The sequence below is a fragment of the Pinus tabuliformis genome, chromosome 2_2 (assembly GCF_031772625.1).
Source record: "Pinus tabuliformis cultivar Carrire ecotype Pingquan chromosome 2_2, CPIR1, whole genome shotgun sequence".
NCBI lineage: Eukaryota > Viridiplantae > Streptophyta > Pinopsida > Pinales > Pinaceae > Pinus > Pinus tabuliformis.
In genome coordinates, this window is record NC_142300.1 from 104,857,426 (window position 1) to 105,001,604 (window position 144,179).

Consider the following 144,179-nt stretch of genomic DNA (forward strand, 5'->3'; position numbering starts at 1 on the left):
GAGTCCCTTTTAGCAAGCGACTAACTTTAGATCGTCGGGGACAATCTTTAGTGTAATGATCCTCCTCATAGATGAGGCAAGGATATTTTGGCTTTCTACGAGAAGCATCGTCAGCAGAAGATTTAAGAGGGTCCTGTTTTGGGGCATTGGCTTTGGCCTTACCTTTTCCTTTCTTTTTACCTTTAGAGGATTTATCTGCTGCGGTATATTGGACAACATGAACCTCAAAGGTTTTACCAGGACTAAATGAATTCTTAGAGGGATTATTGGAACCAGTGTTTGAGACCGATTTTTGCTTCGAAGAAGCTTTCCCAGGAGTCTGAGACACAGAACCAATCACACCATCAACAAGTGGTTTAACGGGAGACTTCGATGCTGTCAGATCCGATGATGGTATTGGAGCATTAGGTAGCATCTCATACAATGTGCCAGATTGAGAATATACTACATCTAAATACTGAGCACGGGTGATAGCTTTCTCTTCGGTAACACATCCACCCATGGCTATGTCCTTAGAAATTTTTCCGACGAATGATTTTGTGAACCATTCTATCAACAACTCATTAGTGATCTCAAACTTGATAAGGTGAAGTCGATGTCTCCATTCATGGATATGGCTAGAGATGTGGGTCGCGGTGTCTTCCTTTAGCGACATAAGCAAATGGGTGCTAGTTTCATAGCGAACTGGCAGCTGAAAATGAGTGAGAAAAGCAATAGCGAGAGAGTTGAAGTCACCATAGGTACCTCAAGGAAATTCGATGTACCACTTGGCGATAACACTTGTGAGAGTTCTTTGAAATAGTTGAAGACGGATAGAATCATCGATGTATGAATTAGAGGAACACCAGAGGTGATATGTCATCACATGGGCTTGTGGATCCTCCTTTGCTTTTCCCTTGAATTTGGGGCAATCACTCAGAATCTTCGTTGGAACTGGGGGCTAGTATGGCAAATGAAGAATGGGATCATTTGTGAGCCTAGAAATATCGTGTAGCTCCAACATAGTCAAGAAAGGAAATTTCATGTTAAATGGCATATAAGTCCTTTGAGGAGATCCAAACTGCGGAGTCCATCCTTGTTGGTAAGGATTTTTCCCCCATAGTGGCGGGTTTTGTCCATATGGAATTTGGTGTTGTCCCTATTGAGGGTTACCTTGCCCATAAGGAGGATTCGGTCTTTGGTAGGTTTGATACTACCATGGCATAGGCCACTAATGAGCATTGTACATGACATATAGGTTATAAGGTTGTTGAACCTACTGACCTTGGATGTAAGGATTTTGAACCTGTTATTGCAGGGGTTGACCTTGACCTTGTAAAGGCTGATCTTATTGATACACATATAAGGCTTGTTACTGCTAAGGTTGACCTTATTGTTGCAAATGCTGGCTTTGCTGCTGTAAAGGTTGGCCCTCTGGCTGAAAAGGTTGGCTGTGTGAGGACAAGGTTGGGAGGACTGCTGAACAAACTACGTCTGTGGTTGCAAAGGTTGTTGCGACTTTTGCAAAGGTTTCCCTTGCGGTTGTAGCAGTTGTCCTTGCTGCTACAATGCTTGCCCTTGCTGTTACATAGATTGCCCTTGCGGCTGCAAAGGCTTCCCTTGTTTCTGCAAGGGTATTTGGACAGTTCTTGGGGTGATACCCTGAGGGTATTAATAGTTCCCAAATTGGATCTCGCCATATCCACCAGGCATAGTTGATTGGCCAGGCTGAGCATAAGGCCCAACTTGAGCAATGTAAGATGGATTTACCATAGCTTGCGAACCATATGGGACATAAATTGGTTGGAATGGAACCTGATCCATATATGGCTGCTAGTATTGGATGTTACCTGACCTACATGGACCAGAAGGGTTAGGAATAGTGCCGTAAAAGGGTTGATTTATTCCAACCATGTGAGTTTGTAATCTACTCACACTAGTTTTGCTAGACATAATGGGGATATTCGAATCTTGCCCCCTAGGTGGTGGCACATTTTTTCCACTCGATGGAGGGATAGAATAACTTATTGAGACCTGATCTAAGACTGTCGGTTGAACTGGAAGAGTTAGTTGTAATGAAAAAAAGGGTTGAGACGGAATGGTAGGTTGAACCAGAATTGAAGTGACTACAGTTTTCACAATCGGTCGAGAGGTCGTGTTCTGAACGAATAGACCTGACATAGGCATAGTGCTGAAAGACCAGATGGGGTTCTGATACAATGATGAGGTATTAGGAGTGCCCGAAACCAACTGAGCTAGAGAGGTATAACCATGTGGCAATATGGGCTCACTAAACTCAAGATAAGATAGAGATGAGACTCTTCCCATAAAAGGGAAGCCTTCTGGAGGGAACTCATATCCCTTCTCATCATCTACGTGAGGAGTGTGGGTAACAGAAACTTCCGAATGACCTAGAGAGGAGATTGGGATTTTGCCTTCTGACTCCATAGATGGAAACAATTGGTGATGAGGAAACAAATATGTATGAGGCGATAACTCCAAAGGAACACCAGGTTGATCGTACGGACTGTACGAACGCTTTGGAGATATCACAACAGGATCGAACAATTGGTTTGGTGGATAAAAAACTAGTCTTTGCAGACTTTTAGGAGTTTGTGAACTCACAGGTGTCTGGATAGGATTATCAGAGGAATCCTGATCATATTCTTGTGGTGACCAAGAATATGATGGAGGTGGGTGAGAAGACAAAAGTTGGATACTCAAAACAATTCCAAGTTCAACACCTTGATCCTCAAGTGATTGAGGAAGTTCTAGATGAACTCCTTGGGAGGACCCTTCAGTATCATACAATGAATGGGAACTATGTGATGGACTTAATGGTTCAGCCACGATGGATTCCCCTCAACAACAAAAAAGGAAAGGAAACAATTGGTTAAGGCTTTAACAATATTAAAATTAACAGGGAATTACTCAATTTGGTCTAAGAAGCAATTGCTTGGGATGACATGTTTATTGGGGACAGTTATATTTTAGAAACAAAAAAATTGCCTTTTCATCTTTTAAGATTTTAGAAAAGGGTGAAAAGGTGACTCTAGTTGCTTTCAATAGTTTTGCGAGTGTGAAAGGACAAGTTGCTCGATGATCTCTTCAAATTTAAAGAGTCAGAAAAGATCAAATGACTGCTCAGGTGAATCTAGGTAAAAGGAGTACCAAGTAACCGTGAACTACAATATACACCTTCATCAATAAATTGACCAAGGACTTGATGTATGTGCAGGAGATCTCCACAAATGCTGTGTTCGGTGTATCACGTTTATAGGGTGGAAGACTTGACTTCCTATGGATAAAGGATTGCAACCTAGAGGGGTCTTCATTTATATACATGACAATATGGGGAGCACAAGTCCGTGCTAGCGCTGCCTAATGCTGAAGCTAACATCAAATATTAAGTTTTAAAGATGTTGAAACACGTCTCTAACCTAGACCACTAGATATGATCGTTAATGTTTCAAATGCTCCTTAGGTTAATTGATAGATTTTAAAGTTAATCTTGTAATTATGTCTCAATTTCAAGGCCTTAATAATGTTTCTTATTCCTAAAATTCAAACGAAATGATGAAATTAAATATTTCAATTCGATGAAGGCTAGCTATGTAGGGAAGAAAATAACTCAAGTCATGCATCAAACCAAATGCAATATGCATTTATGAGCATATTCAAATGCTAAATGCAAAATATGAAATCTAATCTTTCACATGATAAGCAAATGCAACGCCAAAACAAATCTTAAAGCAAAATTTCCTTAAGATGTAATGATGATTTTTCTCTTTTTCAAAACAAAACAAGCGTAATCTAGTGCAAAGGGAAAGAGAATGAAAGCAAACCAAGAAGTATGAAAATCACTTTCACATCAATGATTTGAATGCAATGCAAAATGTTCCGAAAACTAGGAAAAGAATAACACTTTCACTTTCAGTTCTAAACATAAAAACTTCAAAGAAAACACTTTCTTTTGATCCCAATGAGCCGATCAAATTGTAATCTATCGTTCTTCAAATGAAGCTTAAGCAACTTTCACTATATCCTCTAATGAAAACAACTTAAGTCACAAGAACTAAAAGTAATACGTAAGCACGTCTGAACACACAAAGACTTTTAACCGCAGGCAATCAGTCTCTGGTTTGAAGACCAACGAGTGTATTAAGGTTGACCTAGGAGACCTAGAACCCTAAAAGGCTAATCAAAATTCAAGAACACTCAAGCCAAGTGAAAAGGCAATTGAAAGCAGAGACTGAGAGAGTTAATGAGAAACACATTGGTAAATCATAAGGAGAAGACAACTAAAACCGAAAATCAAAGAGGAAATCCTAAATTTCTAATTTTTCTGCAATCATCACACTTGTCAGTAGTAAAGTAGTGATCATTGCTACTGTGACTAAAAAACCCATGATATCGTCAGGATTGTCAGGCTCATATCCGTGATGGTTGAGGAAATAGACAAATAAATCTAAAATTAAAAAAAAACAACTCAAGTTAACAATCTTCAGACATCTACTAGGCAATGACATTGACTGCAAGCAAGCAATGAAGTCTAAAAATCAATGGTTGACCAAACTCGTCAAAAGACAAGGTGAAGGAAAGGAAGAAAAGGGTCATAGGCTCCCCAGTAGAGTCACCATTTTGTTGACAAGGTTAATCCTATCTGTGAACAAAGACGATCCCTCTAGCCCAATGAGTGGGTCTAGCAACTTGAAAGGACAATCAACTAGAAATCTTCCTGGATTATAACTAAAAAGTAGAACAAGAGAGATGGCCTACCTTGCTCTGATGCTAATCCGATTTCCTTTGTTGATATCCTTGAATTGCTTGTGTCATAGACTCGTTCCTGCTTCTTTTAGTGCTTATGTACCTGCACAAGTATCCAAGAGACAACAAAGCAGACCAAGACTAATAGCGATTCAATAATAATCTATTTAGCTAATCAAGGAATGCAAAACAAATACATACATGAACATATATATTGGGAAGATGAACCAGCAGTTGTATTATTATTTAAATAATAAAGGGGAAGATTACAACCATAGCCTTAATGTTGAAAGGCTCTCCTTGAGTGGTAATCCAAGTCTAAGCCAAGAAACTCTCCAACACTCCTTCTCCAAGTCTAATGAATAACCTCTAAGCACAAGATCAACATAGGGAACCAAAAGAACATAGATCAACCCTTTGGGAATGGTAGAGGAGAAATTTAGAGGTTGGGAGAGGGAGTTAGACCTCCTCCAAAGATAGGATTAGGCCCACATCTTAAGGAGGTAGCTCATAGGGATGAGACCAAGAGGTCAAATTAGAAGGATTCGACCTCATCTATGCGAAACCACCTCCAGCTCGTCGCTCTGGAAGCTTCTAGATCACAAAGCTTCTCATCTTCTTTGGGAAAACTTCCTTTTTGAGACCATCATGGGTGTGAGAGAGGATAGAATGATGCCATCACTAGATTAACAAAGTGAAATAGGCGATCATCGGTGTTTGAGCTTCATAAGAGCGATGATTATAATTTTAGGGTTTCATGAGATATTTCTTTAGGGAAAGCTCTAGATATTTTCCAGGCAAAGTTAAAGGAGGGATCTGAGCTGTACACATTGATGAGTATAATGTATAATGATCATGTTTAGGGCACTTCAGGGTATGTCACAGGGAAGTGTAGGAGGTGTGACAAAATACTGTATAACATTGCCACACAAAAGGATGTTCATATTTTTTGGGTTATGCTGGATACTATCATAGATTTATAGAAAACTTCACCAAGGTAGCATCCCCTCTTTTCCATCTTTTGACTAAGATTGCAAAATTTTCCTCGAATGAACAATGCGAGCAAGCCTTTGATGAACTTATACAAAATTTGTCCATTGTTCCTATCCTTCAAGGTCATAACTGGTCCTTACCCTTTCAAATTCATATTTATGCTTCAGACACAACCATTGGGACTGTACTAGGACAAAAATAAGAACAAAATCCATATGTCATTTACTATATCAACAAAAACATCACTCGAACTGAAATGAATTATACCGTCACTGAAAAAGAATTTCTTATTGTGGTTCATGCCATCAACAAATTTCATCATTACATCACTGAATACCATGTGTTTGTTCACATTAATCATTCATTCATTCTTTATCTTATGAAAAAACCTATTAGTCATGGTCAAGTAATCAGATGGTTACTTCTTCTACAAGAATTTGACATTACAATTATTGATAAACCTAGAAAAGAAAGCGCTGTTGTTGAATTTTTATCAAGACTTAATAATGATGATAAGTTTGATTCTATAGAATACGTTTTTCCTTATGAGAACGTGTTCACCTTGTCTACTAAAGCACCATGGTTTGCAAATATTGCTAATTATTTGGCTGCAGGAAGGCTTCCACAACATTTGTCGCCAGAAGAGCAACAAAAAGTAGTAAGGGGTAATGCTAAATACTCCTGGATTCAAGGATATTTATTTAGAACTAGGTCTGATCATGTGATCAAGCGATGTGTTAAGAAGGATGAAATTTATGACATATTGAACACTTGTCATGATGAGCCTTGTGGAGGACACTTCGAAGATAAAATAACTATGAACAAAATTATAAGACAAGGATACTATTGGCCGACCATATTTAGAGATGCAAAGAAATATGTTAGGAGCTACGACAAGTGCAAAGAATGGGGCAAGCAGGGCAATGACATGCCACATTAGCCTTAGATCATGTTGGAACCCTTTGAAAAGTGGGGAATTGACTTTGTGGGGTCAATTAATCCACCCTCAAAATAGAATACATACATTTTCGTATGTACAGATTATGTAACTAAGTGGGTGGAAGCAAAATACTTTCCAAAAGTAATCGAACAAACAATGACAGATTTTCTATATGAAGAAATATTTGTACAATTTGGGGTATTGCGAGAAATTTTCGCAAATCAAGGGTCTTAGTTTACCTCTAAGCTTGTTCAAAATCTTACCAAAAAGATTAGAATTAAGAACCGGATGTCTACCTCTTATCATCTGTAGGCCAATGGATAGGTTGAGGCTAGCAACAAGGTATTGAATTTTTTTTTTACCAAGACTATACAACATCACAAGGATTGGGCTGAGAAGCTTTCAGAAGCCTTGTGGTCTTAGAATCACCTAGAGAAATACAATGGGTTTCACTCCATATGAGTTTGTCTATGGAAAGAAAGTTGTCCTTCTGATCAAATTCGAGATTAAGACACTAAGGACTGCCTTGTGGGTGGGAATGGAGCTTTCCAAAGCACAACAACATTTGTTAAATCAACTTAATTAGATCGGTGAAATCCTGCAACATGTCATTCATCATATGAAAGTTGTGCAACAACAACACAAGAAATGGCATGATAAATTCATAAATAAAAATAAATTTAAAGTAGGAGAATGGGATCTCTTGTTCAACTCAAGGTATAACAATTTTAAGGGAAAATTTTATACATATTGGCTGGGACCCTACGAGATTGAGACTGTATTTCATAATGGGTATCTGCGAATTTGTACTATTGACAAAGCACGAATCCCATTAATGGTGAACATGCATCAACTCAAGTTATATAAAAATATCCAATTAGAAGAAGATTTTTTTCAGGGGTTGGTAACATAGTCTGACATGAAGTTCATAGAGTGAGTGGATATTCTACTCTCCTCTCCGAACCCTTGATTATTTTCTCTAGTTCATCGATTTGATACATAAAAAAAAGAGAGAGAAAATATATAGTAGTGAAAACTTGGTTTCCAGGCGCTATCATCACTAATGATGTTAGAAAGCTAGGTTTTGGCTAGCATCACTAGAAATAAATATTTCTAGTTGTGAAAAACTTAAGGGTGCAATTGGATGGTCTTGCACTAGAAAACCAGATTTCCAGCTAGAAGAGTTTGAAAAAAGAAAAGAAAAAAAGAAGAAAATAACATATACAATAATGGCATGATTTCCTTTGAAGTCGCTTGATATCAATATGCTTCATTTTTTTAGGAAAATAATTCGCAGACTACACTACGGAAATGAATTTTGCAGCCAAGATAAAGAGTGATAATTCATACCATGCCCATATCTACAAGTCAGGTACTCTTAACTATTTTTTTATTTTCTTTTGGCGTTTATAATGACTAATGATATGTGCACATGGTATACCTTATTATTAACTATATAACTGCATTATATCAAGAGCATGATTATTACACTTTTCTAAAATTTTCTTAGCCTACCCTTCCTATCTAAATAACCCCCATTATACCTTCTCTATAATTATTAACCCATTTAACTCACTTATTACCCATTACATCCTAATCACCTATACCTATAACTTTTAATGTGTCAATGGGCATAACAATTCCCCTCACATGATCCCTCGACTCATTTCCCAATTATAGCCACCTTGATGTTTAATTATTACCTTACGTGGCACATTACACTACCACCGCCACTTTGCATCAACCATATCAACTTTGAAGCCACACCATTTCATAGCTCGTTTCACATCATATGGTCACAAATAGTGTCTCATCATAATAATGAGGGTAGAATAGTGGAAATTTGGAATCATAGTGAGTAGCGAGCATTAATGATAGTCTCGGGTTGAATTGGAAATTGAATTGAACTATAAGGCATGATATTTGGGGAAAAGGTAGATCATTGAATAGAGGAGAAAAGTGCAGAGAGTAAAGCCCTGATTATGTGTAAAACAGGTAAATTTGTAGAGGTGTAGGATGGGGGGAACCATATTGAGGAAGGAACACGATAATGTTGAGAGCCTTAAGGAGAATCAAGTCTCTTGGGATATCTTTGTCCGGGCATAATGGGCCTTGTTTTTAGAAAAAATCAAGGTTTTGACACCCTAATTGAACTTGAATTCGCCAAAAACTTTTATGGGGAGAAAGCTCTCGTTCATAGCATCATTATTCCTATGAGGGAGGAGGTTCTAGCCACAAAAACTACTCCCTATTATCGGGGAAAAATGGTATTAAAATTTAAAAATTTCAACTGAAGACTGTCATCCCGTCGTAGACAAGCCTACGACATTTCTTGATTTGAGGCAAGGTGTTAAAAATGAACTATTACGACAAGTATGGAAATATAGTGTCTAGTATGTTCAGAAGTTTGTTGCCTATGAAGGTCACTATAGAAAAGTATACCATCATCATATTCGTATTTTAATGCTCTTGGTTGGAATCAAGCAAATGAACATGCCCTATTTTCACCTTAAGAGCCTGACCAAAATGGTCACGGCCATCTGCAGATAGAGGAGCCTTGAGCTAGCTCTTTTCCACCAAGGACTCATAAGGATTATTGTCAAAGAAGAATTAACCAGAATTGGATTTTCTGTGGATCATTTTCACAGGCTGGAAAGCTAAAACATAGGGAATCTATTCACCCTCTCACCAAGAAACTAGTAGCTAGGGGAAAAATAGAGACTTCTCGTCAACCAAACCATAGGAAACATTATCTAACTCGAGCATCTCAAATGGGTAAGGGTAAATAATCGAAGGAAATACCTGTTGACCTTACTAGTAGTAATGAGCTTGAATTGGAACCAATAGACATAGATATGGAAGACATGTGCATTGAAACTTTTCTAGCATTTAGTGAATTGATTGTCCATCACAGGAGGATGCGCAATTTCAGGATGGGGTGCCTGATATTAAAACAAATAAATAGAAGGGGATAGTAGGTATGATGAAGCCCTTTTGATTTTGCAACCAAGCTTATTAGACATTGTTAAGCAAAATAAGACGTTGTTGTTGCAAAATAAAAAATTGAAAGCTAAATTACAAAAACACAAACCTAAGATGCAGAACATTGACATTTTGTTACAAGTTATTGATGAAGTAGAAGGTGCCAAAGCCAAATCTCATCAGTTCTCACAAGAATGTACAATTGAGGTAGAGCATGTTATTAAATGTATTCTTGATGATGTTATTACTAATACCTATGCATTTTTATAGTTAAAACCTGACCTCCTAGGTTGGAAGAGAGACGATATTATTGATTTTGGAGTGATTGATAAGGAAACTCATTAGAAAGTAATAAAAAATATGAAGAAGAGATAGCTTACCATGTACATGGCCTAGGAGGCCAAGTGGGAAAATGAAATCAAAAAGTGGAAGGAGCAAGCCTTAAAAGAAGATTATCTCAAAATGATTGTAATTGAGTTAGCCATGCGAGGACTCACTAGTCAAATTCCCTCATGCGTTTACTCCATTTATCTACGTGAACGATGGGTTTTATTTCAATTGGATCAGATTGTAGTAGGGCAACCCTATCATATTTTGTAGCCTTAAGATTGTCTAGATATCTATATGTATGTTGACAATTCTGACCAAAATCTGTTGTGTGAATTATATGTCTTCAATTTTATTTTACCTGATAATTCAAGGTGGAATCCAAATCCTTTCGTAGGATATATTCATCTCTGAGAACTTATTTCTTATATTAACAACTTATTGAAATGGAAGAAATCTCAAAGTTTTTATGCAACAGTGAAAGAAGGCTTGAATCTTATGGTTAGGTAGGGATACGATCTAAAAGGGGTTATCAATAATGGTGTTAATCAATTAAGAACAGATCCAAGGGATGCCACAAATATCATGAATAACTAGCGATTCGTTGTCTTGGAAATTCAGGAAGTGCCTCAGGATGAGACTTGCAAGATCCTCTTGATAGCTCAATAATTATGGAATGGACTTGCACAATACCTTCAATGGAAGTATCCAATGGGATAACCATATTTTTATTTGGCACTGAGTAGAGCCTAATTTTATTTCCACTCTTTGATGAAGTATGGGGCTCGATGGATCGGATTACGATTTCACTTTCCAGTACTCTGGTTCCTAAACAACCATTACAACACCCTTGTTACTTGGGATGAACTGGACGAGTAGAAGCATTGTAAATAGTTTGAAAGGTATCTCGGTTATTACTAACTGGGAAAATTTGGCCGTTCAACCTACTCTTAGAGTAGATTAAACACTTTAATTCATGAAGGAGAGGAAGAATATGCATGAGAACATGCATCAACCTCAACATCAAGGTATGTTGGAGCTATAAAATGAATCAATTTTTCTATGAAGTTGGCCCTTTTTGCTGCAAAATCCCTTCCTTCCTTCCCTATTAATCCTTTATCAATCTCAATCTTGTGATTATAATGACTTTACCAAAGGTATCCTACATGTCATGTTGGTTTCTTATTTTAGGCCTTAGAAGAACTAGAAATAAGTTAAGTGTGTTCAATAATATAATATTCTGAATATATATCTTTGAATAAAATGTGGTACTAACTATTGTTGTTTAAGACTGATAGAAACTTCATTTTTCAAGAATACTATGAAACATGTGGGTAGAAAAGCTATGAGAAGATTAGAGCTCATTATTGGGCATCTTCTTGGGCATTCATTTCTCTTGTTACATATCAATGTGGAATATTTTTGTGGAGCATTTTTCGTAGACAATTACAAAAGTTTATTAACTCCTCAAGATGCCATTTGAACCTAAGAAATGTGTGTATTAAAAGGACCAATAGAATGATGCCTTGGCACGCATAATATGATGCTTTGTCACAATTGTACATAATACTTTTGTGTAACTAGTGTCTGGTCCACTTTTAGGAAGTTTAGTGAATCTTAGGGACCATTTATGGTCAGTTATTGGGGTCGATATTCTCCCCCACACTTATAAATATGTATAAGCTTTTGAAAAAAGGGATGAATGTTATCAGAACTCTGCTTATAATTTTGGTATTATAAGTTATTCATGGTTGTGCTTATTTTATTGCTAAGCTCTTACTTGTTTAATTAATCTTTTGGGTACGGCCCAAACCCTGAGTTTGGGCCTACTTGAGGTAAGGAACTATGCATGTTTTCCTTCCAAGTTTACTTATTTACATGTCATTTTCTTATAGTATTTATTTTTGGTTAATTTTTCAGTGGATTTGTGATTGACCAAAATAGATTAGATGGTGTGTTTAAGTTTGATTGGTGTGATTTGTATTACAATTTTTTTATGGGCCTTATTTTTTCCTTGAGGTGTGTTTTAAGACATGGTTACATAGTGCTACGAAATCAATAAACCTTGCTACAAAATTGGTAGGTTGCTGCAAAATCATAGAACTGCTACAAATCATATTTGGATAGGAAAAATTTATGAACTAATACTCTTGCCTATAATACTTGTACTTTAGTGATTTGGGTAAGCTTATGACTACACCAATCATCATAGTTGACCTAGCCCAATATTTATTAAACCACTTATAGGATTTCTGCATATTCATTTCTTTGGTTGGAATTCTTTTATTATGAATATAACATGGAGTCCCCATCAGTTAACAAAACTAGGTTGACAATTAAATAGATGAAGTGAATTATCCTTATATATATATACACACACACTCTGACAGTAATCAAAATTTTGGACAATCCTAAGATGTGCAGAAAACCAAGGAGCATTCTATTCCTTCCACCCATGAGCTTCAACTTGAATTTCCCTCATCTTATGATTATGGTGGTTGAGTCATCTCCTAAGAAAACATTGCAATCACCATATCTTTCATACTTGCAAAACCACCCCTTTAGGACGTTTATATGAAAGGATGATCCTTAGTAAACCATCCATGCCTTATGATCTACATGTGTACTTGAAAAATCCAAGTACACATCCCCTCCATCTGAGGATGTTTTTCCTTCTATAGAAGGAGAATCATCAGATCCCTTCCCTTTCTCAATAGATTTGGATCTAAAATGTTTCTTGTAATTACTTTCTTTTCCACATTTCCAACATACCTTTACAAACTTTCCTATATATTTAGATCACTACTACATATAGGACTAAATTTCAATGACACAGTCCAATGGTATGGTTCGTACTGTCGCAAATTACAAGAAAATTTTCATTTTTTTCAAAAATCATATGTAAAGTCCCTATGTTCATCGCAATTTTGATGCCCGATTTCTAAGGATTCAGAACTACGATGGAAGATTTCTAGGTCGTTGCAATTGTGAATCCATATGATGTTGGCCACAGTTGCGATGAAAAATGGTTTTTTTTTTCCCCATTGCGGGTTGTTCATATATTGTTAGATATTATCCAATAGCAAGGATGATAATGTGTAATGTAGTAGAAGTAGATGATAATTTTGAAGAGGATGATGATGTAGAGGAGCAGTTAGTTGATGATGTGTTAGATCATGAAGATGTTGAACAAGTTCAAGGAGATCTTCAATACAATATTCTCGATGAAGATGAAGTCAATGATGTGATTCCAGATGAATAAATTGAAGAAGTTGAACCAAATGTAGGAGATGATGTTCATCATGATGATGATATGATGACATTGATTATGACGCTAAATAGGCTGAGTGCTTCAATGTCATTTTTGAACTGGTTGATATAGATGTTGAGTTGGATGAAGAAGAATAATAATCATATATTAAAATGTTGAAATGTAGGAGGTATGTATTTATATGTTTTCAGTTGGTATTTTCTCTTTTATTTAACTTAAATTTTTGTATTTTGGTAGTTTTTATATACGCTTAATTCTTACTATGTTGATTTCAAATATCTTATAGTAGATAAATTGGGTATTGGGAATATTGAGAGTGATGTGAGGTGGGGGAGGGGCTATATCAACTTCCACCTTCACGTGGTTGGCCTTTTTCGATAGAGAATATCAAATTATTCTTGAAACCAAGAGAAACTCATTATTTGTACCAATTTCAAGATTCTTGTGATGGTAAATACATGACATAATTTATTAGTTGATTGTATAATTTATTGTTTTTCATTCTCTCTATTATCTGCAAGTTTTAGTGAATCAATTTTGAGAGGGTCGCAAAAGTCTCTTGAGCTCTTCATGGTGTGACCTATGAATGGGTCCAACATTGAAATTGTGTCAATTTGTGCTCATACGCGCTGAAATTTGACATGGAAATGGTAGATTCATGCATTGATGGTATGGTAGGATTTCAAGATAAATACGTCTCATAGAAAAAATTTACCATTGTGACCTGTAAATGGGGTGAATGTTAGAATTTTTTAAATTTATTCTCATACAAATTGAAATTTGACATGACTATAGTAGATGCATGCATTGATGGTGTGGGAGGGTTTCGAAACTCAAATATGACTCACAGAAAGAATTCAACAATGAAGTGAGATCACCCAGATTTCACCATTGTGCTTCACCATGAACAAGGAGAAAGATTTTTACAGAGTATGATAGTTTCCTCTACACAATATGGAACACACAATGCATTATCATAATTGCAACCATAATTAGTACACTATCACAATATTCATCTTCTTTCTTGTGAAGATTTAAATCACATAATGTCTAAGAACATGATACGTTGTGAATCTTATGTGTAAAACCATTCTTCAAATAAAAGTTTCATGGTTACTTTTGAACTTATTACAATGCATATGTTCCTCATAAGATTGTGAAAAATAATACTTCATTAGAGTTCATTGTAGAAGGCTAAGAGGATCATAAGGAGGTTGTTTTATATACATGATAAAACTTTCAAAATAAATATCAATTAACTTTAGGTTCAAGTGATCATACTTAACCTCTTGGTAAATGGACTATTGGACAAACATTTAGATTTCACTATTTATATAATATCCTACAACCTCATGTGATAAGTGCACCTTTCATAGATTTCACATCAATGGCATCCCATCCATTTTTTTATTATGTATATATATATATATAGAGAGAGATAAATATAAGTATATGTATATATATGTATATGTATATATACATATACATATACCTATATATATATATATATATCTATGTATATATATGTATATGTATATGTATATATATATATATATACATATACATATACATATATATACATATACATATACATATATATACATATACATACATACATATATATATATATATATATATATATATATATATATATATATATATATATATATATATACATTAAAACTTCTATTCGATTTTGCATAATTCATTTGTTTCCAACTAAGCTCCGGTTCCCTGACTCAACGAACAATTCCCCTAGTTCTGAGGACTCAAACCGTGACTGCTCCTTTCTCCAAAAAAATTCCCTAAGTTCTGCATTCAATCCTTTCTCCTTCCTCCACGTTCATGAGACGAAGAGGATGCATTGCACCCGCCCCTTCAAGTGTTGCATAAGAGGAGATAATGAAAGGTTGAGAGAGAAATGGTAATGTCATTGATACCCTAGTTCCATGAGTATTTTGATAAAAAATTTGTTTAATTAAAATTTGAAACCTAATCACAGTCTGAACTTGACCATTCTTTTGTGCCCCACCTCCCTCCTTCTCCTTTCCCTACTTCTTGAACCTTCCCACTAATACGTTTTTTTCTTCGCTCGAATTAGACAACCCTTTCCACCCATAGATTCAATGTGTAAATTCAACTTGGTCCCTTGAATTTGTACCTTGGTCATTTAGTCTAATAGAGAATGTAGGTTTTCACTAGTGGTTGTCCACAGCTTAGCTCATTATTCAGTGCCCATGGTCGCCAACAACTTAGCTCCTAAGTTACCCTCCAACAACTCAGCCTATAGCTTGACCCGCAACTCAACCTACAAATACCCTCTCACGTCACAATCACACTCATTCTTTTCCCATGGTCACTCACATATTAGCCCATGAGATATCTCATGAAATCATCTTGTCTACATCCTTTTCTCTTTCCTTCGGGGCATAAATCATGGCATAAACCTTCCTAGACATTGAACAACCAACTAATGAATCAAACATAAGACTGGATTTGGTGTGTAAATTCGAGTTGGTCCCTTCATGGGATATTTTGCAAAAATCTTCTTGACATACCTTGGACATATGCTACAGATCTCAGACCACTATCTCAATCTCACATACTCAGATCTATGCAATAGACTTTCACCATAGAACTTAGATATGTACTTCAGAATTTTTGTCAAGTCAACACAAAGTTTAGATATGAGATACAGACCTTGATAAAACCACCACATATATTTTGATATTTGTTGTAGACTTCAGCCAATGCAACAAAACTTTGAATTGATGTTACATGACTTCAGATCAAGCTCTTGGATCAATGCTATTGATGTCAAATCCTATGCTCAGTGTAACATTGCCAAGATTGTAGATCATAAACTTAGTTTTTGTACACGTATATTAATTCTAATAGGCCTTGGGAGTCTTGTTGTAGCTCCTAGATACAACCCCTGGGTTGAGGAGAGATAAGTACCTAGGACATATTAGCATCTCTTGAATATAATTCATTGTTGTTCAAGAGATAAATGTAAAAATGATTTTAAATCTAGTTCAATTACCTTTAATAGAGGTATATTCAAACACACACATAAACAATACAGATCATCCTAAGAATAAATGCCCAATTTTGGTGACCTACACACAGAAGATACATCTTAATTTGTCATTGCAGTAAAATGGGAAGGAGGAAATTAAGGAAGGAATTCAACACAGAGGGTTGGACAGACCCAAAATCCTAAGCAGTAAATCACAGTAGAATTATGAAAGGATAAGGAAATTCAATGTAAGAATTATAGAGTGAATTTTAAGGTTTCTAGCTCAATCTTTCATAGGTACTTTCTGCTACAGTATAACATAGTAAATCTGCAATCTCACGGGTACTGTCTGCTACAATATAATGTAAGTAAATCCATGATTTATGAGTGATTCCTGCAACTACTACTTACACAATTTTTGAGTAAGATAAACACATATGAAGTGACATACAAAGGAAGAACACATACTACACATTACTATGCTTGGAATCACCAGATATTCTTCATTAATATTCAAAAATGGAGTCCATATCATAGGGTTAAACTGTTGAAATTTTTATAACAAATACCACCTGAGGAACAAGCCATTCAACCAAAACTTGGAACCTCTCTCTTTGCAAACACAATTAGGAATATCTGAAAAGATAGAATTCAGACCCTTGAGAATAGAATTTCGAAACCTTTCTAATGAGTTTCTTCCCTCTTTTTTATAGGGAGAACAAAGGAAAAACAACTTACACAATGTATTCAAATGTTACAGCTGTATGAAAAACACAGTTGTTTGAGCATGCGAATGACGTAGCTGTCCTAATGATTACAAAACAAATTTGATTCTTTTCTTGAAAATAAAAAATTTACAAAAAATGAAAAATGTGAGGTGCCCTGATCGACACGACAAAATATCTCCAATGCCAATTCCTCTAATTGCCTATGACAAGGCCACGATATCCCTCCACAGTTACCAATTAGTTCTCATGTCTCTTTCTCCCTTTAACAACTTGAAACTTCCCCTTTTTAGAGTTGGACGTGGGCAAGTGTGGTGGCGTTAGAGTGGCTATGTAGCTTAGCTGTTGACCCATCCACTCCTTTATTACTTATGTGGTACAATATTGGGGCCCAATACATCCTGTACTATAGCACAATGAAACCTTAGACACACAGCTCATCGTAACTTTATTTAAAATGACATTAAGAAACTCCAAAGTTCTTATGCCTTCAACTCTTCTGTAATTAGCTCCCTTGTTTTATCTCCATGGGACTGCTTCTCAGGAACACTGATATAATACTTGAGAGCTACAAAATTAGAGCCTTCGTCCATCGTAACTCTATTAAAATAGAATTTATAGAATCATATCATCCTGATGCTCTTAGCCCCTTTTCGATTAGCCTCCTCATCACAAATCTACCACAAAACTAGGTTCCATGACTAACAACTTGGTGCTTGGGTGCTAAGGCCTTCAGGCTCCTGTTGGGGGCCTATTTGCCTTTGTAATTGTTCTTCTGCTCCTAGTTCCTTTACATATCCCAAAACCATGAGTCATTAATGCATCAGATCTCATTTCCCAAAAGTTCCTCAAAATGGAGTTACGAATCCTTTGCCTCTGATTTTCTCCATAGCACTTAGGCGCTAAACCTTCTCTTCGCTCTGGGTTCTTTTTATTTCTCACGACTACAGGCTAGTCTTCATCAAAACCCCTCTCATTGGGACTTTTCAAAATTTATTTATAAATGAGTTTTGATATTTTCAACCTACGATATGTTTCCCTCTAAGGTGACATCATGCTGAAATCATCATTTCCATGTGGTGCCAACCAAATTTGCCCCATTTTGCCCTCAAAAATATTGAAACTAACTGCCACGTTTCCATTGTACAACCACATCATGCTAACGTTATTTGCCTCATCATCTTCTAGGAACCAATTATCTACTACCATGTGTCCTGAGGAGGAGAGAGAAAATATCCTTGGGGCCCTTGGTCTTGCGATGATTTTCCTTTGTATTTCAACTGCTCCATGATCTTCGTGCTTTGAAAGAGTTTCATTTGCTAGGGAGTTACAAAACTCTGATGTTCTATATCACTTTTTTCCGAGGTTCATCCTTCTGATATCAGGTATGAATATGAGCCTTCTCCGATGTATGATCTCCAAACACTCACTTACTCCAATATTCCTCTTCCGATATCAGGTCCCGATTATCGGCTCCCAAATTTCAGCTCTCCCTTTTGATATCGACCTCCAAATTTCGATTTTCCTTTGGATTTCAGACTTCGACCTTTCCTTTTTGGCTTTTCAAGACTGCACCCATCTTCTTCTATAGCAGGGATAAAAATAGGACCATTTGACATAATCAGAAGATGGTATGATAGGTGACAACAAGTTTATTAATGATGATTTCCTCTTAGGATTCCCATAAAAAAACAACATAATGACTTATCTTTTGTTGTTGTAGAACAAAGTTTCTCGAAGATGGCTAATATGGTCACATAAAATAAGGTTATTGGTGTGTGTAGCTTTGATGCCAACATTATGAATTTCAATTTTTAAAGTGTGAATTTTGAAATTCAGAAGTATCAGTTTTGATCCCAAACTTGTGAGTTCCAATAATGAAATTATAAATTTTGATTCCAAACGTGTAAATACTAAATTTTTACAATGCATATTTTGATTTCGATATTTTGTATTTATTTTCTAACTTGTTTAAAATATCTAAATCCAAGATTCATGTATAATTGTCAAATTTTTTTGTTTGTTTGTTTTTTGTTTGTTTGTTTTTGTTTTTTTGTTTTTGTTTTGTTTTGTTTTTTTGTTTTGTTTTTTGTTTTTTGTTTTTTGTTTTTTGTTTTTTGTTTTTTGTTTTTTGTTTTTGTTTGTTTGTTTGTTTGTTTGTTTTTTTTTTGTGTATGAATAACTTCATAATGACATACATCACTAAATATATCAATATTGAAGAGACATGATAAAGTAAAAACAAGTATAACAATCATTGCATTGCATAGTTGTACCTTTTTCACAAATATTTGAGGCAATGTACAATAAGGTTCCATATAAACAAAATGATGACTATGAGTTAGTTATTTTTACCACCTTCTTCACATTAATTAAAAACACTATAACTTGTTTTAATTGTGGAAAATTTATTGTCAAACTTGTATCCCAAAAGAGAAGAGAGAAATCAACATTCAATATTTACATGAAGCAACAAGTATTAATTAAAACTAACTACTAATTTATGAGTTCTTACAGGATATAAGGAATTAAAAAATGACAAGTGTAGAGGGTTTTAGTTCTTCATTCAAATAAATCTTCATTTGTCGACATCATTATCTCTCATTCAATTTTATTCAAATTGTTCTCGTTGTACCTCATTTGCCTCAATTCCCTTCCAATTTACTTTTATTATCTCTCCCTTTCATCCTACCTTTGATGACCATGCCCATATGATGCTATTCATCTATGGAGACCATTATTTTTGTTCCAACAACTCATTATTGTGTTCTTTTTAAACATTTTTTAACAAAAAATTGTTTTTCCTTGTTGTTCTTATGGGCTTCCACAAATGAACCACTATTTTCTATGTCTTAGTGGAAACATCTAAATATCTATAGACATTACCCTTTATCCTACCCAACCATATTTCATAATGTGGGCTTTATGATCACACTATGATCATTTTAACATCTTCCCTTAGAGAAAATTCATGTCTAGGCTTGTTACATTGTTATAGACATTTTTGGGCACTGCAACCCCAATCATATATGTCCATAAACCAAGGGCTCCTAAGTCCCTAAAAGTGTTGTTACAACCCCTAAAAGAACAAGGTCAGCTGATTACATCATCTCCTAGAAGTTCTCCAAGAAAAACTACTCAGAACTGGTCAAAACTGGGCCATCTAACCTGCTCCATGGTCAAAGTGCGCTGCATCCCACCTAAATGCACACGGAGGTGCGATGCATACAGAAAATCCCTTCTATGTGGTGTGATGGGTGAGAGTGGACAAATTGCAGAGTCAATTTGCGCGGTGGAGGATCATGGAATCTTCCAGAAACTTCTCTTGTGACACTTGCCTCTCTGCATTCGCCCAGGGATGAGTAAGAGATCATCAATCTCCAAGTGGAATCAAGAACTATCAGAGAGAGGACACTAATCAAATCTCAGAAGCTGACTTACCTCCATGCAATCATCTATATATGGATCCCTCATCCCAGAGATCTAGAGGCTGGAATTTTGTATCTTGTAAGGAAGTGCTGCTGGTTTCTTGGTGTAACATCATAGTGTTGGGTGATCTAAGCTTTTCATGAGGTGAAGAAGGGATTTCTTGCTGGGAGGATGACGCTGGGTCAGAACAATTGGTTGTAATCCTCTTTGCTTTTCTTGATATTAATAAAGCTATTCAAGTTTTCCTCCACATTCTTGTATGATTGATGATATATGCATTTGTGTGGTCAATATATATCTAGTCCTATATTGTTTATGATAGTAGATCTCTGTTCTTGGATAGTGTTATGCTGCTTTGATTCCACAGGTGCTCTTTGAAGCTGGGTAGACAAGGAAGCAAGTGGCAAAGATCTATCAGAAGGGAGAGGAATCAAGCAAGGAACCAAGCGCAAGACAGAGGTTGGTCTCCTTTGTTCCCCTCTTATCTACTTCTCATAAAGGAAAACGAAAATAGTTTTGGTTTGTTTGTTTCTATGATAGCTACCAGTCTTAATGGGACTAGCAGATCTGCATAGACACTAGATTTCCCGATAACAAAATGGCGACTCCACTGGGGAGCGAATAGATTGTTTGTTTGTCTATATTTGTTTGCTTTATAAACTTACAGACGGAGCCTGAAGTCAAGCCAGCTAGCCTTTGAACTGCATTTGCTATGTAAGTGCAAAGTAGATCAATGCTGCTTCAGTCTATCTCCGGGTTTTGTTTATGAATTGAACAATAAATTTACAAACTCTCTAATTGCCCTTGTGGTGGCTCTAGTAACCTCCTTAGATCTACCCCTGTGATTTGTTTACTGATTATCACTTGCTCAGCCTAAATCCCTAAATTGTGCTGCAAGCTGTGATCAAGAATTGGATCAAAAGTATCGCACTGTACCATCTCACCCTCTCTTCAAGGATATCAGTATGCATCACACTTCCCGTGTGCTGTAGGTGGGATGCATACTGGAATCCCTGTGTAACAGGTGCGCTGATCAGAGAAGGCTAATTTTGCCTCCAGACTTTGGTTTTTCTTCACTATTTTCAGCTCTATTAAGGAGTTTTGCTGTCTGTAGTCAGTATACCTCTGTTGGAAACCCCCTTCCTTGCCATTATTCCGCATCCATTGTGCAAAGAACTATAAATGTTTTATGTATTGTGAGCCATTTTCAGTTCTCTTTTACAAAGAAGTAGTGTAATTGAACTGTCATTTCTTGATTTGGAAGTGTCGCAAGTGTCGTTTTCAGTCATAAAAGAGAATCTGATTGTTCTTGATAGTCGATTACACTGTTACTCTTGTATTTGATTTGAATAAGTAGTTTTTCAAGTGTCAAAAGCAAGTTTTCAATTCCAAATCACAAAGTGTCATCATTGTCTTCATTTTGTCTTGAAAAGAATCTTGTTAGTAATGTCTCTTTGAAAAATAATTTAGAATTTCACTTAGCTTTCTTTTTATCATTCACACATTAAGAAGGATGAAATCAAATACATGCATGTGAATTTGCATTTAGATTGTTTTTTGGTTTGATTTAGGACAGTGCATATAGTGTGTGCTCTCTGCTCTATGTTGAAAGAATATCATCTCTCTTTCTTTAGTAGCTAGGATTTTCATTGCAAAAAGAAGATTAATCGATTGTATATCATCTTAGATTGCATTTTAGGAATTGTATATCTACATCACGCGGTGAACCTGAAAGGCAAATTTATTAAGCAAGATCAATTGTAAAATAAATTTAATGAATCTAAAAACGCTTTGGAACCTAACGCACAACATTTAGAAGTCTAGGTTAGCGACGTATTTCGGCGTCGTAAACCTTGGTAACTGTTGTTTTCATTGCTGGTTTGGTGATTCCTCCACTTTGAGATGACAAGTACCAGTACGGACTTGTGCTCCCACATACCGCCGAGTATATATTGGGAGACCACAATAGGCTATATCCTTTATCCATAGGAAGCCGTGTCTACTGCCCTATCGATCGTAATGCACTGAACACAACATTCAGGAAGATTGACTGCCGTACCGTAAAAAGTATTCTGCAGTTTTGTGATTGGTTTGGTAATCCCTCTGTCTAGATTTCTAGAGTAGTCTCTTTCATTCCTTTTCAGACTCCTTAAAGGAAAAGGTCCATCTGAGCACTTGTCACTTCAAGCTCATTAAAAATCGAAGGCGACTAGAGTCATCTTTTGCTTTTTCTCGACTCTTAAAAATTGAAAAAACAAGTTGTGTCAAAGCGTCTAAAATTTATTTTAATCAGAATAAACATCACCTTTCCTACATTGGTCTTAGGTTGAGAAAAATGGAGTCCACCAACCAAGGATTCCCCTTGGAGGAAATCCTAGTCCTTTCTCCTCTTGGGGAGATGTTGGTGCACCCCATATGGCCACATTGTCGCTTCGAGTGTTGACAATCGGCCTGCCCGTATGGCTCTTCTCGACCTCTGTCGTTCAGAACACTGTGATTCTTGAGCAATCAAGTAAGCAACTAGACAATACCAAAGCTACCCCCCAACCTTCTACTTCATCCGGTTCTCCCTCTCCTCCTTCCTCTTCGCTTGATGAAGCTGGTAAAGCCAAAAATCAAGTAACTAAGAAGGAGAAGAAGGGGAAGGAGAAGAAAAAGAAGAAGAAGAAGGAGCCAAAGGTGAAAGGGGGCAACCAGGCATCATCTAGTGAAAATCCACACACTGCACTGTCAAAGCCTAAATCTCCATGTGTCATTTGCAAAGGAGATCACTATCATCGAGATTGTCCTTGCATCCCTTGGATCTTAAGGGACTGGTCTCCTCGTTTGCACAATCCGGTGTCAACAACCTCTGATGATCATGTTGAAAGTAAACTTTCAACTAGTGAAAGCGAAGCGTCGGGACAGAAAAGGAAAAGTAAATTCCCTTGTAAACTGTGTGAAGGCGATCACGCCATCCACCCTTGTCCCTTCCTAGACGAGGCTAAAAGAGTTTTGGACGATCATCCGATTTCACCATTACGGCTTCCTCCTGGATATAAGAAACTCTTGCCGAGTCCATCACTAGTTGAAAATCTGACTGACACACCATTGTGGTCGGTTGAAGCGTCTATCATTGAAGATAAACCATCTGAATCCACACCAGAAAAAAGTCAAAAGGTCGAGGTGGCAGTTAACCCGGTCTTTCCTTCAGAGGGTCCATCTTCAGATGATAGGTCACTGAAGAGAACAAGAGCGACACCGTTCAGATTCTCTTCGTAAACACAAACTCCGATGAACATGGGGGTAGTCTACCCATTCCTTTACCGCAGGAAGGAAGTTTGTCAGAGTCATATCCGACCGTCTATTCGGTCCCACCTCCAAGCAACCTAGTTGTTTCCTTCGATTGGAATCTACTAGGCAGACCCCGTTTACCGGCTAGTGTACCATTTCGAATCATTGCTCAAATATATAGAATGGTCATAGCCGCTACCATCATAGGTGAAGGGGCTTCTGTGAGTATCCTTTCCTCAACTGCTTGGAAAGCGCTTGGTTCACCATCGCTTTTGCCTGAAATGAGAAATCTAACAGGATTTGACAAAGGAACCAGTCGACTGTTAGGGATCCTTCCCAACGTGCCGATAACATTGAGAAGGAAAACCGTTCACATGAACGTAATGGTAGTCCGAGGACCCCTGGATTATAATCTACTCCTTGGAAGCAACTATATTTATTGCATGGGAGCCATTGTCTCCTCACTCTTTAGAGTAATGTGTTTTCCGCATGAAGGAAGAGTGGTCAAGCTCGTAGACCAGCTTTCATTCCCCGGTTCACACATAGCAAATAGTCAAATACCATCCCTGAATGGTCTTTTCACGCAAGGAATGTCTCATCAATCCCCAGTCTGTCCGCCTGATGAGCGCGAGTGATTCGGGAGGACATGACTGAAACCCAGGGGGCATGCACCCTCGTCTGTTTCGGCAGAAAAACCTTGGGTATAGGGTAGGTTTCCGCAAAGGATATATGACTGGTTTATGAGATTAGACCGGAATAGGATTCCTCCATTAAAGTTATGTGAGTGGAGGCAAGTTGCGCCACTCACCTTTGTCTATTTCGATAGACATCGCCGAGGAAATGTTTTGTCTGCAGTGTAGATAGAACAATCTTTGGTAACTCGGAAATTTTTCGCTATACCTGGGGGCATGCAAACCTTTTGGCGTGCAACTCGTAGGATTGGTCGTTTCCTAACTTGCATAAAGAAAGGATGCGGGGCAAAGCTTTGAAAAAATGCCATCTTAGATGAGACATCCTTATTATACGACTGGATCGAGCAGTTTTTATGTGGAGTTCAAGCTCGTTAAAAATTAAACATAAGTAGTGAGCAAATGTTCCCCCCAGAATTTAAGCTCATTCATTAAAAAATGAACCAATTTCGGTAAATAACCATCGTGAATGCATTATCATCAGCCTTTGAAGCCTTGGTCGTGTTCTCATCATCACCTCCACTCTATATTGGCCGATCATTCACCTCCATTTGATTGTTTACCATTTTTGAGGAACAGCTGCGAAGAGTGATCCTGTTAGCCATCCTCGTGACATTGCCGTGATTGGAAAATTCCAAACCTTACCTGGAATTAGCTGCTACCCGAATTTATCACTCGTTCCTCGAAAAACGAGTCTCCTTTAAGCTCTTTTCATCTGACTCGTAAAATATGAAAATATTGCCGAGTAATTGGCCTCTCCATCTCGTTAAAGTGACCGGAAGTGCTATCCCTCCTTTAGATTTTAATCTTTTTGGACCTCAGGGATTATTACACAAAAAGATCGAGCGCTTGTTTTGTTCGGCTCGTTAAAATTACCGAAAATTCATCCCTTTTGTATTATTTTATACTTTTTCGGACTTAAGGGATTATAAGACGAAAAAGGATTATTGGAGTTTTCTTTACGTCCATTTCAGACTCTCTAAAATTGAAAAGGACCAAGTTATCTTTGTCGTTAAACTCGTTAAAACCGAATAGCGACAAACTTGTCCATACAGACAAGAACGAGTTTCACTATCGCTAGGCTCGTTAAAACATAGCGATGGGTTTGCTCGAAGGGAAAATTATAGAACAAGCATATGTTATCCTCCTCAAGCTTGACAAAAATAAAGAGGTACTAGTTAGCAATGACTGGGGAAAAATTGGGAAGAAAACTTGAAGAAACTTTATTGGTAGCAAGTCGCTCTTGAACATGACACTTTCAGTCCACATCCGAGTCGGGTTGGGTTGTTCTGTTCACTAGTCATATCACCATTGGTCCATCACACCATCCACATTTGGGGTTAACGCTAACAATCCATCATGTCGGTGTCACCGATATGTTCAAGAGAAGTTGCTCAGAGAATTCACCTGTGTCTCATCCACTACAATACATTTACGCTCCATTCTTTCATGACCGCCACCCTGAACCTTATATCATCAGATCATTTTCACCTCCATTAAAATCATTTTCTCCGTTCCGTGTCATAGATGTGGGATTCACTAAGGCCCTCCTATGACAGATCGCTTCTTGTCGACGTCAACTCATTATCCAGGAAGTCGATCTAGGAACAACCCTTTCAGTACTTTGAAGCTTGCATGCCTCAATGGCAAGTTTCTCACTTCCGGCGACAGGTTTACATCAATGGCCTTCGACCGAAAGATTTTGCGTGGTGTTCGACGCCAAGTCCCTTATTCACGCCATGTGAATTGTACTGTAGTACCTTGAGGGTCATCATCATTATCGGTGATTCCTCTCACACCTGTTAATAGCTTACATCATTGGCTGGTAATCAGGCAATGTCTTTCCATGTTCGACTCCAGAACATATCTCACATGGATCGACTTGTACTTTGAGTGAAGATCGAACGATATTGAAGACCCCGGATCTAGTTTCATCCATCCGGGCTGCGATATATATTCAGGAAAATAAAGACATCAAATGTACATCATTGCTGCACAGATAATCATCCAATCTAAGGGATGATGGCTCTACCAGAATCATCAGTCTGCACTCAGACGATTGTCTGTCTTATGTACATGAAAATGAATTTATAAAGCTGAGCATGGGAATGCCCACCTCAACTAGATCATGAATATATTATGAAGATACTGTATTGTATTGTATCTTATTACAGGTCACCTTCCAGCTCGAAAAAGCTTCGGATCCTCATGATAAAGAATTTCACCCGACATCAAAAGATTAATGACCTCATGCTTTAGGGGGCAACTGTTATATACATTTTTGGGCACTGCAACCCCAATCATATATGTCCATAAGCCAAGCGCTCCTAAGTCCCTAAAAGTGTTGTTCCAACCCCTAAAAGAACAAGGTCAGCTGATTACATCATCTCCCAGAAGTTCTCCATGAAAAACTACTCAGAACTAGTCAAAATTGGGCCATCTCACTTGCTCCATGGTCAAAGTGCGCTGCATCCCACCTAAATGCACATGGGAGGTGCGATGCATACTGAAAATCCCTTATATGGGGTGCGATGGGTGAGAGTGGACAAATGGGAGAGTCAATTTGCGAGGTGGAGGATCATGGAATCTTCCAGAAACTTCTCCTGTGACACTTGCCTCTCTGCATTCGCCTATCAATCTCCAAGTGGAATCAAGAACTATCAGAGAGAGGACACTAATCAAATCTCAGAAGCTGACTCACCTCTATGCAATCATCTATATATGGATCCCTCATCCTAGAGATCCAGAGGCTGGAATTTTGTATCTTGTAAGGAAGTGCTGCTGGTTTCTTGGTGTAACATCATAGTGTTGGGTGATCTAAGCTTTTCATGAGGTGAAGAAGGGCTTTCTTGCTGAGAGGATGATGCTGGGTCAGAACGATTGATTGTAATCCTCTTTCATTTTCTTGATATTAATAAAGCTATTCAAGTTTTCCTCCACATTCTTGTATGATTGATGATATATGCATTTGTGTGGTTAATATATATCTGGTCCTATATTGTTTATGATAGTAGATCTTTGTTCTTGGATAGTGTTATGCTGCTTTGATTCCACAGGTGCTCTTTGAAGCTGGGTAGATGAGGAAGTAAGTGGCAAAGATCTATCAGAAGGGAGAGGAATCAAGCAAGGAACCAAGCATAAGACAGAGGTTTGTCTCCTTTGTTCCCCTCTTATCTACTTCTCATAAAGGAAAACGAAAGTAGTTTTGGTTTGTTTGTTTCTAAGATAACTACCATTATTAGTGGGACTAGCAGATCTGCATAGACACTAGATTTCCCGATAACATACATAGAGGTCCAATGTAGCGATTCTCAATAGTATATACATTATCACTTAAGTAAGATTCCATGAATTCATGTTTTGGTTGTATATGACCATTTCTTCTTATTTCTTACATTAGGAATGGATAGTAATTAGTTTTTGAGTGCTCAATGGTCAAAAAAATGTGTCCATGAATTTAAATATATTTTCTTATTAAGTTCTCTTAGGATTCCAATATTTTCTCCCTCTATTATCAATCCTTTTCTTTGATGATAAAATATATGCTTCCAATCCTTCCTTATTTCATTGATATTAGAAGGCTTATTTATCTATAGATTTGACAATTAAGGTTTCCATGTAAGTAAGTTTGGATGGCCTTCAAGAGAATAATGACATAGTTTAACAAGAGGTGACCACTTTAATCCTAAACCAAGGCATCATATTTCATAATAGGCATGTAATTAATGAATTGAAATTTGAAGTATTTACATCTTTTGATACCAATTATCTTGTAGTTACCATCCAACATGTTTGGATCCATAAAGCTTGGAAATTAAAGAGTTCATCAATTAGATATGGAACAAAGGAATTGTGGTCCTCACATGTCTTATATGTGTCCATCATCTATGGCAATGAAAACATGTATTTCCACTTTATTTTCCAACTTATATCATCTCATAAGTTCCATATATGTTTTCATGTGTGTGTCACATTATGAGGGAACCAAATACAAGAATGTAAAACACCATTTTTGTTATTAAAAGGGATGTAAATGCAAACACATAGTGAATTTCATTATTGCTCACATAATTATCCATTTTCTACATTAATATTGGTGGAAACTTTCTATTTGACCTATAACAATTTATATTATCAAATTTTACGTCATGTGTTTTCATATAATGTTAGTTGTCGAATGAATAGTTTTCATAAGAGTAAGTTTTTAATGTAAATTCATGCAACGGGTTGTTTGAGGTTTCCCTCTTATATAAAAAAATCCACATATTGATCCATCATTTATTCTTGAAGATATTTTATCCATTTAACTAATGAAGGGACAATGAAGTTTGAACCCATCTTTAGAACGGAAAGGCTAAAGCAGACAAAGCTCCCAATTTTGTGTCCATGTGTAAGAATGCTAGGTAAATAAGTTGAGAGATTCATAATGGTACTAGTAATGTTTTTATTCCTACATAACCTTGGTATATAAGTCTTTTCCTTGTCCATTTTGTCATACAAAAGTTTCAAGTAGGTATGAACATGCTTCTTTAAATTCAATCTATGGGTATAGTACCCACTATGACTAATTTGTAATGTTTTATTTAATTATGCAAGGAAATATTTCTCCATGATCTCATGCCCAATTGAGGTCACCCGACAACAAAAGAGAATGGCTAAGACAATCTAATAACAATCCCCAATCCAGATGGCCATGCATGCAAATTCGATGCAATTTCTGATGTTATCAAGTATGAGAATGTACCTTTCCTCCACATAGGTTGGTGAAGGGTTCTGGGCCTAATGAAGAATCATTGCGCTCCAATCAAGAGATCTCTTTCATCCACTCTGAATTCAATCCCTGCACATAAACAAAACCAAACAAAGATGACAAGTGATCTTCCGCAAAATATCGTCAACTCAAAACATCTAGAAATCACACATATATATTAATGCAAAACTGGCATAAGGGGAAGGAACATAGATTGTTATTAACCATATAAATGACAATACATCAATATACCTTCAACAAATAATATCCTCTCCTCCAAATCCTAGTATGGTCTCCTCTCCCGCAGAGCTCTTGCGCTATAGTTTGGATACTCTCTCCCCCTCCTCTTTCTTCTTGGTGAGATTATATAGGCTCATTCTATCCTCCAGGAGACACCTAGGGGCTTGAGAAGTTAGGAAACTTCTACAATAATGGACCCCTAGCCAAATCATACACAAGTGGGTCAAGTTGATCTCCTTGGGAATGGAAAACTCTAGAAACCTTTTCACAAGTTTGAGCTTTTCCCAATTATCCCGATTATGGAATAATTGTTATCTCATAATTATAATATTTTGGAAAAATAATTATGAGAAATTCCTCAATTATGTAATTTCACCCATTTATCATGGGATAAATCTAACATAAGTAAAATAAAAGGTGAAAAGGGATGCATTTAAGCCAAACAATTGAGGTGAGTTGATATTGGGTTTCTCTTACTATAATGGAGTGGGCAATAGGGTTATAACAATCTCTCACATGGTGAAATCAACATCAGGTCATCATGCCACATGGCAACCTGGGAGGGGTGCCATGTGTCACTAACTTACGAGCACTTCACCAACCCCAAATTTCCACTTTTCCATGCTATGTAGTAGCTCCTGGTCGCACCACATCATCATACTAACATCAGCGATTGACGTGTCCTACCATGTGTTGCCATATTTTCCACATCACACCCTATAAATTTTTGGCATGTGTCCAAAATTACATGTCATCACTAAATGGGAAGGGGTCCTTGTGTCCTCCATGTCATCATATGATTCCAATCAAATTATGCCAAATTTCAATCCTTAATTGGGACAATTTTCCTCCAATGTGTGCTTGCCACATGTCTTCATTCCATTGGCTCTACTAAATGTGTTAACCATTGTGTAACTTTAATCCCATCAACCGTTCGTGTTTCATGATCATTGTCGGATTAACTGCAATAAATAGTGTGCAAGTTTGCTCACCATCCATTGTTGATGTTATATATGGACCTTAGATGTGCTTAAGAGCCACTCACTCGTTAATAAATTTTGTGTTTTGGTTTTTTCCCTATAGTCCTTGAGCCCTTCATAACTACTGAACTTCAATTGGCCATAACTTCTCATCCGAGAGGAGTTTTAAAGAATTGGATATACCATTGGAAAGGTATCAATTATATCTATGTAACCATGTAGTCTTTAGGATCATTTGGACATTATAATCACATCAAAAACTCAAATAAATTTAAGCACCTATATCTTCACGTGATGATATTTTGTGAAAGATCTAGTTGTCTTATTTATCCATGGAGAGTTTTTCTACTTCCTTAGACATCATAAATGATGTTTCTACTGTCTTAAACTTCCCTTTGACCTCAATGATATTTACTTTCATCAATGGTAACACTATATGCAACAAAATATCCCTTTGTCATTGATGGCAACACCATTAAATATTAATTGTCATTGACATCGATCAATAAAAAAACTTCCCCTATATAAAAAAAATGTATGCAATATCTCCCTGCTCAAATCCAAGTCTAATGTATGCAATCTCTCCCTTCTCAAATTTCTTCCTCTGTTATTGTTAGTGTGCCAATGTCTACAATCTCTCCCCCTTTCACATCAATGGAAAAGGGTCACGAATGTCTATTGAAACAACCATGCTGATAGGTGAACATGATATGGTACATGTATCTATCAAAACTCCATAACATATTGTTGGATGATCTTGTGGACCTATCTGATCCATAATGTCTTCCTACTACTATGCTACCATTCTAGTAGAGTCTCTCCCCGAGACCATGCTTTCTCTACTTCTCATAGCTTTTCCAGTACTTCTAAAGTCTCCCCCTAAGACCATGATTCATTTGCTACTCATTTTTTTCTCATATTTTTAAAGTGTCCCCTTAAGGCCATGCTTTCATTGCTACTCATAGTTGTTCATGTGATTCTGAAGTCTCTGCTTGAGACCATTCACTTTCTCGTGGACCTGATTTAAATTTCCTCATGATTTCTTTCATCTATAAGTACATGTCATATTTTCATTTTCTAACTACCCTTGAAACATGCTTGCTTCACTTATCCTATGTTTACATATGAGATAATAGTAATAATCGTGAAGACTTGTGAACCTCTCTTATCCTTTCTTTACATATGAGAGTCATAGTGCATATATTTCCCTCATACATGGATTTTATTCTTCAAGTTTTGATTCAACAAATGAAGTTCTTGAATAATCCTTCTCCAAGGGATTATATCTAAGAAGTCATATCTAACCAAGGTCCTCCTTGACCTCTTCTTCATCTACTAGTATTGATAGGAAGTCCCTCTGTGTTATACCATATTGAATTGAGCCTACAATTTTTTGTTATATGAACTTCAATGTGACATATATGAAATTCAATATTGGGTTTTAATATCTACGTAAATGGTTGGGGTATTCTCATTATATTGTACACATGTCTCCATCTAGGTACTTGATCACATCCTTTATACCTAACCACATCATAGGTTCTGCAATCCCGCACTTTGTGACAAATTAGTACATATAAAACAATACCTAAAGAAATGATTTTGATACCTGGACATAGAAGGAGATTGACCTTATGAAGTTACTTCTTGGAAGAACTATGTTCCCTTTCTCATAAACACTTTCTTGAAAATTTCTAGTGGATGCTTTTTGATGAGCCATATTCATTTATTGATCTTCAATACTTGCTTCATAGTTGCTTGGTAATGTCTTGTGAAGGTTAATATTCATTGGTTGATTACCTACTCCAATGTTATTTGTGGATTCTTTGTGATGAGCCATATCCATGATTGTCGTGCATCAATTCTACTTATGGATCCATTTTCTTCATTCTAGTTCCTTATACTTTGCCCCTTCCTAAAATTGTCTTGAGTGTCATTAAAATGAATATGCTTGGCCTAGTGCACTACTTGCTTTGGATATTTAAGAGAGCTACTGTTGGACACTATGAATGTATATTAAATATTCTTGGGATGATATCCATCAGATGAGCTTGGGGAACCATTGTTTGTGTGCTTGACATTTTTATTACCAACCAAGACCTCAATTAATAAGTTGGGACCTTGTTGATAGTGTTGGACCATCCAAATAAGGGGATCTCCCTGGTATGATGTCCTAACTAGACCTCACACTTTTTGGTGTAGGAGTCCCATCTGGTATGATGGCCCAATTGCCATTATCTTAGAGATTTTCCTTAGCTCTTGTTGTTTAGCACATGAGAGTGTTATCCTTGTAACTTCAAGAAAGCTAGGTGAGTATACCTGGTGAGTGCGTAATGTAACTTTGTGTTTGCGTTCTCTTACTGTCAAAAGGGGGAAAGTAAAGTGAGCCTCTTGATGAGAGGGAATAGTCCCAACTTAAGAAGAAACACAGGTGAACAACAAAAAGGGTTTATCCAGCATCCAAAAAAATAGTCCACAGCGGATGCAACAGTTGTGAAAACCAAAGTTCAAGGGAAAACACGTACGCCATCCAGTGGAGTAGTCCACATGGGGGTGACGGTCATTAAAAATGAGAAAACACAAAGATGGTATGTCTAATATCTGACGGATTAGTCCACATGGACGAGACAATAGTGATAAACAATACAACACATCTTCAACAATATGAGTACTAAAATAACTGAAGTAGTTCAACTATCTTAATACAGGTTAAGGAAACATGCATTAAAAATGTTTAAAGAGTAGTCTTACAAATGGATACAAAATGTGCATGAAAATGTGCTAACCTAAGACAAGATTCTGAATTAAGAAAAAGATCCAGGACACATCTATACACCACACATCACTAGTCCCAGTAGTGGGACGTTGGAGCCACTGTTCACTCCTCAAAGAACATACTACAAACTCTCAAGGTTATACGGGAGGAGCCAAGGTGAAAATTCCTTTGAGCATACAATAGAATGGTATATATAGCCAAGGGGGTATAACTGACCCTTGTGACTCTTCAACTTCCCTCATGACTGTTTGACTTCCTATGACTTTTCGACTTTACATGAATATTCAAATTCATATGTGGGTCTCTTGGACTTCCACTTTACATTACACTGATTACAACAAGTATGGCCCACAGTAGTGATGTGGTTGAGACAACTCATGACACAACTCGACCTGACACTGCTGACATGTACTAGCTAATTGTGATGTCGTCTCGAGCTATTGTGATGCTGATTGATGATATACTCTTGATGTAACATGTCTTCACCTTCACATGGTAAAGTGCATGGGGTCTGCAATGGACTTGGTCTTTGCTTAATGATGCATGTATATGTTTCTTTTTCGCTCACTGTTTGATGTGCTTCGTGTTGAAGAATCTAGGGCAAAGTAGTGTAGTGTGATTCTTTGTTACTTGATAAAAATTTGCGGAGTCTTTTTAATTTTCTTATTATCTTATTCTTCTTCTTCTTCTTGTTAGTGCATATGTGTATACTTCATAAAACTGCTACAAAAACATAAAAACAAGAACACAAGATGTTGGGTCTCTTCCAGGGCCAAAACCTCTCTACTCTTGAGAGAAAACCCTCTCTTATTGAAGATCCTATTGATCAATGCCAAACCCTAGACCCCTGACAAAGATATCCTCCAAGCACAAGTCAAGTCTCCACTCCTTTCCGCACCATATGCCCCAACCCTTCTTCCGGCACTTCTTTCATCACTTTGTTTCCCAGCACTTCGTCTTCCTACTTTTGGCAATTCGTTCTTCTTTCAACTTGGTAGTAGACATTGTTGCAAGTGCTCTAGAGTAAAAGCCTTTGATGAGAACCTTTCCATATATGATGATTCCTTCACCTTCTTAACCAAATTAGCTTCTTCTTCAAAGTGTAGGTGCTGACTGGATGTGACTGTCCAGCAACCCTAAATTATCACACATGTGACTAGTAGCCTCTTCCCTTCTTCGCTTGATTGGCCTTCCTCTTTGCTTGATTGGGATGCCTTATAGGCCTTGTTTACTAATCCAAAAATAGAGAGTTAAGTCACTTGTATTTTTCTACTGTAGTAACCACAAGCATACCCTTCCTTTCTTGCATGTGTAGCTGTGATAACCTTAGAAGACAACCCCTTAACCCTCGCTGTTCTTCCTCCTTTCTTTGCTGCCTTAACAAACCTTCTTTCCACAAATTCTTTTATTCTTGACTCCTCTTTTTCTTGCATATTTAAGAGCTCGAGTTCTATGTTATAATTGGAGTGGAAAATCTCATAAATAGAGGACTGTCCCTCCATTTAAGCTAACCAGTAGACTAACTTGACTAGCTGCTTGTAGGCCAACTTTGAGGGATGTTTCTAGGCTGACTTGGAGGGAAGATTGGTGGCTGATTTGTTAAGTAGACTTCTCATATTTTCCATGGTGGTGTAGCATTCTTGAAGGAGCTTCTTTGAAGGTGTCATAGGAGTAGACTGGACTTTGCTTGGAGGTTTCCTTTTGACTCTAATATATACATAATGTAACATGCCCTTAAGGCCTTCAATATTTTCTCTTGACTATTTGACTCACCTATATCACTTTGACATGTGCTAGACCTACTTCAATGAGCAAGAAACTCATTGTCATATATTATAAAAATAATAGTTCTTTTCTTGAATAAGTACAAATATCAAAAGTACATTTATGAAGACTGAACCTAGTTACATTTCCTTCAACAATTTGTGCGCTCATTCGACTATGAGCAAAAACTTCTAACATGTGCTACTTCTCCATCCTGATCATTATCACACCATGTTTCATTGATTTATTTGTTCCTGCAATTACTCATGACGAGATGACATCAAATCCAAAAATATCCTAGTCTAACATGATGCATTGTTTTCCATTTCAGTGTAGGTTACTTAGAGGGGGACAAGACACTGGACTTGCGCAGATCACAGATCAAACCGAGATGCGAGGATTTGGAGCATTGTTGGGAAAAATTGTGCACATGTCAATGGGAGGCAAATTTTCACAATTTGGGAAAACAATGACAGTTGCAGGGAAAAACCCTGCTGGGAGATAGAATTGCACAGTTTTTGGGAGGAAGGCCATGCAGGGTGTTAGAGAATTTCTGGGCCAATCTACGTAATTTTCAAGGGGAGCACTGGGCAGGTCATCCACCTGGGATCTGTGTAGTTTCTTAGGGGAGGACGGTGCGGGCAACAGGAGGCACTGGCAGAAAAATCTGTGCAGTTTTTGAGAGGAGGACAAGATCAGGCTGTAGGAGCTACTGGTCAAAATTACACGATCCTAGGAGATAGTATGGGCGTAGAAATAACTGCGCCATTTCTGAGTTGATTGCAGAGAAGGCCATCAAGGAAGCCTGCCTGATAGATCTGTGCAATTTCCTAGGACAATGTAGTGATAGGAAGCAGAGGCCTGTCCCACATGTGTACGCAGTTTTTGCAGGCAGTGCAAGGAAGTCAGGGTGGACAAGTTTTGCACATTTTTGGAGATTCGTACAACCCTAGGTCACAACTCAAGTCATTTTTTCTAGTTGACCAATGGGAGGCTTGATGGGAGATCTTGAGGGAAGTACAAATTAGATTGGGTTATGAGAAAACCTCTACGTAGTTCTAGGAGTTAGTCAGCTGGCTCATTTCTAGAATTGTGCAGTACAGACTGATTGAAAGATATCCTCAAGCTTTGCATAGTTCTAGGCAGCAATGCAAGGTCACTGTGATCGAGGTTTAGTTGAAGAAGGGTTGTCTAATCAAAATATTTTTAGGAAAATGAATAAGTTTGAAAGTAGGTGTACTTGTGCATACATTACAATGTGATAACACACTTAGCATGACTTGACGACAAGACACCTCAAACCAACAAGACAACATGTGCTCAGTGAGACTGACTCAAAGGTTAAGAGCAGCAAGCATGCAATTTGAGATATGTCTTCGATGACCATGATTACACTTGCGCAGCAGTGTTACAACTTTGTGAGTGAGTGCGACTGATGTCGACAGAGAAAAAACATCTCATACACACAAATACAAACCTTCAAAATTTCTAGAACAAACTTGCAAGCATGACATAATGATCAACATGCCAAAATACGACTGGTGATCGATTAAGCCGAAGGGTGTGAAAACTCAAAAAGAGTGCATGGGATGAGCCCGAGTGTTTGCAATCATCAAGGGGAAAAACAAAGGAAGACTCTGAAATTTGGATGTAGGCCAAAATTTTGAAGGGTGTTACAACTGCTACAACACTTGGCAATCAACTGGTTGAATACCAGCTTCTCTGTTTTAGTTCATTTGCAGCACAAGTCCTTGGCCTTTCAGGAAGTATTGATTCATCGTGTAGGTTAATTTGGCTTCCCCACTTACCCCATGGACAAACATGGTTCACCTTGTACCAACTTAGTCAAACACATCAAAATTTTCAGCTAGATCACAGCGTTTAAAAATCGGGAAGGGTAGTTTGGTTCGCAAGCTTAAGATTTGCAGAGTATACGTTTTCATCTCTGGTGTTGCGCCATTGCTAGCAGGCCTAAACAATACATCAGTGGAGTCACGCATGAACACAAGCATTGCTCTACTTCCAGTGAGCCTGGTCAGTACCCCAGTGGAGTTGCCTATTTTGCCTCTCTGCGCAAGGAGCCTTTCTCTTCTTTCACCTTTGTATTTTCTGTTTTGTTTTTTTAAAAGAGGACTATGCATAGGCACTTATTTATTTTTGGGGTGGAAGAGGGATCCCGACTTATTGAGAGAAGAAGAGGTTGTTCCTTCAAATAAGCATGTAATACCTCTAATTTAGGTTTGCTCATTTAGATTTTCCCCTTCTTCATTCCTACTAGTTGGATTAAGCTTGAACATACAAAGCAAAAGACTGAGTAGATGTATGGGGTTTCCTAGTTTGGACACAGGTTCATGGTTTGACCAGAGCTTCCCGTAGAAACAGATCATATTTTCCATCAAGGCTTCATCAGGCAATAGTTATAACCAAGCACAGAGAAGACAGACATAGGACTGGCCAAGTGCTGTAGTGTCACAAGACTCTTTAAATTCAACCACATACTTATTCAAAAGCCAGAAAATAGTATTGGACAACACTTATTCGCGTAGTGAAAACAAAAGGAAAAATCAATACGAAAGGGAAAAAGAAGACAAGGAAATGGGTACACAACAAGTAAACAAAACTAGAAGACAAGAAAGAAAAATGACAAAAGAAAACATAATGAAAATAAGAAAACCATGACGGACTACGAGTGCAAGACAAGTGAAAGGAAGGAAAACTAAGATGCAATTAATCCTACTCCTATTCTAACAGCTAAACTGTCGGGATTACATGACAAGAAATTTCCAGTGAAGCCACCTTAGTCGTTCCTGACTTTCATCCACAAAGATATGAGAAATTAAAATGGATAACAAATAGTGTGCAACAGAAAATAAAAAATCTTGAAAATATCACACATAGAAAGGAAGGTCTTACCCGTGGGTAGAAAAATGTGTCATGACCACCCAATGCACATGCTTATGTTTTCGATGGATACTATTATTCAACAAAACTTGGAAGCGTCTTGTGAATGTGTTCATCTACAACGAGCGCCTTAACGAGTAAGAGGAATAATTGAAGCTTGTTTCTTGCAACATGGCTCGCCAAGTAAGATTTTTCCAGCCATTAAGTGATTGGATTGTGAAATTCATAATGGTTGTTTGGAAGGTACCTTGACCTGTGAAAATATGGATTTTTGATTGGAGAGATGGGATCACAATGGGAATCATAAAAATAAATCTAATCATTCTCATCAGTCGTGCCAAGACAGTGAGGACTTACCATAACCATTAGCGTAGGCTGAAGTGCCTCACTCGTTTGACATAAATCTTTGGAGAAAGATGCTAAACAGTGAAGATTAGAGAGAACGAAGTAACTGTCATTGAATGCACTATTGGGAAAATGATGAGCTACATGATAGTAACCCGAAATGGGGAAATGATCAGATGAGTTTGTTGAGACAACAGATTCCCATTTTGCAATAAACAAAGAAAAATTCATCTGAACAATCTTACAAATGTGCTGAACAATGGAACCAAGTTCATTGTGAGCTAGACATGACAAATCAACCCCTTGCAACTGGTGCAAAATTGCGCAGACATCATGGTCATCACAGGAATGTAAAAGGGATGCCAAAACTGTGAATGCGTGAAACCAGTTGGGGCGTGGTGAAATGAAAGGAACTTGATTCACGCGATAGCTTGTGCACTCATCATCACTCAAGGGAATTGTTGGTGTGATGAGCGAGCATATTTGAAGTACAAGATTCACAAGGAGACTGAGGAGTTGATTATGATACAAAAAATATGCTAAGTATGATTGCGAGCAAAGACATTATTTAAGATGATCAACTTCATAATTCCATGATTTTATGAGGGACAGACATTCCCATCTCGAATTTATGCAAGAGATGTGCATGAAGATGGATGCGTTGAAACAAATTTATGAATGTGGTTATAAGTGAAATTTTGAAAATTTGAGAGTTCACATCCAAAATACCAAACATTTTTTACACATGAACTCATATCAAGTGCAACCATGCAGATAGTTAGATTGTGTGTGAGAAACCAGATTTGATTGAGTTCTGGGGGCTTACTAGAGTTGCAAGGTCTTGACATAACCATTAATGGACATTAAAGTGCCTCGACTCCTTGACACATCACAAAACTTTCTAGAATTGTAGAATCATATTTTGAAGCTTGAACTAGATCGTGCATGGCTTGAGGGTGGTTGTTATTGCTGATTTCAGAATTTCTCTCAGGATGGAAGCCATCTCTATCATAGGTTGCACTAGATTTTTCAGCTTCAGCAAGTTAACTTGAAGAGTTTTCTTCATGCAAGAGAAGAGATGATAGGGAATGGGAAGTATGCTCTATGATTAAATTGTTTTCAACTTCATCATGGAAAACGTCACTGCCTTGTGTCAATTAAGAAGATAACTCATTAGATGAAGAAGTGATAGAACATGGAGTATATTTGACGCATGTGGATGCGTTGTGAATGGTAGGACACACGGGCAAGTGAGGTGAAGAGGAAGTTTTGATATGAATATATTCTTTGACCGGAGGAAATTCTAGATTTGAGTTAGAGTATTCATGATAAAACGGAAGATCACATGATGTGCTTAGGCGTTCGTCATGGCATATGGAAGCATGGGAGTGATGACTACCCAAGACTAGTGGTTGATTGAAAGAATTAATTATACAAGATGTTTCACTGAGATTAGCAGATTGAGAATTGTTAGAGAATGGAATCCCATTGTTTTGATGCAAACAATTTTGAATCAGAGAGGGGGAATTGATAGTGTCATCACCATTCTACTCCTCTACTAGTGTAATGTGACTAGCTTGTGTCTGATAGCAATTTGAGACAACAACTTGAAAATCAAGAGAATGTGCACAACTGGCTGGTGAAACAGATTGATCAAGAAAATCATGGTACAAGAAGTCATGGCTTGTGAATGATGGTTGATGGAAAAGAGGCAAATCAACTTCGAGACTTAAGCTATGAACAATGATGTCCTCTTGCGAAGTGGAGGAGTGAGTCTTGGCTGTAGGGTTTCTGAGCCATTCTGGAACTTCCTCCATGGAAGCGGGAGATAGATGAGAAGATGGACTGGGGACATGCTATGCAGGTTCCCTAGTTTTGCAATCATTGCAAGGGGGCACCCACATCGGGACTGGAAAAGGAGGAGAACAAGGAACAAACGGGGCGTTGGGATCCTCCTCTACAATCTGTGGTGCCTCATGATCCGCAAGAGTTGGGGAAGTAGAAAAATCGAGAGGTTCAGGTTCACTGTATGAAGAGACACGAACCAAGTGCTCGAACTCTTGTTTCAAGAAATCCTAGTTCAAATCTTCTTTGGGAATTTTGTAGCAAAGGTGAAGAAATAGATAAGAAAATTTCTCAACTGATTCATTAGGCTCCATTCTTAATAGGTTGATTCTTCCACAAACATGTCAGTAGTTATATTTACCGAAATCTTAATGGATCTCCTTGAGGAAAGGGATAAGGGAACAGACGGAAGTAGGTGGCAAGGAATGACACCACCGATTACCACGACCTTCAAGGGTGAGGAAGAAAAGCACATAAGAAGACTCTTCATTATCGATTTCATAAGGTTTGAAAATTTGAAGAAAATCAGAAATGTGCTTGGATATGGACATTCCGTCCTCACCATCAAACTTTAACTAGGACAAGTGATTGAGAAGCTCATTGGGGAGAGAAATTTGATCAAGGGAAAAATTATAGAAACCCCCTGGGAGCATGATTGGTGTATGAGCCATTTTAGATAAGAGATTCAAACCAAATGCAATGGGCTCAACTTGTCATATGGCCCTCCTTCTAGCACCATTTTGTTGATGGTGCTGGACCTACCAACAAAGGGGATCTCCTTGGTATGAAGTCCAAACTAGACCTCACAACGTTTGGTGTAGGATTCCCATCCAGTACGATGGCCCGTTTTCCATTATCATAGAGATTTTCCTTAGCTCTTGCTATTAAGAAAATGAGAGTGTTATGCTTGTAACTTCAATAAAGTGAGGTGAGTATGCATGATGAGTGCATAATGTAACTCTGAGTTTGGGTTCTCTTACTATCAAAAGGGGGAAATTAAAGTGAGCCTCTTGATGAGAGGGAATAGTCCCAACTTAGGAAGAAATACACACGACCAACAATAAGGGTTTGTCTAGCATTCATCGGAATAGTCCACAGTGGATGTGGCAGTCGTGAAAACCAAATTTCAAGGGAAAACACATACATTGTCTAGCAGAGTAGTCCACATGGGGGTGACGGTCATTAAAACTAAGAAAACAAAAAGATGGTCTGTCTAATGTCCGATAGAGTAGTCCACATGGACATGAAAACAATGATAAACAATACAATGCATCTTCAACAATATGAGTACTAAAATAACTAAAGTAGTTCAACTATCTTAGTACAGGTTAAGAAAATATGCATACAAACGTTTAAAGAATAGTCTTACAAATGGATACAAAACATGCGTGAAAACATGCTAGCTTGAGACAAGCTTCAAAACTAAGCAAAATATCCAAGACACATCTGTACACCATACATCACTGGTCCCAGTAGTGGGATGTTGGAGCCACTACTTGCTCCTCAAATAACATACTACAAAATCCCAAGGCTATATAGGAGGAGCTGATCATTATTATGTTTGAGATGTTGTAAATAATATTTCATCCTGAAAATTATTTCCAAAGAAACACAAAGTAAAAATATTTGAGGAGATTGTTTGCATGAAAATGTTTGGATCAGATCAGACTGTATGTGTTTTCATCAGAAAGTGCTCAGAAGTAGATTTCCAACAGTATATCCTATGCTCAAATATGATCCTTGGATTGAAAGATAGGACAGAATGAAGCGTGCATCTCAAAAGAAGATAAAGGCTCGGGGATTGTTTCTTCTTTATTCATTCATAACTCTAGCCTTAAATCCATTTTTCCCTATGTTTATTTAAAAGTCCATATACTCTTGCTTTCATTTTTCCTCTGTTCATAATGAATCCCAAATTATAGCTACATCCCATTTCTTTATTTTAATCCATTAACTCTAACCGGATTTCCATTTCGTTACTTTAATTACCAAACTCTAGCCTTGTTCCCCTTTGTATATTTTAATATCACAAACCATGCCCCATTATTTTTATTATATATATTGCAATATATATAACCCACCACCTCTGAAGCATAAACTAGCCCTACAGGCCATGTGTCGTCATGTCACAAGTTTCAATACCATCGCCCCCCCAGAACTCTTCCATTCGTTAATTGCGATTGTGTGATCAAAATATCATGTTTCACATAGAAAGTCAACAAACTCTACTAGTCCCCTTTGCAATGCGCTTGCGATCAGGAAAAGGTCAGGTGGATGCGAAATGTTATGCATTAGATCTAAAAGGGATTTTGGGTTCGGGTCTATCGTTCCACTTTTGTGTGCCCCCGTTGGATGTGATATGTTATAAATTGTAATTAAAAGTATGTCGGGTCCACCCATGTTAAACTCCGCACACCTCCCCATGCCAAATCACGATCAACTTTTCATCCAATGGCTCTAAAGCATTTTCGGACCCCTTGCTATGTTCCTCTTTAAATACCCGGGGGGGGGTCCAAAAAGTGGTTTCCCTGCCACTACATGTCCTTCCCTTGTGATTTTTCACTCCCCGCATACTGTTAACCACTCCTAGCCCCCTCTGAAATCTGCCAACCTTCTCCCACGAACATCTATTTACACCCATCACATCATTTCCCTACCACATCTCTACTCTTGTACCATTCATTGCCTGCCACTTGGATGGTTTTCCCTACTCACCTCCACGTCATTTATCCATATCACCCTTGCAAACCCCACTTCCTTTCCACCAACCATGTGCCTCCACATGATCCCCCACCTCCATGTCACCTCTCGCCTCCACGTCATATGTATGTTTCATGGTTAGTTAAAACTATGTTTTTTCTTATACCACACAATAATTTAAAATATGGTTTACAAACATCTGAGAATGAATTTTAAAAAAATGAAAGAGTTTTTTTTTGATAACATCCTCATGTACAAAAACCTCTCTCTTTTTTCTAACAACTATTATGGTTTGGGAGATTTGGATGAAGCTTTGGAGGCATATTTTCCCAAATTTTCCGATTTTTAGACAATGTTTTCAAATGCGGTTTCCAAGCAGGTGGAAATGAATTTTCAAAAAATGAAAGTGGTTTTTGTTTCCAACATCATCATTTACAGAAAAATCTCTCAGTTTTCTAACAACTATTATGGTTTGGGATATAAAAATGGATCACAAGACCCTATTTTTCAAGATTTCGGGAGGAAAAAGCTCATGGATCGTAAGTGACTTGGATGCCACCTCATCAAATAAGAGTTGCAATCAAATTAGAATTTCTCTTCTTTATCACCAACAACCCTCAAGGACAGTGCTAGAAATCTTTAATTAGTTTTAGTTTCCTTTATTTGTGTTCTATTTTTACAATCAATTTTGGATATTTTGAAATGAATCTTGATATTTTAAATCAAGATATTTTGTAACATTTTTTTATAAATACTTCATCATTTGAAGTAAGAGATGTTGGTTTTTGTGCAGAAGAAAGCTATTATATGTTTTTCAAGCCTTACTAGGATGATCAGTAATAAAAATGATGTTCTTCACATGATTTATGTGTTAGACTATCTGGTGATGTGTTTCTTTCACTGTTAATGTTTTATTACTTTGTTTCCATACTTATGTATTCCGAAATCTGAATGATTTTACAGAAAATTGATGAACATAATTTGTTAAAAAATACACTTTGATTTTGGCTGTAGATAATTTCAACGTTTTCTTTTGATATCATGTTAAGGAATTCTTAATTTCTCTTTAACTTCAATTGAAAAATATATTTTCTCCTACTTCATTTCATTTAAATCTAAAAGATCCAGTTAGTTCAACTACCTTTCCCTGTGAAACTCCTTTGAAAATTTGAGACAAATCCCTGTTAAGTTTGTAGATTCCATTTCCCAACGGCTCTTCCCTTGCTATTCCAACCAAACCAATTCATAAATCAAACCCACAACCCTCAATACTAGTCTAATATCTAATACAACAAAGTTAAATATTACAGAGAGAGCCCTCTTTGAAGCTGGCAGGGCTAGATCCCAACTTCCAAAGTAGGTTTGTGGTTACCTTTGTGATTTTCTTCTGCAACCTCAGAAAATTACAAAGTGCTAACAGCTCATACAATGAGGGGGTATATATAGCCAAAAGGCGTATAACTGACCCTTGTGACTCTTCGACTTCCCTCATGACTGTTTGACTTCCTATGACTTTTTGACTTTACATGACTCTTCAACTTCATATGTGGGTACCTTGGACTTCCACTTTACATTACATTGATTACAACAAGTATGGCCCATAGTAGTGATGTGGCTGAGACAACTCATGACCCAAATCGACCTAACATTGCTGACATGTACTGGCTGAATGTGATGTCGTGTCGAGCTTCTGAGTTATGATATGTTCTTGGTGTAACATGTCTTCACCTTTGCTTGGCAAAGTGTGCAGGGTCTTCAATGGTCTTGGTATTTGCTTAATGGTGCATGTATATGTGTCCCTTTCGCTCGTTGCTCGATGAGCTTTGTGCACTTGTTTGACTATGATCAAGTCTTCTAGCATGCACTCCTTCTCCATCCCGTTCACCGTCACGCCATGTTTCATCAATGTATCTATTCTTGCAATCACATATGACGAGATGACATCAAATTGAAAAATCTCCTAGTCTAACATGATGCATTGTTTTCCATTTTTGTCCAAGTGTTTGGGAGATGGACAAGGCATTGGAAATGCATAGAGCACAACTCAGGCTGGGATGTGAGGCTTCAGAGCTCTATCGGGGAAAACTGCAGAGATTTCATTGGGAGGTAAATTTGTGCAATCCATGACAACAGTGACAGCTACGGGGAAAAACCCAGTTGGGAGACAGAATTGTGCTATTTCTGGGAGGAAGGCCAAGCAGGGTGTTGGGAAATTGCTAGGCCAATTTGCGCAATTTTCAAGGGGAGCATTGGGCAGGTCATCCTACTAGGATCTGTACAGTTTCTCTGGGGAAGACAGTATGGGCAGAAAGAGGCACTGGCAGAAAAATATATACATTTTACTAAAGGAGGACAAGATTGGGCTGCAGGAGCTGTTGGTCAAAATTGTGCAATCTTGGGAGATAGTTCGGGCTCACACATAACTGGGCAATTTCTGGGCTGATTGTGAGCAGGCCAATAGGGGAGCCTTCCTGACAGATGTGCACAATTTCTTGAGACAATGTAGTGAGAGGCAGCTGAGGCCTATCCCACATGTCTATGCAATTTCTATAGGCAGTGCAAGGGAGTTAGGCTGGACAAGTTCTGTGAAGTTTTGGAGATTAATACAGCCTTGGGTTACAACTCAAGTCATTTTTTTCGATTGACCAATGGGAGGCTTGATGGGAGATCTCGCAGGAAGCACATACTAGACCAGGTCCTAGGACAACCTCTATGCAGTTAGGGGAGTCAGTTAGTTGAATCATTTCCAGAATTGCGTAGTGCAGGCTACCTGAAGGACAACCTCAAGCTCTATGTAGTCTTGGGCAGCAATGGAAGGTCACTAAGATCAAATTCTGGTTGAAGGAGGGTTGTCAAGTCAACAGATTTTCAAGAAAATAACTAAGTGTGAAATCAAGTGTACTTGTGCATACATGTCAATGTGATGACACACTTAGCATGACTCGACGACAAGACACCTCAAACCAACAAGACACCATGTGCTTAGTGAGACTAACTCAAAGGTTAAGAGCGACAAGTGAAACAATTAAGATATGTCTATGAACGACTGTGATGACACTTACGTGACAGTGTTACAACTTTGTGTGTGAGTGTGAATGATGTTGAAAGAGCGAAAAAATGTCATACACACAAAGAAGAACCTTCAAAATTGCCAGAACAAAATCGCAAGCATGGCATAGCGATCAACATGCAAAAAAACGACTGATGATCGATCAAGCATAAGGGTGTGAAAACTAGACAAGAGCTCATGGGATGAGCCCGAGTGTTTGTGACCATCAAGGGGAAAAACCAAGGAAGACTCCGAAATTTGGATGCAGGCCAAAATTTTGGAGGGTGTTGTAGCCTCTACAACAGACCTATGCATTTTGAGTAGGTGATCTAGGGATTCATTCCCTTTGTTGAACTTCAAATTGAGTTTCTATATTTATTCTCTCAAGAGGATCACCTCTTATTCCAGTATTTCACATATTTTTTCCTTCTCATTTAGTTTTTCAGATAGAAACTCCTTTACTCTTTTTGTTTCTTCTAGATCGACTTTAAGAGTAAGCATGGTCTCTTCACTCAAACATTTGTCTTGGAGCTACTGCATCAATTGCATTTTTTTTCTTTTTGAGGATCCTTATTTCCTTCAATTCACTTTTCAATTCTCCTTCATAATCAAATTTTTCTTCTACTTCTTCAGCCTCAACTATGAATAATATTTCAGCTCTTTCTTTGTCGGTCACACTTTCATTACTTTCATTTTCACGATGTTCCTTTAAGTAAAAAATATTTTTCTTACTGACTTGCTTCTTATTTTGATACTCGGGTATCAATATTTCCTTATCATCACTATAATTCATCTTGGAAGAAGGACATTTAGATGCATAATGACCAATTCTTCCACATTCAAAACATTTGAAAGGAAGCTTACCTTTTAACTTTCCAATTCCTCTTTTCAACTTTCAGAAAAAAAATTGGTTTCTTCTTCATCGGAGTTGGATTCTTCTTGAATTTTTGCTTTTTCTCTTCTTTTGTTTCTTTGAAATATGATTCCATGACTCTTGATTTGTCTTCCTTGATCCTTAACTCATAAGTAAGGAGATTTCCATGAAGTTTATAACTTGGAAAGGCATGATACATTTATTGCCATTTTATTTATTGAAATAATGGGAAATAGGAGAAAAGGGAGGTGAATGGTCACAGGTTGAATGTGAGGAGGAAAATGAAGGAAAAATAATGGAAAATGAAGGATATAGAGGCCTCATTAATAAAAAGGATTCTAAGGATCTGTTGTAGCTACTGCAACACCCTCTAAAATTTTGGCTTACACTCACTTTCGAAGCCTTCCTTGGTCATGTAAATTGTTGTTGCAAACATTAAAGCTTATGTCATGAGCTTTCTTGTAGTGCTTTGTTCCCTTTTTCATGTTAGGTTAATTGTCATGTTTTGGCATGTTTGGATGTCACACAATGTTTTCAAGCCTATTCTGATGGTTTCAAATGTTTTTATTTGTGTATATGAGTTATTCTAACTATGTAAACATATGTCACACCCATACACAAAGTCCTGAGCACTGTCGCACAAGTGCTGTCATGGTTGTCCCAAAGTCTATCTTAAGTGTGGCACTTGTCGTAAGGTAGTCACATTGAGGGAAATGATTTTTTCATGTGTTCAGATGATCTATGTTTTCACGTTGTTAAATTATTCTCAGTGTGTGATATCATTCACGGTTAATCATAGTTCATCACCTATCTCATCGATCCCACACTTAGCTATTTAAAAAAAAACTTCCTAACCGAACAACCTAGCACTCTAGGCCTCTACTCAGCTATGCAATGCATACTATTAGCCCTCTAGTTGTGACCTTGGTGCTTAACACTATGAAATGCATAATTCCTGTCTCCTAGGACTATTGCACTACACAGTTTCTGTGCCCAAGTCCCGACCTTGACCTCCAGAATTATGTAGTGTTGTTCTCCAACCCAACTTTAACTGCAAAATTCACATCCTCAAGCCTCAATCTCATCCCCTAAGTACTTGAACTACACAATTGCGTAGAATCTCAACCTTTGTTGACTCCCAAAAATATGCAGTTGACTTTCCCAATGTCCATTCCCTGAGTTTGACCCCATTGGCTCTAGAAACTGCATAGTCTTGTCCTTCATGCCTCCTTGAGTTGTGCACTTGTAGTCTTAGAGCCCAAGATTTTCACCTGGTTGCTGGAACTATGCACTGTGTAGTCCCTAAGTCCGTCTTTATAGTCTGTCACATGTTTCGAGCTCAGTTGGTGGATCAAAATGCATCATCTTAGTCTAGGGGGTTTTCGAATTGATGCCATCTTGTCATGAATGAATTGCAGGAATAAGTACCCTATCATGTCATGGAAAGATGATGTAGAAGGATAATATGGAAGGAAGCATGCCTAAAGACTCTCTTGTAGCTGAACTAAAATTTTGATCAATCAAGAGAAAGCTAAGGGACACAATTGTGTGACCACTATCCAAGACTAAAGATCATTGAAGATTCTAAATCTCCAAGCCATGCAGAGGTGAAGAGAAATCATCTTGAAGAAGACATCCAACCCTTAGTAGAAATAGTGACTTAACATTGCCACATCATCAAGTAGTCCACGTCAACAATGTCATGTCATGTCATGTCATGAGTGGTCATATGCCACATCACTATTTTGGATCATGTATATTGTATTCAAATGTATTGTATCGTGGAAGTACAAATGATACACATGTAAGTTGAAAAGTCGTAGGAAGTCAAACAGTGATGAGGGTAGTCAAAGAGTCACACTTGGTTATATATACTCCCTTATTAGATGAGCAATGGAATTTTCATCTTGGCTCCTCCCACAAGGCATTACAAAGATCAACTAGTTCTTTGAGGAGCAACGAGTGGCTCCAATACTCCACTACTGGGGCTAGTGATGTACATTGTAAACTTGTGTCTTGGAACTTTTACTTAATAACATAAGCCTTCAATACTAGCACATTCTTCATGCATGGATTATGAATGTTTGTAAGACTATTCTATGGATGTTTGTATTTCATGTTTGCTTTCACATGTGCTAATATAGTTGAATTATTTTGGTTATTATAGTACTTATACTATTGAGAATGTGTTGTAATGGTCGTTATTGTTGTCCAATCCTTGTGGACTATTGTATGGGGTATTAGAAATTTTTTTATTTATTTGTTTGTTGTAACAACCTCGCATCCATTGTGGACTATTTCGCTGGATGTTAGACCGACCCTTTTGGTTCATGTGTGTCCCTTCTTGGGTGGTACTATACCTCTCACTTAGAGGCTCACTTTTCTCCCCCCTTTGTAGTAGAAGAACCTTGACACAGTTGTAACTGAACACTCACTAGGCACGCCTTCTTGCTTTTCGAAGATACCATTGCATCTCTCTATCTTGCTCACAGTTAGAGCCAAGGAAAATATTTAAGAATTCGACAACTGAGCCTTTATACAAGATGGGGCTCCTACAACAAATAGTTTGAGGTGTAATTGGGACTTCACATTGGGGAGTTCCCTTGAATTTTGGTGGGTCCAACACCGTCAACATTTCTAGTGCTAGAAGGAGGGAAACCAGTGTTTTATGGTTGATAACCCCACCAAACCTAACAACTCATTGTTGCGTGCAACCCAACTTAGCCTAGTTTTTGGCAAAAAATCTATGTTTTGTGGAGTGGAGCGCACAACGAAGTGCAAAGTGGACTGCACAGTGGAGAAATTTAAATATACTACGTGGTATAAGGGCTTCGGGATAGGGTAAAGCCCCTTATTTTTTAATAATGTAAAATATCAATGAGTTTTGGGACCATAATTGCTTTTTTTAGGGAGTCCATGGTATTGTAGCGATGTAACCCTTTATGTAATAGTATATATAGGGTAAAATAATAAGAAAAAAATCATGAGTTGTGATCCAGATTGTGTTATGGCTAAACTTTTGTGATCTATTGTTTGGGAAAAGAAAGAGAGGCTCTGTAGCTAAGTGCACACATTCCTGAGTCTGTAGCTGAGTGCGCACATTCCTGAGTCTGCAGCTGAGCGTGCAAATGACTTGCAGCTTAGTGCGTAGGTCAAGAAATGTTTGTTTTACAAAGAATCATTATATTAGCAACAATTCTTATGGATGTAGCCTCACATTTGGGTGAACCATGGTAATTTGGTGTCTTCATGTGTATATTTGCTTATTATCTGTTGTAGCATAGCAGTTTATTACAATTGCACTTTATTTCAACACAATGATGATTTATGGCTTTATATGATATGTTTAAGTGGTTAAATGAATGTGGAGAAGTAATTTATGAATGTTAGGAATAAGAAAACATAATAATACCACATCTCCACATCCTTCAAGGCTACAGAAACCTAGTTCTGCATCCTCCCATAGTCACTTCGGGTGAGACTGCGATCTGCTTGTAGGTCGTTGCCAAAAGGGCTAGTGATTGAGGGTTTTGTTGGTGCACAATATATATCGAACTTGGGTCAACTAAAATCATAACCAACAAATGATTCTGTTACTGGGACTAGGATCTGTTTGAGGGATATGTGGATGTGGCACCCATCGAAGAAGGAAATTCAATATTGGCTAGAATTTAAAGAGAAAGAACTTGCAAATAAAGATGACATAAACCCTCATCTGATCATTTCCAATCATTTGTACGAGTGGATACCAAGGTTGACCAAAATAAAGAAATGTTTTAAAGGTGGAGAAATTATGGTGTGAATTATTGAACTAATACAACAACTCAAGAGCACTGACAATAGGATTTCAAGGGTTGTCGATTTATGGATTGATAGCATCTTGGAAGGATTTATTACTGAGTTCGCAATAGACTTGACTATGTCCTATAGCGAAGCGAATAATTATCGTACTGTTACACAAAAATATCGTCACCATGATTATTTGCAGTCAGTATGGGTCTATCATCACTTGTACTGTCCTCCTAAGCAAGTCTAAGACCTCAGCTCTTCAAATCAAGCTTTGGAAATGGGAGAAAGACATTAAAAATCAATGTAACTTTGGTTCCGCACTTTCTCTCATGGTCACCTGTGGTCCCACACCTTCTGTGTAAAAAAGCTGCGTACCTACCCGCTCTGTCCCTAACGGTGTAGGTGCGGACCCCTGTGAAAGTCAAAAGGCACAAGTTTTATCTTAAAAAACTCACTTTGGGTTAATTCTAGAGTTTTCTAGAAGGAATTTTGACGTGGATTGTTCGCTCTGAGGTGGTTCATGCATCTAAAAAGAGAAGGAGCTAATCCCTTGACTAAAGGAGCTATCCCTTTGAAGGAGGGCTTTATCCCTTTGAAGGAGGACCTAGTAACTTCCCTCCATTGCACTATAAATATAGGCATTGGGGTGAGGACTAGGGAGGTTAGAAGCTGAACATTTTGAGGGTAAATGCTGGTGAAATTGAGACTCTTTGGTTGAGCTTGAGAGGAGAGATCACATACCTCTTGGTTCCATTGGAGAGTGAGTGAAACTTGTCAAAGTAGAGGAGACATCTTGTTGGACCCTGGGAGGAGCTTGTACAACGTTAAGGCAAAGGTAGTAAAGTTCTTCTTCTTTTGAATTAATACAATCAAAATCATTTTTCTCAACAAGTATCTTATGTTATTTGTTTCATGGACTCCTTGACTTTCATGTTAAATATGTTTTATGCAATTGGTTTTTCAGGTGCTATTTAATTTGTTTGCCTTGTTTGTGTTTGCAGATTCGCGAAAAGGAGCTCATTTGGATCAAAGGAGCGAGGGCATCCACAAGCTTGCGTTAGACCAAAGGTAGGCCCTGTTAGTGCTTGAAATTTCACCTCAGGCTGAGAAAGGTAAACCTCAAGGCAACATCAAACCACTTAGCCTCGTAGCTAGCCCTACGGGGCTGGAGAGGGCTCTCTCCGGTCTATCTCGGTGAAATCTTCAATGGATGAGATGACCAATAGGGTAACACTGATTTTAGGCTAGTAAACTGATCAAAAAGGTTGATTTGGGGTTTTTAGGGTTTTTGGTGGCAAATTGAGGGGATGGCAATTTTGGGTGCGGGAATTGGACACAGTTTCTGCAGGGGGTTCTTTGGGGCGAGGTAGGAGACAGTATTGATGCCTTTGACTGAGGTGGATGATCAAGAATGACAGATGAGGAGTTAAGGAGAGCAAACAATAACTTTGAATTCTCCTTAAACAGTAGAAAACATTGAAATTAAACAAACTTAAAAGCAGAGCATGACAGTCATGAGTTCTACTTTAACACTTCATTTGCTTAATGTGCAGAAGGAAAAGAAAGGAAATGATTCACATAACACACTTACAAGTACATAGAGAAACACACCATCAATACATGTAACCACAAGAATCCCAAAAAGGACTGCAAAACCCTGGTCTTCCTTAGCCAAAAATTGCAGAGATACAGTGAATAATACAATGATAGCTTCTCCCTCAAGAGTCCAACAATGAAAATGAGCAAGAAAGTACATAATATAGATGATCTAACCTCTTTCCCTGCCTTCATGGGTCGAGCTCACTATCCTAGGAGCTGTTTCAACCACTTCTAAACTAAGCACTACAAACTAGGCAGTCAAAACAACTTGCCTTTATAAACTTGGAAACCAATTCATACATTTAATTTTTACCCTTTTCATAAATGAATCTTCTAGAAGAGTTACAAAAGGGTAAAAGTGTCTAAAAAGTGTCACAATTACATCAAATAGGACCATCATTAACCTCAAAAAGTCAAACTGAGTCAAATCTGCGTTTTCTGGGCTGTACAGTGCATTTCTGGACAAATCTGCCTGACGGGTCGCGCCCCTTTGGAGCTCTGTTTGGGGTACTTGCACGTGGCCAAATTGAGCAAAAGTGGGCTTTTTGGAAAGGTCTATGAGTCTACTTTCCGACCCAACTAGAATTTTTGAATTTGGAGTTCATTTGCCCTATCAAAAACCAATTCTCCCAAGACAACTTTCTGAAGTTCAAAAAAGTGGCAGAAAGTCAAATTTTGCATGTATTTTGACCTTCTGGAGGCCCAAAACTCCATAAAAACTCAAGTCCATCCATGGGCATATGTAAATTTGCATGAAAAATCAGGAAATACTGATTTTTTGTGAAAAGGAGTTGCCCTGATGAAGGGTCGCGCGGGGGGTGAGACCCGTTAAAGAGCCAAAACCTGTAAATTACCAAAAAATGCCAAAATTACCCAAAATTCTCAAAATTTTTTGGGATTTGAGCTGTGGATAGGCTATTGAGTGCCATGATCTTTGAGTGAAGCCTCAGCCAAGATACGGAGGGGATTTGACCTCTTTCTCCATTTTAGAGCCTCGGTCAACCGCCTTTGAAACATCTTCATTTTGGCCTTGCACACATGAATTCTTGCCCAGTAATGATTTTTCATGTTCCTCAGCAACATTTTCTCTTGGTTGGCCTTAGCCAACAGCCTCTCTAAGTGTGCATTCACCTGGATGAGCATAGACTCTCGGTCAGCAGGCAATGGGTCACCGGGTCTTCTACGGTTCAAGGTTCGGTCACTACGAATCCTCCATAGCTCATCAAGTGCTTTCTCCTCCTCCAACTGTTTGTTGCGCTGCTCCAGGTAGGTGATGGTCCATTGGGCACCCTCAAATCTCCTCTGCAAAGCACCATTTTCAGCTCTGAGATGCTGAATGATCTCCTTTGCCTCTCGGCTAGGAGAACTGGCCTCAAGATCAATCACCTCAGTGTCTAGAACTCCTGATGGACCCTCATGAATCATGGGCTGTTTGCCCTTCTGTGCTGCCTGTGCTGGTGAAGGAAGCGAGGCCCCTTCCACCTGATGTGGAGATAACACTCGCTGAGCTGAAGATGAAGGCGAGACCCCTTCCACCTGCTGTGGAGATAGTACTCGCCTGGCTGCTGCAAATAAGGCCCTTGGGCCTTTCTGATAGGTGACCAAAGGTGAGGAGCTGACATGTCTAGTGACAGGGATGTGATGCTGGTGTGATGGTCCTCTCTCCTCGTGAACAACCTCAGGATGTGGCTGTGATGGCGCTGTGAAAAACTCACGAGAGATGAACTCCTCCCATGAGATGCCCTGCTGAGTCAACTGATGCAATACTACTAGCTGAATCAAACCATAATGGTGAAGGCTCCTGTACTGCTGTGTCGGGGTCTTCCTCTGCAACATGGGCACCATCCTCTGAATGTTCTGAAAGAAGAAAACCGGGATGTTCATCATCCTCACTCGGGTGAAGTGCATCAAAAGGCGAATGTGATATGAGTACACCTGTGAAAATCTGCCCTCACAGGTAAAATAGTGCATAATAAGCCTCATGATGGGAGCATACTCACTCCGGAGAAACCTAAATGGAAAAACACCTGCCAAATGTCTCATGAATGGTGGCCAGACATAAGGCTCAAAGTGAACAGTATCTAGCATCTTGCGCTTATTCCACACCTCACCAACATTAGGTATCCCTGTAGCATGTGAGATCACCTCGGGTGTCAATGTAAAGTTCACCCCTACAAGATTAACATGTCCATCATGGAGGTGTAAAACAAAAAGGCGGGCCAACTCTCTGTGGTGCTGAATCCGAGAAATCCTCTCACAGAACTCATAACAAGACATGTACTGAAAACAAGTGACTGCCATAGGATAGGCCTGTAACTCTGCTAAAGAAGTGGGCTCCTCTCGCTTATGATGTCCACCCTTACCACCCTTACGAGGCCTCCTCTGTACCTCAACCTCTACAGAGGATGAATGGTCATCACTTTGCTCGTAAGTTTCGGTTTCTGACATAGTTTAGGAGCAAAGTGGACAAACTGTACTGCTGTCTCTGCCTATAAAAAGTGCTGAATTCTATGTTGTTTCAAGGGGAAAAAGACATGAGGGAAATGTTAGGGGAGGGACCTTTTTACAAGGAATTGGGAATATATAAATATAACAGGGAATTTTTAAGGAAAATGTTGCAAACCATTATGCATATAGGAGTACATATTTAAAATCGGGGATATTGGGAAATCATTTGCAAAAATCACTGCATATGGGAAAACCATGTATGAAAGTGAACATATGGGGATATGAAAACATGCAACATTAATAGGGGAAGATAGGGAAACATATGCACAAAACTGCTGACATATTCACCAACATTTTCTATTGTTTACACATGCATATGGTAGAGGGAGATTAGGGTTTTGAATGCTTTGGGAGAGGGGTAGGGTTTACACTTTTAGTTATTAGGGATAAGGGAGGGTTTGCATTTGATTTATAAAATAGCATGGGAGAAAAATAGGCATACATACAAGTGTGAGTGGAAAGGGGAAGGAGGGAAACAATTACAAAGGGAAAACACCTTGAAACAACACAAACCCTAGCACATTTTACCCATTAACATTGCAGTCATATGAAGAGGTTTCACTTGCACAATTTCGATCATTAAAACATGTTTCATGATATCCACCAATCATAACTAGCAACCATTTCAAGTTTAGAACACCTACCTCAAACGAATTTATGGCTTGGAGAGCGTTTGAGCAAGTTTAAAATCGATTTGCAGGGAGACAGCTCGACGGGTCGCGCACCTCTGACGGGTCGCGCCCGTTGTATTTTTACACTGTGGAAGACCCTCTGATGGGTCGCGCGCACCTGACGGGTCGCGCACCTGGCCTGACGGGTCGCGCACCAGTCCAATGCCCGAACTCGCTCTGTATTCGCTCCTTTCTCTCAATCACTCTCTCAAACCTCTCTTGCGAGCGTCTAGGATGCACAATGAGAGTGATAGGAGGGAATTTGGGGTTTTTATAAGTTTCATTTGAAAAAATTTCATTCACAAACCCACTTTCTAATGTTTTATCTTTGACACTTTATAACACTGACTTTTTGGTTTCTTTTGTCCTGAATTTGACTCATTGAGTGCTTTGACTTGATTCTTTTTGCAGGTAGATCATCTGAGGGATCTTGACAAGGGTACCAGGGTTGCATTTTGTTCGCTGAAGACTTTTGAAATTTCATCACTTATTTACAAAAACTTGGAAAATGACCTTGGCTTTAAAAACAAAGTTTTTAAATCCAAGGTGAAGATTAGCTGTACCAGATAAGAAATCTTGAAGAAACACTTTTACAATCATCCCTCTGGCTTGCTGAATACTCATTGACTTTTCAGACACATGACCCTGTAAACATATTTGACCAAAACCCTAGACCTAGGAAATTGACCTCAAGACAAGATAAGACAAGCTTGAAAGAGCTTAATGACTGAAATGACCTGAACCAGCAATGCCAAGAGGGGTACAACACACCAGCTCCTCCATCAGGGTTATGGCATGCCTAACGGGATGCAAAAATTGACACTGATGAGACACCTACATATGAAAATGCAAAGAGTTTTGATCGCTGATGGAGGGCTTAAGACCGACTCTAACAGGCCCTAAAAACACTTGTTTGCTAATTGTTTATTGAAACACATTTAGAGAAAGATAGTGTCTGGTTGGTTTGCTTGTCGTTAGGTCTTCTTTAGATTCTAGGAAGGTCTATCTTGTCCGCAAGATCGACACATTCCATGTGACAAAATGGTGACTCCACTGGGGACTTGATTGTTTTCTTTGTCTATACTTTGACCTGAGAAACTGTATTTTCTGTTTCTGTTTTTGACTTGATGATTGTGGGATTGGGTGAATTTAGTTAATTTTTAGTTAGTTTTCATTTTTCATAGTTTTGGGAGAGGTACGCACCCTCTGAGTTAAGCACAGTGCGTACTTGTACGCACTTTTGCTTTGTGCATAGAGCGTGGACGCACCTGTGTAAACAGGTCGCCTGCGTACCCTGTCAAAAATTTGAAAAATTTTAAAATTTTCTCTTTTTTATCAGTTTAGAATTTGTTTATAGGTTTTAGCCATTGCCCAGACCTGCTTGTTCCCTGTCAAAAACTTTCCTTGGTTTGATTTCATTAGCATTAGGGTTTTAGGTGGAATTCCTAGGAATTTTGCTTGTTGGGTTTGTTTTTCGTTTTTGGTTGTGTAGTGGCTCTGAGCTTAGAAGCCGTAGGGACCTCAGATTACCTTGGTGTCTACCAGTCTTCTTATGAGTCTGACCATTTATGAAATCTACCCTTGTTGAGGAATCTGCTTTGAGTTTTCTCATTTCAAAATTTCGAAAAGCTTGTAGTTGAAAGTTTGGAATTTTCATTTAAAAAAAAAAGAAAACGAAAGATTGGTTGTTTTTTGACTAATTGTGATTCTGCATAAATTAGTCCTTAGCTCACATTTAGCTAAGTAAAACATCCTCAAAAAGACTTTTAGTAGGCTTTGACTTCAAGTAGTTTTTTATAGTTTGTAGCTCTCAAAGTTAGTCATTTTCATTAGTTTTGAGTGTTTTATTTACAAAATATAAAAAAAAATCTCTTTTGGAAAAGTTTGTTTTTGTAGTGATTGAGTGCTTTGAAAAGAAAAGGGAAATTTGTGTGAAATAGCTAGTTGTCTCGTTTTTGAGTGCTTTCGAAAGGAAAAGCTCTTCTTTTAATTTGTTTAATTGAGAAAGATTTGTGTTTACAAAGTATTTGCATTCTCAAACTCTTTCTTAGTTTAGAAGTTCATCGAAGAGAAAAGATTGTTTAAATCATCTTAGGTGCATCTTTTTAGTGATTTCGAGTCGAGTCTTTACACCACGAGTTTCATCTCCGCCACCTCTTGACTTAAACAACAACCACTAAAATTAACGCTTAAAGTAAAATTCACCTAGTAACATTTTATTTCTAGGGCTCTGATACACCAACTTAGCTTAGGCTAGTGTCTTGGAGTAGGAGAGTAATTAACTCTCCAAGACAGTAAAAACAAACAAGTAGCTGTATCTTGTGGTAGGAAGAAATCCAATTGTTGCATTTATGCTCTGGGAAAGCTCCTCTTAAAGGAGAAGCATGAGATCGTGTCCGAACCAGTGTGGGAATATATCCTTACTCATTGGGAACGACGCCAGATATTCACGTATTAAAAACGGTAAACCTCGGATCAACCATTGTCGAGGAGCCTGGGGTCACTTGTTGGTAAACCTTGGATTATGTCAAGGAGCCTTCAAGGGGATTGAGCTTGCTACTCTGCCCTTGCGTGTGTATCGGATCGTAGACTGTTCCCCCAGGTGTATTTGTCTCAGTTGGTAGCCTTAGTGACCATATTCTTTAGGATTCTTCCTAAGGTCACAGTGGTGGGAAGATCCCACTGTACCTGGAGCAGACGTCGGTTAGACTCACTTGGATTTTCTGGGGGGTTCACTTCACTCGAGACGGTTAAGTGGAGGAACTTGGTCTAGTCTATTCATTAAGAAGGTTGTCGGGGTAACTGTTCCAACCGCCATTTCTGTACTGAATTCTGCGACGTTGGATTTCATCACCAACTAGTGTTTTCGGTCCGGAAAGTTACTGTTTGTGTGTGTTTGATCTCTAGATTCTTTAGGCATGTGATTCAAATTTGTTTGGTTCTTTAGAGGCTTTAGGTGGTTTTCATTGAGATTTTACTTTGTTTGCGTGTGAAGTAGTTAAAAGTTTTTAACTGTGGCTGAATTACCAAGACAGTCCCGTAGACTTCGGGGCCAGTCTCCTGAGTTTGTAACCGTGGTTGATTTACTGAGGAAGTCCCATAGACTTCGGGGCCAACCTCCTGAAGAAGTCCCAAGCCAGCTTGAAGGCTTGAAAGTCCTCGTAACTCCTAGTGGTAGTAAAGTTGGGTCACCTGAAGAAGGAGAGTCTTCGTTGGTTGTACATCCTGATTACCAAACTCTAGTAACAAGCTATAATCCTGAATCTATTTCGGTTTCCGAACTGGGTGGTAGCTTTTCATCTACTAGTGATATATGTGAAGAACCTGAGATATCTGAACCTGTTACTCCAACATCGGGGTTTGTCTCTCCAACTTCTAGTGGTCCTAATTCACCTAGGGTAGAAAGAGTAATCACTGAAAATCTTCCTTCTGGTTTGATAGCTATTGAAGAACTTGCTCCGGAAGAAGAAGTAGGCATCCCTATCCCTGAAAATCAACCTGTTATTGATCTAAGGGAGCGTGAATCAATTTTTTACAGTCCACCTAGAAGTACTACTTGGTATCTTTCTTTGACTAATTATTTGGAAAACCCAGCGTTACGTTTTTCACCACCTCGTGCTCCTTATCATCCTAGAGGTTTTTATACTCCTGTAAATATGTCAGGTCAGTCGTCCATGTTTACTCAATCGCCTGAATATTTTTTGTACGGCGGTCCTTCTGTTCCCTCTGGGTATCAGTCACTTTCTGGTACTTTTTCGGGAGCATCTCCTCAACTCATTGAACAAGGGTTATTCACTGGAAACAATGGTGCAAAGCCGTTGAGCGTAGAAGACATTCTTATGATGTCAGGTTCTATTCCCAATTCTCAACCTCAAGGTGGCCAGTTACTGCCTGGGGGGCAACCTCAAGGTACACAATTTGCATCTGGGGGGCAACCTCAAGGACAGTACGTACCTACGGTACAATACATTCCTCAAGGTCAACCCCAGACTCAATATGTACCCCAAGGTCAACCCCAGTATCAATTTATACCTCAAGGTCAACCCCAGTATCAGTACGTGCCTCAGGGGTATCTACCCCAAGGTCAGTACTCGAACCAAGGTTTCCAACCACCCCAAGGTCAATCTTATGTTCAAGGAACGGGAAATGTACCTTTCAATTATCAATCCTACCCTCAACCCGGTTATGGTCCTCAATATTCTCAACCTGTTATGGGTCAGTACCCCGGAATGAACATAGTGTGGGATCCATCGCAAACTCAACAGGTGTTGCAGCCAAGTGTACAGTTGTCATCTCAAACTGGACAACCCTTAGTTTTTGGTTCACCCCAACAACCAGTCCAGTCTAACATTCAAACTTCTGTACCTTCAGTAGTTTCTCAGTCTGGGCCTACTGCGCCTCGTACTCCATCTCAAACGACTGCTGCAACTGCCGCAACATCTGTTCAATCTACCCCACCTACTTCTGGGGTATTGACAGCTCTGGTTTCTACTGTTCCTGTATCTACTCCTCAGACATCTTTACCACCATCTGGATCCACGATTCAAACTACGGTTCAGATGCCTGTAGGACAACCTGGTTTAAGTACGATTGTTACAAGTCAACCAAAATTCACCTATCAACCATACCAGGGACAGTACCAATTCGGTCCTGCTGTCCAGCAGCCAGTTTATCAGTATCAACCGTATCCTGGGTACACTTATCAACAACCTCAACAACCCCAGTATGGTCCGGTTAATCCTGGTTTTCCGGGAGGATACAATATCCCGAACGCGATTCCTATTCCTAGTTATCCCAGATATCCTCCTCCTGGGGCTGGTCTCATGACCCAGAGTTTTAGGGATCCTAATCGACAGTTACCATTTATCGCAACTTTGGACTTACCTGATTTGTCGCGCCTAATGAACGATCCGATTAATTATCTTCCGTTTTGGCCGCCAATGCCGAATAAGTTGCCCAGTGACATTCCCAAGTTCGAAGGTAAATCTGGAGAGGACCCGTCGAACCATGTGATGACTTACCACCTCTGGTGTGCGTCTAACTCTATCACAAATGATTCGATCCGTCTTAGACTTTTCCAGCGCACTCTAATTGGTCTCGCGGCCAAGAGGTACATTGAGTTACCATGAGGCACTTTTTATAATTTTAGTCAGTCAGCTACCTCGTTTTTAACTCATTTCCAGTTGCCAGTCCGATATGACAATGGCACGGAATTGTTAACTTTGCTAAAACAATCGACATCCACGTATATTTCAGATCATATTCATGAGTGGAGACGTCGACGACGTTTAGTGAAGGTATTTATTCCGGATCAAATCTTGGCTGAGTGGTTTGTAAAATATTTGTTGCCAAGGATCACTGAAGATGTTGCTAAAGCCGGAGTTGTTACTGAGGAGCAAGTGATTGCTCAAGCACAGTACCTTGACTTGGTCTATACTCAGTCAGGTACGTTACACGAAAAGATCCCCGATCTTCCCAAGTCGAATAAAATCACTGCAGCTCCTTCGGGATCTCATGCCGCTGACGGTATGATTGGTATGGTTAACACTAAAAGTAAGAAGAAGTCTTCCAAGAATTCTTCTCCTATCATAACCTTGCCCGATTCCCCGACAGGAGATTCTTCTGCAGAGGTTTCCGCCGATATTCACATTGTATAGTCATCTACGGCTAAATCAAAATCCGGTGGGAAGAAGAAAGGAAAGAAGAAGAATAAAGCGGACAAAAGTTCAAAGGAGAAACCTGAAAAAGCGGAATCCAATGATGAAAAGCGCAAACCTCGTTATCCTTGTCTCATTTGTGATGAAGAACATTTTACAAGAGACTGCCCTCATCGAGCAGAGGTTGCGAAGATCGTCAAAGGTTCCCAAACTCCTGCTGTTTTGAAGGATCCATTTCCAAGTCAAGACAGTAAGATGATAGGTTCTTCCTCGAGTGCCAATGAAGAACCCATATTGATGATGTCCCATGTAAGGATTGCGACTCGGTCGCAAGATTATGGTAGTAAAAGTCCTGTTGATGGTAAAGAAGCAGAATCTTCTCATTCTAACCCATCAACCTCAGCTCCCGGTTCCGATCCACTACAGATTGAGAAACCTAACCCGACTTAGTAATCAAACGGCCCGCCAAGGGTATACTTCGAAAGTCTGCTTTCAATCCACATGCGAGAGCGGCCCAAAATTATAACATTGTTGAGGATTTAGCTGTTTCACCCTCGGCAATGTCGGCTTTGGAAGTGCTGCAATCATGCCCAGCACAGCGTAAATTACTTTTGTCGACTATAGGAGCTGTTGATGTTCAGGACCCGAACCTAAAAATTTTCGATCTAGAAAATAGTACACCACGGTTGCCTCATCAAATGGCTTTCTAGATCCCAGTGATAGTAAAAAACAGGTCTATTCATCGAACTGTAATTGATGAGGGAGCCTCAACGTGTATTATGTGGATACAGTGCTGGAGATCGCTTGGTTCTCCTTCACTAAATCAATCCCCAACAATTCTTAAGGCCTTTGATGGCCGTGGGTTTCATCCTTTTGGCATTCTACAGGATTTGCCTATAGGGGTTGAAGGAAAAATCGTTAATATAGATGTGGAGGTGGTTGATGCCCCTCTAGATTACAACCTTCTATTGGGTCGAAGTTGGTCTTACGCTATGACAACAATCGTTTCATCGGTCTTCCGAGTAATAAAGTTTCCACATAATGGAAAGATCGTAACAATAGATCAGCTGGCTTACTTTTCATCCGACCCAGCCTCTTCGGAGAGTATTCAGCATGTCGGTAAAACGACTATCCCATATAAGGATGTTGGAGTAGGATTAGTTAAAGATGCCGGTTTACTGGGAACTTTTCCTTTTCCTCCAATCAACACATCATCTTCATTTGCAACCATTCATATGATTACATCAGACACCATTTTTTATGACGATCCTTGGATCGTTCCTTCTGAATCTGCAATAGACTCATTTGGTAATTCCATGCCTTTGAGTCCATATGAAATTGCCTATGAAGCCGTGCAGTCTTTTGCCGACCCGTGTTCAACCGAAAATGACTTAATGAATGTGGTCCGTGGGGAATCACTTTTCACATCAACCTCAGATTTAACTACGTTCTCTGAACTTGTTCACTCTGATGAGCAAATTCGTGAAATCCTATGTGTAGATGATTTACCATGGGAAGATCTCCATCACAGATCTTCGTTCTTACCTAAGGATGATTGTTTTCAAAATGATTTCTCATCAATCTTTACGATTGAATATGTCAAGGAACCTCAGAATCCAATGAAACATCCCGATTCAGAGTTAAATTTGGGAAACATCTCTTGAACTATTCCCATTGACATTTCGGTTAAGCCCGAAATTGTTGAGAACATTCATATAGGTGCCTCGTGTACAGATGACGAAATTCAATTATATAAGGCCCTATTTCAAGAATTCCGCGATGTGTTTGCCTGGTCCTATGAGGAAATGCCAGGAATTGATCCCGCAATTGTTGTTCATGAGATCAAGACTTATCCGGACGCTAAACCCGTCCGACAACGTTTGCATCAGATTCACCCACGAAAAGCTGTTGCAATTAAAGCAGAAGTTGAGAAACTGTTGAAAGCAGGTTTCATTTATCCGATCCCGTTAACGGATTGGGTATCGAATATTGTTCTGGTTAACAAAAAACAGGGAACAATAAGAATATGCATCGACTATAGGGACATTAATCGAGCCTGTCCAAAGGACAACTACCCAACTCCCTATATCGATCAAATCATTGATGATTGTGCCGGCAGCGAAATATTTTCCTTTATGGACGGTTTTTCCGGATACAATCAAATCAACATTCTACCTGCCGATCAACCAAAAACGGCTTTCATTTGTCCATGGGGGACATTTGCTTATTGTAAATTACCTTTTGGGCTTAAGAATGCCAGAGCAACTTTTCAGAGGGCGATGTCTTATGCGTTTCATGACATCAAGCACATTGTGCAACCCTATCTCGATGACTTGTCTGCTCATTCATTATGTCGAGTTGATCACCTCGTCCATTTACGAGCAATCTTTATGAGGTGTAGGAATTATCGTATTCGGTTGAACCCACACAAATGTGTCTTCTGTATAGAAACGGGTCGATTGCTGGGATTTGTAGTTTCAAAAGTCGGCATTCGCGTTGATCCCTCGAAGGTGGAAGCTATCATCAATTTGCCTCCTCCTTCGAGTCTTCGCCAACTCCAAAGTTTGCAGGGGAAAGCAAACTTTTTACGACGATTCATTCCTAACTACGCCGAGGTTACAAAGGGTTTTACATTGAAACAGAACACTCAATTCTCTTGGGATGAGATAGCTCAGAAATCTTTTGATGCACTCAAACACGCATTGACCCATGCACCGTTGTTGCATCCTCCCAACTACAACCAGGATTACTTTTTGTATCTCGCCGCCTCCCATTCCACCATTGGAATGGTCTAAGTTCAGGAAGATGAATTCAGAACAGAACATGTGATATATTACCTTAGTCCAACGTTAAATCCAACTGAGCTAAAATACTCACATGTGGAGAAATTGGCATTGTTAGCCGTTCAAGCTGTCCAACGTTTTCGTCACTACATTTTACTACGTAAAACTACGGTAATTTCGGATTGCAACCCTATGATCTACATTTTGACCAAACAATTGCTAGGGGGCAAGTACTCTAAATGGATCGTTATCCTGCAGGAGTTCGACTTGGAGTTTGAGAAATCTAAGTCTAAGAAATCTTTAGTTTTTGCAGAGTTAATGTGTGACTTCCCGCGTGCTGACACAGAAACTTTGGTAGAGGAGCCCATTGCGGACGAATATTTGTTTCTAATCAGCACTTTAGATCTGTGGTATGGGGATATCATCGTCTATCTCCAGACCCAATCCTTTCGGCCAGAAATTTCAAAGTCGGAACGTCGGAAAATTCGCTTCCAGTCCCAACAATTCAAAATTATTGGAGATACTCTTTATCGCCGTGGGGCGGACTCTATTTTTCGACGTTGCTTAACTCACGAAGAGGCTGAAAGGGTTCTAAATGACTGTCACTCTGGAGCATGTGGCGGTCATATGTCTGGGTATGCCACAGCCCAAAAGATATTGCGCGCTGGCTACTTCTGGCCGTCTTTATTTAAAGATTGTATTATGGCGGTCCGAAAATGCCACAATTTCCAGATTTTTGATCGTAAGATGCGCGCTCCACCCGCTCCTCTCCACCCTATAATTGCTGTTTGTCCTTTTGCCAAATGGGGTATCGATTTTATTACATGTAACCCTCACTCGGCCGGGGGGCATGCGTATATCATCCTTGCGGTAGATTATTTTACTAAGTGGGCCGAGGCGATGCTTACATTCGATGCAGACGGCAAGACAACTGCAATTTTTGTGTTCAATCATATAATTGCTAGGTTTGGTGTCCCACAAGCGATAATCACTGATCATGGGCGTCATTTTCGAAACGTTATGATGAGCGAACTTACAGGCCAGCTTGGTTTACGTCACGATAGTTCAACTCCTTATTATGCACAGGCGAATGGTTTGGTTGAATCCATCAACAAAGTTTTAGTTATCATGATCCGACGAATCATTGGGATTCATCGGTCGAATTGGCACAACTTGCTATTTTCAGCGCTTTGGGCATACCGAACTTCATTCAAAACATCAACAGAGTTCACTCCTTTCCAACTAGTCTATGGTTTGGAAGCTGTGTTACCCATTGAGTGCGAAATCCCGTCACTGCAAATGGCCATCGAGTTACTTCCAGCCACTTCCGAAGAGGAAAAGCGTTTGTTATACTTAGCTCAATTAGATGAGAATCGACGTGATGCTGCATTGGTGATCGAGACTCACGCAAAACGTATGAAAGCTCAGTATGATCGGAATGTGACTCCTCAAAATTTTTCGGAAGGAGACCTAGTGTTATTGTATGATCAAGCTAATGATAAATTAGGCGCTGGGAAATTCGTTCCTATGTGGCATGGTCCCTATATTGTTAAGTGAAAGCTAGCAAAAGGGGCCTATGAATTGGTAGACTTTGATGGGGACTCTTTGGGTAAACCCAGAAATGGCCTTTACTTGAAGAGGTACTATGCTTAAAAGAATGGGTATGGAGATTTTTAGTTAGGATATTTTTTTCTTTCTAGCTGGTGTGTTTTAGTTTACAAAGTGTGCTTAGCTTAGAGAGTTTTTTTTTTCGTCATTATTCCTGCTTATCTTGGTTTTACTCTTGATATTGCAGATGTCGATGCCTCTCCAAACATACATTGGATTTGCTGATGGTGCTTGTCGTAATACACGGAACATCTCTTCCGCAGCTTGGGTTATCTATTCACTCTCTAACGAGTTAGTTTCTATGCATGGGGTAAGCCTCGGTCAAACAACAAACAACATTGTAGAGTACAGTGCAGTGATTCAGTTATTATCTGAATCTATTTCATTTGGGATTCGGAGTTTGATAGTGAGGTTAGATTCTGAACTCGTTGTATTACAGCTTAATAGAGTGTATGCCATTAGAAATCTAGTGTTATTAAGATTATTTTTGAGAGTGCGTCTCTTGGAACGTGAGTTTGATTACATTGAATATCAGCATATTCCAAGGTCTTTAAATACATTAGCAGATGCAATTGCTTCTCGAATGTTAAATAGACATTTGCAATAATCATACATGTAAATTTAAAACCATTTCATAACATGATTTACAAGATAAGCCGGGAATAGTGATATATATATAGGAGTGTGTCAAAAAATACACCGTCTTCGATCATAGGTTGAAAAACACCTTATGATCGGCAAAAATGATAAGTACAAAAAAAAAAATGTCACATGTGCCCACAAAAGGCGATCATCTTATCACTGGTGATGATCTCTATAAGAAACCACTGCCCGGGCCACCTTGCAAAGGAACCTCCTAAAAGGTCCCGGGACTCCAATCACATAGCGCTGAAGTCGACGAGGAATGTCGTCTATAGTGGTCGCAGGAATATCCCCTGTCAAGCGCTCAAGATGACCCTCCAACTCAGCCAAAACCTCTGCTGATTCGTCCTGTGGGGCTGGCGCGGGTGCAACTAGTTGCCTCCTCTCGAAAGGCTGGAGAGCGGCTGGTCGCTGTGGACCCACATCTGTATTTGAAATTTTTACTATCAGTTTTGAGACGATGGAAAAATAAAAAAAAATTTAAATAGGAAAAGTTGAAAAGGATTTTACCTGACTCGTCCCACTGCTCTCCTGGTGGAAGAGCCATGTCTGGGTCACCACAAAAATCTATCCCAGTGTAAGGGAAGTCCTGAATGGAAAAAACCTGGTTTTCCAACCATTGGAAATACTCAGGTTTGAACCAAGCAGCCTCTGTCCTCTCGTCCGAGTGACGGGCCATGACTGCGACCCATCGCATCAGTTTGGGCTCTCGAGGAAGCCCAACTCCAATAGTAAGATGCTGTGGGATCAGCATAGGAACCCTCTCCAGGCCAAAACCCACGACCAAAGCCCCATAACCAAAGGTCTTTAGTCGTTCGCTCTTGGCCCTGGTCAGTTGACCTTTCACATTGGCTAGAACAGCATTGCACCAGTTAAAGATGGTGCCTTGAAAGAAATCAACTGCCATACGCATCTGGGATCCGGTGGCGACATGTAATGCGGCAGCTCCGCAAACTCTGGTGACAGTAAACGCAATCACCATGAACTCAGGATGGGATATGGTTTTTATGTCTATCCCTTTGTCTTTAGCCTGGCTGTTGTAGTACTCTAGCCGGAGGCTATCAACAGACTGGCCACCTGGCCTAGTCCCGTATAGAGTCAAGTCTTCGCCTCTCTTAGGCAAACCAGTCAAGAAATAAATGTCCTCTGGCTCGATTTCAAGCCAGTTCCCGCCAATGAAAAAACACTGGTCCTGTATGCTCCATCTGTCAACCAGCCACTGTAAGAAATCCACCTGAGCCCTCATGCCAGGAATGGTCCAGAATTTGTATAGTCCACACGCCCTCAAAGCATCAAGTGAAGGCTGATGATTCCATGCGGTAGTATCCACATCCTCATGCATCAAGTATAAAGATTAATTAGATTGCTAGAAAACATTTTGATTGGTCCATTTTTGAGGAATTTTGGGTTCAAAACCCTTGCTGCGGGGTACGCACCCTCCACGTTAGACACAGTGCGTGGGTCTGCACTTTTTCTACACGGAAGGTGCGGACCCCGAGCTTTTTCCCAATGGAGAAAAAGTCAGGGTCCGCGGGTCCACAATGGTAAACCTGCGGACCCCCGCGCACGGGTTTTGCGCCAAAAAACCCTCCCAAAAAATGAAATGAAGGACTAAATCAAAAAACTAAACGGTTGAAAATGAAGAGTAGGATGATGTGGATTACCTGGAGAAGACGGTGCTCGATTCTGACGGTTGGATTTTCCACAATCTTCACGGGAAGTTTTCTAAGAAAAAGCACTATTTTCTCACCCAAACTCGAACGGTAAAAATGAATTGACAAAGGCCCTTTTTATAAGTTTTTTGAGTAAATAAATCGCAAATTTGTTTATGTTTCACTTTGAAAAGGTATTTTGCAACGCTTTTATCCATTTCAAATAGGTATGAGTAATGTTTGTGTTTTTGTGCAAAATAAAGGATTATTCAGGCGAAATCTATAATTTTCAACGAAAAAACAAGTAGAGTCATCTTTAAGCCCTTTTCTGACTCCTAAAATATGAAAAGATTGCCGAGCTTTTCTTTTACACTCGTTAAAACGGAATTAAAAGACGGTCCACTTACAACTCTTTTCCAACCGTAAAAACATGAAAAGATTGCCAGATTTTTGTCGTTTTGAATTCGATATTGGTTATAAAACGACGTGTCGTTGATCGCTTTTTTACTTTTTCGGATCAGTGACACTAATAACGAAAAGTACTCCTTGGTCGTAAAATATCAAGTGGTTCTCTCAAGTATTATTTTATACTTTTTCGGGCTTGGGAGACACAAATTTACGAAAAAGGTCAACCCTGGAGTCTTCTTAAGTTTTTTCAGACTCTCTAAAATTGAAAAACGCCAAGTTTCTCCTATACTGGACTCGTTAAAATTTCACAGTAAAGGACCTGTTCAATTACAAACAGGAACGAACCACTCCTTCTTAGGGTTTGAATCTAAACTAAGTTGGACTCATCCGAAGGATGAGCTTATAATCAAGCAAATGTTATCCTCCTTAAGCCTGTCAAAAATAAAGAGGTACTTGCCAGAAATGGTGGGGGAAAGGGAGAAAATGAGTCTGTTTGTCATACTTTGTAACCACTCTTGAACACGACACTTTCATTCACCTGGGTTGGGAAATCCTTTGCCTAACAGTTGGTCAAACCACGTTGAAAGTCTTCAGCCGGTTTCTGGGTATTAACTTTGGGTCAATTGTTACCAAGCCATCTGTCGTGTCGTTATGTGTTCAAGAGGTCATTACCAATAAGCCATTCATCTGCAAAATATCTGTCATCCATCTTGACCATCCCTGAGTCAGTCCTTGCAACTAAATTTCTTCAACTTGATCTATGATTTCGTGTTGTGGGCTTGCCTACAACAGATCGCTTTCTATTGACATCAACACATTATCTAGAAAGATGATCTAGGAATCATCAGTACCTTGAGATCTGCATGCCTCAATGGCAGGTTTCTCGCCTTTGACGACAATTTACATCATTGACTTTCGATCGAAGGATTCCGTGACATGTTCGACATCAACACATTTATTCACATCTCATGGATTGTATTGGGTACTTAGAGAGCCATTGACATCACTGGTGGTTTCTCTTACACTTGTTAACATTTTACATCATTGATTGGTAATCAAGTGGTTTTTACCATGTTCGACTTCAACACATTTATTCGCATGGATAGAATCGTACTATTTCGGGATATAGAAATGAAGACCCTGGATCTAGTTTCCACCATCCAGGCTGCGAGGAATTTTGTATTCATTATGTTTTGGACTATTCATAAACAGATGGCTGCGTCCATACTGTGTTCACATGGGTCTATAGTTATGATGTTTTACAAGATCATGCCTATATCAGAGCAATAGATAGTTTTCTAGTTAGTTTTGATCTGAGTATGGGAATGCCTACCTCAGCGATGATATGATCTCATATATATATCTTGCATTGAATGTTTTTACAGGTTCCAACCGGGCTCTCCACAAGATAATCCTCGAAATGATAAAGTACTTCACTCTTCCTATATGATAAATGAAATCCTCATCTACTACAGACTTCACACTTTAGGGGGCAATCTGTTACACAAAAATATCATCACCATGATTATTTGCAGTCAGTATGGGTCTATCATCACTTGTACTGTCCTCCTAAGCAAGTCTAAGACCTCAGCTCTTCAAATCAAGCTTTGGAAATGGGAGAAAGACATTAAAAATCAATGTAACTCTGGTTCCGCACTTTCTCTCATGGTCACCTGCGGTCCCGCACCTTCTGTGTACAAAAGCTGCGTACCTGCCCGCTCTGTCCCTAACGGTGTAGGTGCGGACCCTTGTGAAAGTCAAAAGGCACAAGTTTTATATTAAAAAACTCACTTTGGGTTAATTCTAGAGTTTTCTAGAAGGAATTTTGACGTGGATTGTTCGCTCTGAGGTGGTTCATGCATCCCAAAAGAGATTGAGCTAATCCCTTGACTAAAGGAGCTATCCCTTTGAGGAGGCTTTATCCCTTTGAAGGAGGACCTAGTAACTTCCCTCCATTGCACTATAAATACAGGCATTGGGGTGAGGACTAGGGAGGTTAGAAGCTGAACATTTTGAGGGTAAATGCTGGTGAAATTGAGACTCTTTGGTTGAGCTTGAGAGGAGAGATCACATACCTCTTGGTTCCATTGGAGAGTGAGTGAAACTTGTCAAAGTAGAGGAGACATCTTGTTGGACCCTGGGAGGAGCTTGTACAGCGTCAAGGCAAAGGTTGTAAAGTTCTTCTTCTTTTGAATTAATACAATCAAACTCATTTTTCTCAACAAGTATCTTATGTTATTTGTTTCATGGACTCCTTGACTTTCATGTTAAATATGTTTTATGCAATTGGTTTTTCAGGTGCTATTTAATTTGTTTGCCTTGTTTGTGTTTGTAGATTCGCGAAAAGGAGCTCATTTGGATCAAAGGAGCGAGGGCATCCACAAGCTTGCGTTGGACCAAAGGTAGGCCCTAAAAACACTTGTTTGCTAATTGTTTATTGAAACATATTTAGAGAAAGATAGTGTCTAGTTGGTTTGCTTGTCGTTAGGTCTTCTTTAGATTCTAGGAAGGTCTATCTTGTTCGCAAGATCGACACATTCCGTGCGACACCTACATAGAAGCGGAACAACTATTCTTCAGAGGATTGCGAGGTAAGTATTTAAAGTCTTTGAAACTTTGGATTAAGATGCTTCTGTGTGAAAAGGGAGTTTTACAGATGCAGTCAGATTGCTAGTTTACTTATGTTTGGAAGAAAAGAGAATAAATTTGAGCCAAAGATCACAATAATGTGAAGTGGAAAGAGATATAGAATAGATACCAGAAAGAGAGCTCATGGAAAAGACCTGAAGACCTTTGTAGAGACTGAGTATAGTCCTCTTTTGAGTGAATCTGAAAGTGAAAGAGAAGATAGCCACCCTAATAAACCCCAGGTAACTTTGCAATATTTACCTTCCCAGCCTAAGAGTTCATAGAATCCAGAATCAAATAATAGCCAGAGTGTTTTTGGCTCTCTCCCTCCCCCCCCCCCCTTCTCCCCCTACTCCCCCTACCCCCTCCCCTTACTCATACTCCTCCCCCTCCAAGAAGAAATATGGTTGATGATATTAAGCTGTCTGTTTTCAAAGGAAATGGATTGGAGGATCCATAATAGTTTTTATTTTTATGTGAAGTTGTATGGACCGCGAAGAAGATCAACGATGAAAATATAAAGAAAACACAACGCATTACAACATTATGAGATAGAGCATTGACATGGTATATGAAGTGTTCAAATAATTAGATCAGAGAATTTGTAAATATTAAAGTGGCATTGATTAGAGAATTCAAGAAGCTAAATTCTGAGTCACAATGCATCACTGAGTTGAAAGAAATTAAAAAAAAACCTACTTAGTCTGTTTGGGAATTTGATTAGAGATTTAAGGTATTGTTGGATCAAGTGAGCTTCGGCATAGATCTGCAGCAACATCAAGAATGGTTTATAGCTATGATGTTATCGCATATTAGATTAGCATTGACGCAACAAAAGATAACAAGTCAAGCTCTACAAATTGCGATGAAGTTGGAAGCTTCACCTATAGGAGATACTAATGTAGGCATGCAAAAAATTCAGATCCAACTAGCCAACCTAACCATGCAAATACAAGATATCAAGAAGAGTGAAGAAATTAGAGTAGTATGGTGTACGAAGTGCAGATCAGAGGGCCAATCTAAACAAAAATGTCCTATGTTTAGGGATTACATGGATAGTGGGGCACCGAATCTTTTAAATGCATGATCCTGCTTGTGGTGCGATATATGTAAGACCAAAGGCCAACATCACTGAGAAGAATGTTACCTATTATAGAAATATGTGCAGACTCCAAGGAACCTATATTGAAAATTCTGTAAATCAGTAAGACATGATGAGAATTATTGTCAAGCTTATGAACTAATGATGGAGTGCAGTGCTGAAACTGATAGAATGCAAGAAGAAGAACATGGACATGAAGGTAGTGGACAACACGATGGTCTAGGAGGCTACCGAGGAAGAGGTCAAGGTGTTAGAGCTAGTCAAGGATGTGGACAAATCATTTGCTACAACTAGGCTAGGCAGGTAATTTTGCGAGAAATTGTCAGAACCCTACAACGACATGTAAGTACTGTAAATCCTTTGACCATGTAATTGAAGAATACCTTGTAGTTATGGAAAAAATGTAAGAAAAAATGAATCAATAGAATACACAAAATATTAAATTGATGACTACTGAAAGGAGGACTGACGAACCTCAAATTAGTATTGTCACTAGAAGTGGAGATGCGACCGGAAGTGATAAAGAAGATGAGAAGAAAGAATATGAAAGTACATGGGTTAAAAAAAATGTTGAGAAAGTTATGGTTTTTGAGATTCATAAGGAAAAATAAGTATTTATGGAAGCAAAGTGAAGCTTTATGGATTCTGGAGCTTCAACCTCTAGTCCTTAGCCAAAGCAAAGAACTAGCTGTGATGTGTCATCAACTTCGACACAAAATCAAGCTTCAACACAAAACCGATCTTCAACACTGGATCAAGCTCTGACACAAGACCAGGATTCAAAAAATCAAGCAAGTATTTTAAATTCTTTTCTGTAGAATTTTATGAAATTATTAAGAGATCAAAAGGTGGTAAAAGGGCTTTAAGAGTTGATAGATTCTTGTGCAGTAAATGAGATGTGTGCAGTAAATAATTTACATCGAAAAAAAAGAATTGGAAGAGAGATGAGGCTTAGTGCGTAGATAGGAGTATATGCGATGGATTGTTGGCTTGAGGGGTTTGGACCTAGGTTCAGAGTTAGCTGTGCCAACTAACAAAACCCTTCACTACTGGCCCTTTCGGCAACAACCTGCGTAACGCAGGTTGCAGTCTCACCTGAGGTAGTATTGGGGGATGAAAGAACTAGGTTTTTAAACCCAAAGGTCTGTATGATGTGTTCCTGTTACTTCTAGGGCTTTATTTCGACCTTTGCAAACCCAAACGCTTAGAACGTGGATATTACAATAATTTATAGAAAATAGAACTAAACTCTTCAGTAAGTGTTCTAAACATTCATAACATCATGTAATTAATTAGATCTACCACTTTCACGCATCTATTAAGCATGTATCATAATAAATTGCAGTAAATAGAGTGAATGCACTGTAAATTCTGAAGTAAACATAAACGCACAGATGCACAAATATTGCTCCAAAATAGTCTTTATTATGTTCAGATCTTCTATTATATACTCCTTCTTCCCTGCGCACACAGCTATAGGGGCCCATGAACTCAGTTGCAAACATACCAAGGTCTCCACACACACAACTGTAGGAGCCTTCTACTTCGCCTAAGTACATAAAACAAACTCTTCTAACTTAGATCGCTTGCTCATACAACCTTAGACTTATATTAGATATTTTCTATGACTCTCTATGACTCCTTTTTATAGCATATTTCATTACAATACCATGGTTCGTGAACCATGGGCAGGTAATAAAACAACTTAACTTCTAACAAACTAAGGGACTTTGACCTTCCTAAAGCCCCTTTGACTCCTAACAGCCTTCACACTCCTCTCCTCAAAAGGCAAAAACTTTACAAAAATAAAAAAACTATTTGCAAAATTGACCCTAGGGGACCTTGTCCCACCAGGATCCTAACACAAAGTCATGACTCATCCTCGAGTCACTTTGTTGGTGGCACCTCAATCTTCACCTATAGATCACTGAATTTGATCTTCAACACTTGTAGGTTTGTTGTTCCTTGTGCAACAACTTGACGAATTTTTTCAACCAATTTTTCTATGGTGGGGCCTTCAACTGCAAGGCCCATGGTTCTCTACGTTTGCTGCATTACCTTTAGCTTGCTCTGTACTGATAGTGTCAACTAACTTACTTCATCTGCCTAGGGCTACATCCTTGAAGATATGATGGCTACCTTTTGACGTAGCTCATCGATTTCACTCTGGATGAGATTTCACTCATGTAACCTTATGAACCTTTGCACTAGTGCTAAGGTTTGCTCTGTCAACCTGATTTCATCGAACTACTTTTGATTTTCTCAGATATATTCTTCAATCTTTTGCAGAGTTGGATCCTCCTATAGAGAGGTCCATAGTTCCATGGCTTGTTCAAACAACTCATGCAACCCTTGACTATAGATTCCAAAGTAGTCATTTCTTCTTTAATAGTAGCCTTGCGCTACGCTCTGACTTCTAGAGGAGTGGTGGGATGCAACTTAAGTTGGAGATTAGATATCTACAATTGCAGCTCAAATTGAACTTTGCCAATTTCCTCCTTCTACTCCTTGACTATGGCAGCTAGCTTCTAAATATTTTCTGTGGAGGCCGCATCTGCTAGAATCTGGAGCTTGGGAATTTCAATACAAGTATGCACTATTGCTGCTTCTAACTACTAACTGTGTGTCATTACTTCCTCCCTTTCCTTGAGGGTCTGCGCCTTTTCCTCAAACATCTGCTAATTGTTGGTTTTAACTTCATTAATGATCAATAGTGTGTGTTGTTCCTGAACTCAGAGCTCATATGATACCCCTTGATGCAGCTCGTGCAGTGTCTCAATAGGAAGCACCATTAGGTTAGACTCAAATCCTTCATGTGTAATAGGCATGCCCTATCTTCTGATGCCTCAACGTGCAGGGACCCATCTGGTAACTGCATCCTGCAGAGGTCTATGGTGAGCTCTACTACTAAGGCCGAACCACTCGCTTGCTTCAGGCTCGCCTGTCTAACACTTGCTTGAATGGTACCTGTTTGGACCTGCAATTCCCTTAGGCCCTGCTGCACCTTATCCAATGTTTGGTTGTACTATTCTTCTATGTGGCCCCAAATATTCTCTGTTGCATCACCGACCACATCACCAGGACCAAAGGCATCGCACTCACCTAATTGTCTGATTTTTGCTTCTTGCGCGGCCCTATAGAGCTCCTCTTTTTCCTCTTTTTGACGATGAAGGGGGATTCCAATCCTGCAATCCTTTCCTCTTATCCCTCTATCTCTCCTTCCACATTTGGGCACTTTGTGTTTGACTCGCCGAGGTTAATAGTGGCCTACGACATAGTAGAGGTCTTTTCTTTTATTTCTTATTTTTCCTTGGCAACAACTTCTTTTTGCTACACGTCCTTTTCTTTTGCCGCAAGCTTCTCTTTCGTAGAAGCCTTTCGTGCCTCCTTCTTCTTCTCTTTTGCTACTGCTGTCATTGTTGTGGTCTGTGCTGCTTCACCTTCAGCAGCCTTACTAGTTCCCGCGCCGACATCAGAGGGGGTAAGCTAGTCACTCGGAAATTTACTGACGACCCCTAGAATATCGTCCTTAGTGACTAAGTATGAAAACTTGTGCCATATGTGCTCGTCATATTTCTTTGCTCATCCTTGGTGACTAAGTACGAAAACTTGTGCCATATGCGCTTGACATATTTCTTCGCGAATGTGTAGATTATTAAAATATGCCTTGAAATTTGTAATATTACTGTACTGCATGTGAAACTTGGTGATAACCTTGGCCGTTGGTTAATCACTATCCTCAGGTCTTACTCAAATAAGACCAAAAATATCTTCGTCTCCATAACACACTCGGGGTCTTTTGTGGCCCACAACGAAGTGAACTTCATGGCCTCAGGTAGATCGGGATCATGCTGAGGGAACTGACTTTCTTCGGGTGTCCTCCATGCCACCAATGTGATCAACAACAACAACCATACATAGTGGAATGCCTTGCCCTCATCCTGGGCCTCTCTCCAATCCTCCAAAAATTTGTGACATAAGTATTGAGCCCAATTGTATTGGACTCCTTTGGCGCACTGCACAACCAAAGAGACTAGTAGTGTTGGTACTTCATTGACACAACACTTCCTCATGATTTTTCCAGCCTTGCACAACTTCTTCACCAACCTAAAGTCATTCTTCATTTGATCTACCGATTTCTTCCATTGTGACTTTCCCACGAAAGCCTCCATAGGGTCTACTCCTTGTTAAGGCAACAATGTGATTCTGTGAATCAACATGTTAGTAATCGAGATGGGCCCTCCCAACTAGAGGCACCCATCATGCACCAACATCAACAATTGACGCACACACACTATGTTAATGGCATTGTGACTAAAATGTGGCACCCACAACATGTTTAGAAGCCCCGCGCTCCAAACTCTAGCCACCCATTTCATCGGCTCAAGTCGCGTGACATCCATGTCTTCATAATATACCTTCTTCAGGTAGTTTCTTGGCTCTAGCTATGGGAACTTCGCGTGATCCCTCAAGTCCCAATCCTCCATTTTTAAGTAGGGTATTTAGGCTAGCAAAGTGCCCTCAAATGACACATTCTCCAGCAGTAACGGTGTGGAGACTATGAAATTTTTTGAATCTGGGTCTTTAGGCACTTTAGCCACGGATTTTCTTGGAGGTATATAAAAAGGTAGCCGATTTATCAGATCAGCCTCCTCTGCATCAATCTCCTCAATACCCCCGATGAGTTCTTCCTCATCTAAATCTAGGAGCTCCGTCGACTACCAGGATCTATCCATCTTTCTCTTCTATCAGATCTCCATCAGATTTTTGCATGGCGATTGCCGCATCAGTGCTTACTGGAGATTCTTCTGCTTCTTGTCTCTTGCTATGGAAGTAGATGGCTTAGGTCTTAGCAACCTAGGTGCTGTAGTAGGAAAAATAGTAGGTACAAGTTGGGCTAGCTCCGACTTAGGTCCAGTAGTAGTCATTTTCCTAATGAATATCTCGTGCTGCTAGTTAGTTAAATTTGTAAATCCTGGCTGTGAAATATGCTCTTTAATTCTTTCCCACTCCTTGTCATACATACAACACTTCTTTTGGCAAAAACTAAAGCGCAAAAACTCAACACAAATTCTCAGGAAGCAAAGTGTTCAAATGTGGAGCGACATGCCATATTTATAGCTCAATTTGAATTCAAATCCATATGTTCCCTCCAAATTGTTGTCATTAATGTGCTTTTGGTGGCATATTTCCAAATATATGCTCCATAAATCCCCCCGCTCCTTTTAACAAAAAATCGCCATACAATCAGCTATAGTGCTTCCAATGGTCACTTTTTGGCCATGCTGTGCAAGATCCACCATTCTAGTGCAGCTTCTTCATCGCAACCGCCCTCTATGCCCTCACCCAACCATCCTTCTGGTAGTGCAGTTTATAGTCCCACACTCCCTTGCAACTGCCTAGAGTACTAACACTATCCCACCTTCATATAGTCATTATGTAGGGGCGGGATCACCCCTGTACAAGTTTAATCGACTCCCATTGACCTTTCCTGGAAACAACTCCCCATTTAGCTTCGTGAGCTGAACTATGCCTCCATCCATAATCTCCTTAACAATATATGGCCCTAGCCAATGCATTTGGAACTTTCTTGGAAACTTCATGAATGTGCTGTCATACAACAATACTAATCTTCATTCTTAAAGGTGCACTGTTTAATATGGCGATCATGCCATGCCTTTTCATTGTCCTTCTGTACTTGCTAATTAAAACCTACCAAGAAGCGATCTTCCTCCAACTCAACTAGCTGCATGAGTCGTTCTTCCATGGTATCTCGATAGACCATGTATGTTACTGTATCGATCTACAAACTTGACATGATGTACTCCATCGACATTACAACTTCTTGTCCATAAACCAATCTGAACGATGTTTGTCCAGTCAACTTATTGCAGGTAGTTCTATACGCCCATAGAACAACTGTTATGCACACATCCCAATCATTTCACTTCACATTGCAAATCTTCGTTAAGGCATTCTCAAGGATTTTGTTAAAGGCTTCCAGTGTGCCGTTCGCTTGAAGATGAGACAATGTACTTTTCTAGTTACACATCTGGAATTATTCAAGCAAGGCAACGATTGTTACGTTTAAGAAGTGTGGACCCTTATCGCTCATCAATATTTTAGGGTAGCCAAATAAAGACAAGATATATTAAAAAATGAACTTCGCAACTGTGGTCATGCTACGATCCTTCATAGGTTGTGCCCCAACCCACCTGGTTAAATATCCAGTCGTTTTAATGATGTATCTGACTCCTGTCTTCTTTCCTAGTAGTTGAATTGGTCCCACAAATTCTATTACCTACTTATCAAACACTTGTAATGACACCTGCGGGTTTAAAGGAAATTCATCTCTTTGCGATGGTCTCCTCGTTCTCTCACAGACATCGCATGCCCTACAATACTCCTTGGAATCTGTATTCATAGTTGGCCACCACAGTCCTACCCGTGGGATTTTCTATGCAGTTTCTCTTCCCGCATAATGTCGTCCTACAACTCCTACATGCGCTTCGGCGAGGATACTTTGTCATTCATACTACGGGACATACCAACACAATATTTCGTCAGACCCCATTTTATATAAGTGTCTTGGGATAACGGAGAAATCTACAGCCCAGACCACCAACTCTTTCTTCTGATGCATGGAATACCCTTCAAGAGATGTACCTGTGGATAAGAACTGGATTATATCAGTGAAATGCTCATCCGCAATGCGCACAACAAAGAGTTGTGCATTAGGAAATCCTTCCTCTAGATTTGTAGGTTCATCTCCATTCTCAATCCACGAGAGGTGATATGGTCCAACAATGAATCACCCTGGCTTCACAATAACTTTAAAGTCATATTCTTGAAAAAGAAACAACCATCTACAAATCCCCCCCCCCCAAAACAAAGGCTTGTTGACCAAGTACTTCAAAGCATAATGGTCTGTGTACATCTTGAAGTGCGCACCAAACAAACAGTGCTTGAACTTCTGGAGCACATACACCATTGCTAATCCTTCACGTTTGGTGGTCAAATAATTCTTTTTTCCCTTTGATAGCTTCTTTCTCACAAACACTATCGGATGGTCGATATCCCCTTCACCTGGTTGGGCTAGCACATCGCCTAGCGCTATGAAGGATGCATCTACATGTATGTGGAATTCCTTCTTCCAGTCGAGAAACACTAGAATAGGTGCGGTGACAATTTTCTCCTTTAAGACATCCAAACTCTTCTAGAAATCATCTTTCCAGTAAAACGCCACATCCTTTTTCAGCAATCTTTCCATGGGCGCAATGACCTGCACATATAATTTGATGAATTTCCTGTAATACCCTGTGTGACCCAATGTTGCACGCAGTTGTTTGACATTCTTTGGAGGCTCCAGACTAATAATCATTGCAATTTTGGTAGGGTCACCCATCAACCCCTGCTTGCAGACAACATGGCCCAATAGTATCCCATACGGGACACAAAATATGCATTTCTTTAGTTTAAGGGAGATCTGATACCTTTGACAAGTATCCAACATGAGGTGAAGACTGGTAACATTTCTCTTTACTAAACCAAACACTTGTGAATAAATTCTTTGAAAGCTGCAACTACCACCCTAGAGAAAATTGCAGGGGCATTTTTAAGTTTGGAAGGCATAACTGTATACTAAAAAAAACCCCATTTAGTCACGAAGGGCATGATCTTGATATGATGATACCCTGAGGACCCATCAGTAAATGAATAAGCTTCATGACCTCCAAATTTTTCCAGTACTTCGTCTGTGAATGGCATAGGAAATGGATCATGAACACAAGCGTCATTCAACTTTCTTAAGTCTGCGCATATCTGAATCTAACCCTTCGTATTCTTTTCTTGAACCACCACAGGACAAACCCAGTCTGATTCCTTGATGCGCTCAATAATCCCAGCTGCAAGCATCTTATCCAATTCTTCACGTACTTTTCCTTGTACTTAGGATTGAATTGATAAGGGCACTGCTTTACTGGCTTTGCATTCGGCTTCATAGTGATCTTCATGACACCTAGATCCCCTACTATCCCTTTCAGATCAGAGAAATTGGCGGGAAACAAGTCCTGATAATACCATAATAACTCTGCAACTTTGTCTATTATGTCTTCGTCCCAATAGTCGCATATGTTTGTGAACTTCGGCTATGCTTCCGACCCAATATTCACCTGCTTAGTCTTTAAGAGCTCTGAGATATCAAGGACTTCCACCTTAGGCTCCGTGAATTCACACTGTCCTTTTGACTTAGGAATTTCGATGTTCCTAGGATCTACTTCGCTTCCTCAGTAGTCACATTGCAGCATTCAAGCACATGGCACAACAGTGTACTCCAATCTGGTTGTACCCATGCAACAAGTTCTTCGAGCATTCTAAATATTGGAGCTTTGATCTCTTGTAACACTTCATTGATACACTCAAATCTGTCCTCAAAACTGAACGTTAGCAGACAAATTTCTTTTAGAACATCCCATTCTGTGGTTCTGTGTCACAACTCTATTTCTAAATACCACTTCATCGGAATCATATCCAAAGTGTGGCAAAACATGTGAAACCATTCTGGCTGTGGTTCTTCTCCCCATTCTTTTGCTCATTGAGCTAGATGCACGCACGAATCATCCTTTCCTATATATTTCTCCGTAATGCGGGTATTGGCATACCCAAATCGCAACTTCATCATCCATCGATATTCCTTCCAATCTGCAAAGATGTTCTTATGCATACCCCACCATCTGGCAGGTGCATCTCTTAGCGCGATGTCTAATGCTTGGAACCGATGTTCCTCCAGTACATCCATTTCAAATTTATCCAGAAATAATTTGACATCTTGTAAACCATCATAATGCGGTAAGTTGCGTACCTCAGTGGATATAAATCTGAGAGACCTGGTAAGCTTGTTGCATCACAACATCAATACCTAATGTAATCCGTTATGCCAATGTTCAAGCTCCTCATTGGAATATGAATTGCAGGAGCTGTCCCTTTCCCAAGTAATATGTCCATTCTCCATAGGGTTAATCCAATCCTCATCCCGCGTAGTGAGCTTATGATTTTGATCAATATCGTCCTCATAAAAATCGTGAACTAGTTCAGTATATCGTGCACCCTCAGCCGAATCCAGTGGAACAATAATCCTCAGTTCATTTTTCACGAATGTCATACTACACTTCTTGAGGTTGATGACTGCATCCATATCAAATGCCTAATCAATTCCAAGTAGCCCTAGGTATGGGTTACTATCATCCATTATTTCGATCACTTCAAAATCAGCTATGGTGTGCCCCACTTCAATATTCACAATCACCCCATGTTGGTGCCCCATAGGAATAATAGTTTGTTGATTCACCATTCTCAGCTGGATCGAGGACCATTGTAGTGCGGGTCTACCCATTCTCTCCCAGGTTTGTTTTGGAAAAACATTTGCATTAGATCATAGATCAAGGATCACCTGGTCCATCTCGAATTCTTCGACTTGTATAGTCAATCTCATCTCGTGGCCATTCCTTTTCTTACCTTTTCCTATTTTGTGTACTATGCACTACTTGGGCAAGGGCTTATTCTTGCTAGTACAATTATCTATCAGCTCTGGTAGGCCCTCTACTCCCTTCTTATCCCTTAGGAGCTTCATGAAAGTTTGTAAAAATGATGCCAATAATTAGGGGTATACCACCTGCGTAGCATTGACGTCTTCAGATTTCCCTGTGCACATACTTTGAGTCCTTGATGTGGAAGCCCCCACATCCACGAAGCTCTTTTTCGCCTCCATAAAAATCTCCTTTTCCTTATTCAAATCGAATCTAGATTCTTTACCAGCAACCTTGCGTACCCACCCATCTTCCTCTAGCTATTTTCCTTTATCCTCCTCGGTAGCTATGCTGCTTCACGTAACAATATTAACACTGGGTCCATCTTTGCGTGGTTTTGATCTCATCATCTGGATGTTCTGCATAGGCTGCTAGGTCTAGGTTTTCTTTTCTTTCATCTTTGCGATGAGCATGGGGAAATATTCTATGACATGATCAAACTGTCGACAATACTGACATGAGGGGTGCATTGGATTCTGACAATCTCGCGCAAAGTGACATGGTTCTCCATAGTTGTAACAAATGATTTGGCTACGACCTCGTCTAACTCCTCCTCCTCATCCTCTTCCTTGTCCTTGGAACCCTCCGTGCATCATAGTTGCACCTTGGTCTTGTTGAGGACGTGTCTCCATCTACATTCTATAGGTTAGGGTTTTGTCCATCATTAATTCATAACTCCAACAATGACGCTCATCATGACCTACAGACTTACAAAAATTGCAAAAAAACTGATGGGGATTCTACACAAATTTCTACAGTAAATGACAATTATTCATCATATGTTGTCGTGTAACCTAGCAGATATCACACCACGACACCACTATCGTACTTGTTCCAACAGTATTTTCTGACTTCAGGGGGTTAGGGCCTCCCCCAACTAGGTAATTTTGATACACTAGGCAATGATCCTTGTCGAGACCATGGCCTTTGCATTCCAAGCACCAAACTTCTATGCATACTTCATTCTGGACTTCCTATCCCTTTTTGAGACTCTGCAATTCCATATGTAGGCTAGCCAATTGTGACTGAATTTGTATCCTGAATAGGTGAGGTTTCCAATCTCATAGCAATCTCTAATGCCTCGACCTGCATTCCAATCTTCTGCTATGATAATGGAAATCTCAAATGAGGTAATAGCGAAGAAATATACCAATCCCTGTGCTGGTCATCCGTGATATGCATATTAGCCTGCTGGAACAGACATTTCAGCCTCTGATCAAAGTCCCACAGGAACTCATTCACCTCCTGCAGGATAGCTTTGACCTCTGTTACTGACTGGGCTTGCGTCTTAGGTTTCTTTATTTCATTACTTAGCTCTTCCTTGGTTTCCTTTAGTGTCATAGTTGGATGAGTCAAACAATACTTAATATACTAGCTCAGTGCTCTATCTTTCAATGTTGTAACGAGCTACGCTTTCTTCAGGACATCATCTGTGATCTGCTGTGACTTCCACATAGCATCTGCTACAAACCAAAATTGTTCAGGGTCTTTTGTTCCTAGACCCTTGAATATGGGCATCTTCCTAGTGTTCATCATATTGAAAAATGGAGGGGGAGGTGGAGGCAGAGGTCTAGGTGTAGGTGTGTGAGGCAGAGGTGACAATGGAGGTGGAGTGGATGGGTGTGGTATTCCCACGATACCCTGTTTTACCATATACGACACACCTTGATGTGTTTTTAGAATACTACGTTCTTCATCACTATCAGATGCTCCCAATAGAGGACTATATTTAGCACCTAAATCTAGACTTCTTCTGAATGGATTTCCACTTCGCGTAGTCCCAAACATCAATTCAATGGCATAACTCGTTTCTCACACAAGAGAATTTTAATCCAAGTTTTCAGGGACTTCAGATACTTACCTCTTGGTCCTTTGAAAAACTGACATTAAACTTTGCTATAACTGATAGATGTATCGATCACGAACTTAGTAATTGATTTTCCCCAAATTTTATCGATCCAATAATTGACAACCCTCATGATCTTGTTTTCTGAAGCTTCGAGGCACCTTACCAACTCGGGAGTCCACAAAATTGTGTTATCCAACTTTCGTGTACCTTGACTGTCAGCCAATTTAGACAACCATTCGTATAATTTAAACGAAAAAGAGAAGAAGAAAATTTCATGTTTGTCTGTAAATAGATATCTATTCAACCACTCTTCCTTTGAAATGCGTGGATTCTTGTTTTCCTGGGTTGCGAATTCATGTAGCTTCCGATCTATCCACTTCTCGATCTCCCTTTTATTTGGGAACCATTTATTTGACATCACACATTCCTCAGATTGGTCTTGGTCCCAACAAAAAAACTATTTGTTGGCTTGAGGGGGTTTGGACCTAGGTTTAGAGTTAGTTATGCCAACCAAAAAAACCCTACACTACCGGCCCTTTCGGAAACAACCTACGTAGTGCAGGTTGCAATCCCACTCGAGACAGTATTGGGGGATGGAAGAACCAGGTTTCTACATCTAGAGGTCTGTATAATGTGTTCTTGTTACTTCTAGGGCTTTATTTCGGCCTTCGCGAACCCTAACCCTTGTGTAATATCCCATATTGGGAATATACCCCAAACACAAGCAAAATCCAACTAGAGATGGATTGGGAGGGAATTTACCAGAAATGTTGCCTCTAAAAAGAGGACGAGATCCGGAGGCTACCTGGTCCTTTCCAGACTCTGTCTAAGAGTATAATAGAAACACACAAGTGGTATAATAGCCAAGAATGCTCACAGAGATACAAGTAACAATGATACTATATATATCAAATAAACCATAAATAGATACACAAGAAATGCAGAGAGAATGCTAAGCCATTTTATTATACTGAGTAATAAAATGAGTACAGGAGCTGATTAGGAAGATGGCACCTCTACTTGCACAAGGCAAGTGAAGAAATACACTTAGAATAGCAAAGGAGTGGCCCCTCTCTAATCTGCGTCCAAGCTGCTGCGTAAACTGTTGCGCTACTACTACTGCTAGAAATCAAACGAGGATTTGGGACTGCTCCCCTCCTCAGAAAAAGTTGAAACTCTATAATCGGACTCTACTCAAGAAACCTAGAAAAACCCAGAAAGCTTTCTTGGAATGGCCGACCCTCGAAAATCACCTCCTTGGGGTTCTGCACAGTTCCTCACTGCTCTGCACTGCCACTGAATAGAACCCTCCAAAACTCAGCCCAGAAATCTACCAAACTCCTCCAATATACAAGCGCTGATCTGTTGTTCAATCCCTAGGCTCAAATCCTCCACAAACCCTCAATCCAGATTGCTCCCAAAAAGAACTGCATCCCTCTCCCAGTGCTGCGCAGTCCTCCAGAACACTAATGAAACCACTGCTGAAATGCTAAAGATACTTCTACTAAAATGCCAATGAAAATACCTTGCCCAAGTAGGCACTTGAAGTCCCTCGGGGCTAAGGGTGAGATCTCCGAACGGAGACACTCAATGCACTAAACAGTGCTGCAGACTAGCTAAACAGCCAGCGTGCTCTAAGCCAAAACGACTATCACATAACCAAATGATAAAAATGAGGGGGCTCCTCTCTCTTTTATAGCTTCTGCCTCTCTCAATCCCAATGCTCACCATCTCCTGCATGATTCCCCTTTTTTCCACGTGTTCCTCCCCTCCTGCATAGTCCCTCCATGTGTCTGTGTGGGCTCCATTTCAGCATCCCCCTTTTGGTCCCCTTGGCTCTCCCTTTAAGTCATAACGTTGTGCTACTAGGAAGTTACTTTTATTCTAAAAGTGAGTTATGTCCCCCTTTCTCACTTTTTTATTTACAAAATAACTATAGAAGGCAAAATTTGGCAAAATCGAATATTCCAATTAGCTGGGGCTAATTAGGAATATTACAGTCTCCCTCGGCAAAATGTTGCTTGTCCTCAAGCAACTGAAGTGATGGATGATCTAAGATCTTCTCATTCTCCCAAGTGGCATCCTCATCCAGCAAATTCTTCCACCTCACCAAGAATTCCCAGACCGTCCTGCTCTGCAGTTACCTCTCCCTGGTATCAATGATAGCCTCCGGCTGCAATACCAAATGCCCCTCATCATCCATAGGTGGTAGCTCATCTGTCACTATTACCTGCTGCCCCAATGCCTTTTTCAAGCATGATGCATGAAAAATGTTATGAATCTTGCTACCTTGGGGCAGCTCCAACTCATATGCAACCTGTCTAATCCTACGTATCACCCTGTATGGCCCATAAAAGCGGGTCTTGAGCTTTTCAGCCCCCTTCTGTTTCAGTGACGACTATCGGTATGGATGTAATTGTAGATAGACCATGTCCCCCACCTCGAACTTCCTCTCTACCAGACCCTTGTTGGCATACAACTTTTGCTGGTTCTGCGCTGTAGCCATGTTATCCTTGAGAGCTCGGAGGATATCTTGACTCTCTTGGATCCAAATCTTAGCTCTAGGAGACCTGCTGTCACCAAACATCATGTCAACAAAAGATAGAGGATGATACCCATATAAGGCATAGAATGGTGACATACCAATGGATATGTGATGTGAAGTATTGTAGCAATACTCCCCTAGATGCAGCCACTTCAGCCATGCTCGTTGTTGCCCACTGACATAGTTACGCAAGTAGCCCTCCAGCCACTTGTTAACTATCTCTGTCTGCCCTTCTGTTTGTGGGTGATAACTGGTACTTGGAGTCAACTCCGTCCCCACCAACTGGAAAAGCTCCTACCAAAACCCACCCATGAAATGGCTGTCCCTGTCACTGACGATGGTCTTATGAAGACCATGTAGCCTGAAGATCTCCTTGAAGAATAGCTTCGCCACCTGTGCTGCTGTGTAGTGTGCGGATATGGTGAAGAAATGTGGGTACTTTGTCAGTCGGTCAACGACGACAAAGATACAATCCTTGCCCTGTACCGTGGGCAATCCTGTGATGAAGTCCATCAAAATGCTCTCCCATTTCCCCTTCGGAATGGGTAGTGGCTGAAATAAACCCGCGGGATGGCTCATCTCTCCCTTGTTTCATTAGAAAACATCACACTCCTTGATATGTCAGAGTACGTCCTCCTTGAAGCCCTTCCAGGAGAACCTCTCTCTAATGGCCTTGTAGGTTTTGGTAAACCCCTGATGGCCAGCGAATGGAAAATCATGTGATGCCTGGAGTATTTTCTTCTTGAGCTGAGACCCCTCAGTCAAGAAGATCTGATCCCTATAATAGATGATCTCATCGATCACCCTGAACCTGTCATCTGCCACCTGCCCGTCCAGAATCTCACATGCAAACCTGTCCTTGGAGTACTCTACTAAGAGTCGAGCCCTCCAGTCTGTATCCAAGCTCATAAGAGACAACGTGGATGGTCTACGTGAAAGGGCATATGCTACCACGTTGTTCTTACCCTTGACATACTCAATGTCAAAGTCATATGCTTGAATCTTACTGATCCACTTCTGCTGCCTCTCCTGCAACTGCTTCTGCTCCAAAAAGAACTTGAGGCTGTTGTGATCAATCCTCACCCTGAACTTGTTCCCCACCAAATATTGCTGGTACTTAGCCAATGCATACATGATGGCAAACATCTCCTTGTCATATATAGAATACAACCTCTCATGCAGAAGGAGCTTCCGGCTCTCAAAGGCTATAGCATGACCTCCCTGCATCAATACTACGCCAATCCCCTCTCCCGACGCATCACACTCCAAAACAAATGGCTGCGTAAAATATGGCAATGCAAGCACTCGGCAGCTGCTCATAACCTCCTTGAGCCTATCAAAGGCTTGCTACACTGTATCCGACGAACTAAATGCCCCCTTCCTCGTCAAATCTGTCAGGGGTGTGGCAAGCTGTGAGAAACCTTTGACGAACTTCCGGTAGTAAGTATGAATTCCAATGAATCCTCGAAGTCCTGTCACGTTTCTTGGCTCTGGCCAATCTCTGATGGCCCTAATATTCTCCTCGTGGACCCTCACTCTGTCCACTCCAATGATGTATCCCAAGTATAACATCTCCGTCAACCCGAACTCACATTTGGAGAGCTTGGCATAGAATTGTTGCTCCTCCAAGATACATAATACTGTCTCAATATGCTGGAGATGCTCCTCCCACGTCTAGCTGTAAATGAGTATATCATCAAAGAACACCAACACAAAGTTCCTCAAGTGACTACGGAAGATGTGATTCATGCAAGACTGGAATGTAGCTGGGGCATTGGTTAGCCCGAAGGGCATTACCAAAAACTCAAAGTGCCCATAGTGACATCTGAAGGCAGTCTTGGGAATGTCCTACTCCCTCACGCGAATCTGATGGTACCCTGATCTCAAATCAATATTTGAGAAGAATCGTTCTCTCAACTCATCCATCAACTCATAGATCCTGGGTATGGGGTACCTATTCTTCAGTGTCCTCTTGTTTAGGGCCTTGTAGTCAATGCACATCCTCAATGTACCGTTCTTCTTCTTCACCAACACCAAAGAAGAAGCAAACGGACTCGTGCTCAGTCGGATGTGCCAATGATCCAGCAACTCCTGAATGGCCAGCTCTATCTCATCCTGATAGGCCTTGGGATGCCTATAGGGGGTAGTAATCACTACCTGTATGCCCTGCTCAAGCTCAATAGTGTGCTCAAACCCCCGGTCCGGTGGTTGACCTGGCGGAATCTCCCCAAATACTATGGCATACTGGTCAAGGATGGACTATATCTCTGGGTGCACTGTCTGCCCTGTAGTCCCTGCCTCCGATGCACGAAGCTCTACTACCCACTCTATGTCTCCCTTCCGGAAGACTGCCTCCATCTCATGAGCCGAAACAGTCTGAGGTAGATACGTATGTTGTCCCCGTATCTTCTCATGCCTCCCTATCTTCTCATCATCCCACTCCATCTCTAGGGTCTTCCAATCTATCGTGACCTTCCCTAGAGTGATGAGCCATTGAACACCCAGTATCATGTTGGTGTTCGAAATATCAACCACGAAAAAGTTGTCAATCAATGTGTAGGTGCCCATCGTCACTGAAAGCTCTGGAACATATCAAGCACACGTCATGTTCTGATCTCCTGGGACCAAGACTGAAAACCCATCGAAGCTCTCTGTCTGTATGCCTCTCTGCTCAACCATCTGTGCATCGATGAAGTTGTGGATTGCCCCACTATCAACCAAAACTGACACTCGCTGGCCACGTACCGTCCCTCATATGCGTAGCATCAGATACTTGGGAACTCCTTGCAATGCGGCAAGGGCCCCTCTGGTGGGTGCAAAAGATGCACCACCTGCTGCTGGCAGTGGAGGTGGCAAAGGTCCCTGTCCATCATGGCTATCTCCTGCCTCCACACCATCCTCGTCATCCTCTTCTCAACTGCTCTCAGAGAAAACCTTAATGAAATGTGCCTTGCCAGCAGCACATTTATGTCCTGGTGCCCATGGCTCCTAACATGTGAAGCACAACCGCTTCTTCTTCAGCTCCCTCTTGACATCATCGTCAATCTACACTCATCCTAGATTCCCCTTTGGAGGTGGAATCCTCACATCCTTCCCCTTAGACTGGAAAGTCTATCTCTGGGAGTAAGGTGTTTGGGTCCTGGGTAAGACATCCTGTAGGTCTCGGGTCCTGCTGATAGCATCCTGAAGGGTGGTTGGTCTAGCGGATCTGACTAGACCCCAAAGTGGCTCTGTTAACCCCTCAACATACATATAGATCCTCCATGCCATGGATAGATCTGGCACCATCACTGAGACCCTCAAGAAATCTGCAATGTAGGTCTCTGGGCTCCCTGCCTGTTTGAACCTTATCAGCTCAACAAAATGCTGCTCTGGATCCTTCCGATTGAATCACTCCATCAATCTCCTAGTGAACTCGGCATATGTCGTCACCATGGAGTGTCCTAATGTAACCATCCCATGAAACCACCAATCCTGGGCCTCACCATCCAAATGCAATGTCGCCACCTTGATGGCCTCTGTCTCCGACATCTGGTTAAGCTAGAAATAAATGTCCAGCTTCTCCACCCAAGACCTTGCCAAACTATTTGATGAGCCATCGAACGTAGGCAAGTGGAATCTACTCGCTGCACGGTGGGTGGCACCATCATGATAATTTCGGTACCCTCTGTGATGGTTGCGGGGTCTCCTATCCCGCTGGTGCTGAACAAAATCACGGAATGAGAGGGCTTCCCTGAACTCCTGCCCATAGGCCTGGTACTCTACAAAATAATCACCCATGCGTATAGGCTCTACCTCCTGCTTGGCTACAGCCCCCATGTCTACTCCTAAGAAAATGGGCATGGTAGAGCGTGTAGGGGCATGTGAGGCCAACTACTGCGCAGTATCATGCTGCTCTGGAAAATGGTGGGATGCACCCGATCCCTCACCAACCTGGAAAACCCGTGGGCTCTCACATTGTCTGGCCTCTACTGCCATGAATCTCTGCCCCATAACCTCAATATGCCTCGACAGATCCTGCATTGATTTGAGGAGCATATCCGCAAATCTCTTCCCATCATCATCTGCCATTGGAGCCTCCTACTCTGCATCCACCATCGGCTCCCTCTGTTCTGTGTCCACCACAGGCTCCTCCTGTTTTGCGTCCACCACCGAAACACAGTCTCTGTCTCCGTAGGTATTCTCCAACCTACACCCAGCGTCTCTGTATCTCTGACCTCTGTAACAGATATAGGGTTTCTCCCTCGGTGTCATAGATTGATAGCTCCACAGGCTGAGCCAGATCTATGCTCTAGTACCACTGTAATATCCCATATCGGGAATATACCCTAAACACAAGAAAACTCCAACCAGAGATGGACTGGGAGGGCATTTACCAGATATGTCGCCTCTAAAAAGAGGACGAGATCCAGATGCTACCTGGCCCTTTCCAGACTCTGTCTAAGAGTATAATAGAAACACACAAGTGGTATAATAGCCAAGAATGCTCACAGAGATACTAGTAACAATGATACTATATATATCAAATAAACCATAAACAGATACACAAGAAATGCAGAGAGAATGCTAAGCCATTTTATTATACTGAGTAATAAAATGAGTACAAGAGGTGATCAGGAAGATGGCACCTCTACTTGCACAAGGCAAGTGAAGAAAATCACTTAGAATAGCAAAGGAATGGCCCCTCTCTGATCTGCGTCCAAGCTGCTGGGTAAACTGCTGCGCTGCTGCTGCTGCTAGAAATCAAACGAGGATTTGGGACTGCTCCCCTCCTTAGAAAAAGCTGAAACTCTGGAATCAAACTCTACTCAAGAAACCTAGAAAAACCTAGAAAGCTTTCCTGGATTGGCCGACCCCCGAAAATCAACCCCTTGGGGTTCTACGCAGTTCCTCAATGCTCTGCGCTGCCACTGAATAGAACCCTCCGAAACTCAGCCCAGAACTCTACCAAACTCCTCCAATATGCAAGAGCTGATCTCTTTCTCAATCCCTCGACTCAAATCCTCGACAAACCCTCAATCCAGACTACTCCCAAAAAGAACTGCGTCCCTCTCCCAGTGCTGCGTAGTCCTCTAGAACACTGATAAAACCACTGCTGAAATGCTGAAGATACTGCTACTGAAATGCCAACAAAAATATCTTGCCCAAGTAGGCACTCGAAGTCCTTTAGGGCTAAGGGTGAGATCTCCGAATGGAGACACTCAATGCACTAAACATTGCTACAGACTAGCTAAACAGCCAGCGTGCTCTAAGCCAAAACGACTATCACAAATGCACATAACCGAATGATCAAAATGAGGGGGTTCCTCTCTCTTTTATAGCTTCTGCCTCTCTCAATCCCAATGCTCACCTTCTCCTGTGTGATTCCCCTTTTTGCCACGTGTTCCTCCCCTCCTGTGCAGTCCCTCCATGTGTTTGCATGGGCTCCATTTCTGCATCCCCCTTTTGGCCCCCTTGGCTCTCCCTTTAAGTCACAACGTTGTGCTACTAGGAAGTGACTTTTATTCTAAAAGTGAGTTATCTCCCCCTTTCTCACTTTTTTATTTACAAAATAACTATAAAAGGAAAAATTTGGCAAAATTGAATATTCCAATTAGCTGGGGCTAATTAGGAATATTACACCTTGGAACGCGAAAATTACAGTAATTTACAGAAAAAAATCTAAACTCTTCGCTAAGTATTCTAAACATTCCTAACATCATGTAATTGACTAGATCTACCACTTTTGTACATCTATTAAGCATGCCTCATAATAAATTGCAGTAAATAGAGTGAATGCACAGTAAATTCATAAGTAAACATAAACACACAGATGCATAGGTACTACTCCAAAATAGTCTTTATTATGTTCAGATCTCCTATTATAGACTCCTTCCCTGTGCACATAGTTGTAGGGGCTTGCACACTCAGCGGCGGACTTACCAAGGTCTCCATGGACATAGCTGTAGGAGCCTTCCTCTTCGCCTAAGTACAGAAAACATATTCTTCTAACTTAGATCACTTGCTCATACAACCTCAGATTGATATTAGATATTTTCTATGACTCTCTATGACTCCTTTTTAGAGCATCTTTCATTACAATACCATGGTTTGTGAACCATGGGCGAGTCATAAAACAACTTAACTTCTAACAAACTAAGGGGCTTTGACCTTCCTAAAGCCCCTTTGACTCCTAATGACCTTCATGCTCCGCTCCTCAAAATGCGGAGACTTTACAAAAATAACAAAACTATTTGCAAAATTGACTCCAGGGGACCCTGTCCCAACATGGATCATGTTATCTTAGATCTGGGATCTGATGCTAATGTATTAACGAAGAAGACATGGGTGTTAATGGGTAAGCCAAAGCTACAGTGGTGCCCTATTTAGTTAAGGATGGAAAAAAAAAAATATCTTCCCCTTAGGAAGACTACCACGTGTAACAATGGACATTGAAAGGGTTCACACTACTACTAATTTTTAAGTAAAAGGGATTGTTGATGATAGTAACCCCTATCCTGCATTGCTTGGACTCGATTGAGAATTTGAAAATATGGCTATAATTAATATGAAGAAGAGACACATGATATTTGAAGGAATAATATCAGAGTAATTGTTCCCTTGGATCCATCAGAAGGGGTAAGAGATACAAAACCAGTTAGAGAAGAATACTGCGCAACCGATATAAATAATATTTATTAAATGAAAAAAAAGGGAATAGGATTGGGTTAACCCTACTGTAGAATGCAAGATGACTTGGGAGTATGATAGTTATTGTACCTCAGACTCAAAAGAAGAGTTGGAAAATTGGCAGAATAAATTGCATGAACTATCCACAAGGAGTTGTGCAAGAAACACCAAATTAGTTTGTTGTATGATATTTGAGGTATGTAATATGCCTTCTTATGATGGCTTGGGTGATGTAAATACTTTTCTTGATGATTATGAAGAACAGGTTCTAGAGAATCAAAGGTTTTTAGCCTTGGATATAGCCTTGAAAGCTACCCCTGCTAGATGGTGGGGTGCACACAAGAAGAATATAGAAGGTTGGCAGGAATGTCGAAGATTGATGTGGATAAGGTTTGGACAGATAGATACATAAATAGAGATAAAATATGATGGTGAAACTAATCCTAGGAAGCATATCAAACTATGCACTATAGCATGGAAGGAGATTGCACATCAATAATGGTACATGGATTCATTCATACATTGATACAATCCCTAAGAATTGGTACTTAGAAATAGCGCTTCGACATGATACAACAAACTGGGTAAACATGGTTGATGGCTTCAAATTAACATTCAACTTTCAGGATGATTGCCCATACATAGATTTGTCCCTTCAGACAGTTAAGAAGAGGATCTTTGAGAATGCAACCCCATTGACATGGCAACAACCTGATTGATATGCACAGATAGAAAATGCACTAAAATGATATAACCTTACTACAAAAGAAGAAGAAGATCCTCACAACATTGATATAGTAGAATAAAAAGGAAAACGCGAAGTAACTGGACCTGAGCCAAAAATATTAGATATAACGAAGCCATTGAAGACCAATAAGGTGAACATAGAATCAGAGAAGGAACCTAAGTTTTCAACAATAGGAGACTACTGGGATGAAGAGATAGTCTGTAAAGTTATAGAGTTACTTCATGAGTATCCAGAACTATTTCCCACCAATTTTTCAGAGATGAAGGGTATAATAGAAGATCTAGGAGTCATGAAGGTTCCCCTTAAGCCTGATGCAAAGCCTATCAAACAAAGACCTTACAGGTTGAACTTAAAGTATAAGGAGAAAGTGAAGGTAGAGTTTGATAAGATGATAGCAACATGAATTATTGAACCAATAGAGGAATAATAATGGGTGAGTCCTATGGTGGTGCAAGAAAATAAGACTCAAGGAGAAATTAGGATCTATGTTGATCTGAGGAAGTTGAATGACACATGTTCACATGATCCCTTCCCTATCTCGTTCATAGATGAAGTGCTAGAAAATGTAGGAGATCAAGAAGCTTACTCATTTACAAATGAATTTTCAAGGTATCATCAGATTAGGATTGGACTTGAATATCGACCAGACCACATTTTCTATAGAATAGGGCTCATATCAATATACAATAATGTTTTTAGAAAATTATATATTATAGAGCAATGGAACACATAAAATATATTGCAGAAATATAAACACAGAAAACACATAAAACAAGAGAGACATAGATATACGTGGTTCACCCAATTTGGGCTACGTCCACGGAGAAACAACCAGTCCTTCCTTTTATATTTCCAACAAACTTAAGAGATACAACCTACAATAGATTTGCTGTAATTCCCTCTTTGACCCCACACAATCTCCTCTCTCTTTCTTGCTCAGAATACAAATCTACATAGACACAATACAATTCCCTCATATATAGTGAGGGGTTTCCTTCTAGGGCAAAAAACACTAAATTAAACATAACTTCTATCGTCAGATCTCTGCCTAATGAACAACCCAAATTGACTATGAAATTACAACATTTTACAAGGCAATTTTACATCTATTTTTAGCTTTGGGGGCGCTGCCACCGATCCCTCACCAAGGGGGGGCTCCCAAAGATCACAGCCACCCTCCCATGGACCCCCCTTACATTGTACATTTTACGAGCGGCGTCGCCACCACATTATGAATTGGGGTCCAATGTGGCGATAACTCTAAATAAAGAAGATAATCAAGCTCCACACCCAACAATCTCCCACTTGGAGACTGATTATAACAACTCCATCGCTGCTTCATTTGCTAGACAATGACTCCACTTTGGACCTGGCTGTTTCTCATTTTCTTCATCATACTTGAAGATCAACTGAAACTGAGAAGAATCTCAGTTTCTCCCTGGTTACAACTTTTGTTATCATATCTACAGGATTCTGGCTAGTGTGTATCTTTTTTAGTTGTTAGAAAATTATATATTACGGAGCAATGGAACACATAAAAGTATTGCAGAAATATAAACACAGAAAATGCATAAAACAAGAGAGACAAAGTTATATGTGGTTCACCCAGTTTGGGATACATCCACGAAGAAACAACCAGTCCTTCTTTTATTATATTATCCAGCAAATTGAAGAGATACAATCTATAGCAGATCCGCTATAGCACCCTCTTCGCTCTCAATCTCCTCTCTCTTGCTCACTTAGAATACAGATCTACATAGACGCAATACAATTCCCTCACATATAGTGAGGGGGTTGCCTTCTAGGGAAAATGAACCCTAAATTAAACATAACATCTACTGTTAGATCATTCGCCTAATGAACGGCTCAGATTGACTAGAAACTATTATACTTTTACAAGGCAATTTTACATCTATTTTTTGGCTTCAGGGGTGTTGCCCCCGAACTCCCATTGGGGGACCGCTGGCCCCTGGACCCCCTAGCTAGGGGGGATTAGCCCCCTCGGACCCCCGCGGGGGGACCAAGTCCCCCCCGCACCCCCCGCGTGGAGGGGTGTATAGTCTTCCTGGGGTATACATCCGGCTGAAACCTTTGAATACAGAAGATAATCAGGCTCCACACCCAACACTAGCGTCAACTGTCCATCTTCCAATTCTGACCGTATGAAATGGTACTTGAACTGTATATGTTTAGTCTTGGAATGAAATGTAGGGTTCTTTGCAAGATGTATGGCACTTTGGCTATCACTGTATAACCTGCCCAACTCCTGCTTCTTACCCAACTCATCCAGAAACCTTTGTAACCAAATCATTTCTTTACTAGCCTCTATAGCAACAACATACACTGCTTCCATTGTTTAGAGTGAAACAACACTTTACAGTTTTGAGACCCAACTGACAACTATTCCACCTACAATAAACACATACTCTATGGTGCTCCTCCTGTTATCTCTATATCCCCCCATATATGCATCAACATATCCCTGTAGAGAAATGTTTGAACCACTAAAGCATAATGCTTGATTTGTGGTACCTCTCAAATACATGAGAATCCACTTCACCGCCATCCAATGTTCATTCCCTGGATTGTTCATGTATCTGCTTACAATCCCATTGCATGTGCAATATCAGGCCTTGTGCCGACCATTGCATACATTAAGCTTCCAACTGCTGATGCATATGGAACTTTAGACATATTGACCATTTCTTCCTGAGTCTTGGGACACACCTCCTTACTTAGTTTGAAGTGGCTAGCCAAAGGTATACTAACTGGTTTTGCATTCTGCATATTAAACCTTTTCAACACCTTTTGTATCTACTCACTCTGAGACAATGTTAATTTGTGATTCTTCCTGTCTCTAGTTATTCTCATAGCAAGGATTTGTTTTGCAGCACCCAAATCCTTCATTGCAAATGAGTTTGCCAATTTTATTTTGAGCACATTTATTGCCTGCATGTTAGAACCTGCAACAAGCATGTCATCTACATACAATAACAATATAATATAGTCGCCATCATTTTTCCTTTTGAGATAAACATTATGATCAGAGTGACATCTAGTATAACCTTGTTCAGACATAAACCTGTCAAATTTTAGATACCATTGCCTTGGAGCCTGTTTTAAGCCATACAAGCTCTTCTTCAATCCTCATGGAGAAAGGGTGTCTTTACATCTAATTGCTCAAGATGAAAATCTTCAGCTGCTACTAGACTTAAAATAGTTTTGATTGAAGTCATTTTAACCACAAGAGAAAATATCTCATCAAAATCTATACCCTTTTTCTGTGCAAACCCCTTCACCACAAGTCTAGATTTATACCTTTTTCTACCTCCATCTGCTCCCTTCAACCTGTAAACCCATTTATTCTGCAATGTTGTTTTACCTGTAGGAAACCTGACTAAGTCCTAAGTCTGGTTATGTGCTAAGTAGTCCATCTCTTCTTTCATGGCTTGATCCCATTTCTTCTTGGTTTCTAGCTGCACTGCTTCTTCATAACATTCTGGTTCACCAGAATCAGTCAACAATACATAATATAATGAAGGAGAGTATCGTTCAGGGGGTCTACTTATCCTGGTAGATATTCTAACACCACTTTCAGGCATTTTAGGTGCTTGTTACTGTTATGGTTGTTGTTGTTGTTCTAAATGTTGATCATTATGATTTTCAGGTACCTTCGCTTTTTCTGTGATCTCATCAAGCACCGTGTATTCTCTGTTTTCCTTTTCCTGTTTCTTTTCCTGCATCTGATCCTTATACAAAACCTTTTCATTGAATATGACATCTTTTCTCCTAATGATTTTGTGTTTTTCATAATCATAAAAGTGATAACCAAAATCATTAACACCATATCCAATAAAGGTACATTTCTTTGATTTTTCCTCAAGCTTTGTTCTATTTTCTTTATTAATGTGGACAAAGGATTCACAACCAAAAGTATTTAAAAATGAGTAGTTTACCTTTTTACCTATCCATGCCTCCTTTGGAATACCACCATCCAAGGAAATTGAAGGCCCTCTGTTTATTAGATAAACAATAATATCTACAGCATCTGCCCAAAATTATAAAGGCAATCTCATGCACCTTGCATGCGCCATGATTGTCCTGTTCATCCTTTCTGACACACCATTTTCTTGTGGTGTTCCTTGAATTGTCTTCTCTCTGCGAATTCCATTCTCTGAATAATACCTATCGAACTCTTTGCTACAATATTCACCTCCATTGTCTGATCTGAGACACTTCAACCTTTTTCCTGTCTCATTTTCAACCAAAGCTTTCCATTTCTTGAAAGTATCAAATACATTATATTTATTTCGAATACAATAAATCTAGGTTTTTCTGGTTGCATCATCAATAAAAGTAACATAATAATGAGAGCCACCGAGAGATGATACTTGAGCAGGTCCCCATACATCTGTATGCACAAGATCTAATTTTTTGCTCTTCTTTTCTTTCCCAACTCTAAGAAATTTGACTCTCTTCTTTTTTCCATAAACACAATTCTCACAGAATTTTAAATCATCATGCTTCAAACCTGGTAACAAATTTCTTGAGTGAAGAATCTGAATTCCCTTCTCACTCATGTGCTTAAGATTATGATGCCACAATGCCATATCTTCTCCTGTAGAGGTTAAAGCATTAATAGAATTAGAAATAACATTGCATAAATACAATGTATCAACCTTTTCTCCTTTTGCTATTACTAGGGATCCTTTAGTGACCTTCCAGGTTTTATCTGTAAAAGTAGTCACACTGCCTTCACCTCCGAACTACCCTGTTGAAATCAGATTTTTCTTTAGATCTGGAACATGTCTTACCTCCTTCAATAGCCATTGATTTCCATTTTGCTATTTTATGAAAACTATACCCGTTTCAATGATTTTACAGGGTTTATCACCACCCAATCGAACTTGTCCAAAATCTCCTTGAACACAATCATGAAAATGTTTCCTATCAGGTGTGGCATGGAATGAGGCCCTTGAATCTACCACCTAGGCATCAATAATATTTTCTAATGAAAGAATCAAATCATCTTGCAACACATCACCTATCACATTCACTTCATGATTGTTTTCTTGCTGTGCATCTCCTTATTTTCCCTTCCAAGACTTTCAGTCTTTCTTCAAGTGTCCTTTCTTCTCGCATTTCCAACACACTATCCCCGATCTGGACTTGGATCTGCCTTTCCTTTACTTACTGTGATATCCTAGGCTCTTTCTTCTTTCCATTTTTCTTCCCCTAGTCTCTGCAGTCAAAGCATTTCCTAATGTCTCACCGGAGCTTTTTCGTCATATTTCCTCGCTAAGGATTGCACTGACAACATCATCAAACTTTAAAGTACTAGATCCAGAGATAAAGTTACTAATGTCCATAATAAACCATTCCAACTTTCTGGCATTGAGCACAAAAATAAGAGAGCCCTAAATTCATCATCAAAAGTTACCCCTACAAAATTTAACTCACTGGTAACTGTATTAAATTCATTTAAATGATCAGCAATAGATACACCTTCTGGCATCTTCATATTAAATAAACGCTTCATAAGAAATACCTTATTTGAGTCTGGGGGTTTTCATATAGTTTGGTCAATGCCGACATTAAACCCTCTTTTGTCGTTTCCTTTGAAATATTAAAGTATACCGACGCCACTAGGCACCAATGTATTGTTCCAAGTGCCTTTCTATCGAGAATATCCCATTTTGTGTTTTTCAGACTCATCGGCTTTTTTATATTTCCGCTCAACGGTAGGTATAGATCTTTCTGAGACAGATAATCTTCCATCTGCATCTTCCATAGCTGGTAGTTTTTGCCATTAAATTTTTAAACCCTAAACCTACCATCTTCCGCCATTGCTCCCACCTGAACCAGAAACCCTTCCCTCCTGTGAGTTTATCAGCCAAATAGACCTTCGGCTCTAATACCAGTTGTTAGAAAATTATATATTACAGAGAAATGGAATAAATAAACTATATTGCAGAAATATAAACACAGAAAACAAATAAAACAAGAGAGACATATATATACTTGGTTCACCCAATTTGGGCTATGTCCATGGAGAAACAACCAATCCTTCCTTTTATATTATCCAACAAACTAAAGAGATACAACCTACAACAGATTTGTTGTAATTCCCTCTTCTCTCTCACACAATCTCGTCTCTCTTTCTCACTCAGAATACAGATCTACATAGATGCAATACAATTCCCGCATATATAGTGAGGGGTTGCCTTCTAGGGAAAAAAAAACCTAAATTAAACATAACTTTTACCGTCAGATTCCGCCTAATGAACGGCCCAGATTGACTATGAAATTACAACATTTTACAAGGAAATTTTACATCTATTTTTAGCTTCAGGGGCGCTGCCCTCGATTCCCCGACATGGGGGGGGGCTCCCAAAGATTGTAGCCGCCCCCCCTTGGACCCCTCTTGCAGCGTACATTTTACAGGCGGCGTTGCCACCACATTATGAACTAGGGTCCAATGTGGAAATACCTCTAAATAAAGAAGATAATAAAGCTTCACACCCAACATAACACCTTTTGGATTAAAGAATGCCCCTGCTATATTTTCTAGAGTGGTGTTTTCAACTTTTAAGGAAAATATCCACAAATTTTTAGAGGTATATTTTGATGATTGGACAGTGTTTGGGTTTCTAAGCAAACATATTGGAAGTTTAAGACTTATGCTCGAAACATGTAGACAATATCAGATCTATTTGCACTCAAAGAAGTGCATATTTTGTGTACCCTTTGACATATTTTTGTGACATATTGTTTGCAAACAATGACTAACGGTGGACCTTGCTAATATTGTTATCATTGTGAATTTTCCTCCACCTAAGACAGTAAGACAAATTCACACTACATTGGGAGATACTGGGTATTACAAGAAATTCATCAAGGGGTATGCGTAGATCATTGCTCTTATGGAGAAATTGTTAAAGAAGGATGTAAATTTTCAGTGGAATGAAGAATGTCAGAAGAGCCTTGACATATTGAAAGAAAAATGGTAGTTGTGCCTATATTAGTGTTCCCTGATTGGAATAAGTAATTCCATGTCCATGTGGACAACTCTTGTATAGATTTGGGAGTAGTATTGGCACAACCTGGTGCAGAAGAAATTGATCATCCTATACCTTTTTCAAGTAGAAATTTATCTAAAGCATAGAAGAATTACCCCACTACATAAAGGGAAGGACTAGCCATGGTGTATTCTTTGCAGAAATTTAGACACTATTTTGTGGGAGCACACTATAAAATGCTTACAGATCATTCTGCACTGAAGTATTTGGTTAATAAGCCTGTCTTAGGAGGAAATATTTGCAGGTGGTTACTGTTTTTCCAAGAATATGACTTTGAAATCATTGCTAAACTAGGAAGAGTGATTGTAGGACCTGATAATCTATCAAGATTGGAAATAGGGGAAGAACCAACCAGCTTAGAGGATAATCTCCTTGATGCATAATTATTTGCAATCAGAGTTGTAGATGATAATTTTGCAGATATCATTTAGTTTTTGACCACAGGGATGGATCCTTCAGAGTATACTATGCAGCAAAAGAAAGAATTAGTGGTTAATGAAGCTGAATTTTCATTAATAGCAAGACATTTATATAAGATGGGGCCAGATGAAACATTACGCATATATGTTTATGAACATGAAAGATAGATGATTTTAGTAGAAGCTCATGGTAGCACAACTAGTGGACACTATGCAGGAAAAGTTACTGCACAAAATATTTTGAGAGCAAGATTGTGGTGGCCTACACTACACAAAAATGCAAATGAATATTGCAGAGCATGTGATGTGTGTCAAAGAACATGAAAACCTCCAAGAAGAGATGAGATGCCATTAATACCACAAGTTACATTGTAGGCCTTTGATAAGTGGGCCATTGATTTTGTTGGACCCATCAACCCACCTAGAAAGAGCACAGGTGTGAAGTACATAATTACAACAACTGATTACATGACAATATGGGCCAAAGCACAACTAGTAAGGGACTGCAACACAGAAACTGTTGCAAAGTTTATTTTTGAGTACACATTGTCTAGATTTAGATGTCCAAATATTTTGATGAGTGACCAAGGTTCACACTTCCTGAATAAGACTACTGAAGCATTAACTGAGGAGTTCCAAGTTTATCATTAGAAGAGTACCCCTTATAATCCTTAGGAAAATGGAATAGTAGAAACATTTAATAAGATTTTGGAAAATTCACTTGCTAAGGTATGTAATGTGAACAAAGACGATTGGGACCTTAGAATTCCAACAGTTTTATGGGCTTATAGGACCATATGTAAAAAATTAATAGGTTAGACACCCTTCAATTTAGTTTATGGGCAAGAAGTTGTGATTCCCATGGAGTACATCATGCCTAGCTTGATGATTGCAACTTTTACAGATATGGCAGACCCTAATATAATGGAGGAAAGAATGTCGAAGTTGATTTATTTGGAAGAAGACATATTTATAATAGGATTCCATAAGAAGGTACAAAAAGCAAGAGAAAAGGATTGGCATGACAGACATATTAAGGAAAGGAATTTCTAGGTAGGAGACCTTGTTCTCCTCTATGAAAGTAAGTTTATGAAATTTCCAAGAAAATTCAAGATGCATTGTTTGTGCCCCTACACTCTCAAGCATATTATTGATGGAGGCATATTTCAATTAGCGAAGTTAATTGGAGAATTGATCCAAGGAAGAGTAAATGGTAGAAGGTTGAAGTTGTATAGGGACAACCCTGTCCCTACAACCTCACTCTAAAGAACAACAGAGAAAATTCTTAGTGTCAGCTGCAGTTGAAAGTGTGCACTGGACTATAAACTACATTGTAAAGAACTTTGATGTAGGAAGTTACTTCTTTATAGTCTGGATTATGTCAAAGTACATAATAGTTTCGATGTAAGAAGGGTTGTTCGCTACAATATGGATGTATCGAAGCTCACTGGAAAAAAAAATATGACTGTTAAAATGGAAATTTAACGTAAAACACACGGAAAGTTGAATTTATGAGGACAAATTGACAAGATCTAAGGATATATATGCAATTAATGAACACAATTTGAACACAATCTGGATAAAATCTAAGCTAATGATGGGGTTAGATATTCAAAATTGCTATAAAAATCTGCGTCCCACCTAGATTTGGAACTTTGTTGAATTGCGAGTTCGCTGTTGATAGTGTGAAGAAGTCGCATAAATTTTCACTATTGTATGTCGTCTGAGCGTTATTGGGAAGAAATTATTCGTAATTTTCATGAGAATGGCTTAGCTGGAATCATGGAAGCAATCAAAACAACCATTAGTACACCCACAACAACATCAACTGCAGCATCATCATCAAAAAAATAGCAGAGATCTCCATGGAAGAAACCAACCAAAAAACAGAGAACAAAGAAGAAACAAGACAAGGGACCTGTCAAGACTCAACAAGAAGCTGAACAAGTCAAAGACAACAAAGAAGAAATGGAGGACATGCAGATGAAAATAGATGCTGCAGCATTTCCATCACCTCTACCACCATACATTCCACCGAGAAAACCAAATTCCAAAACCGTAAAAGACTCGAAGGATGCAAAGTTTGGCACCTTGACACCCATATTTCTAGAGAAAATACCATTTACTGTGGAAATACTTGGGTAAATTCCGTAGCTCAAGTTTGCAGACTACAAATTTAACGACGGGAAGAAATACCCACAGTTTGCACTAGATTGATATTTGAAACAAGTAAACTACCCAGAGAGTGGTGTGACGAGGTTAGAGTCACAACAACGGGAAAATGGATTGGTGCAGTCAAGATTGATGAACATGCTGAATGTGCCACACTTAAGAAGAAGTCCGGGGAGCACATCTTGTGTGCGAATGCTGCTCGTGCTGGTGCATGATGGATGCTTATGGATGGGAAATAAGATTCATATAGATCCAATGTTGATATGGAGAATCACTAGGCTGCCATATCAAAGGCAGAGCCCTGAGGAAGAATTTGTTGGAAAAGATCAAGACTGCGCCATAGTCAACAACATGAAGAAGAAGTTCAGTTTGACAAAGGGAAGGAGGGGATATGATATAAAATCAATCATTGACTAAGAAGTTTGATTCACAACACACATATTGGCTGGGAATATCATGAGAAAGTGTTAAGCTAATGAAGTCCCTACATCGGTAGTTTCATTAGCTATGCAATGCGCCAATGGGGTTCAGTACAACTAGGATGAATACCATTACAAAGAATTTCTGGATGACTACCGCGAGGTCTAGGAGAAAGGTACCACATTCCATTATGCATGGTTGATATTGATAATTGCAATGTTGGCATGGAGAGAGCCAGAGGATTCGTAGTTGCCTCTGGTAGTTTCAGATGTTTGTGAAGCGCACAGTATGCCTCACTGTGTTATACCACTCAATTGTCGCGAACAATGGAGAACGAGATGTTTTTCGTGTTATATCACATGGATTTACATATGTTAGTGAACCAACACCCTCACCTCTTGCCGAGCCTATATGAGAAGTATAGCTCTGTTGCAAAGTTCAAAGATGATTTCCACAAAGTATATATACACGCCCATAAGGACACAAAGAATAAATGACATCCACTGCCATAATTAGTAACAGAAGATGATCTCCTTGCACAGGTACAATAGTGGCCCATAAAATGGATAACTGCGCTAGAGGCAGAGGTAGAAGATAGTGTGATAGAGGAGGACACCTCGCAGCATGGTGAAGTGAGTGGAAAGGACAAAAATAAGGATGATTAGGTGTTAGGATATTCCAACACATAGGAAATAATTAAGTATAACATGGTCTAGTGTATAGTTAGGTAAAGTGTGTTTCTCTAGTATGTACTTTTTGTAACTTACGATCCGATGGTCATGATATGTTCTAGACATGAAGTGATCTAACAATTCATTCTCTCCTTGGTATTATTGACACTTGATCTGTGGCTTAACACCCGATTGGTCCATGATCTCTATTTAAAGAGCATGGAGTGTCATTTGTTAGGTGACAATTCATGAGAGAAGCTTATGTAAATTTTCTTTCTTTTACATTAATAAATTGCCTGAAGCGGCCGCATTGGCTCAGGCCGAGGACTATTTCCCTCTTTGAGACTTTTAACCATGTCAAGAATACTGATGTATTGATCCATGATCTGTTTGTGAGCAGTGTCCTTTGGTGTTATATCTGAGGAACTTACCTTGTAAATTCCTACATGGTATCAACGCTATTCGAGGGTCAGATCCATTGTTGATCCAAATCTGAAGCCAGTACAACTACATCCGACTGCTGTTTCCTAGATCTATTATTTATGACTGCTTTAGAGCTGAGAGGACTGCTCTATTGTGGTAGGAGCATCTGTTTTAGTGAGGAAGCCATTTCATTTCACGCAAAAAGGTTTCTGGTAGTCCTAGCTACGTCATTTTTAAGATTTGGAGGTATACAGTCTTTATTTGTAGTTATAGTTATTTATCTCTCTTTTTATTTCGGTTTATCTCTATAGTTTTTTTATTTACTAGATCTATACCTTTCATTTCTGTGTATGCTCTTTGCCCCGCGACTTTGTGCGATCTGGGTAAACCAGAAACAGAAAGAAAGGATTTTTCTCATGTGTATGTTCTTTTCCGCCACGCCTTAGTGTGATCTCAGAAAATCAGAAACATAGAGAAAAATATTTAGTTTTCGGTCAAATCTAACTTTAAGCCATAAGGCTTGGATTACTTTTGCTTGTTCATTTTGGGTTGTGTGGTTTTTTTTTGTTTTGTAGGCAAAAAAAAGGTTTTTCAAGTAAGCATGCACTCCAAAGCTTCAGTGAGCAAAAAAAGAAAAAAACCCCCCTTTCTCCTTTCCAAAAATTACCAACCTTTTAAACTAGCCCACTTGGTCCAAAGTTACTTTATGAGAATAGAGGTCTTGGGTTCAAGTCTTTCTTTTTGTTGAGTTACTTTTTCAAAAAGCACATGCAACTTATGTTTTAAAGCTACTTTATGTAAAAGTGTTTTCACCCATTATAAAAAGTAAGTCACTTATAATTCTAAAGTCTATTTATCTTTTATTTAAGTTACGATTTAGTGGATAGTTCATAAAATAACATTGTAAAAGTGACTTTCACTTATTTATAAAAGTGGGCCACATAAAGTAATCTTTTTTTTTTTTTTTTTAAGTGAGCTAATTAGATTAAGTTTGGCGGTGGGGGGGATTTTATTTTTAAATATAACATTGTAATTCACTTCCCAACATTCACATAGTTCGTTAACATCTTCAACAACTTTTATTCAAAAATCCATAACTTCTTCATCCGGAAGCCGTTTTCAGAGCCGTTTTTTTTAATCGGCCAAATTTTTCGAGATATTTCCATTGGAACACTTAGTTTTAGTATCTACAACTTTAGTTTAAAAAAAATGGAAAGTCCATGCCTAGTTATTCTTGACAAGACCAACTACTTTCAATGACTATCCTACATTGTGGATTTACTTAGAAGTAAAGGTATTTATAGAATAACTTCATGCTAAGAGTCTAAACCTAAAGATGAAGATGAGCAAGCCAAATGGGAAAATAAGCAAGATCAAGCATGCGGGTTGATAGGGATGTCTATTTCTCCAGACCTTAGATTCCATATCGCAGAAATTGATACCCCCGATGAAGCAATGAAACAACTCAATAAAGTTTTTGGAATTAAAAATGAAATTAGAGCCCATTAACTTGAAAATGAGTTGTTTACATTGGAACCCAATAATTTTTCTTCCATTGAAGAATTTTTGTCCAAGTTCAAGACCCTTAGACTTCTCTTAGAAAGTGTTAAGGTTAAGAAAGAAGATGGTATCCTTATCTATTCCATTATTACTAAGTTAGGACCAACTTACTTTGTGTTCATTTCCACCTTCCATTCTACTAGAGAAGCCTTTATTTATCAAGGGAAAGACTACAAGTCCCCCTCTTTTAATGCCTTTTGTGATTCTTTAATAAGAGAACAAGAAAAACTCTTACATCTTGGGCTTCTTAATACTAGAAATTATTCTAAGAAAGCCTTAGTAGCCTAGCAACAACCAAATTCAAAGAATCCTAAGAAGAAACATCCTAAAAAGAATGGTCCTAAACCAAACAAGGGTCCTAAGAAATTTTAGTCTCAAAATGAAAAATCAATTCAAAAAAATGATAAGGCAAATAAAAATAAAGGGAAGAAGACTGATAGACATTGCAACTTTTGTAATCATGATGGCCACTTAGAATCCAAATGATTTAAGAAGATGGAATCCTTGGAAGCAACCATGAAGAAACATAACATCCACTTGGAGAACTTTTCAACTTCAACTTCATCTTCAGGAATAACACTTTCTGCATGTGGTTGTCAAGCATCTCGGTCTGGTTATGCACTAAATGTATCTTTTTCTTCTCATTCTCATGAGTGGCTCATTGATTCTGGAGCTTCTTATCACATGGCCAAAAACAAAACCATGTTTTCTTCTTGAAATGATTCTAACACCAAAAATATTTATGTTGGTGATGATATATCTCTTAGTGTTGTAGCAACTGGAACTATTCATCTAGACAATGGTCAATCTAATGATGTATTATGTGTTCCTACCTTATCCTGCAACCTTCTATCTGTATATCAGATAACTCATTCAGGTGAAGGTAAAACCGTTGAATTTTCACATCATGATGTTGTAATTAAGGACCTAAAAGATCCTAGACATATTTTAGCTACTAGCATTGTTGATGATTCTACAAGGTTGTATAAGTTTAACAACTTTAGGTCATCAAATCTTCCCTCACTATTTGTTGCTCATAATGATGAAGTGATAAAAATTTGGCATGAGCGATTTGATCACTTAAACTATCGCTCCCTTCAAAATATATGTAAATAAAATATGGTGACAGGTCTTCCTATGGTATCTTGCAGAGATGGTGTTTGTTCCGAATGTGTACTTGGAAAACATCATTAGGATATTTTTGAAAAATATGCCTCTTGGCATACCTCATCCCCTTTACATCTCGTGCATAGTGATTTATGTGGTCCACTTCTAGTTGTTTCATTCTTTGGCTACAAGTATTTCTTAACTTTCATTGATGATTTCTCCAGATGCACTTGGGTATACTTCTTAAAACTCAAGAGTGAAGTCCTTAATGTGTTCTTTGCCTTTAAGGCCTTTGTTAATAAATAATCTGGACATAAAATTCTTAAGCTAATATCTGATAACGACGAATAATATGTTAACAAAAAATTCATCAACTTTTGCACTGAGCATGGAATTCAATTACAACATACTATTCCATATACTCCACAACAAAATGGTGTAGCTGAAAGGGAGAATCGAACCTTAACGAAAATGGCTAATTGTATGCTTCAATCTAAACGACTTAGTCTTAACTTTTGGGCAAAAGAAATTAAGTGTACAAATTACATAGTAAATTTCACTCCTACTAAGGTTCTAAATAATATCACTCCAGAAGAAGCATGGAGCTCAATTAAACCATATGTAAGTCACTTTCATGTTTTTGGAAGTGAAGCATGGACCCATATTCCAGATGAGAAACATAAAGCTTTAGAACCTAAGAGTGAAAAATGTATTTTTGTTGGATATTCTGAAGATGTCAAAGGATATAGACTTATTCAACCTAAATCCAAAAATGTTGTCATTAGAAGAGATGTAAAGTTCACTGAAAATATATTGGCCTGAGAGCCTAGTTCGACGGATGTGCCACCTCTCTCTATCTCTTCTACTTCTCAAAATATTCTTTCCTCAGATGATGACAGCTAGGATGACAATCATCCCCACCTTCTTCAGATCCTATTTCAGATCCTCAACTTCCAAAATGGGTCTGCACTACTCAGGATGTAGCAGGTGCTCTTGTAGGTGATCCTACAAATTAGCATCGTAGACGTTCTTAGTTCGATAGAGCCTCTTCTTTACTGGCTCAAGATTCAATGAATTATGATCTTTCCACCTTTGCAGAAGCTTCAGGCCGTCCAAATTGGGACGCAACTATGAATGAAGAATATCGTTCAGTATTGGCATATGATACATGGGACCTTGTTCCTCTTCCAAAGGGATGAAAACTTGTTAGATGCAAATGGGTTTATAGAACCAAGTTTGGACCAGATGGAAAAGTTGATAAACATAAAACTCATCTTGTTGCTAAGGGTTTTTCACAAGTTGAAGGCATTGAATATACTTAAACCTTATCCTTTGTTGCCAAAATGAACTCTATCCACCTTGTTCTTTCCCTTGCTACCTCTCTCAAATGGGAAGTCCATTAAATGGATGTTAAATCCACCTTCTTGCATGGGGACTTGCATGAAGAAATTTGTATGGAACAACCTCATTTCTTTCTACAAACAAACTCCAGCCTTGTATGTCAGCTTAAGAAATCCCTTTATGGTCTCAAGAAATCCCCTCGGGCTTGGTATGCCAAAATGGATAGCTTTCTTTTAGATATTGGCTTTTCTAGGTTTAATTCTGATAATACTGTCTACACCAAGAAAGTGGGTAAGTCTCTTATCATTCCTGTTCTTTATGTTGATGATATTATCCTTACAGGTAGTGATCCCAACCTTATAAACCATGTGAATTCTAGCCTTAAAAATTAGTTTGAAATGACAGACTTAGGACACTTTCATTGTTTTCTTGGTCTTCAAGTCTTGCAATCCAAAGAACATATTTATCTTTCCCAGTCCAAGTATGCCTATGATCTTATACGACAATTTCACATGGAAGAATGTAAGCCAACCCTTTCTCCCTTTCAGTATGGAGCCAAACTTTCAGTCACTTGTAATTCCCCTGAAGTTGATGCAACCTTATACCATCAGCTTGTGGGAAAACTTTTATATCTGATCCATACCCATCTTGACCTTTCCTTTGTTGTTGGCCTTGTTTCTTGGTTTATGCAAAACTCACATGAAAGTCATTGGAAAGAAACTAAAAGAATACTTCGTTATGTTTGAGGTACAATTCAGTTTGGGATTCATTACAGTACAAAAGCATCTCCTCTATTGGTTGGTTTCACTGATTCTGATTGGGCTAGTGACCCTGTTGATCGGAAGTCTACAGCAGGTTATATATTCACTCTTGGTTATGGACCTATTACATGGGCTTGCAAGAAATAAAATTCCATTTCTCTTTCTTCAGCAGAAGTAGAGTATTGTGGCACCATTGAAGCTAGTAAGGAAGCCCTGTGGCTTCTTCAGATCCTGTTTCAGCAACAACATCCGACTACACTTTGGCGTGATAATCAAAGTGCCATTAAACTATGCAAAGATCCAGTCCAACATTAGTGCAGCAAACACATTGAACTACACATGCACTTCATCAGAAAGCTCATTCATGACCATGTTCTTGAAGTGCACTATTGTTCAAACGATGATCAAGTTGCAAACATATTTACTAAGGCTCTCACAGAGGTGAAGTTTACTAAACTTCAATTTATGGTTGGAGTTTAGGAAGTTTTCACTAAGGGGGGATATGATCTAATGCCTCCTTCCTTCTCCTATTATGTCATCTTTGTACATCCTTTAATCCTATCCCAAGTTGTTCTTAAGGGGGGATGTTAGGATATTCCGACACATAGGAAATAATTAAGTATAACTTGGTCTAGTGTATAGTTAAGTAAAATGTGTTTCTTTAGTATGTACTTTTTGTAACTTATAATCCGACGGTCATGATATGTTCTAGACATGAAGTGATCCAATGGTTCATTCTCTCCTCAGTATTACTGACACTTGATCTGTGGCTTAACACCCGATTTTTCCATGATATCTATTTAAAGAACATGGAGGGTCATTTATTAGGTGATTGTTCATGAGGGAAGCTTATGTAAATTTTTTTATTTTACATTAATAAATTTCTTGAAGTGGCCGCATTGGCTCAGGCCATGGATTATTTCCCTCTTTGAGGGTTTTAACCATGTAAAGAATACTGGTGTATTGATCTATGATCTGTTTGTGAGCGGTGTCCTTTGGTGTTCTATTTGAGGAAGTTACCATATAAATTCCTACAGTAGGAATGGGAGGAAGAGGAGAAACATGAAGAGTGTAACCAGGATCCTCCCAAAGGAGATGAATAAAATAAGGAGTATGAAAAGACAGAAATTAAAAATCTATCACAGAAAATAGGAAGGGACAGGACGAAGCTATGACGAAGATCAAGAAGAAGTAGAAGGCAGATAAGACGAAGGATATCATGCAAATGGTCCTTACTGATGGGGACTTGGAACATATTGGGGATAAGATTCAGGAGGTGACAGAAGAATCATGGAATAAGTGGGAAGATCTCTATAGTGCACTTCTCACAGGTGTGTAGGAGTGGATCGTAGAACTTAAAATTCTAGCACAGACAGTTAGACAAACAACACAGATTATGGAGAGGATTGGAGAGGAAAGGGAAATAGATCCTACACTTGTAGAAAGGATAGCATCGATACCTACAAGAGCCCTACGGTTTTAGTCTGGAAAGGTTCAGTAGTAGGTAAAGGAATTGAGGAATGCCAATATGAACATCACAACAGTACCATTATAAAGACTACACAAGTTGCATATGAAGATAATAAAGGAGTTGGAGATGCATGCACAACATACCTCACAACTAAATATTCAGGTAGAAATATAGAGAGCTTCACTGTAGCAAAATCTCGACCAGGCAATCCAAGAAACGGATCAATAAGTTCTACAACAATAGAAGCTCAAGGAAGTAGCTGAATACACATGCAGAGAAGTCCTAGACCTTGATGTCTAAGAAGAGGAGCCAATAGAAGAAAAGGTCGCGAAGCTCAGCCTTGTAGTGAAAGGGTACAAGGAAAATATCGCCACAGTATAATTTAAATATGAAATGTAGATTAGTGAGCTGAAAATGAAGCTACAACCAACTATGCCATAGGAAATGCAGGAGCAGAGGGAGACTAACCTAAAGGATGCAATGGGCAACATCTCCGCAGTAGTGGAAGATGGTGGGAAAATTTTAGATGAGAGTTTAAAGATTTGGACTTCGCTGGAGGAAGATCTAAATGTAAAGAAACTATAGGAAGACATTCAGTAGAGGCAGTAGTTGTTGGAAGAGATTTGGGTAATTTCAAAGACCTTACCAATCTCGCAAAATCTCACCAAAATCAATGAAGGAAAGGACCTCCAGAAGAAGATTAAGGAACTAAAGAAGGAAAAATAGGTTTTACTAGAGAGAAATCCGCCATGGAAGGATGAGGCTCTACAACTATCATAGGAAGTAGTTGAGAATCTTCAAGAGCTTCGACATAGGGAGACAATGATGGTGCATAAGGTTGCAGAACATGTGACGAAAGCACTATTGGAAGAGGTGCACAATGAAGAAAAGAAATTCACAAAGAATCTGTAGAATTTCAACAATAATTACAACAATATTGCAACAAAAATTAAAGGCAAAATAGTTGAGTGACTCAGGATGAGTCACAAGTGAATGTTTGGGGTGTGTTGGGCGCAACCCAACTTGGCCTAGTTTTTGGTAAAGACTCCGTGTTTTGTGGAGCAGAGTGCCTAGTGGAGTGTGCAAAAAAGTGCAAAGTGGACCATGCAACAGAGTAGTTTGAATATACCATGCAGTATAAGGGTTTCGGGATAGGGAAAATCCCCTTCGTTTTGTAATAATGTAAAATATCAATGAGTTTCGGGACCATAGCTGCTTGTTTTAGGGAGTCTATGGTATTTGGACCATGGTATTGTAATGATATAACCCTTGATGTAATAGTATATATATGGTCAAGTAATAAGAAGAAAATCATCATTTGTGATCCATATCTGTGTTATGGTTGAAATTTTGTGATCTGTTGTTTAGGAAAAGAAAGCGAGGCTCAACAACTGACTGCGCAGAGGCTTGAGTCTGTAGATGAGTACACAAACGACCTGCAACTTAGTGCACAAGTCAATAATTGTTTGTTGTACAAAGAATCATTATATTAGCAATAGTTCTTATGGACGTAGCCCCACATTGGGGTGAACCATGGTAATTTTGTGTCTTCATGTGTATATTTTCTTATTATCTATTGTAGCATAGCAGTTTATTACAATTGCACTTTATTTAAGAAAAGTGATGATTTATGGCTTTATATGATCGTGGTTAAATTAATTTGGAAAAGTAGCGTATGAATGTTAGGAATAAGAAAACATAATAATACCACATCTCCACATCCTTCAAGGTTGCAGAAACCTGGTTCTGAATCCTCTGATAGTCACTTTGGGTGAGATTGCTATCTACTTGTAGGTCATTGCTGAAAGGGCCAGTGATTGAGGGTTTTGTTGGTACGCAATATAGATCGAATCTGGGTCAGCTCAAATCATAACCAACACTCATCTTCTGGTCAAGGTAGCAACATTCATTGCACCTTCGCTACTCGTGTTTCTGAAGTTGGTGTCTCTTCTCAGCCCAAGCCTAAACATGAAATCCCATATGATCAGATTCGGCCATCCACCTTATAACCCATCAATTTGAAAAAGTTTTTGGATTGATCCCGGGAGTAATCAGTCTTACGTATTCTCTAAATAATAACAAGACCACCCCCACATGGATAGTGGTTTCTACTCTTAAAGACGTGGTTCTTACCACTCTTGAAGAATTAGCAGACTCCATGGAAGGTGAAGAAGAGCCTCCACTCTTTCGTGGTGGTGACGGAGATAACATTGTACTCTTAGACACAACTTTCTGTGGGTCGGGCAGAGAAGAGTAAGAGGAAGAGGAGGAAGAGCCATATGATGTTGACAAAGAAGAGAAGGACAACGAAGAAGAAGACATGGCAAACCAAGATCTGGATTGGATGACTCATGGCACACTTTGACTTCCAGGGGTTCTACACAAGATTCCAAAGAATTTAGAGAAGCTCTTAACGAAGTATGACCTTGATAAAAAAGTGAAGGATGAAGACCCTCAGGACAAATTTTACCTACATATACAAACCATGTACCTTATATGGTAGAGAAGTTGTATGGTATCACAACCTTCCTCTGAACTCCATCTAGAATTGCAGTGGGTTTAAGAAGATCTTCCTTGAAAACTTTGCTGATGATAATAACCCTGCCATGTTATTGAAAGAGCTGGGTAATCTTAAGATGGAGAAAAAGGATAAGGTGAAGGATTTAAATCAGCGGTTCAACCACATCTTGAAAAAAATTCTGGAAAACATGAAACCTCATGACTCCATCACAATAGATTACTACACTGAATTTGCCTTGTTCGCAAGCATTGCGTAGTTTGTGAAGTGAACTGTGAAACAAATAGTAATGGAAAACTTTGAAGACGCTATCATTATTGAGAAGGACTTGTGTGCAATCAAAGCCATCTTTGATGATGAACCAACAAAAGAATCCAAATACATGGGTAAAATGTCTTAGTAGAAAGGTCAAAGAGAAAGAACCACCTGGTCTTGAAAGCTTGATCCATCTTGTCAAGACTCGATCAAATGAGATTGTAAAGCTCAAAAAAAGGTCAAGTGATACCACTATGTGTAGGGAACCTCCTAGATTCAACCTGTTCAAAAGGACTACAACTTCTGGCAGTAGCAGCAACCAACCGACTAAGTCTGCACAAATCTCCAATGTTGTATTGAATATTGAAAAATTGGACATAGATCAATATTGTTTGTATCAGCAAGAATATCATTCAGAGAAAATGCTCCCCCAGTAGAATCAGGCCATGAGCATGCTTGCTACACATCTTGTTGATGTGTTGATGGCTTAGGAGAAGAATGAGCCTGGAGAAGAAAAGGAAGAAGTTGCTACAGGTGATGAAACTCCTAATGTCAAGCATGCAGTAAACGTGTTCAATTGTATACTCACAACCCAAAAGATTACTTCCAATAATCACCCTCCAAGTGATGGTCCGACCTAGAAGTAGACCAACCAGTAGAACCTAAGAAGCCAAGGTCCAACCACTACATTCTAGTTGTTGAAGCAGAAATTTAGAGAGAATCTGTTAAGGAAAATTAGTCCACTGGACCTCAACTCAGTGCATGACACTCAAAGAAAGTCTAGGAAATCAGTCTCAATGAAAAGTGCTTCTGTGAGAAGGAAAAAACCATCACTCAGGAAGCCACAAAAGATGTTACATCCTGAGACACTTCGACAATTATTCCCACTGTGGACTACAACATAGTTGATGACATGAAGAAGATTCATGTGAACTTTTCAATGTTTAAGTTAACAAAGATCACGAGCCAATGAGACATCCTTTTATGGGCACCTGGGTAGATCACCACAGGTAATGTTTCCTCTTCATACAAAGGATATGGTAAGTCTTTTGGTTCTCTCAAATCTGCACATAACTCTTTAACAATGGATTCAAATACTCTCTTCCCACCTTTCTTTTTAACTTTCGAAATCTTTGATTTCAATGTAAACAATTTCTTAGTTGATCCTGGTGCATCGGTGAACGCATTTCCATTATATGTTACAAGAAAATCAATGAAAAATGGGACAGAATAGATGCACATATTATTCAACAAGACATAACTCATGTCCATGAAATTAGTGAACTCGGAGATGTCATTATCCACTTATCATCTGACAGACGAGTCCACCAATGTATCAACATAGTGATTGTGGACATTCCAGAAGCATATGGAGTGTTATTGAGCAGAGATTGGTCCAACAAGCTAAAAGGGTACTTTGGCACAGACTGGTCACATCTATGGCTTCCGTATAAGGGAAAGAATAATCATATTTGGGTGGATTTAGAAATATATATGAAACATAATTTCACTCCCTTGAACAAACAAAATGAACCGATGGATTTCGCTAAACTAATTTTTGGAAATTTCTTCCTAGAAACCCAACTAGGGTATTATCTTGTGCAGCCATTCCCAGTCCCACCAGATACATAGATGGATCTCCTTCCTAGTCCAACTGGTGAAAATGAAATTTGTACAATTAGTAGTAGTATTAGCAGTATTAATGTAGTTTCCGATCCCTGTACATATGATATGAAAACTTTATACTTCGATGGTTCCAAAATATGGGAGGGCTCTGGAGTTGGTTGCATTTTAATAGATCCGCTACAAAGAAAGCATATTATCTCTTGCTGCTTGGAATTTGAGTGCATGAACAACACACAAGGGTATGAAGCACTTAGATTGGGCTTGCAAAGAGCCATTGACCTCAATGTTTCCATCCTAAAAGCGGTAGGTGAATCCGAAATTGTGGTGCAACAGGTACACAACACCATACATTGTGTGTCACCTCATCTTAGAAGTTATCAACAAGAGGTATGGTGTCTAATTTCACATTTCAAAGATTTCAATATAATTTATGTTCCAAGAATGCATAACACAACTCTCAATGCATTAGTAAATGCTATTGCTAGGTTGTCACCATTGAGGGAAATTTTTTCTGTTGTAATTATTTATAAGCCTTTTGTCCCTGATAATATCACTAATTTACACATTTTTTATGACGACCAACAGATACTGTGCTTCATGGTGAATGTTGATGTATTCAAAGACGTAGCGATCAATGAGGACGAGCATGAAAAGGAATTGTAGGATGCAGTTAGTGCAAGTAAAGCAAACCTCATACCCAAGGGTGTGGTATCATTATATAAGTTGTATGACTTGTACAATTACTTTTGGTGACCTGTCAATGCTAAGACCCACAATTCCACACTGTCACATGAAAAAATTAACTTGGGAACATAAAAAGATCTAAAGTATGTCAATCTCGGTATTTAGTGTACCCCACAAGAGTGGCAAGCCTTTATCCACTCAAGTAGTACTGAGATGTGTTCACGAGGATGTACGATGGGCTTAAAACATATGACGTGTGAATCAACCAACATGTGATACTAATAAAGGAAGGGGCCAAACCATTCCAATAGAAGTTGAGAAAATTATATCTAATGCTTGAGCCTCTTATTCAAAAAGAGTTAAGGAAACTTTTGATGCCTGGATCATATACAAAGTGTGGCACTCAATGTGGGTGTCAAATTTTGTCCCAATGAAAAAGAAGTCCAGGGGTCTGAAATGTTTTCTTTTTTAGATGGTTATTCCAGATAAAACTAGGTTTTAGTTACAAAGCCTGACAGACTTAATACAACCTTCTAAATAAAGTGGGGCATGTTCGCATTTAGATGAATGTCGTTTGGGTTAATCAATGTTGCTGCAACATTTTATCATGCTATGGACATCACATTACGCGGAATGATTGGACAAAGCATATTGGTCTATCTTGATGATGTAAAAATGTTCTCCAAATAGAGGTCAGACCACATATGCCACTTAAGGTTGATTTTCGAGCGATGTCGCAAGTATGGGGTATCCTTAAATCCAAAGAAAAGTATGTTCGCAGTGTACGGGGGTAATATCTTGGGTCACATCATTTCCAAAAGTGGGATTAAGGTAGACCCAGACAGGTTCAAGATAATCACTCAGACTTCCTTCCAGGTAAATAAAAGAGATAGATAGTCCTCTTGGGGAAAATAAACTGCCTTTGCAAGTTCATCTCTGACTATGCTCATATTGTCAAGAAAATATAGGAGATGATGAAGAAGGATGTAGTTTCTAAATGGGATAAAAGGGAAAAGGATGTGTTTTCTCATATTAAGCAGGTTATAGTAGAAGCACCCACATTGTACAACCCAAACTTCAATAAATATTTCTCTCTACACTTTTGCTTCTGACACGTCTCTCGTCTGTTATACTCACTCAAAATAATGAGCTAAACAATGAGTGACCTATTAGGCTTCATGAGAACAAGTCTACAAGGACTAGAGCTTAACTACCCCACGATGGAAAAACAGGCTTATGCACTATACAAGGTGGTAAAGAATTTTCAGCCCTATTTATTGAAAAATCATTGGGTTCTTTTTCCCACACTCGGTAGTCAGATCACTACTCGTTCAATAAAAGCTGGGTGAAAGGAGAGTGAACTGGATGATCGGGTTGCAAGAATAGGATATCGAAATCAAGCTCATTCACACAATCAAGGGCCATGGTCTTTGTCGATTAGCGACAAAAGCACTAAACACAAAGGAAGAAGAATAAGATCTTTTAGGATGGGAGCAAGAAATTGAGATGTACAATGTTGATCGAGCCTCCTCCACTACTAGAAAAACTCTTAGTATGTGGATGTGTGCCAATACCTTGAGAACGACACATTGCCTCCCACTTTTTTGCATGATAGAAGTGGGCACTCATACTTACTGCATTATCCTATTAGTTGGTGCATGGGGTGTTGTTCAGAAAGCACCACAACCAAGTACTGCTAAGGTGTTTGGAAGGAAATTATTTAGAAAAGGTATTGCGTCATCTCCATGATGGACCAGCTGGGGGACACTTCGCAGGCAACACAACAATGCATAAGGTTATGCAGGATGACTTTTATTGGCCTACATTATTCAAAGAAGCTCATGATTATGCCTACAAGTTTCTGGTTTGTCAAATGTGTGCCGAAAGAAATAAGAAATTAGCTACCCCACTACAGCCCATTGCAGTGGAAGAACCTTTTCAACAATGGGGCTTGGAAATTATTAGGGAAATTTTCTCGCATTCATCAAAGCAACACCGCTACATCCTTATAGCCATAGATTCTATAGTAGAACATCATTTCCAGGTTTCACATTCCTACTTCACTTGTTTTCAACAATGAAACATACTTCTCATCGCTAAGACTGTATGATTGGAAAATGGTATTATATTTGATCTGAAAATGGGGCACTAAAGGTTTCTTGTCATGCTTACAAGAACCTCTCCCACTCCAAAGCTTATATATTTCCAAGACCTTATGATTAACCAATTATGGAATTAAAAAGTGCTTGAAAATAGGTGTATGCTGGTGTTTGTTTTTAACTGTTAATGTGCTTTAAGTTCACTTGCTTATGCTGATATAAAATACATATAACAGTAAATAAAATAGTAAATAAGCAAACACATAAGACACCAATATAATATGGAGTTCACCCAAAACTCTTGGGCTACATCTCCTTGAGCTCTAGTCAACTCAACTAGGCTCTCTGGGATTATGGCTTAAATTCTTTTACAAGCTCCACGCTCAAATCCATTGGTTTACAACTGAACCTATGGGTTTAGAATGCCATCTTACCCTTGGCTATTCTCACTTTGCAGACAGATCTAGGCTTCTTTGGACTTGACTCCTTCAGTCAGTGAGCTATCTTAAGCTTCTGGCTTCTTTGACTCCCTCAGAATTCTCTTAACTATCTCTGGAACTCCTTCTTCTATCTTCAACACACTCTAGACACCGGCAATAGCTTGATCATTTGATCTCTTTGTTTTTCTGTAGCTTCATTACAGCTCCATGGCTCTTAGAAGTCTGTTGTGAGCTCTCTGGCTCTAGTTCTCAGCTCTAGCTGTGGCTCTTAGCTCTAGATCTCACGAGCTTCTCTCAGCCTCTGTATTCCTTTCGTGTTCGCTTAACCTCCAAGAAAATTCTCAGCAACCTTCCAGTGACCTCCTAAGAAACCTTTGGTCAATGGTGCTCTCTGTGTATTTTTAACACATCGGTTACAGTCCTCCATCATGGAAAAACCACGCGTTTCCATGAAAGAATCAGTTTCCCATTGCAAAGAATCAGTGAGCACAGGAAACCCAACCGTTTTTCCTTCCTCCTGCAAAAATAGCCAAATAATGCAATACATAGGAAAACTGTCGAAAACACATGATTGGAGCATTTAACCGGATCTCAAAATGCATTCAATCACATCTATATCCATCTCGGGTCCATCCTATCATCGCAAATCGCGATCGCCCAGGCGGGAGGTCAAAAACCCAAATACAAAGGAATGCATAGAAAATTCGAAAACACAGACTTCAAATATTATAGAATCACCCCTATAAACCTATCGAGTCCATCATCTTATCGCATTTGCATATCACATGGCAAAATGGCCAAAAAACCCAATACTCGGATAATACACAGAAAATTTGAAAATATGGATTTCAAAACTTATGAAATCGTGCTTATAAACTCCATCGGGTCCACCCCTTTATCTCTTATTGCGATTACAAGTCACAATCGTATGTAATGGCCCTTTGTATCAGGGATCCACCGATCGCTCGATCGCTGATCACCCCAATCAAATCCTGAACGTTGATCCTGCTCATCGATCTGACGTTTGGCATGTGATCACACATTGGCTCATCACTTTATTGCATATCGCAATATCGCTGTCGCAACAACCCTGGGGGCCTTCCCTTTCGTCATATCGATTGCTGATCCGCCAATCAGATCTTGACCGTTGATCTGTGACGTCTAATCTGACGACTGACAGTCCATTTCGGGTGCATAACTTACACAGGGATTAACCACCCAAAAAAGTGGTTTCCTCTCTCCTCCACCATGCCATGTTTTAGTCAATGTATGGAATCAGGCAGAGCCCATCCAATACCGCTTACTGCTTGAAGCCCGCCCGAAATACCGCTTACTGCCTTCCTTTCGGAACTCAAAGGTTTTAGCCTATTTTCTATAAATTCTTTGGGTCCGTTTGGCCGTTACTGCCCACGTGCTTTAACCGAATTTCAATGCAAACACACTTTATAAAGGTTTAGCACTTAACAAGGGTTTTTAGTGCATAAGGCTAATATTAACCCTTTAGGCCACATTTAATAAGAAATACCTCATTTTCTAAGGACAATGACAAACTTCTTTTTGCGATAAATTCTTCATCCGAAGTCTGTTTTGGCTCGTTCAAATTGCATTGGATTCAGAATGAAACAATCTATGCAATAAGACTATTTCTAAGAGCATCCCTTAACTTTCATTTTCCTCTGTGAGGAACACTTTAGACTTAGAATTCTATCTTAGATCTATTTTGGATCAATATTGAAACATTTAACTAATTATTATCCATAGGGGAATGGTCTTGCTGAATCTGCGAATAAGAACCTAATCCACATTATCATAAAGACCATATTCTCTGAGCAATGAAATTGGCACTCTGCTTTGGTAAATTCCTTATGGGCTGATAGAGTCATGCCGAAACCTTCTGTGAACACCTCACCTTACTTCCTAGTGTAAAGAAAAGAAGTCATCCTCATGCCTAACATCTACTTGACTGCTCTCCAATTCTCATAAGAATCCCAAGGAAAGCCATGTGTGTCAGTGCAACATAGGATGGATACCCTTCATAAGTTACAAGAAGAAAGATTGGAAGCAAAAGAAAAAAATTCACTTCATCAGAATCGTATTAAGAGGTGGTTTGACAAGAAGTCTACAGGGAAAAACAATTTTAGTGTGGGTGACTCAGTCTTAAAGTGGGATAAAGCCCACGAGGACAAAGGAAAACACACTAAGTTTTAGTCCCTATGGATTGGGCCATTCACGACACACGAAAAGCTTGGCCAACACACTTATTACCTTCAATCACTTGATGGGAAGATTGAATCTATCCCTGTCAATGACCAAGACTTAGAACATTATTTTCATTGAAGATCTAGGGTTGTGCCCTACACTATGTACATATTCTTTTATTTTGTTGTTTCTTTGTTTGCTTGAATTTTGTTTTGGTTTTTTTTATGTGAATAAGTGTTGTGCATGTATAGGTTCCATCTTCTAAGTATGTGTGTGGTCAAACTCTAAAGAGTGTTGTGACATTTCAACATTTGGCTAGCCTTCTGTCCATCTTCTTTTTGTTCATTACATCTTTTCGCTGATGAAGTTCTGACCGAAAATATGATCTATTTGTAAGGAGAGTTTTGTTCCAACCATGAACCCATGTCTAGTTCGGAAACCTCATGCCTATACTCGGTCTTTATATTTTGGTGTCTTCTATTATGAAACCAGCTCACAAAAAGATAGAAAAGATAGATCAATGCCTTAGAATTCAGCCTCTTCGATGTGGCAACCTCCTTTACATTATACAAATGAACAATCTTGGATGATATAAATGACAAGACCTCATTTCTATATATAGGAGTCTAAGGGGTCATAATATAATTAGAGCCGACATAACAATAATAATGTAAGGGCACAATAATAACAATAGTGGGCTTTTATGGGGCACAATAATAACAATATGGGGATTACATGGGCACAACAATATAATAAGGGGGTTGTACTAATAAGAATAAGGGGTTACACTAGTAGTATAGGGGCCTAACATGATCCTCTCCTTCAAAAAGTGTTGTCCTCAACGCTTGAGTAGTTCTTGATGCTTATGTATAAAATTCTTATCCTCCCATGTGGAATATTCAGCGGGTAAGTTCTTCCAATTGATGAGATACTCTAAAATTGATCGATTTCATAGCTGTTGGGTTCTTGTTTCTGTGACTGCTCCATGTTCCAATATGATTTTTCCTTCCTTTTCAAGTTCTGGAAATATTGTTTGAATTGCCATACTTCTTCATCCTTCTTCCATTCATCCCTTGCTTCATTTATCCAATCTGGTTGGATAATAGAAATAGCATAAAACAATGCTTCCACATCCTCATCCTTTCTTGAGAGTGCATCTGCAACACAAAATTTCTTCCCTTTTCTGTAGATGATGTCAAAGTCATAACCCAACATATTTGTGACCCATTTTTTATGTTCTTCTAAAGATAATATTTGTTCTAAAATGTATTTAAGACTATCATGATCCATTTTTACCTTGAATTGTCTTCCCATTGGGTAAGGTTGCCATTTCTTAGGTGCATGTAGTATTGCCAACATTTCCCTCTCATAAATAGCTTGCTTGAGATGTAACTGTAAAAATACCCAATCACCTACATCAAAACATTTTTCACTGCGATGTTGATCTACCTATTTTTTCATTCGATTCTACACCAAAGTGGCATTATCCTTTAAAAGTTGGAGAACTTGTTGTTGATGCTCAATGTGATCTTTCACTGCTTGGACCATTTTCTTCTTGATATTTCCTTCTATCTTAAGAGTTTTAGGAGTGGTAATTTCTTCCAATGCTTTAAGAGATATGGTCGGATTCATTTCTTGATGCTCTATGTGATCTTTCACTTCTTGAACATTTTTCTTCTTGATATGTCCTTCTCTCTTGATAATTTGAGGAGTAATAATTTTGGCCAATGCAATACAAGATATGGTTGGATTCATTTCTTCTTTCTCAATGTGATCTTTCACTTCTTGAGCCTTTTTCTTCTTGATATGTCCTTCTATCTTGAGAGTTTGAGTGGTAATTCTTGCCAATTATTTACAATATATGGTCGGATTCATTTCTTCTTTCTATGGGGTTGGGTCCTGGCATATATCCTCTTCTTTTGATGTTTCTCGATCCTTTTCTTTCTCCTCTTCATACTCTATGTAAAATAATTTCTTCTCAGCACACTTATGACCTTTAGTGCATTTTCTATCACAATTGTAACAAAGCCATTTTTCTCTTTTTTCTTCCAATTGTTGTGGTGTAAGCCTTGTAGGTTGTGGAAGGCTAGGAGAAGAAATGCTTCCATAATTATAGTCATGAGTGGTGGGATTCCTTGTTTCCATAATTTCGATTTCAATTTTTCTTGCCAACTCGAATGCCTCCTCCAACGAATCAGGTTCCCAAAACCAAACCTCATGTTGAACGTTATCCTTTAAAGTCCCTATGAAGACATCAATCCTTTGCTTCTCTGGAATATAATTTATCCTTCTATTCAATTTTTGAAACTCCTCAATGTGCTCCATTATTGAACCATTTTGTTTGAGACTTATCAATTGGCTAAAAAAAGTGTTGCTTTTTGTATCCTCATAATGTGCTGTCAATTCTTCTGTAAAAATTGCCCAAGTGATACTTTGTTTACAACAACAAAGCCATTGATACCATACAAACTGATTTGGTTCCAAATATAAAGTTTTAATACGTACCTTTTATGTGTTTTGCACATTATTGAGATCGAAAAATTGCTCCATTTGTAATATCCATGTTGCAGGATCCTTGCCATCAAACTTCCTCATATCAATTTTTGGAATATGGTGGGTCTTCGATCCAACATTAGAGTCTATGGAATCATGATTAACATTTATTTTGTTCTCATCATGAGTTTCCTTTACTACCCTTTCACCATTAGTGACCATTTCTTGTAGCAACTTATTCAAATTTATCTTCAATTCTTCCATCTTATCATCCATGCTATCCATTTTAGCGTCCATGCCATTCATCTTAGCTTCCATGCCATCCATTTTAGCTTCTACTCCTTTCTTTAAACAATCCATCTTAACTTCTACACCTTTCTTTAAACCATCCATCTTAACTTCTACATCTTTCTTTAAACCATCCAGCTTAGATTCTCTTACTTTTTGTGCAAGTGACACTTGTTGCACTTGGTCTGGTAATTTTGATATATCATGTTATATTTCTTCCTCTTCTTCATGAGTCATGCTAGAGCTTTCAGGTTGCTTACTAGGTGTTTGCATTTTCTTTCCTCGGGGCATCAATTACCGATAATAATGCTTTACTATGCCCTTTGAATTCCTTTAAACTAATTTTTCAAACCAAGCTTATGCAAAAATTAAAAAAAAAAACTACACACCTTTTTTTTCACTTTGTAGGAGCTTGATATTGAATCTGATGTATCTCTGTAATTTCGGATCATCCAGTTCTGAAATTTCGAAACAAAAAGAAAAACAAAAATAAAAACAAAAAGAAAAAGAAAAAGAAAAACAAAATTAACCTAAAAAGGACAAAAAAAAATCAATCATAAAAATGTTAAAAAAAACCTAAATTAACTTATAAAAGACAAAAATAAAAAAATATATAAAGAAATAAATAATAACAAAGCCATATTTTCAAAACAAAACATAAAAAATGTAGAAAAAATAAATTATATTGTAAATGATAAAAAACAAAAAAAAAAGCAATTTTTTTTTAAAACTATTAAAAAAAAAAAAAAACAAACAAACCAACCTGATTAACCAAAAAAAAAAAAAAACTAAAAAATTAACCAAAAAACTTAAAACCATGTTAAATAATTTAAAAACAAAATTACAAACAAACAAATAAAAATTTAAAAAACAAAACTACAAACAAACAAACAAAATTTTTAAAAACTATTAAAAATAAATTAAAAACATAAAAAAGTATATTAAACGTAAAAAAAATCCATATTTAAAAAAAACATAAAATTAAAAACTAAATTAAAATCTAAAAAAAAATAATTTTTTTATTAACAATACATTAAAAATAAAAATAATAGAGCTTAGCTCCTGCCTAGGGGCCTGTAGCTCCGCCTACCCAAGACCACGCCCCTCGGGCCCTTGGATGGGAGTTGCGATCCGATTCCTTTGTACCCAGAATATTTTGCAGATCTGAAAAGCTAGATTTGGTATCCTACATTTGTACACGTAATATCTCAAAAGGTAGATTTGATTTGTACTAGGAATATTTACAAAGTTGATGTTTTCATGTAAAACCCACGAAAACTATTTTTTAGATGGTGGATGTTTTCACAAAAAACCCAGGAAACCATTATATTACACAATTGATGTTTTTAGGAAAACCCATGAAGGCATGCATAATTTATACTCAATTTTTTTAAAACAAAGAGGATATTCAATTATGGAGAACCCTCGAAAGTCTGAAAAACAAAGATTATTATCCTGTGAAAATAGACCAACCCAATCCTTTGGGACTCCTATTGGAAATCATAATCAGAATCATAGATTTCTTCATCATGGTCTTGATTGTGCAGTGCTAGATCAATACTTGATATCATGTATTGTAACCAGGGTGGTTCATGTCCAAAGCAAGCATAGAAAGGAGAGAACGACATGTGAGGATCAAGCTTGTCTGGCGGAAGTCCTACTTCTCCAAAGTATTCTATGATGAGAGTAAAACTGTTGCTGGCTGGAGAGTTATTAATTTCAACTGTTGTTCCTTTGTATAGTAAATCAAACTCAAAAATGTCATATCTGAGACCCCCTTCTTCCATTTCTTGGTGTAGAGATGATAATGTCCCTAATGGGCTTCTGCAGTTAAAATCATCTTTTCTTGGAGTATATGAAACCATCAAAAGCTCCATCCACCTGCTCCAATGTTTGAAAGGAGACATGGTGTATTCACAATACATAATAATATAAACTCTTTAAAATTCTCTGGCATATTGGTGTATTCCATAATATTCCCTCCAAGTGATGCTTGGATAAAAAATGTAGACAATTCTGGAATAAGGAGCTCGAGCTTGGCCGAAATAAACATGATGGTTATTTATGAGATTCTAGTTAATGTTATAACTATGTCTTACTTCTAATGAATTGAACCATTTTTCTAATATTATCTTTTGGATCTCAAGTTCAAAGGATTTGATGCTTTGAGTGAGACATTTCCAACAATATGTATAATGACATGAGGAGCATAAAAAACAACATTTTTTTCTCTGGATGAAGAACTTTCAACAATCTCAAACTTTCTCAATTCAAGAGGGTTATTAGAGCTTTCTCCTTCTATGGTGAGCAGGTTTGGTAAATAATTTTCTTTTCCAGCCTTGTAGACAATGTCAAAGTCAAAACCTTCCAACCATAATGCCCATATGAGAATTCTGGAGTTGCCTTGTTCAAGTAATATTTTATTACTCAACATTCCTTTCATGTGTTTTAGATCAGTCTAAATAGTGAAATGAACACTTTTTTAAGAAAGAGTCTAAAGCGTTTTATGCCCTTTTTGACTACATGAATTTATTTATGTGAGGAAGGGTATTTGAGTTGAGGATCTGAAAATGTACCTGATTCATTTAAGCACACACTTCCTCTTTCCTAGGATGTTTTTGTAGAAGTATTGCAACCCAACATGTGTTAGAAGCATCTGTCTCAAGAATAAATGGAAGATCTGGTTGGGGTAGCGATAGTGGTGATAACTACTATATTTTTTGCATAATTATATGGACAATTGTAGTCATTGCAAAGGTCCATGAAGCTCCTGATTTGAGACTTTGTTGTAGAATTCTGGCATCGTGAGTTTGTTCGGCATAAAACTGTTGGATGTAATTTAGTGCACCTAATAATCTTTGCACTGTTCGGATATCTGGAAGTTGGTTAGGAAAATTTAAGAGCGCTGGAGTTCAATCTTACCTTGTGCAATTATCAAACCAAGATAATCAATCTTTGTTTGTTCGATAATGAACTTATGAGGAGAGATGGACAAAACTAAACCATGCATATATACAGACTGGTAGAATGTTTCTAAATGTTGTTTGTGTCACTGAATATCTCTACTAAAAATAAATAAATCATATATGTACACAATGACAAATTGTAAATCCTAAAAAATATCTTCCATCCTTTTCTAGAATTTGGATGGGTGATTTTTCAACCTGAAAGGCATCACTGTCCACTTGTATTGTCCTCATGGCACCACAAAGGCTATTGTAAACCTGCCTTCTAGAGCAATGCCAATATGCCAAAATCCACTTTTCAGATCAAACTTGGTAAAGATATTGGCTTTAGCAACCTTAGAGAGAAGGATCTACTTGTTTGGAAAGGGATATCTAATTGGGAATAATGCATCATTTATAACTTTATAATTGATTTCCAAACTCTTCTTACCCCTTTTTTTCTCTAAATGTTTATTCACATAGAATGCAGGACAGGCCCATGGGCTTTTGTAGGGTTCTATGTGCTTTCTCTCAAGCAATCGTTTTATTTCATTCCTGCACAGTTCCTGTTTAGAGGGACTTGTGATTAGTGGATGCTTTCTACACTTGGTGGGTCTCAACATCTTTGAAAGGAAAATTTCCAAAATATTTTCCCTAAACAAGAAGGCGTCATGATGTTCTGAAGTGTGGTCCTTTTGGTGTTTGGAGACAAGATCTTTTAACAATTATTGGCCATGTAGGTTAGCATGCTTGATTATCTTTTGAATTTTGGCCAAGTCCTGAACATATTCTTCAATGATCTCTGGAGTATCTGGCTTAATTCAGATTGCATATTTTCTTTTAACTAGGACTGCTATCTTGGCTTGTTGCACAATGAATGTAATTGCATCTTTGTCAACTAGGATAGGTATATATTTTTTCACAAAATCATGTCCCAATAACATATCACAACCAGTATCATAGTTATAAAGGGTGACATATAAAATAGTAGATGAAATCAATATATGAAAATCAGGGGAAAAATAAGAAATCTTCATGAGCTGTTTATTAACAACTTTAAAATGCAACTGTGTGGGCTGCCAAAAAAAGGATATAATAGATTTATACTTACAAAAACTACACATAGCTCATGTGTCTATTTGTGCATCCAATTCATAATGCTTATAGCCATCAATTTTGATTCCAATGGGGATGACCACTCGATCTCCTATAGAACTGATATCAAGGACGCGTTCAGGAGATGTTTCTTCTATCTTAACTGTTGGTATGTCTGCACGAGCTAGGACTAGAGCTGTAAACTTTGAATTCATTTCATCAACTTTCAAAATTTTCTTTTGAATTTGATCTACTAATTTTACCATCTTTTTTTATTTATTTTTTATATCTTCTTCTATCTTCCAGATTTCATCTAAAATCATTTCTTCCTGAGAACATGAGGAAGGAAGTGGTTCTAACAAAAAATCATATGAGGGTCTATACCAGTCCTCAAGATCTAGTTCTGCTTGATCATTCTGCAACACTAAAGACTCTTTTAATTTGTTGATCCTCTCTTGGAGTCTTTGTTGGGGAATTACCAATCCCGAAGAAAGAGAATATTTTTGTTTTTGGAGAGATTGAAGCATTTCTTTTGAACTATGTAGAAAAAACATAAGACAATCTAAAATGTATGTACAATCATCACTGCTAGAAGAACATGCTATAGACATTTTATGAAAATTATTTTCTACATCAGAACCAGAGTCACTATATACAGAAAAGTATTCATAGTCAGAATCTGATTGTGAAACTAGATCCCAATCATCTGGATTATATGTGGTGGTGAATAACTCACATATTTTGTTTTGAACTCCTTTATTTTTTTTAGGACACTTGCTAGCCCAAAGTCCAGTTTTTCCGTAGATAAAGCATGTGGATCCTTTAGCTGTTTTTTCTCTCTCTCTCTTTTTTTTTTATTTTTATTTTTTTTCTGAAGACATACCTAGATCTACGAGACCTTCTAAACTTCTGAGGATATTTCTTGAAACATTATTTCTTATGTTTAGATCCTTTCGGAGAACAATGACACTTATGGTTATGCTTTTGCTGAGAACCCTTCTTAGAGGAGTTCTTATAATATCCAAACCTATAAGTCTCTACAAAGGAGTCACAAATAATGGGGTTAAAATGCAATTGCTTTTTTACATTCTTCTTTTTTTTATATGCAACACATTAATTTATGAGAGTAGTGAGTATATGTTGATGTAATGTAGCCAACAAAAGTTTTTCCATAGAAATTCCTTGAGCAGAGAGAGATTGATGGAATAACTTAGGAATTTTCCCTGCCATGGAAGTAAGATAATGTCTTAGGCAAGCTACATTATGGTAATCAGGAATCTCGTAGAAGAGATTTTGCATAGTTTAATAGCAATCTGAAATCAAGTCAAGACTACATAACATTTGGCTCATAAATAGCTAAGCATAGTTGTATGCATTAGTTGGTATGATCCTGAGAAATTCATGAGAGAGGGCTTCATGTATAGCTTGTAGAGGATCGTCATGGTCAAGGATTTCTAATTGTTATACTCTGGTAAGATTATCCTACCATAATCTAGCATTACCATTTAGTGCCCAAGTGATTTGGATGACTACACCCTTCCAGGAGGCTTTAGAGTCTGCTTTCTTTTGAAATCCCCATGCATTTATCTTTTGCAACAAAATCAATGTTTGGTCTCTGTTTAGACAATCAAAATTGATAAACACATAATTACCTTGATTACTGAAAACACGGGATTTTTCTTCCTTAGCATCAATATCATTCATCTGTTTAGTCCATTTGGAGAAAGGACTACTATGCGGATGAGATCCCAAGTCTAACCCAGAAGTATTTGGAGTTTTATTGGAGAAATTAAAAGTTTCAATACATTTGTGCTTATTAGAAGATTCTCCTACTTATGAACCTATCATTTTGATTTCAGAAATAGAAAATTATTGTAATTTTTGTTTAGCAAGATTTAGCTTTTAACAAGCCAATTTTATCCGTAGTTTATCCAAAATATCTAAATCAGAGATATGATATTGATCAATCATCTTTAGAACGAGACTTGAGGAAATTTTTGTGGATCCATGATAGCAAAACTTTGTTCCTTCTTGTTCAATATCCTCATAATGAGGTGGAGATGATGGCCTTGGCAATGAACTTTGAAAATTCGTAATTGCTTTACTGATCAACCCTAGATATTCTATAATGACTTGAAACTTTTTGGTTTGACCATCTTGATGAGCATAAAGGGTGTCAAATGGCTGATGCAATTTCTTAACATGTTCCAAGTCATCTAAGTTTTGTGCAAGGAAAATAGACTGATAATTGACATAATTAAGAATTCTTGTTTGCTCACTTGGTTCAGGCTCAACAATAGTACAATAGTGTATAAATTGTAGGTCACATTGCACAGTTCCATTTTGCAACTTGGGAATACTGTTCCCAGGCTCTAGAGTTCTTTCTGGGAGTATAGGGTTACTGTCTGATTTTTCTCGGGGTAGGTTATACATCTTAATATTTGGACTAGGAATCATAATAAAGTCTGGAGAATCAGAGTGTTGACCATGGTGTGACTAAGAACTGGATGGAACACCAATATATTGGTACTTATGTTTTGGATTTTTTGTATTATCTTGATAATACATATAGGAGTGTGAAGGACAAAACTTATGCGTTTGTACATGACTATGGAAACTCATGGTAGGAATGGAGGAAACTGAAAGCCTGGGTGCAATAGGGATTTTATCAAGTTTGGTCAATAGGCTGCGACTTAATGGATTCATATATTGAAATTTCAGACTAGTTCTACCATCGTTTGTGAAAACAACTCTTAACTGATGGGAGGTGCTGGTCAATTGGGGATATTTTTGGGCCAAGGGATGATATGCACTTGACCATTCATCAGGAAGAGTTTTCACTGAACCCTATCTGGAGTGGGGTTGCAATATCGGGGTTGATTACAACACCTTGCTTGATTGCACGCTTGTGCAATTTTGGGTTTATGGGTGGCATAGTAGATGTAACAAAACAAATACACACAATAGAGTGTAGTTGGGCTATTTGTGTTTGAGGGGAAAAATTGAAGCCATGGAATTGAATAAAGGCTTGTAAAAACTCATTTATGTAAGGTTTTGTCAGTGATACTTGATACCTAGGGATCACAGAGGACTAGACATGACCATTATTCAGAGGGATTTGGAATCCACCAAGAAAAGCATCATTAAACTCATTGGCTCTGGAGTCGAGGACGCAAGTCAAACATGAAGTATTTAATCCTAGTCGCACTAAGGGATTAATACCAAACTGTATAAGGAAAATATGGGTATACCAAAATCCATTCTCAAGACCCCATTCTATATCTTCTCTATTGATTAAAGGAACTTGACACACTTGTTGCGATAGAGAGATTGGAATGTTAGTAGAAGAAAACGAAAAAGGCTGGAAACTATGAACTTAAACAAAGACATATTATAAATATGATCTACATCAATATTTGGAAGTGTCAAGTTTGGTTGGGGATCAAACTCCTGAGTAATGACACGAGTGTTATATATAAGATCCTTACTATCTTTATTCAAAATTTTGGACAACCATGACCATCATCTATCATGTGCGGCTTTGTGCGATTAAGAAAAATCATAAGTTTGCCTAGAGTCCATACTGATATAAGAGAAAGAATAAGACGAACCTGAAAATCACAATTCTAGTTGCAATCCTTGGTATACTGCCTTAATGCCCAAAAATGACCTTCCCTATTTTTTTAGAGAATTTAGCATCTACAGATAAAATAATGTAAACTTTGAAACGGGAACTATAAACTCAAAACGGGAACTCTGGCCCAAAAACCCCCAAAAAACCACAAAAACAGTGCTCAAAACGAAAAGTGTGTATACTGGAACGATTTTTTTTTTTTTTAGGTGTCAATTTTGCGACTGTTTTAAAAATGGTAGTGACTACGAAATTTTCTACGAAATTTTCCTGCAAAATATAGCTTCAGAACGAAAGTGTTGATACTGGAATAATGATTTATTTTTTTAGGTGTCAATTTTGCAGCTGTTTTAAAAATGGCAGTGACTACGAAATTTTCTACGAAATTTTCCTGCAAAATATAGCTACAGAACGAAAGTGTTGATACTGGAATCGACCCGCCGCTGGTCCGGGGGGCGGGGCGGCCCGGGGGTGCCGCTGCGTGGAATTGGTAATGTGGATCGTCATTTGATGCGTGGAATTGGTAAAACCCAAGCTGCCCGTCAATGGAGAATGTCTGCGTCTTTTCACTTTGCCGAGTCTCTCTGTCGCGTACTGTCTCTCTGTCCGTTGTATCGCACATAGAAGCTGACGTCCACCCTTGAAACCTGTAGTCGGGGATGCGAAGGCAACCTAACGTCACCTTAAAATTTTCATCAAAACTATAATGCTAACTATATATAATTGGAGTACAGACAAAATAATAGAGCTCGACCAAATATAGATATCGTTGCTCAAACATTCACATAATAAATGACAAATTTAATATATACAATTAATTTTTCAAAAACATGCTACTTGGACCATTGCTGACCTAAGAGGCATCCTTCACAGTATCATATAATAAAATACAATATATTACAATAGCCTTTAAGAGTCCATGAAGTGTAATATGGTCTTGAAATACACTATACATGTGAGGACTTCCAACCAAAGGGCGTATGCATCACTAAAGAACTTATCCAATCCTAATATTTGTATTGTTCCAAAGCATAAGGGTTCAATGAATATGCACGGTTATTTTTTAACTAAGCGCAATCATATCTATGAGAATCCTCCTATTTGAATTCTCTCATGCACCCCCTAGCAACTTCCCCTGAATCCTTCTTCTTATTCCAAGAATGGAGGTGAGACACCTCTTTAGTCTTCCTAGTCAGAATTTGCCTCCAAAATTTCTTAGGAGCTAGCTTAGAGAGGTGTAAGAGATTCCCTTGTATTTGACGAATGTATTGCCTCTTTTTCCTTTTAGATAGGGCTTTATATATTTTTATCTTGTCCATTTTAAGAGATTCATCAACAGCTTCCTTAATTTCTCTCCTCGCACTTTTACACTCTTTGTCATACCATGGATTGGTTTTGCTATTTCTTTTATTATTTGATATAGGAAAAATAATTTGCAAAATTTGATAACTAATTCTCTAAATCCCTTTCCAAGACTAACACTTGAAAAATCAATTAGGTAACAAACATGCTATTAGATAGAACTATTTGTTTCTTTATTTCACCAAACCAAATTGAAAAAATAATTTTATAAATTAAAAATCAATAATACAATATTAGAAGCAGTTTAAATCTATTATTATAATCATGATGTGAAATTGAATAGCTAGATTCTTAGCACATGTAATATTCTCTTTTATTCTGCTATCAATGATATCATATTTTCCAACGTTTGATACATTGTGCAAGGCCTATCTATATAAAAGGATCATGAAATACAAAAAATGGAGAACCTTTTCCCATGAGCATGTGTGTGCTTGACACAATAATACTTGCAACAACAAATATTCAATAAGATGCAGACACTTTTAAATTGGTTGTAATTTGGAGAACCTGATCTTTTTTCAACCTTTTGAACTCATTTCTGTATCAGCCATAGCCAATATTATGCTTTGACTTCCTTAAAATTTTCAATGGTTAGAAGAATAAATTACTGATTAGCAGAAATAGTAAGATATGTACAATTTTGGTTTTGTTAATATCACAGTTATGAGATCAAATTACATGTTATAAGTTTAGAAATTTAATTTAAGACATAATTAAATCATTATCCAATATAGCATACAACATTTAACCTTATAAATAGTGTTTTATTAGCACAGGGTCCACATTAAATATATTATTTACTTCTTCCAAATCATCTGGGGAGGGTTTCAAATGGTCTGCCTTCCATACGCTACATGCAGAAAATACATTCCAAATAAGATTTAATTTTATAAATAGTGTTTTTGTTAGTACAGGGTCCACATTAAATATATTACTTACTTTTTAAATCGTTATACATCTTTACAAAAAAAGAAAAAGGCAGTGACATCATTACCAAGGCAGTGACATCATTACCATGCAACTCTTGTGTTATAAAGAATACGAAATTCAAATCTATACAAATACAAAATATATATATATATATATATATATATATATATATATATACAAGAAAAAAAATCTATACAAATACTTTTCACCACTTACACCCTCATGTCCATCAAATTATATTGAATTTAGGTGTACAAATAAAATAAAATAGATAAACCCGAGAAAAAATCTATACACACAAACGTAACATAGGGATTACTTGTTGGTGCTGCACATAGAGATAGAGATTTTGAATTTTGAGGATTATAAAATTTATGTGTATTCAGTTTACATTAAAAGGTCTCGAGGAGCCCCTACACAAATGGGCTAAATGTTAGAACAGGGAACCTGTCAATCCTGTACAGTTTAATATAAAACAATTTTACGTCCTTATAAAAAGTCTCTCAGTTATTAAGCTGAACATATTTATATTTGAATTTTGTTAAATTAAGTTGTTTTTTTTTTTTTTTTTTTCTCAAGAAACTTTTTAATTTCAATTTATCTAATAAGATTTTAGCTCAACTTTGCGAATTAGTTCAATTAATTTAGTTATTGTAATTAAAACATTTTTTCTATTCAATTTTCTCAACACTCTCTAAATTGGGTTTTTTAGCTCTGAGAATTAATTTAATTAATAGAGTTACTGTAATTAAAACATTTTTGCTATTCAATTCTCTTAATATTTTGGATTGGGCTCTTTAATTTAATTTGGTTCAGCCAGTAGCATGACATTATCATGTTGAATAATCCTGGAATAAAAATCTATATAAAGCTAAACAAGACTTCTTCAATACGGGAAAGAGAGAGAAAAAAAAAGAAGAACTAAACTGCAACCCAACTAACAAAAATGCTTTATATAAAATAACATGCACAACCAAAGTTCTTTAGCAGAAAGAGTCGAAATCTTGAATGAGCAGACAACAGCCGGACCAACTTATCGATCAGAAAGAGTTGTCTATTTAATGAACATAGAGAAAGTCATAATATTAGAATAATACTTACAGAGAAAATGAAGTTGTAGCCGGCCTCCAACACCTGGCCGAAGAATCGAATCCTTCTCCACATCACATCCAAGTAATCTTGACTCATAAGGGGCATCAAGGCGGAAAAATCGATCCCTTCTGTCTTCATAAGATAGCAGTGCTCGCGAATCTGCCTGCAGCGGTGTAGCGCCTGGTTATCCACGGCAACAATCAGAAGATTCTTGAGCAATTGTTCAGTTCCATTACCCACTAAGAAACTTTGCATGAACAGATCGAGCATGCTATTATTCTGCGCCCATGCTGCGTTCAGCACCGTGATTATAACCGTTCTGTTAGGGTTCGCAACCTTCGACAGTGTTGATTCAAGCTCCACCTTATCACCCAGTATTGCAGTTCCAATATTATTCTGATTATTTATGCACACAAATCGTTAATAACGTAAATGGCAGTCTCCACAAGGACCATTAATATAAAATGTGGGATGAACTAGAGCTCACAAGTTCCGAAGCCGGTACCGGTCGATTCCCGGAATCGACCCGCCGCCGGTCGGGCGGGGCGAGGCGGCGCGGGGGTGCGCAGCTGCCACCCCCGCGCCGCCCCGCCCCGCCTGACCGGCGGCGGGTCGATTCCGGGAATCGACCCGTACCGGCTTCGGAGCTTGTGAGCTCTAGTTCATCCCACATTTTATATTAATGGTCCTTGTGGAGACTGCCATTTACGTTATTAACGATTTGTGTGCATAAATAATCAGAATAATATTGGAACTGCAATACTGGGTGATAAGGTGGAGCTTGAATCAACACTGTCGAAGGTTGCGAACCCTAACAGAACGGTTATAATCACGGTGCTGAACGCAGCATGGGCGCAGAATAATAGCATGCTCGATCTGTTCATGCAGAGTTTCTTAGTGGGTAATGGAACTGAACAATTGCTCAAGAATCTTCTGATTGTTGCCGTGGATAACCAGGCGCTACACCGCTGCAGGCAGATTCACGAGCACTGCTATCTTATGAAGACAGAAGGGATCGATTTTTCCGCCTTGATGCCCCTTATGAGTCAAGATTACTTGGATGTGATGTGGAGAGGGATTCGATTCTTCGGCCAGGTGTTGGAGGCCGGCTACAACTTCATTTTTTTTGTAAGTATTATTCTAATATTATGACTTTCTCTATGTTCATTAAATAGACAACTCTTTCTGATCGATAAGTTGGTCCGGCTGTTGTCTGCTCATTCAATATTTCGACTCTTTCTGCTAAAGAACTTTGGTTGTGCGTGTTATTTTATATAAAGCGTTTTTGTTAGTTGGGTTGCAGTTTAGTTCTTCTTTTTTTTTTCTCTCTTTCCCGTATTGAAGAAGTCTGGTTTAGCTTTATATAGATTTTTATTCCAGGATTATTCAACATGATCATGTCATGCTACTGGCCGAACCAAATTAAATTAAAGAGCCCAATCCAAAATATTAAGAGAATTGAATAGCAAAAATGTTTTAATTACAGTAACTCTATTAATTAAATTAATTCTCAGAGCTAAAAAACCTAATTTAGAGAGTGTTGAGAAAATTGAATAGAAAAAATGTTTTAATTACAATAACTAAATTAATTGAACTAATTCGCAAAGTTGAGCTAAAATATTATTAGATAAATTGAAATTAAAAAGTTTCTTGAGAAAAAAAAAACAAAAAAAACAACTTAATTTAACAAAATTCAAATATAAATATGTTCAGCTTAATAACTGAGAGACTTTTTATAAGGACGTAAAATTGTTTTATATTAAACTGTACAGGATTGACAGGTTCCCTGTTCTAACATTTAGCCCATTTGTGTAGGGGCTCCTCGAGACCTTTTAATGTAAACTGAATACACATAAATTTTATAATCCTCAAAATTCAAAATCTCTATCTCTATGTGCAACACCAACAAGTAATCCCTATGTTACGTTTGTGTGTATAGATTTTTTCTCAGGTTTATCTATTTTATTTTATTTGTACACCTAAATTCAATATAATTTGATGGACATGAGGGTGTAAGTGGTGAAAAGTATTTGTATAGATTTTTTTTCTTGTATATATATATATTTTGTACTTTAAAAAGCATAGAGATTTTTTTTCTTGTATATATATATATTTTGTATTTGTATAGATTTGAATTTCGTATTCTTTATAACACAAGAGTTGCATGGTAATGATGTCACTGCCTTTTTCTTTTTTTGTAAAGATGTATAACGATTTAAAAAAGTAAGTAATATATTTAATGTGGACCCTGTACTAACAAAAACACTATTTATAAAATTAAATCTTATTTGGAATGTATTTTCTGCATGTAGCGTATGGAAGGCAGACCATTTGAAACCCTCCCCAGATGATTTGGAAGAAGTAAATAATATATTTAATGTGGACACTGTGCTAATAAAACACTATTTATAAGGTTAAATGTTGTATGCTATATTGGATAATGATTTAATGATGTCTTAAATTAAATTTCTAAACTTATAACATGTAATTTGATCTCATAACTGTGATATTAACAAAACCAAAATTGTACATATCTTACTATTTCTGCTAATCAGTAATTTATTCTTCTAACCATTGAAAATTTTAAGGAAGTCAAAGCATAATATTGGCTATGGCTGATACAGAAATGAGTTCAAAAGGTTGAAAAAAGATCAGGTTCTCCAAATTACAACCAATTTAAAAGTGTCTGCATCTTATTGAATATTTGTTGTTGCAAGTATTATTGTGTCAAGCACACACATGCTCGTGGGAAAAGGTTCTCCATTTTTTGTATTTCATGATCCTTTTATATAGATAGGCCTTGCACAATGTATCAAATGTTGGAAAATATGATATCATTGATAGCAGAATAAAAGAGAATATTAGATGTGCTAAGAATCTAGCTATTCAATTTCACATCATGATTATAATAATAGGTTTAAACTGCTTCTAAGATTGTATTATTGATTTTTAATTTATAAAATTATTTTTTCAATTTGGTTTGGTGAAATAAAGAAACAAATAGTTCTATCTAATAGCATGTTTGTTACCTAATTGATTTTTCAAGTGTTAGTCTTGGAAAGGGATTTAGAGAATTAGTTATCAAATTTTGCAAATTATCTTTCCTATATCAAATAATAAAAGAAATAGCAAAACCAATCCATGGTATGACAAAGAGTGTAAAAGTGCGAGGAGAGCAATTAAGGAAGTTGTTGATGAATCTCTTAAAATGGACAAGATAAAAATATATAAAGCCCTAACTAAAAGGAAAAAGAGGCAATACATTCGTCAAAGACAAGGGAATCTCTTACACCTCTCTAAGCTAGCTCCTAAGAAATTTTGGAGGCAAATTCTGACTAGGAAGACTAAAGAGGTGTCTCACCTCCATTCTTGGAATAAGAAGAAGGATTCAGGGGAAGTTGCTAGGGGGATGCATGAGAGAATTCAAATAGGAGGAAACAAACTAGAAAAAAAGGAATGAAAAGAGAAGTTTAAGAGAAGAGAATGGGATAAAATGAAGTGCGACGAGTATATAGACTAGATCAACTCTTAAAAAAGGTGGATCCATTTTCAACATTGTCCCTCCTAACGTGTGTCTAGAAATAAAACAATTGCATGTGAAGGTGGGAGAATAAAGTATTCATTGTTTGATTCGAAATTACTTGAAGATTTGGGTAGATGTCTTCTAGATCCCCGCAGCGCCACCCCCGGGCCGCCCCGCCCTGCCCGACCGGCGGTGGGTCGATTCTCGGAATCGACCCGCCGCCGGTTGGGCGGGGCGAGGCAGCCCGGGGGTGCCGCTGCCGTGGAGGGGGCGGGGGAGGGGGAGAGGGAGGGGTGGCCGGGGAGGGGGTGGTGGCGGTGGAGGGGTGGGAAGGGGGGCCGGGAGGGGGCGGTGGTGGGGGATGGGTGGGCGGGGTGGGCGGGGAGGGGTGGGTGGGGTGGGCGGGGGGGCCGGGGAGGGGGCGGTGGCGGGGGATGGGTGGGCGGGCAGGGGGCGGTGGCGGTGGGCGGGGAGGGGGCGGTGGCGGGGGAGGGGTGGGCGGGGGGGGCGGTGGCGGTGGATGGGTGGGCGGGGGGTAGCGGTGGAGCGGTGGAGGGGGGGCGGGGAGGGTGTGGGCAGGGTGGGCAGGGGGGCAGTGGCGGTGGCGGTGGCGGGGGATGGGTGGGCGGGGTGGGCGGGGAGGGGGCGGTGGTGGTGGAGGGGTGGGCGGGGGTGGTAGCGGTGGAGGGGTGGGTGGGGGAGAGCACAACTGTGATTTTCGCATTGATTTTTTAGTTAATTATTATTTTTTGAAAAAAAAAAGTTGTTATTATTATTTTTTTGACATGAAATTCATAAAAAAAACTATTATTTGACCATTTTTAGTTAATATTTTTGTATAAAAATTGTGATTTTGACATGTTAATTCTAGCAAAAAATTATCAAAACGTTTAGTTTTTTTGTTATATTTATGTTAAAAATGGTTATTTTTATGTCCATTGTTAAAAAATGTTGTTTTTTAGAAACAATTATTTCATGTGGATTGAAAAATTAATTAAGGATGTATAAATATGTAGATTATCTAAAATTCAAGCTATCGACTTTCTAATTTAAAAACGCAAAACAATAAAAACCCCACTAAAAAAAAAAAATTAAGATAGAGAACAAGAAAATATGAATAAAATGACCACTTCAAAAACTATCAAATTTAGAAAATAATTTTTTACATTTCACACACTAGAAAATTTAAAGCCAAAAAATAGGTCTTTTAAAAAAAGGGTGTGATGCAGAATACTCACTTTTTAAAATCAGGATGAAAATCACTACCATTCACTACCATTCTAAAACTTAATGCACATGAAAAAATTAAAGTTCCAAAAACCATGTTCTAAAAAAAACATGTGTATTCTGCATCACCACTTTTGAAAATCGGGTCATTCTTTTGCCACCTCTACAAAACGGGTAACAGTATCAGTTCCCGTTTCAAAGTTTACATTGTTATAAATACTGATTCACTAGACAAGTAGTTGTGCCTAGAACAACAGTTTAAAGTGTTTTAGACTTTCCCTATAAGCAATAGATAAGAAGAGAGAATAGAAGGCCTACCTGTAGTTCTGCTTTCCTCTCGACTCCCTTGTATCAACTCTGTCACTCCTTCCTGTACTTAAACTGCTTGAAAAGTACCCTATCAACACAACAAAAGATGAAAACTGATCAAAGCATATGATCCATTGAATATAAATGAAAGGAATCAGAAGCAATTCATACATAAAAGCATTATGAAAGAACACAAATATGGAAAAAGGTTCAAACACTTTATTAGATAGAAGAGGGAATTACAACCATCAGTGTCTGATTCAAATTCATTCCTCTAGTTTGGATCCCATCCACATCACATCAAAATCAAGACAAGCTTGTGGCATCACATCATTTTCTCCAAAGTCAAGTCTCATAGTAGCATTATCTCCTTACAATTCAACATAGTCCAACCCCTGATCACTTAGATGAGTGGTCAATTTATAGGAATATGAAGGAGGTTTTTCCATTAATGGTGACATTGAATGGCCTTCCATACTTAGAACTAGTTCCATGGAGGAAGGGATGAGAGGATAGGATGATCCTTAACTCATTCCTCATCCATTTTCGAGCTCTTGATAAGACAGGGAAACTTCTAAATGACTCCACAAGATAAGAATATTCCCAAATCCTATGTGAATTTCGCTCATTCTCACCTAGAGCAGGTGAAAGGAAGCCTAAGTGCTCTACAGAGCACCCTGGTAGTGGACTTCGCTGCTTTGCAGCACACCTTCATAAGGGCTTACCTGCGTTGGTCCCTCTAGAGGCAATTTTTGGATGTCTCAAGTCATGAAACAATTTGGGAAGGAGGCATTCAAAGTGTTGACTTGTTTAGGGCATGAAACAACTAATTTTAGGGTTTGATGAGTCCTAAATTACTAATCTGAATGTTGGGATTTGATGTGCCCAAATGGATCTATAATAGTTGCCCCCAAAAGCATGAAGTCGAAATGTCGAATGAAATGATTTACGATGTGATGAGGAGGTATCGAAGTGGAAGGTGACCTGCATCAATTACAATACATATTTCATGATATTTGATTTTACATGAATAGCTGAGGGAAGGCATACTCATGCTCAGCTTATAAACTTTCATTACATGTACATAAATAGTCGTCTATAGATATAGACCCATGATCGGAATGACTATCAATGTAAAGCCATTTTACATATGATTTAGTACTCCTGATATCGCAGCTTGGTTGGATGAAACTAGATACAGGGTCTTCAATCTCGTTCAACCATTCACTCAAGTACGAGTCTAACCACGTGAATATGTGATCTGAAGTTGAACATGGGAAGACGCCATATGATTACCAGCCGATGATGTAAGATGTTAACAGATGCTAGAGAAATCATCAATAATGATAATGATCATCAAGGTACTGCAATACATTCTGCATGGTGTGAATGGATGATTTGATGTTGAACACCATACAGAGTCTTTTGGTTGAAGGCCATTGATGTATGCCTATTGCCAAAAGCGAGAAACCTGCCATTGATGTATACAAGCCTCAAGGTATTGAATGGGTTTTTCGAAGTCAACTTCTTGGATAATGAGTTGATGTCGACAAGAAGAGACTCATCGCAGGAGGGCCTTCATGTATCCCACATCAACGAAACGAAATGAGTGTAGTGATTTTAGAGATGGAATTTGACTGACGACACAAAGTTCAAGAATGACGGTCATGAAAATGAAGTTTTACGATATTGCAAAAGATGGATTTTTACTAAATGACTTCTCTTGAACATGTCGACGACACTAAAATGAATTGGTAGGATTGACCCAAAACAAAGCAATGGATGATATGATATACCAACGGTGTGATAACCATCAAGCTAATAACCCAACCCAGATAGTCACGGTGATGGAGTGAAAGTGTCATGTTCAAGAGTGACCTGCTACCATAAAGTGGTTTTCCCATTTTTCCATTTTCCCTAGTCATTGCTAACTAGTACCTCTTTATTTTTATCAAGATTGAGGAGGATAACAGATGCTTGTTGTATAGTTTCACCCTTCGAGCGAATCCATCACTATTTGATGTTTTAACGAGTCTAGCGAAGGTGAAACTCGGTTTGATGTTTTTAATGAGTTTAATGACAAAGATAACTCGGTCCTTTTCATGTTTAGAGAGTTTGAAAGGGACAAAAAGAAAACTCCACAAGTTCTTTTTCGTAAATTAATCTCTCAAGTTTGAAAAAGTGTAAAATAATACAAGAGAGATATCATTTCCAATCCATTAACGAGCGCGAAAGGACAAGCGCTCAGAAATATTTTCATGTTTAGAGAGTCTGAAAAGAGCTTAAAGAGGACTCCAAGGGGGTTCCTTTGTCATTTTTAATAAAACTCGAAAAAGAGATATAAGTGTGCTTTGTGGTCAAAAGTACAACTTATAATCGAGCACGTTGAATTTTGCAAATCAGTTGTAAACCTGCTCAAAACATCACCAAATGGATTAAAAATATCTATTTCATAGGTAAAAATAGGCAAATACTAATGTTTCGTTGATTGATTAACATGAAATAAACATAAAATAAGTTTTTACCATATCATTTTTACCATTTGGAACTTACCATCCAGTTTTGTGCTCCGAGCTCAGTTTTTACTCAAACTTCACTGGTTGATTGCGAAAGATTCTGCGGACTGTTTCTTGAGTCGTCTGGACTAGGTTGGAACTAAACCCCTCTACTTTCTTTTTAGTCCATTCTTTTGTCATTTCATGCAAGTTTTAGGGTTTTTTGGGGCCCTTGGGGTTTTAGTTTTTCCCTATGATCAGCGCAGGCTTTCACATCGAAAACTATGCTGAAGAGCACCCAGATAGAAGGCTAGATGATCTGGAGTGCACTGTCTCAGTGTCTAAGCTATGCTGAGCGCATTTCCCAAGTTGGTTTTAGCTGTTTGCTCCAAAATTTGCCCTGTTTTTTGTATAGAATGGATCCTAATTTAGCTTATGATTATGTTTCAGGCTTTCATTGGATCAGAATTTCGATTACATGGCAAGAAAGAGAGCATGAAGAACAAAGCATGGTTTCCCTAAATAACCCAGGTACAGTTGAGGCCCTTAGGAATTGCGGGTTACTCAAATACTTCAAGTTGTTTGGAATGAGGCAACAAATATAACTATTGCAGTTCCTTGTTCATTCATGGGATCTGATAGATTAGACATTTCACATTAGGGACAGGATGGTCCCTATTACTATTGAGGATATTTACTTTCTTACCGCACTGTTGAGGCGTGGTTCCCCCATCTCACTTTCTGGATTTGCCCGTGGAGGTGAATCGGTGAGAGATTACATCAGATAGTTTTTTCAGCCAGGTACACAGCCTAGCAGGGATGGGAAAATAAACATCCGGGATGTGAGTGATTTGCCTTTATGAATGATCCTCTTTACGATTGCAAAATTGGTTGGCAGTGTGACACTACATCTGGTGAACATATCTTATATGTAGTATGCACTGGAGTGTCTAGAGCCAAAACTTTTCAACTGGTGCGAGGCTATACTTTCATTGCTAAAAGAACAACTGACTAAGGTAAAAAGCGGTAGGACAAATAATTTCTGCTATGGTTCGATCTTGATTGCTTTTGACTTAGAGAAAATCCCGTTGATGCAACCACAACATGTATCGCTGGGTGTGTCTGGTCCTAGAGATCCACGTATGCAGAGGTGGGTCGAATTGATGGCTCGACATGCTGGTCAGTCAACAATCATTTTCTCCCCTGCATTTTTCAGCTGGATTGAGCGACAACATGTCGTTATCGAGAAGAATCCATACGTAGGGATGGATTATCATGGAGATCCAGATTTGATTTTACTAGTTGGAGCACAATGGGGTGCTATGGGTAAATTGTTTGACCAAAGTGTTTTTTGATTTTTCAAGTTTCTACATGTTTTTTTGTGTTTTTTAATGTTTCCAAGACTAAATTAAAATTATTCTTATGCATATAGATATGGGTACTATTCGACCTACGGTACACCAACAGGTTGCAGGTGGGCCACAATAGAGAAACATCGAGAGAGCAGTTTTCCAGGACTTGGATTTGGCCGAGACCTTAGCAGAGTTGTAGGATCATATAGAGGGATTAACCCTTGGTATTCTGAATATCTGGATCGAGGAGTTACCTATGAGGTTGCAGTGCCACACTATTGGTGTTCCTAACCATTGGGCTAGGCTTTTGTTCAACTGATGATGTGAATTAAAAATATTACACATATGTCGCAAATGTCTATTTAACACATAATTCATTAGAGAATCAATTAATGTGTTAATATTTCTAGAAATATGTTGATATTGAATGTGTTCAAAACGTCTTTCCAAAATACAAACTCTAAGGAACATACGAAAAGTTGGATTTCGGATAGTATAAATGTTTATTAGTTATAGTACAATGAGTTGCAAGTCCAGCCTAACGATGATTCGGCGAATGCCAAGTGAAATGGCATCAGAGAGTAGTTCAATCAACGTGCTATACTCAGTGATATTGTTTGTTGATTGACTGATACAAATCCCTTGAAAACTCACTAAATCTCCACTTGGAGCGAAAATGACCCATGCTGCAGAAGACAAATTTTGTGTACTACGACTAGCACCATCGATGTAACCAACAAAAGGTTCCGAAGACTTCGACATCTACAAAAAATTCAAAGCAGATTACTAACCAGATAAAAATCTCTAAAAGACACACACACACACATGCAATGAAAGCATATATACAGTGAGTTTTATGACACTTAATCAAGCATAGTAACGTTTAAGGTACAACCCGTTTCGGGGCTGCGACAATGGAATCCCATTATAATCTACTAGGCTCCTTTCACCAGAACACGCTTGAAAACATAAGGACCCATCCACATTGGTTCTAATTTCCCTGCTCTAATTTTATCAGCTTCCTCATTGTAAAGCAAGACTAAGTCTCCTTCTGAGAAGATACGAGGCTTGACATTTCTATCATATTGCACTTTAATACATTTCTTATGTGCTTCTTTAGCCAATGTGG